The sequence below is a fragment of the Amblyomma maculatum genome, chromosome 2, assembly GCF_055883805.1.
Source record: "Amblyomma maculatum isolate TAMU_Amacu chromosome 2, ASM5588380v1, whole genome shotgun sequence".
Taxonomy (NCBI): domain Eukaryota; kingdom Metazoa; phylum Arthropoda; class Arachnida; order Ixodida; family Ixodidae; genus Amblyomma; species Amblyomma maculatum.
In genome coordinates, this window is record NC_139345.1 from 167,498,636 (window position 1) to 167,642,814 (window position 144,179).

Below are 144,179 nucleotides of genomic sequence, written 5' to 3' on the forward strand. Positions count from 1 at the left end.
CCCTAGGCCTTGTTTTTACTGCTTGTATAGCGCTTCTCCATCTCTGCCGGCAAGTAATATAATCGATCTGATTTCTGTACAGACCGTCTGGTGAAATCCACGTGTAGAGGCGCCTCTTGTGCTGTTGAAAATGAGTATTCGCTATGGTCAGGTTGTTTTCTTGACAAAACTCTACTAGCCTCTGCCCAGCTTCATTTGGCTCACCAAGACCGAACTTGCCTGTAATTCCGGATATTTCTTCACTCCCGACCTTAGCATTCCAGTCTCCTATGAGAAAAACGACGTCTGATGATGGGGTGCGGTCTAAAAGGCATTGTAGGTCCGCATAAAATCTCTCAACGTCAGCTTCTTGAGCAGTAGTGGTCGGTGCATAGACTTGGATAACTGTTATGTTCAAAGGGTGACCTTGGATCCGAAGTGACATCATTCGGTCGTTTTTGGGGTTGTACCCTAGCACTGCTTTGCCCATTCTGCTGTTTACTATGAGAGCGACCCCATTCCTTCTCTTGGATTCGTGCCCACAATAAAAGACATAATGGTCGCCGGAGTTAAATTCTCCCATTCCGGTCCACTTGAGCTCGCTGATACCCAAGATATCAATGTTCAATCTGTCCATTTCTCGCTTGACGATACCCAGTTTACCTTGCATCATAGATCTTACATTCCATGTTGATATGTGATATATCTCCTTGCAAAATCGGACTTTCCGGTCGCTTCCCGACACATCCACAACTGAGCGTCCTTTTGGCTTTAGCCCAGCCGCTTCATTCGTCCTGGAGCTACTAGGAATCGCCCTTTGTTCATTCACAGTAACATGTGGGACGCCTTCCAACCTGGGGGGCTCATCTTCCGGCGCCATATCAATAATGGTATTGTGACTGGCCATAGGGTTTTCTTGGCAGGAAATACTGGAGTGGGTTGCCATTACCTTCTCCAGTGAATCACATTTTGTCAGAACTCTCTGCCGTGACCTGTCTATCTTGGGTGGCCCTACACAGCAGAGCTCACGATTTCATCGAGTTTCGCAAGCCCCTCCGCCACGACAAGGCAGTGATCCATGAAGGGGATCACTGCCTTCATGGATCACTGCCTTGTCGTGCCAGTTGTGCCACATAGTGGTAAATGCTATGAGCATATCAGAGGACAGTGTTTCTCAAATAGGGGCATATGAAGTGATTTTCAGGTTGCGTAAAACCCACAGCCTCAAAAAAGCGATAGTTCCGGCCTGGTTATACAGTTTTGCAGGGTTAAAATTCGAGACACTCAAAGGTGACTTTCATTCATGAAAATGAAGAAAAGGAATGCAGAAACAGGGGGAGGAGCATCTACGGCATTGATGCCATGTTGGTGAAACTCGAGCTCTGGCTGCACTACTGGATGGGGCTGCAATGCAAAGCAACTCGGGCATGACATCTGCAGTTACGGGTGTGCGATAAGCGGGGGAGAAATTAAGAAGAAATGGGCATGGGCAGGACATGTAGTGCGAAGAGAGGACAACCGATGGTCGCTTAGGGTAACAAACTGGATTCCAAGAGCATGAAAGCGTAGCAGGGGGCGGCAGAAAGTTAGGTGGGCGGATGAGGTTAAGTTCGCGGGGCTCAAGATGGATGCAGCTAGCACAGAACCGGGTTAAGTGGAGAAATATGGAAGAGGTCTTCGCCCTGCAGTGGGTATAATCAGGCTGATGATGATGATGATGATGATGATGATGCTGATGATGATGATGATGATGATGATGATGATGCTGATGATGATGATGATGATGATGATGATGATAAGCGGGTGGCACGGCGTTGGAAGAAGTCTAATCCCTTTTAACAACGTGCATACCAAGACATGTCGCCTCTTCCTCACGTCCTCTCCAGGCCGTGGTGCGCTTCTGGCTTATTGGGTGCATTTTTTACTCTCAATTCTGCGACGTGTTCTCGGTACTGCAGCAGCAAACCTCTCAAATCCCCCTCCCCCCTGTTTGAAGAGGTTCTTCAGCACTTCTACTGGTCCACAAGTGGGGAGAAGTGGTTTTCATCGAGGGGCGCACTGACTGGGCAGAGCAGGAACTGTGATAGAACATGAAGAGTACTCGTGAAAGAAAAAAAGAACGCCATGTATTTCAGAAAATCAGCAATATTTTTGAGGTCGCATTATTATCAAAATTGGCCGAGTACTGAATAGGACAGTAAACAATTCTGAAGTTCTCTGAAGGCTTTTTCTTGCAATGCTTCCCATTTGAAAAAAAAAATCTGCTTTTGTCTGCTATATCAAGGACCAGTGTTGCAGGCAAATGCTTAGCGGTACGTAGAAAAGTCACACCCCAAGAAATCTGCCGATGGCTTTCTTGTTGCCAGGCATTGGTAGCGGCTGTCTTCTGTGGGCCAGGTCATATGCCGCTTTTACTGACGACCAGCTCGAGGAACACCAGCTCCTGGCACGTGAAGTGCCATTTTTCCGGCTTTAGACAAGTTCAAGAAAACTTAACGGCGTTCAAATTGCCTTCAACTTCTTCATGTGTTCATCAAAGCTTGTTATGAAAACTACAATGTTGTCTGGGTACATGAGACAGGTTTGCCCCTGGGGCCTGCAAGCAACATTTCAACGAATCGCTGAAACGGTGGTGCAGTGCAAAACCCAAATGGCATGAACTTCACCTCAAAAATCTGTTCAATGTACTAAAGGCTGTTTCTTCTTAGTCTCTCTCGTCACTTCAAGCTCTGGTACCAGCTCTTCAAGAACTGGTACCAGCTCTTGAAGGCCAATGACAACAAGTACAGGGTGTGGAGAGTCAGTTGAAGATATTACTGATCATTGGGAGGAGGAGGAAGACATCTCTTTTCATTAAGCTGTTTTCTACAGTAATTGAAACAAAGCTGTAGACTTTGACCTTTACGTCTATTCGCATTTACTCTTGCAGTGCATCGCCCTGAAGTCATAATTAAGATGCCCTCGCATGGCGCGAATTTGCGGGCTACCCCAAGTGGGAATCACTTACTTGAGCTTTGGAGCGAATGCTCCACTGATAACCGAGCAATCAGAGCTTTTGTTCACCAAGGCAGTACACCAAAGCCACTTCAAAAATTTTTTCTTCACAAACTCATATTGCTCATTATCTTTGGGTGCAGTCCATGTTTTGTTGCTTGCCGTGATCTTCGCAGGGGCATGGCGCTACCATTCTCAAGCCATCTCTCGTAGCCCTGACACTTGTAACCAGCTTTAATGTAGGGAAGCTCAATTAGGAAGGCTAGGCCAAAAAGCAACTAGGAAGTTCGGGCTCACACAGCTGGTAATATCGTCTCGTGCTGATGCACTGACCTGAGGTCATTTCCTTCTTTATAATCAGCCCAGGGAAGAAGAGGGAGCCATCCTGGCAAATTAAACAACATGTGCTGGTTGTAGTGTTGCTTCAAATGAGACATTGGACAGTTTCATGGCCAAGTTGTCGGATATCTTGCAAGGGCGCCACAGGCTCAACACAAGCGCGCTCTAGGATGCAATAATCAGGCTCGCGGGGTTGACATTCGGGGGAAGGAGTGGACAAACGTGCACACATAGGCATACATACCACACCAGTAGTAATGGAGACAAAGCCATGCATCAATCTTGAAAGCAACAGTGTGAGAAACTTGTAAGCCAGCGTGGAACAAAGCATCTATTTCCAATAAAAGCGCGGAGGAAACACAAGCAGGAATTGGCAGCAATAAGACATAATTCCTTTGGTACAAGAACCCATCACGAATTGTGAAGTGAGCAGCCTCTTCATCTACTGCTCGAAACATCGAAATGGCCGCAGGGTTAAAAAAAGGCATTTAACTATGGTTGAGCCTGCTTGTCAAGCCTAATCTCTGTTTGCCTTCACAGTAGCGAAGCCAACTGTACAGTATATTTTTGATGTTCAGCATCATTCGTTTCTCTGCTGGGTCTGGAAGCATACCATATCAGGTACGACAGGGCTCAAAATCGTCAAATGGCAAGCAACGTTAGTTTAAATTCAGTTGGAGGACACCTACCATAAGGCATTACAATACATGTCTGAAGCGAATCATGTGTGTCTGAAAATCCAACAACAAGGCTATCAAAGATGCATAAGCAGCTTTCCCATCCGAAACCGCTCAATATGCTGTCCATCATGAATACAAAAATGGCAGGATCGATACACAGTCCAAATCGCATGAAGCTGAATCTGTAGTCTGTTAGGCTTCACAAAAGCAGTCTTGGCATGGTCAGTGTCATCCAGCGGATTTTGTCAGTGCAATGAATGGAGGTCTAAAGTTGAGAAGAAATTGGTGCCCTGCAAACAGTCAAGGGTGGTGTCAATTTGGGAGAAGGGATAGACAGCCTTGCAGGTCATGTTATTCATGCAACAGTAGTTAAGCAAAATTGAATAAAGCTATCTTATTTGGTGACAATGACAACGAGGACAGCCAAAAGACTGCATTGGTTGAATGACACCTCGCTGAACCATGTCAGCCATCTGTTCGTCGATTATGATGTTCCGTCGCCGAGACGTGATTTAGGCATTGGCACAGTAGCGAGTAGGCGTCAGTGTTGATCCGATTGGTGACAATTCATGGACTGTCCAAGCAATGATGCGAAGAGTCCTTTTGGCATAAGCTTATCTTCAATGAAGCTGGCAAAGACAATGCGGACTAAATGAGCGGAAGTAGTAAGCACAGCTACCGATTACCGGTAAGTGGCAAGAGTCGTCATCATAGCCGCAGCCGACCACAAAGGTGAAAGACAGCATGTACCAGACATTTACCACAAAGCAAGAGGAGTACCTGAGGGGATTGATGATGGCTATTACACTGCAGCTAGCTTCTACAGTAAGCACGGCAAACGACAGGAGGTAAACTGTAATGAGGTTGAAGCCGTCAGATGACTCAAAGATGACAGGCCCACCAAAAAGTCGCAGAAAAAAGATCATAGCAGCATAGCAAAACATGACAGGGTCTCAACCTCATAAGTCATAATTAATTCGGCACACATGTTAGGGGTACCAACTAACATGTTGGCAAAGGAAAAGGCTCAACTTCAGCACAAGTGCAATGAAGGCCTGACACTGGTAGAAAATATCAGCCCATGATGACATCATAACAGCTCAATGAAAGTACAATTCAGTTATGCACAGAAAAGTATGAATAATGACTCTAGCAGTGCATGCGATTAAAGGGTATATGAGCTGTGAATTAGCAGCATGAAGTGAAAAACCATGAAATGGCATCATCACTTTTCGCATCTGGCAGCACAAGTTCTCAAGCCGTCAGACAGCCTGACGATGACAGGCTGTGGTGGTTCGCCACCACGTTCGCCAAAGCAGATGCCACTTCACACACACATCACTTTTATAACTCCTATGCCACCTCTCCTTAATCTAGGCAATACACAACCGCGCACACAACTATTTGGGTGAAGACGCAAGAGGCGGCATGTGCGGCACACTCAAGTACAGCGTTCGGACCGGTGGTCTAGTGCATATTTGCGGTCACAAGCGTCTTGTGCCACTCACGGTTCAAAGTGCTGGGAACAAGTGAAGCTACTGGTCCAGAGCACAGCTGTCAAAGGAGTATGGGAGACAACAGTGAACCGAAGTCGTCACGTCCTTGAACTCGCCAAGTAGCGATATGGTAGACTGAAGCTGTCATATTGCTACACACAACATTCAGGCAACAACCACTGCGTTCGAACACGAACACTATCAATCACCACTTTAACGCCACCACATGCATACCACCACGCACACACCACGTCATCTTCGCTACGCCTGTTGTTCCAGCAGTGCCACTACCACCACACAGTCCCACTAAATAGTCACAAATAGCAAGACCATAGCAGCATAGCAGGACATGGCAGGCTTGCCCCATTACAAGGCACAGTTAGTTTGGCGCACGTGGTACTTGTGGTAGAGGTGACGACCAGCGTGTTGCCAAGGGAAAGTGCTCAACTTGGGTACAAGTGCAATAAATTAGGTCATGACAGCTCAATGAACAAACAATAAATTCAGTGGTGTACAGAAAGCCCTAAATAAGGACTCTAGCAGTACATGAGGCCAAAGGCTTGAGCTGTGAATAAGCAACACTAAGTGAAAAACCAGATAACGACATCATCACTTTTTGCATCTGGCAGCACAGGTTCTCACTCTATATGGACACAGCAATACCAGTATCAAAAAGGGCAAGAGCATCAGTGCCCTCCATAGGAACTTTGATCACATTTGATGGTAAAGGCAAGTCTCAACTGATCAACGAAAAGGCAATTGTTGCCTCCGGAACTGCAATCACTAGATTTCCTGTGACAGTATCGGATGACGGTGTATGGAGGAAGCTGAGCAGTGACACGTAAATATGGAACGGTGACAGGCAAAGGGCAGCTATAGTAGTCCAAGGGCTCAGGAGGTAAGATTCAAGTAATGTGACGAGAAGGGTCATAAGCGTATGCTCAATGGTCAGCTTTGTCAGCAGCGGGCAAGACACGGCAATGGCAGTGATGCATCACGTGTCCAGCGATGCTGAAGGCATAGCACATAGCCACGTTGTCCAGATTCCACCATGGTTTAAGACGCTGGAGAGGTGGCAAGGCAGCAGCAATGGTGGTTGCCCGAGGGGCGGTCGGAAACTGACAAATGCTGCCAGTGCCTGTCAGGCACCTTCGGCGTAAGTAGGCAGTGCAGCAACGGGAGGCGGGCTGAAAACTGACGGCAGGGCCTCAGACACTTGCTTCTGGGCCATGTGCTGAAGGGTCAATGCCAAGTTTAATGGTCGGCTCGGGAAGGAGCAACAGCTGCCAAGTGACCTCATGGACATGCTGCTTTATGCGCATTCTGAGTGAAAGGGTGACCTCTGTCATCAAGTCAAGGGTGGCAAGAGCCTTGGTCTGCCCTGAGGACAGCTATGAGAAGACACGTTGTCAGTGCAGATCATAACCCTGTCATAGACTGATTGACCAAAATGCAAATCGTAGGTTCGGGCTCATACAGCTGGTGGTGTCATCATCATTTTCAGGGCCAGCACACTGTCCCCAGGTCATCATTAAACACTACTCAACAACACTGGTGCAATATTCTTGCAGTCATCTTTAACTATCGTCATTGCACTGTCACCAGGTCATCATTACACACTACTTGGTGCAATATTTTTGCAATCATCTTTAACTATCGTCATGTCGTCATTGAAGCCCCTGTAGCAGATGCACCATCACCATTTGTCAGCACATCCGTATTACTTCACTGCAAATCAACCTCACCTCCATAATTTGCTCACTACAGTTTCTCCTACAATTAGTGGGTACCTTCTTCAGATAGGCACAGTGTAGCTGTAGCCCAGTGACACAAATTGTTTGCTGATCGCTGATGGGGAGCGGGATACATGACCTGATGACACATTCTCTCCCCTGTGCAGGTAGTCAGCTGTATTTGCAGGTCGATGGAAGGCTTTAGGGCAGCAATGGCAGGACCAAGCATGCCTATATGTCTGTGCACAGATTCATCTGCAATGCCCCGAGGATGCCATCTAAGCATCGTGTTACTTGCCTACCTGTTCTTCTGTGCCCCTCAATCTTTACCAGAAAGATAGTGAGAAATCAGAAAGCTTGGCGTCTTATGGTTATAAGGTCACACAGAGTCGGACACGACTGAACAATTGAATTCAACCAATTTGTATGTAGAGGCATGACAATATGGCTGACCTCATCGCAGTGCAAGAACAAGAGGCAGTGGCTTGAAGTCCTCCATGCTTTGCATTTTCTTGGGCTTGGATATCGCTTGCATGATAGGAGGGTGGGGCCTGGGAAGCGGCATTCTTTCAATAACTGGTTTAAGTCAAAGAGGGTCTGGAGTGCAGCTATGCGACCCAGACTGTGTACTATAGAGACGTAAGTTATGGCTAGAGCTTCCACTGTAGTCAACGATGGCCAAGAGCCAAGTGCTTGCTGGACGTCTTCACAGATGTCCATAAGCACTGCCACCTGAGGCTGTTGGAACAACAGTAGCAGCCAGTCAGCACAGCTCTTCCCGAATTATCTCACAATTACGATCCCACAGGTTATCTATCATAGTGGCTTCCAGAGCATTTGAAGTGGTTGGGTGAACTTGCGGATCCAGGCGTCCATGGCCTTCTTATTTGTAGCTGCTGCCTTGGTGAAGTTCGACACGCTTGCGTAGAAGACTCGCAAAATGTTACCCTTGGGCGCTGCGCACCAGGGAGTTCTTTTGCCATCTCTGGGCCAGCACGGCAGAGGAGAGGCTTTACCTTTTTGACAGAAGAGAGAGGGTGAGTTGAGGAGTTCAATTTTGGATTGAAGAGACGGAACTCTCTTTTCTAACCATGGTTGAGAAAGCCTACCAAAGTTCCTTCTTGAAAGCATTTCAATCCTTGAAAAAGGCTTCATGATTTTCATACCAGGTACTGGCATATCCCTGAAGTATGAAGTAAACTTGCCTCAATTTTGCTCACGCATTTAAAAAGATTAAGCCGTGTTCCGCATCTTCATCAGACACTCCTTGGAAGATGGGGGAGATGAGACTGTAAAAAATCCAGATGCAGTGTCTGTGTGGCTTGCTCCATATTCAGGGGCATAAAGTACCTCAACAGGATTCAACACCACCACGCCATAGACAATCAGTTAGGAGACTGGCAGAGCTGCCAAATGAACTCCTTATTGGACTTACTTGCACCCACAAAAGACTAAACAAGTTGGCGGGAGATAATAGGAACAAGCATGCTCAGCGGTCATCGAGCCATAGAATGCCTATGGCTCGCCGCTGTGCTCAACTTCAGACTGGCAAGAAAACATCATGATAGAGACGTAGAGTGTCACAACAATAATCTGGAACAATGTGGAAGTAGTCATGTACTGCTGCAATCATTAGAGATAAAGCTTGCTGCCACTGTGCGTAAAAAAAATCATAAAGCTGCATCTCGGCGGCAATGACCATCAACAGATGAACAGCATAAATCTTTAGGCAGCATTGCTGCATGCAGTGATGCTCATCTTGGAAATGAAGGAACTGTTCTAGAAAACAAGCAACAGAAAGAGAAGTGGACAGGATGCACACAGGCTCACAACTGTATTTTACTAACTGAAAAATAACATATATACAGAAAGCAAAACTATAGCGTTGAGCACATGGTTTTGTCCACTCTATATGTGTCATCTTTACTTAGTTAAATCCAGTTGTGAGTTTGCGAGCCTCCTATCCACTTGTTTCCTAGCGCACTTACCCTATTTCCAACATGTGCATCACTGCGTGCTGCTATACTGCTGTAAGGAATACAGAGATGAACTCTGTAACTCGTGACAAATGCCTTCAACTATGGAACTCACTGCTTGCCAAGCCTGTCCATCTTTTGCTGACAAAGGCAGCCTCAAAAACTTTTTTCCCAATTTTTTGACTGCAGGACGTAAGCTGACACTTAGGTCTGGAAAGGCACAAGGTACCCGCTCAATTGAGGTGGACACAAGTTAAAATACATAGACACTTGGTTGCCGTACAAACATGTGCGGCAGTTTGTTAACAAAGTGGCAACTTTGTACATCCGCCCTACCTGTTGCCATCTCAACTTTTGATTTTTGAAAAAATCAATAAAAGCGAAATCCCGTGCTACACTGCCGCACCCCCACTCTACGGATAGCCTAACAGTGCTCATTGCCTTGTTGAAGGCAACGTGATGAGGCTGCAGTATGGCACCTCCAAATGGCCTGTAGAGTAGGGGCCGCAGGGGGTAGGCAGGGTCACCATAGATCACATATTTTTGCCCCATGGTGACCTTTCGAAGGTTCTCATACAGCACAGTCTCCTTGCGGATCCCTAGAAGATAGCAAGAATTTAAAATATATCCAATTAGGATCCATACAGGTGCCTTTGTTTTCTTTGCATAATGAGATGTAATTACAACTGCGAGTTTTAGGTATTTTTCCCTACAAATTTTAAAATACCACATGCTAATACAATTTTGCATCACATAAGTGCCGTGTTTCTTTACACATGAAATGCCGTTTTTCATGAGGCCGGTCGTTGAGTATCCCTTTCCCAAAAACCAAATAAAAAATATAAAAGTACTTGTGGAATTTTTGTTGCAGAGATATTAGGCTTTAATCTAAAAATGCACATCGCTGAATATGAAAAACATTATGGCTAGTTACTGCAATGAAGACATGACTGAACAGGCTTACTTGCATCGTGACGCCTGCCTTTAAATGGTCCATCGAGCTGGCAGATTATGCCATTGGTACACATAAGTGCCTGATACTTCTGCACGTGGTGCCTCTTGTGCCCTGAGAAATTCTCCTTCTGACCTACACAAGGTCGACAAATTTGCCTTGCCGTTCAATCAATGAAGCCCCAGCAGTTGGGCAAAGGGGCCCCCTTTGCATGCACAGCCTGAGGAGGAAAAATTGAACTGGCTGCAAGCAATGATCGCTTATAGAGTCCCTACACAGTAGTCACGAGAAAATAACCTTTCAGCGTGCACCTTCTTTTCTCTGCCGTAGCATAATGCTTATTGCACTGCTCCCAAGGGAGTTCACTCGTACAGGCCTATCATTGTTAAGGCGAAATCCTTTAATGGCTCATAATGTCGGCATTCATTTATTCGGCCATACTACAGCTGTCAATGAAATGACGTCATGATGATGCCATCAGAACAAATAAAAATCCTGTCTCCAATGGGAATCAAACCTTCTTCCCTCAAATCCCCAGCCGAGTGCTTTAAGCAACTGTGCCACGTCCGGGATAGCGAAACACATAATTCTCCTAGTCAAATGTAAACATGACAGTAGCGATGACAATGACACTTCAATTACTGATAATGACAATGATGACATTAACAAAGATAATGACAGTGCAATGAGTTGATAATAAGGATGAGAGCAAATGTGATGCACCGTATGCACCAGCACCGGTTAGGCTTTAACATTTCTGCAATGTAGATTCCATAGTCTCTTGGAATTTTTTCAATACTATCAAAGACACTTGAAGTTTTTTGTTTTCCATAATAAGCCAAATTCGTAGACCTAAACTAGCTTAACATTTTTTTAATTGGATAATCATATATGCATCCTACTTTTGCAAACAGTTTGAGACAGTAAAGATGTCAATAAAAGCCAGGAATTGCGCAGAAATCCTGTGTCAAATAAAAAATTTACCAGATTCTGCAGATGTGCAGATGGAAATGAGCAAAATCTATTCTATTCTTGACAGCTTTTTTTCTCAGCTTTAGCATGATAGAGTGGACTACTTTGGATGTAAATTCAATTATTTCTTTTCCAGAGCTACTTCCTTATCCACTGCTTAGGATACGAAGAGATCAGAGGAAGATCTGAAGCCAGAAGACAAAACACCTGCAGCAGACGAAGCAATTTGTGCATAAAGACAGGAAAATAACTTATAAAGACTGCATTTAGTTAAGCGTGTTGGCTGCAGCTTTCTGCATTTAGTAACATAAGCAAATAGCTGAAATTGGCAAGAAACGACAATACTTGCCGCTGTCCTGTTGCTGTGCGTCCTATGTGCATCTACCATTCCCCGGCAATACAATGGTGCACTAAATTAAAATAGCTCTTCGTTAAATACATTGCAGCTCATTTCTATCAATAGAAAACTGCCTCAAATCTTTGCTTGAAGCAGAAGCACAATAAGCATTTGTCTGCTCACTTTAGAGCAAATCAGTGCTGCTGATTGTAGAAAATGAGTATTTCAACTCTTCGTCAGCTGTAATCACAGTAAGATCATTTACAGGTATTATTTTCACAAAAAGAAACTAGAAGCGGCTCTGAAAAAAATTTTCGTTTCGGTAAGAATAGGGTCAATTATAATTTTCGAGTAGACAAGGGCCACATCCAAAATTACTTCCGATTGTTTAAATTATTTGGAAGAAAAAAAAATGGCTTGTACATGTGATTGTGGAAGAGCTTATTGCTGCTCTAGTAGGTAAGATCAAAAAGTCGCATGGCACTGGTTGCATTAGGAACGTTAGCCAGTTTCACTAAATTCGATATTGACAACTTCCCAGAGCTCTGCAACAGAGCTGGAGAGCAGGAGGGGTAAATGTGCCTTCGCACATGTGTACCTAGGTAGATTGACGTGAAAAGAAAAATGGAATTGAATTGAATGATTACAGCAGACGGTCGGTGACTGCCCACGGGTCAAACTGTAATCGTTTATATAAATTATGCTGTACCGTCGTCAAAACAGTTCACCTGCTAGAAACGGCCTACATAACTAGACTCCTGTCCTCCCTAGGAGCATGAGCTCTGATGCCTTTTGATTACAAAATTTTAACTGAGTCAAATCAAGTAGAAGGCACGGAAGCGTTTGAGCACACATGGAAGCTGATGGGGATGATGTGTAATGCACAGCGCGTGAGCACGTTCTAGTGCACACGCGGGGTGATACGACGTCGCGCACTCGCTTCTCACAAAGAATTTATCGCTTTGAATCCGCTCCGACTTTATTATAATTTTTTTAATGAAAGCTCTACAGGCGGTCACACAAGTGTCACACTGTTTTCACAAGCTCTGAACCTTAGGATTAGCGCTAATGCGCATTCAAAGCTTTCTACTGATACGCCACAGCCAGTCAGCCTTGTTTTACATTTTTCGGAGGGCATATTTATCTCAGACAGTTAAAGCACTACTGATATCAATAATTTGGTTTGTAACCGTCAAGCTACCACAGCCAAATGCGCTACTTACCTCGGAGAAGCGCTGAAGGGCTTGCAGATGAAGCCACTTGTGGATTGTCAAATCGTACAATAGGTGGCCGAAGTAAAACTCCAGATTTGCCAAGGTCTTGGACATGACGCTCGAAATGCCCGAGCTGTGCCGATTAAACATACTTTCTAAATCGCACAGCCGATGAGGGTACGCAAGTCGGCGCAAGGTCATGCAAAGTGCCTCGGAGCCGGAGACCTTGACCCGCTGCGCACTGGTGACCTCACTTGGAATGAGAAGGCCTGACTGCAGCTCTCCAAGATCCTCTTTTTGAAATCTAAAATTTCTGAAGAACACTGTGCTATCGATGGCGTCGATGTTGAGGATGCCACGCTCACGCAGGTTCCTCCGAGGCTTCGGAACGTCGCGCTCCAGCTGAAATCTCTGCATATCCTCAATTTCTTCCCACGATAGCGTGCTTAGAAGTTGCCGGTCGTTACGGACGCTGTAAGGCATGGTGTAGCGTGGACAGGTTGCACGGGTTGCACCGACCGCAAGATCAAACTAGCACACAACCGCACACCAGTACAAGAGCACAAAAAAGAACCTCAACGGTTTTAACGCAACGCGGCTTGGATTCGTCGGGCTTGCTGCAGGCGGCAAACGCCAACATAATGACTTCGGGGGATCTGCATGTGTCATTTTTGTGGCATTATATGAAGTATTTATTACAAATAGCTTCTATTTTTTTATTGGATAGCCATCATCATCATCCGCATGTACGTCTAGCGATACGTCTTACGTATGGGCGATACGTACAGCTAAAACGTGTTTTGCCCGGTGTCAGCCAAATACGTCTACATCGATTTGCACGCATGCGCAGTAGGCGTCCGATACGTCCATGTCTGTACGTCTCCGGGAGACGTCATACGTCTCCGGTAAGCTTAATCTCTCTATTATCTTTGAGCGCGTGTTTTTACCTCATCCGAGAAAAATAATTGTTTATCAATCTTCAGTTTGTCATGAACCTGGTATATTGTTTTGTTTGTCGGCTTTCGCGCTGTCCCACAGAAGCTTCCTTTTTTTTTTCAGACTATATCATGCGAATACTTATACTCGAACTTCTGCTCGAACCTTTAAGCTTTCTGCAGTTATCAGATATAAGTTTCGTTTCAAAGAAATCCTGTGTAGATAGATCGTGCATATACGGTCAGCGTCTCCTCGGCCGAGCCTGTGAACTCGCCCGATAGAATATTGCACTGCACATTCAACTCATCGTTCATTACCTCGGTGATTATCTTTTCTTTAAGCAGCTGTGTTGTTTCATCAGGAATGTCAGCAATACCATAAATAACATATTCGATCGCATGTTTTGGTCCTTTTTCAACTTTATGCTTTCTTTGTGAGGAAGCCAACGGCATGCTTCAGTCACTTAAGGGTAGTTTAACCTGATCATTACGAGCTTTGGGAGCTTCTACATGTTTTTCTTCAATTGTAGTGAACATCTGCGGGAGATTTCTGATCATTTTTTCAGCATTAGTTAGCTGATCTTTCATTTCAGAAATTTCATTACAAAAAGTAGTTTGACCTTCAAGAAACAGTTCAAGCAACTCTTTCTGTGTTGGACCTGGGTTGACCTCGATGTCGCCACAAAGAAGCAACTTGCAAACATAAGCACATTCATGTGCTAAGTCGATACACTTCCGTGGGCACGTTAAGGCAATAATGCGGGGACAATCATTTCGCAGTGAACTGGTGCGCGGACTGGCCTGTAGAATTTAGAGCAGAATTCTGGTTAGCGAGATAGCCAAGCTGCTTCCGCCGTGGCAACAACAGACGAACACGTGAGGTGCTTCCTTTACAGCAGTGCGGCCAAGTGACGTCAGACCACGACTGCCATGTGGTGTCGCTAGCAGAGTCATGTTATCAGGAAATGCCCAGACTGAATTCTGGTCGGCGGAGTAATCAGCACTAAGGCGGCAGATGTCGGTCATGCCATCAGCTTGCGGACACGTGTAGGCGCTTGTAGCTTTAGATGCGGTGACCTGCAGGACGCAGAGCAGAGTTCTGGTTAGCGACATAGGCTGCGTCCGCCGTGCCCACCTTAGTAGCTTCGCAACATATACGGTATAGACAAAAGTTGTTTTCAATCCACGTATCATTTCTACACAGCATCACGTGCTGGGATCATAAATGTGTGTCTGAGGTCGGCACAAAACTCTTGCGCAGATAAATGCACGAAACTCAATACCTATGCGTATCTTTGAAGTGTGAAGTGAACGACTTAATATTTACCATATTCAGAAAAAAAGCTCACAATTTCAACTCTATTACGATGAAAAAAAAAGGGCGAAAGGAAGCAGAGTATGTTATAAAAATGCACGTGCTCTCCTGAATGGCTGTATTTTCATGAAATCAAAGCTGTGGAAAATGGCAGCTTCCGCATCTTAGCACATCAGGGAAATAAATTATTTTTGAGATGCATTAGGCAGCGCTTCCCAATTCTTGTATCTGCTTTGTAGCTTTAAGGCGAAAGTCTTTAATGCCTCACCGTTGTCGACAGAAGGTTCACAGCAGAAGGTTGTCAGCAGAGTTGTCACGATTTCGACAGCGAGAGGTAAAAATAAATTAATAAACCTTGTCTCCAGCGGGAATCGAACCTCCATCCTTTGGATCCCCAGCCGAGTGCGTTACCACTGCGCCAGGCCTCTTTTTTTTTCTTTATTGCCGAAGTATACATTAACAACAAATGGTCACACTTAATAAAACACTTCAGCTGCCCTTGAGCTGACGCGTGTAAGGTTAAAATGTCTTCAATTTTACCGGGTCATCCATAACTTCTGCCCACTGTGGTGGGTCAGGGAGCGCGCAGATACATTCCCGTAGATAAACAGCACTTTCAACAAAATTGTCACGTACACTGCGAATGTTAATATCTTCATGCCTTACTTGCATTCGTGTTTTCCACAAGCTGTGGAGCCCAAGAAGCAATAATAAATCATAGGGTACGTCTTCGTTCTCCACCAGTAAAAACCGGATGCCATAAGGGTTTAGTGGCAGCTCTTTTTTAATTGTTCTTTGTAGCACGTCCCAATGAAATACTGCATCCCAGCAGTCTAAGAATATGTGTTCGATTGTCTCTGGCTTCTTGCAAAGCTGGCAGTTTGTCGTCCAAGGGACATAGATTCCTTCTTCGTGAAGCCAGGTTTTGACGGGTGGAGTGTTCGAGTGCAACTTAAAAAAGAACGTTTTGGCAGCTGGTCGAACTGGCATCCTATTCATCGTTTTAAAATATCCTGCCCTGGGCCTCCACGGTAAGGCTCCCGATACAAAGGTGCCGGCAGCATGATTTCCACTAGGTCCTTATACAGCTTTTTCTTGCCAACACTGTGCAAATATTAAGGGAAAAACGCACTTATAACAACTTGTAAGAGAGAACTACCTCGCGCAAATATCCTGTGACAGCACCACGCATGTTTTCACTTGAGGAGACAACAAATCCGGGTAACAGCCTTTGCAGCCGCACTTGCATGACTGTTCTTAAAAAGGTGTCATTTTGGTCGCAAAGGAAAAAAAAGCGCGATACCACTTGGCGCAGAAACAAATGAATCAAACCGACTCCTCCGCTTTTTAAAGAAAGAAATAAATTCGTTCGCCTCGTCTTTTCCCAGGTCGAAGTCCAAAGAAAAACCGCAAACACACGATAAATTTTTTTAATGGCAGTTCGTGACGCACATAGAACATTCATTACATACCATATCTTTGAAATCAAAAACACATTGCAGACGAACGAGCGTGAAAAGATTGACAGTTCCCTTCCCTGCCATGCTTCCGCTTTCTCTCGCACTCTATTTTGTTTCTTCCTTCCAGTGTAAGCTAGGATCGCGATAGCATTGTAGGGGCACACCCAGATACTGCATTGGCAAGGAAGACCATTGCAATCGGGAGAAAGAAGCCGGTTCAGCGTCCCATAAGCCGTGCCAAAATCCGGAGCTTTTTTCCCAGTTAACGCTACATCCAGTCTGGTCACAAAACTTTTCAACAACGTTAACCACTTCACAAATGCTCTCTCTGTTTTACAAAATGCTGCAATGTCGTCCGCGTATGCAAGTAGCTTCACATGCGCCGACTGAAGCTTGAAACCCGAGATGCATTCATTAATGAGAATGGCCAAGCATAATGGCTCGAGATAGGCTGCAAAAAGCAGAGGAGAGAGTGGGCATCCTTGCCTCACCGAAGAACGCACTGCGAGACTGTCAGTGAGATCGTTATTCACTATAATACGCGTCGAGCAGTTTGCATACGCTATTCTCACTCCCTCCACGATTACCAAGCCCAGGTTACAGTGCTCTAGAATGGAGAAAAGGATGTCGTGTGATACGCGATCGAACGCTTTTTCCAAATCCAGCTGAACCATGGCAACCTGACTTCCAAGCGTGTTTACACATTCCAGTACGGTTCGTGCCACATGCATATTTGTGGCGATGCTGCGACCTCTTATGCCGCACGTTTGGTGCGGTCCGACTAATTTGGCTATTACACTCTGCAATCTCTTCGCTAAAACCTTCATGAAGATTTTGTAATCAACATTTGTCAGGCTTATTGGCCTATAGGACTTTACCAACAGGCGTTTCTCTGGATCATCACTTTTTGGAATAAGTACGATGTGTGACGTAGTAAATGATAATGGCACTTGGTTGAGTTCGTAGGCTTCTCTTATCACTTGCAACATAAGGCTGGAAAGATGGTTTTTAAATGCTTTGTAAAAGGAGGCGCTCAGCCCATCTGGTCCAGGGGCTTTCCCACATGGGAGGTCATCTATGGTATTTTCTATCTCTTGCATTGTAATAGGCATTTCAAGGCTCTCTTTCACACGATCTTCGAGCGTTGGCATTAGCCGTAAATATTCTATTGGAAACCCTTCACTATGTTCGCGCGTATTACTCAGAAGCTCAGCAAAATGTTTCAGAATCGCACACTTTATATCGTTAGCATCATTTGTAATCTGCCCTTCATGTCTTATTGCCTGATTTCCTTCTGGCAAGCATACCTTTTTTCATCTGATAGCGCTCGTTTTGTCGGCGCCTCACCAGCCCACAGTTTATCGCTTCTTGCGCGTATAACCGCGGCTCTGTACTTCTCAGCGTCGATTCTTTCTAAATGAGATTTCACATCTCTTATTAGCTTAGTGAACTTTCCTGGAGCACAGCTTTCCATGCACAACAGGCACTCAAGTTGTCTATGAAGTTCCTTTTCTCTTTCTTTCTGTTTGTACCGAATAACACTGCTCTTTTATATTGCTTTTATCTTCACCTGCTCTTTAAATCTTTCCCATTTATCTGCATGGCTTTCTTCATGCACCTTAAGCAAACATTCCAAATCGTTCGTGATTGCCTTTACAAACCCTTCATCCTCCAAAATTTTCTCGTTCAGTTTCCATAGATGCCAGTTGAAAACAGATTTCTTAACCTTCATTCCAAAAGTCGCACTAACAAGGCAATGATCACTAAACGAAATAGGTTTTACATTATAGTCGGTACAAATTGGAACGAGATCAATAGATACATACAGCCTGTCTAGTCTCGCATGACTATCGCGTTTAAAGTGCGTGTATTCCGGACGGGTTCCAGAAGAAAACACATTTCCAATGTCTTCCAAGCAATAGTCATGAAATGCATTCAACAGTTGAGCGCTCTTGTCTTTCACTGATCTAATCTTCACTCGATCAGTAGCAGCACACACACGGTTAAAATCGCCCAATACAAGCAAAACTTTGTCACATTTCAAGTACGGCTCGACTGAATAAAAGAAGTTCTGACGATCACTTTCAACATTGGGGGCGTACATACAGACAGCGCGCCAAAATAAATTTGAGAACAAAACGTCAACAACCAAGAGTCGACCACTTTCGCATGCAAATACGCAGTGTACGCTTATACCCAAAGTATTGCGAATGAAAAGAAGGCATCCGCCTGATGCCCCCACAGAGTGACAAACACACACATCAAAGTTTGCATGGAAAACAGACACCATGCGGTCTGCATGGTCCTGAGATTCTATCTTCGACTCTTGAACGGCTAATAAGTCGATTTCATTATCTAGCAGCAGGCGATTCAACTGGCATTGCCGCCTTCGGGCTCCAAGCCCTGTAACATTCAAGGTTGCTACGCGTATTGGGACATCTAGCTTAATTGCCATGCACTAGAGAAAAAGGCGCCCGATCCTTGTGATGCCTACCTCAATCGTTCATGTGGCTCTGCTTGTCCGAGGTTCCGAAGCGTACGCGCTCGTATCCGGCCTCCCAAAGGGATGCCTGAATGCGTACTGAGGCGTGCCTGACCACCGCACTTGCCACCTTCCATAAACACAGTCGTTCGTGATTGCCTAAACAAACTCTTCATCCTCCAAAATTTTCTCGTTCAGTTTCCATAGATGCCAGTTGAAAACAGATTTCTTAACCTTCATTCCGAAGCCACAGCCGAAAACAGGCTATGACGGCTGACGCACCCCCTGCACTCACATGCATTAGGTCACGTCCAAACTACGGAGGTGGTTTCCCCGCCTGCCGCGTCTCGGACGAAACGTTCAGCCGAGGCCTCAACGTCGAACGTCGAACCCCCGGTGCTTTCGATGGCGGCTAGTCACTGCCACCACCAGGCTGCAGATCCTCACCGGCGCTCTCATCATGGGGCCGCTTCCCAACGGGTTGGCCGCTTACTCCTGCGTTGAAGTCCATAACGTCAGAGTTGGGAGACTCCGCGCTGCCTTGGCTTTCGAGCACAGGTTCTCTTGCGTCCGCCACGCTGTTACTTGCGTCCAGTTCGGAACCATTCTCCGCTGGTGCAGAATCCGCTTTCGCAACGGCCGTGGACGTCCTCCTCATTGTCAAAGGGGTCAACACCGGCCCTTCATTCCTTGCCGGTTGCCCGGTTGTTTTGGCTGCCTCTTCCGCGTCCGCCTCATCCATCAGGTGCTCGGAAGAATCTTCGCTGTTCCCAGGACCAGCGATGCTCGCGTAGCTGAGAGAACACTGCCCTTCTTCGTGGCCAAAACAACGGCATGCACCACAACGCGGAACCTTACACTCTCTGCGAATGTGGCCGGTACTTCGACACCGGAGACATAACGGAGGCCTTCCAGGTACTGCGACGAGCGCCAACTCCCCGTCGACGTTCAGCTGGTGCGGCAAGTCGTCCAGTTTGACCCCCACTTTCATCTTCAAGGTGACAATCCTGGTAGTTGAACCCTTAGCTGATATGCCATGCACGCGCCAGCGCTTCCTGGCCACTTCGGAAACCTTTCCATACGGCGCGAAGGCCACACGCACATCTTCATCCGGAACGTTGTGAAGCAACCAGTGGTGTTTCAGCCTCACATCCTGGTTGGCCGGATCAATAACGAGGCAGCGACGTTGCTTCACACACAACTCACCCACTCCAGCAATCTTCTTCACAGCATCCGCGTTTTTCAGGGTGATGGCCCAGACGTGGCTCATGCGATACGCCCCCATGGCGATAACGTCAGGGAGCAGCGAACGCTGAGCCAACGCGTCTCGGAAATCGTCCACCCGGTATGAGCGGGCCCTGATATCCGCGTGCAAAAAACTGTGTTTAAAACAAAACGCCCTGTTGGAAGACTTGGCAGAACAACCTGATAGTCATTATCCTGTTCCATAGCCCTTTTATCGCGGCCAGACATGGCCGCTGAAGCCGCTCCTGCGGAGCCCGTCATTACACGTCCGTACGCTATGGCGGCCGGAAGTGGAATCCACTGCGCCAGGCCTCTTTTTTTTTCTTTATTGCATGAATTGGTACAAATACATCAGTAAAAGATCGTGGTTGCCATGCCCCTTGGCTGACAACCGTGTCAATGGACTTTCATTACCACAAGTCCGCCCATCAGACTCAAGACCTCCTCCGCAGCGTCTTGCTGCTTCAAAATTTCTTTTAGTTTATACACTGGCTCAACAAAATAATCACATACTGATCGTGCATCGACATCACAGTGTCTATAAGCCATCCTACTCCTCCAAATACTGTGAAGGACCAATAGCATGAGGAGGTCGTACTGAAAATAATCATTAACAGTTGTCAAGTACCGAATTCCACGTGGCGTCAATGGCAGGTCTTTTTTAAGTGTCCTTTGTAACACTTTCCAGTAAAACACCGCATCCCAGCAATCCAGGAACACGTGCTCAACTGTTTCAGGTTTCCTAAATAGTAGACAGTTTGAGCCCCAAGGTACAAAAAGGCCCTTTTCTTCCATCCATGTTTTGACTGGGAGGGTTCCTGTATGCAATTTAAAAAAGAATATTTTTACGCCTCGTTTTTTATTTCTTTATATCAGGTCAACAACGTACATACAGGCATAAAAATCACTAGCCTACCTTTGGCTTAAGCGATATCGATCACGTTTTTATAGACTGCTGGGATCCCATTTTTCACTGGGATATATTACAAAGAACTTTCAAAAAAAAATTACGCATTGATCCTTACGGCATCGGGTTTCTACCCGTACAAAGTGAAGAGGTCCCATACGACATGAATATGGGGCTGGGCCTCCACAGCATTTGGAAAAGGCGGATGGCATTTAGGCACGTCGAAGAAAATTTACGATCGGTCAGGGACAACTTCATTGAAAGTGTCACATTTCTCAGAGATGTTCGTCGCAGTCAACCTGAACAGCCTCAGTGGATGGATGTGATTGACGGATTGATCAAACTGTGTCAGGCCCCGGATCGTGAAACGCTCTTCATAATCCCCTTTGTCTACCGTAAGACTGATAGCGGGATTCCGCGAGTGACAGATACTGCGCATTTCCTTTCCTGTAAACGAATTATATATAGAACGCCCGTGAACTTTGATGCGTTCAATGAAATGCTGATTGCGTTCTGCAATGGGCGCGCGATGTACCGTCACGACAGGCCAAGGTGTCACCAGGCGATTCACGCATACGAAGCTGACCCCACCGGACGTCTGATCCAGGCGTCCGTGTGGCGCCTTTCATTTGCCCCTTCCTCGTACGCCGCACCACACAGCAAACAGAAGCAGACCCAGATGTCCAGGTGGCATTAGTACAGCAGGCACCAGCGGAATTTGAAACTGCTTTACAAGGTAGAAAAGGCGCAATATCTGTCACAATTCTCCGCGGAAACATGTACCACGCCATAAAGGATCGCACTTTAGGGGCCCAAAGTGCCATCTAGAATTTTTTGTTATGTGGATTTCTTAAAAGGTATTCGCCCGAATGTCATATTTTATTTCTGTGACCCTTTATTTGCTTTAGGACGCACCGGTACTTATGACAAAAGCGTGCCGGGTGCTGCCCGTGACCTAATTGCCTTTGGTTCAGCTGTGTAAATACACCCCGTAACACTCCTTGCCGTAGATTCTAGCCCTTGAAGAAACAATGCAGTAAATACATTTTTCACAAAATAGGCGCCAACTACAGTTTAGTTATATGGCCATTCAAATCCGTGGTTTCATATGTCACCTCTGTCAAATACTAAACTGCTGCCGGCTGAGAGTGATTTGAATCTACCGTGATAAAACGTTAGCTCACTGTGATCAACCTGCAGTGATGAATTTCACCGCAGGATCTTTCTGACAACCGCAAACGGTCCTCTCCTATTGCTAACCACATCAGTCATCATCAATTTTAGATCTACTCGCATATTCCTCTACTTGAAGCGGTGCGTCTCTGACACCGCCTATTATACGTCTCTTTCCTTCCCTATGTAGTGAAGGAACATACAAATTGCCTCATCTGCTGCGGGGCCTGCAACCGGCGACAATGAAGATAATATTCAATCCGTCCAGTTGCGCCGACTTCCTGCAGACACTGCAATGCCTCCGTCGGGCTGCGCTGATGGGTTTGACTTCCCGGGTGCTGCTGGTCGCCTCAGCAAACACCACCTACCTGACAAGAGAACCATGTGTATGCAATTCGATCATCTTGCCAACAGTTGGCAGCGCTAACAACGAGCCTCGTCCGTCGACTGTGCCAGGATCTGGGCAGCCTCACCTACATCCCACCTAAACTGCTGCATGCAAGGTCAACAACACAGGCTCGCAGAGGAGCAAGATTTCAAGGCGATCGCCGCCTCTCTAGAATCATTATCCGGACGCCTAGAGGCAATGGAAGAAGAAATTTTTCGCAGGCGCGCGCCGTGGCCCGAGAGAACATCGTGTGACGACGACGGATGGCCGCGATGCCGCTATTGTAATCGAAGCGGTCACATAGCTCGGAACTGTAGCCAGCAATGGAGGGATGAGGACCGCGAACAGAGAAATGCGCGTGACGAGCAGGCTCCCAATCTGGGAAACGGGAACGGCCGGGCTTAGGTGGTCAGCCTGACCGATCTGTGAAATGTATGAGCGAAGACCAGCACCTCACGGTCCAAGTCGAAGCAAATAGTTTGAAGACCACACTGCTCATTGACACTGGCGCTTCCGTAAACATCGTTTCTTGCAGCTTCGTGGCTAAAATTGCTTCAAAAGTCAAACTAACTGAGGGCTCTGTTTTATCAAAGGAATCAGCGGAGACATATTAGCACCTGTAGGAAAAACAGAAGCAGTTCTTCATTTCGGATCAACCAGATTCAGCGTAAAATTCGTTGTTCTCAAGGACTGCCCTTATGAGTTGTTAGGGGGCTCCCATTTTGGCGGCAGGCAAACCTGCTGATTGACTTCCTCCGTTAACAACTAAAAATAGGGAGTGAAGTGTACCAGCTACGCCGCGATACTAGCGTGAAATCGCAGTCAAATGTGGTCACTGCACGAAGTAAAGACCAAGTTTGCATCGAGCCTCGTACGAAAGCCATTTTAAGGGTACACATACCGAGACGGAATTCAACTTGTCGAGCCAAAGTCAACCCTTAGAAATGGATTGCAGGTGGCGCGGACTGTCGTGAACGTGGTTGGTGGGATCGGAATCGTCCGTGTTGCAAACCCTAACGTGTTGCCGATAGTGGTACATCGCGATGCTAAGATCGGCTGGGCCACATCCCTTCATGAGGCGCAACTCGGACTCGCCGTGCCACACGGCCCCACTGCGATAGAAGACTTTGACGTCCAAACTGGGCCACATCTGACGCCATCTGAGAGGGATGAGCTCTTGTCTGTTATTCATAAGTTTCGTCAGCTGTTTAGCGGCGAGCACAATCCGATTCAGCGCACTCACGTAACGGAGCATACTATAAACACGGGCAACTCGGCACCCATTTGTCAACATCCGTGCCGACACACCCTTCGAGAGGGAAGTCATTAAAGCGCAAGAGGAAGAAATGCTTCGCGACGGAGTGATCAGAGAGTCGCACAGCCCCTGGTCATCGCCCGTCGTTCTCGTGAAAAAGCCGCAAGGAGGTTGGCGTTTCTGCGTTGATTTCCGAAGAGTGAACGCGATAGCCGAGAAAGACGTGCACCGATTACCGCGATTCGGTGACATTCTGGATCTGCTGCAGGGCTCTCGATATTTCACGACGCTCGACCTCACTTGAGGCTATTGGCAGGTAGGAATCCGCGACGAGGACAAGCCGAAGACAGTATTCGCATGCAGCTCCGGTCTGTACGAGTTCAATGTCGTTCCTTTCGGTCTGTGCAATGCCCTCGCGACATTCCTGAGGATGATCAACAAAGTTTTGAGTGGTCTTCTCTGGGGGGTGTGTTTGGCCTAATTGGATGACATTGTCATTTTCTCAAAGACAATGAAAACTCACCTAGAGGACTTGGAAAAGGTGTTAAGCGCTCTTGATAAAGCCAACTTGCGTCTGAAGCCGGAAAAATTCAGCTTCCCGCAACAACAAATCAGGTATCTCGGGCACGTGCTGACTGGAGAGAACATCAAACCAGATCAGGACAAAATAGCCGCGATCGAAAAGCTCCCAGCGCCAAAAAACAAGAAAGGAGTTCAGAGTTTCCTGGGAATCTGCAATTATTATAGGCGTTTCGTCAAGTATTTCTCCCTAATTTGCCGACCTTTGACTAATTTTACAAGAATGTTTCGTTTGAGTGGGACATGGCATGCGATGCGGCAATGCAGGCTCTCAAAGAGAAGCTGACTACAGCGCCAGTTCTGCGTCAATTCGAGCCACGCAAGCCCATTGAAATTCATACGGATGCCTGTGACTATGGTCTTAGTGCTGTGCTGGTTAAAAACGACGAGGGTCGGGAACATGTCATCGCCTGCGCCAGTCACCGTGATCACGGATCAAGCCAGCCTCCCATGGCTGATGAATGTCAAGAATTCGAATGGACACCTCATGAGATGGGCCTTGCTGTTGCAAGAGTTTGACCTGACTCTCAAACACCGCCCAGGTTTGAAGAACGCAGATGCAGACACCCTTTAATTCTCGCCGGCCACGCGAGCCGGTACCAGTTAGTGAAGATAACTTTGTACCGCTGCTTTTGCTAGGTCGCGTGGATATACGCATGAAGCAGAGGGAAGACCCTTGGATGAGGGAAGTGATAGGACACCTAGAGAACCAGCATTCACCCGCAGCCAGAACACTGAAATGAACGGTGGTGGTGGTGAACTCTTTTATTGCGCCCAAAAACAGGGGACCAGTCAAAGGACCGGTTGCGCTGACTTGGAGAAGGTCGGCGGGGATCCTTTGGGATGCCGCGGCCTCCACCGCGCGCTTGATAAGCCAGCGTTGGTCTGCTGGCTCGGAAGTACACAGGAGAGACTCCCACGTCTCTGGGGTGTTTGTGTTATCTGTGTTGTAATGTGTACAAGTCCACACCATGTGTATGAGTGTGGTCGGAGTTGAGCAGTGTTTACACATGGGGGCTATCTGATCCGGAAAGATCCTGCTGTATAGGAGGGGGTGTGGGAAGCTGCCAGTTTGTAATTCGCGCCATTGGACGGCCTCGCGTCTTGTTAGATCGCGGTGTGCGGGAGGATATGTGCACCTTTGGAGTCGGTAGTGCTGGAGTATGTCCGTGTAAGTGGTGAGTAGAGAAGCGCGTGAGATATTAGTGTCAGCGGAAGCAGGGTGGCTGATCATACTCTCGGCTCGGCAGCTGAGATCTCGAGCGAGAGTGTGTGCCTGGGCGTTTCCACTGAGCTACTCGTGGGCTGGAGCCAAAAGAAGTAAGCGAGATGTGGAAGAGGGTGCTGTAGAACGTAGAATGTGTAACGCCTGGCAAGAGATACGGCCAACATCGTAATTGCGAATAGCCTCTTGAGAGTCACTGATGACGACTTTGGTAGTAGGGTCGGCTAGCGCTAGCGCAATGGCAACCTCCTCAGCTGCGGTGACTGTTTCTGCATTGCGAATGCTGCAGGCTGTGTACCAGCTGCGGTGAGGGGCGAGAGCTACCGCCACCATTGCTGGCCTCGATGGATGAAAAGAACGGCACGGTGTTTTCGGATAATCAGCGGTGTGTTGCACAGGCGAGCGAAAGATTTCGAGGCAGACTACGACGCACTAGTCATACCGAAATGCTTGCGGTCAGAGGGGCTAAAGGGCTGCCACGATGATCTCACGGTGGGACACCTCGGGGACAAGCGCACATGGGAGAAGATACGTAGGCGTTACTTCTGGCCTAAGATGTTCGCGCAGGTGTCAAACTACGTGCTGTCTTGCCCTGACTGCCAGACGCGCAAAGCCTCACCGGGCAAACCAATCGGGTTTATCCAGCCTCTTCCACCGGTGGAAATGCCTTTTAAACAGGTTAGAATGCACTTTTTGCGACCATTTACGAAGAGGCAATCCGGGGCCCCCTACATCCTCGCAATGGCCGATTACCACACGAAGTGGATCGAAGCAGTAGCATGCCCGGCGGCCACAGCTGCTGAGGCCGCGCAGGGCATTGTGCGAGAGATCGTCCTACGCCACGGGGCAGCAGGCCGCGTCATTACGGACCGCGGACAGCATTTTGTTGCTTCCTTGATTGAGGAAATACTTAAAGCCATGGGTACAGACCACGTGCAAACAACAGCGTACCACCCGCAAACCAACGGCTTGTACGAACGTTTCAACCGAACGCTTCCCGACATTCTAAGCATGTAGGTCTCCTGGCATCATTGGAACTAGGACAAATTCCTGCCTTATGTCCTTTTCGCCTCTAATTCGTCGCAACACAAAACGACAGGTGTTTCGCCGTTTTTTTCTTCTTCACGGACACGAGCCAACACTTCCTTTTGAGGTGGCCCTCGGTATCGCACAACACGACTGTGACGAAGTGGATGCTCACAGGGTGGTGCAATGGCTTCGCCAGCCGCGCCAAGTCGTAGTTCAGCGTGAGATAGACCGGCAAGAAAAGAACAAAAAAGCATAAGACTCCAAACGACGGGATGCTGTTCTCTATCCGGGAGACATTGTGTACCTGTGGACGCCTTTTCGATCGAAAGGAAAGACCACCAAACTGCTCCACATGTACCACGGGCCGCTCCGTCTGCTCCGGAAGGTATCAGGGAATAACTGGGAGGTCGTCGATCGCACCGGCCGAAAGCGGAATTTCGTCAACGATGAGCATCTGAAACACTACCACCCACGGCTTGCTTTCGATGAGGAGCCGACGACAAGTCAGCAAACGGTGATCGTTGTGATGGTGTGCATGCGTTTGAGCCGCAGTGTTCGTGTCTCCGCAAGGCCAAAACGTGTAGCGGCCTCGACCGTGAAAAACAGTGATCGCGGTACCTCTGATGGAAGTGCAACTGAGGCATACTCCTACTCCGAATCGACATTTCAGTGTAGCCACAAGGGAACTCACACCGAACCAAAAAGAGTAAGGACCGACTACAACAGTGAGACCGAGGTGTACTACAGTGCGGACGAAACTGTGACCTAATGACCCGTGACTTCTTTCCCTATCCCCAAGTTTTTGTATTTTGTGTAAATATGTACCTGTGAACATTTCGAGTGTGCCATGGAACATTTTGAGTGAGATTCCAATCTTTGCATGCTTGTAACTGTCCTTCTCTATCTTCCTTCTTGAATCTGTTTTGCTGGATTAAGTTGTATTTTCTCGCTTTTTTGGGCATTGCGCGGATATTGTACTCATTTTGGTATTGTGTTGTGCGGTCCTATCCAGTAGATCTAATTTAATTTTTGAACCTTGTACATAGTTAATCATAGCATTTCATTGCGGTTGATTTGTGTGGGCGTGATTGCGACCGAGTGGGACACACTTTTTCGTAGGGGGGCGGTGTCGCATAGCGAGCTAAGTTCATGTCGCGCACCAATTTTCCTGACCCGTGCACAGCCGAGGAGCGGTCTTTTTTCTTGCCGGCTGTGCTTTCTCCCGCTTGTTGAGGGTGCGCGCCATTGTACGGATGGCCTTGTTCACACCGGGGCGTGGTGCTGCCTCCCATGACCTCTCTTGGGGGGTAATTTTCGCGATCCTAGCCTTTCGGAAAGTGGTTAATGGGCTTCGAAGGAGGCGAGCTGTTGGAAGCTCGCGTCCCAGCCGGTTGACATTGGACACCTGAGGGCTTGGCGGCAACGGCTGATAACGCGGACGGAGCCTTGTGTTCTGTACCGTCTGTGTCCTTGCTACCCACGTGGTTTTGGTTGACCTTTTGTGTTTTTGTGTGCCAGGCGGAGATGCACCGCGTCTTCTTGAAATTCACGCGGTGCTCGCAAGGAAACAACGTCGTGGGCACCGGCGTCCTATAAGTTCCTCTGCTCTTGAGAAAGTCTTCTCATTGGCTCCGATAAGCGCATTTCCGCCTGGTAACAAACAGTGCCGCGAGAATCCTGGTAAAACGTTTGCCAGAGGGGTTTTGGCGGCAGGTGAAGGAGGACGGCGACCATCCGATCGCTGCTGCTCGGGAACCCTGCTCAAGTCGCGTATGCCTAACTGATTTATGGTTATACTGAGTTTGTTATTTATTTTGCATCACGTGATTAGATTTATTTCACGTTTGGGCTCATACTTAATAAATTAATATAATTCATGCCGTCAATCTACCCCGACTGGTCGCCTTCTTCAATGCAGCGGAGCCTTCGTGCCGTCACGGAGGTCCAACTTGTCAAAACTTCTTTACACTATAATGCCCATTCTACGGGAGTTACATTCAGCAAAAATGTGTAAACATTCATGGATTATGTATAGAAAAATCATTTATACTAAGACGTGTTGGACAATAAATGCACAGCGAGTCTCAAGACCAGCCCCGTAGAAATTAGACGCATTTATTTTGAGTAGCCCACACTCACGCAGTCAGTGAAAAGTCTTCGTGGTAAGGTTACGATGTTTCATTGTTTATATATTTTGTTCTAGCATACAGCTTTCAGACAGACGCTGGCCTTCTGTTATCGCCTTCGGTACCCGTGGTGACCAGCAGCCCAACCCCCGGATCCCCCATATCCAGCTACGGCGTAGCGCCCAGCTGGATATCCAGCACCAGCGTAACCGTAAGAAGAGTACACTCCGTAGCCAAAACCACCAAGGGCGCCACCACCTGGAGCATAGCCGACGCCTGCGTAGGGAACGCGGTTGTAGCCTCCTGCAGCGCCAACGTACGGTGCGTATCCGTATCCACTGTTCCCGCTGTATGCACCGCTGTAACCGCCGGCCACACCCCTGGCACCGTACGCTATCGGAGCAACCCCGGGCCTTGAGGCTGCTACGCCAGCGGGAACTGGTGGGACGACCGGCGCGGCGTTGAAGACTACGTCGGCGCTGGCACCCGGTGCGGTGCCTGGCTCGTTCGTGTCAACCGTGGCCCGGAAACCGTTGGCGTCGGCGATGTAGTTAACTCTCCGGTAGAGGCCGTTCACGTCACGGTATCCGTACGATCCAGTCTTCATATTGTTGGAGTCTCCCTGCTCACTGCGGAACTGGCGATTTCCGTACTCGTCCACCGTGTCATAGCCGAAGCTGTACGGCTGAGGTGGCTGCAGAGGACACGTGATAATGTTAGAAAGTGTCAATTATTGGGCCTCGAGTATTTCACTTGATGCCTTAGAGCGCAGTAAATGGCTGATTTTGCTATGAATTCAGAGTTTTATGTTTTTTCCTGTCATCCACCCGGTGGGAATAATTTGCAAGCCAACATATGAAGAGAGAATGGGTAATTGTCCTTTTCCGATCATACACACAGGCGGCCAGGTTTTTTTTCAAACAAATTCAGTCTTAAACGACTTAAACAAATTATTTGACCCGTAGTAGCTACCTCTATAGGGAAATAAAGCGGGTCAGCAGTGTAAGTATTGTCACACAGCTACAAAATGACAATTGGAAAAAAAAAATATCGAGCAGTTAGCGAAACCATGAAAAGGAGTGCGGAATATGTTTCTAATTTCTCTTGCTTATTTGAACTGGTATGATAATTAGGCCTTCCAGTTCACGTCAACAACAGGAAAAAAACATCCTCGCTTCGCTGATCTTGACCTTGCTAGCTTTAGGCGTTTGGAATATGAGTGTATTAGACCAGCCTCTCATTTCATCTTATTTGTTTATGTAAAAAGTACTAATTTGAAGCTACACTTCTTCATCGTGCACCCACCATAGCGGATTCGGCAGGGCTTTACTTTACACAATCAAATTCAAATAGCCTTTTCCTTAGTAACCAACCATATCTGAGGCAACATGAACTTACGACAAATTAATGCAGTTCATTCTAAATTGAACTTGAGACTTGTACGGTTTGGTTGTGATATGATAACGCAATAAAAGCACGTCTCGTTGTTAAACGAACGCTATGTGGAATTTGATATTCTTCAAACGATCAGGATTTTGCGTCCGTGAACCTCGTCAGTGTGGGAAATGAGACGCCCACGCTGCTTCTATATTTAATGCACTGGCAATTTTGGTTCAGTACATTGTTGCCCATTCAGTTCACAGCTGAGGATTTTGCTCCTTTTGTGAGTTGTGTCTTGATCAATAAAGCAATGAACCGAAAGCGATCTAATGTGACGGTCAAAAGCAATAAATTTAGTACACTTGCACTAGTATAATTCACTTACAGAGGCGAAATCCGCGTATCCCCGATAAGGAGTAGCCGCTACCGGAGCAGCATAGCCGCCGTAGCCCGCTCCAGGGTACCCGGCCACTGTGTGGTGATCACGAAGACCGTAAGCATTCGCCGCCAGGAAGACGACCAGGAGTTTTACCTGGAAAAAGTCCCGATAATTGGAAGTTTATCAACTCCGGACAAGGAGCCGTATTAGACGGATGCCGTCAAGTTTCTCGAAAAACTGTCAAATCGATTGTGCTATGTGCTACATATATTACATTAAGCTTTCTGCACGAGCCGAACTATTTTAATAACCCACGTCTCATTTGCGGTCTGTTCAAGGAGCTTTTGTTCCTGCACACGACAGCCTTTAATACCTACACTTTACGTTATACTCCGGCCCAGCATATTTCAAACACAAGCACCGAACTGCGCAGGCAAGGAACGCAAGGACATTTTTGAGGGCATTATGTGCTAGAGTTTTGTTATATATACTACCGTTCCGGTAGTGCTTCCGCTCCTATTATATTGCGCTTCTTTTCTCAATGCCCGAGGCTGCTCCTATTAGAGGTCCACAATCCTAATTGACCCTGAGAACCAAAACAAATTCATGAGAAAACTAACGTACCATGACATCATAAAAGCGCATCAGAAGTGAGAATTTTGCCAGTAAAAAGGGAATCGATCCTTCAGTTAGGTTAGTTCCGTTCCGAACCTTCGGAGCCGACAAATAAAACTTCAAAAATATAGAGCTAGGAAACAATATTCGCTTCGTTCCTGTTGTCTGCGCAGGTAACCGTTAGCCCAAAAAGAATTAGACAAACTACGACATTTCTGATAGCCTCAATTGCTTTGAGGCATTACATCCTGCAAACCGAACCAAACCAAACAAATCATTCCATTTTTATGAAATGCCTTCATGTTTATAACTTGTTTACGTTTTGTAGTAATTACTTAACCAGAATCTAAAGCAACTCTTTTCATGACCTGCTCTAAAAGGAGTGCTCCTCTTTTGATTCCACCAGCGCATTCTCCTTGTGGGTCGGCGCTTACTCTCCTACTCGTTCATTACAAGAAGGTGTTAAGGTTGCCTACGATGTTGACCGTACAGGATATTATATTCTTGGATACGTGAGAAGGCTTGTTTGGTTCACATCTGTTTTCAAACTCTGGTTGAGTTGCCAATCCTCACCTTTGTAATCATAGCGGCTGCAAAAGACGCCAAGCGGAGCTGCAGTTCCAGGGGTTGAGAGCAAAGTGGAGACGAATGTCTAGTGGTGGCGTCTTGACTTCGTCCGCGAGCTTTTATACTGCCGAGCTGAGGCATCCGACGCGTGTAGGTGACATAAGCATCAGAAAATATGAATAAATGAATACGAGTTCCCTCTTTTTAGTGCTTCTCTCCCTGTTTTCTCATTTTGAAAGATCCTTCCACCGTCGCGCTATTGCGGGGCAGTCCTTCACGCGTAACTCTTTGCGCACACATGCCGCGCGTGAGTCCCCTCAACATGCGTGAAAATATTTCACGCATTCACTGATTTTGCCACCAGCCTTGAGAGATACCACTGCGTGCTCGTTTTTTCTTTATTATTACTACTACTAAAGAGAGGCCTTTCGCTATTGTTATTGCTCATGTTACATCCGTCCGCTTGACATTGAGTTATCCAGAAATCTACTGAATGAAGAACTAATTTACTAACGGGGATATACTATCGTTGCTTTCCGTTGACATGTAGTTTGTTTCTTCACAGCGATGCCCTAATTTTGCCACAATAGTTGTTTTCCCAATTGATGTTACCTTGCAGTGCTTTGCATTCTGTAAAAATGACAAGATCTCGATCTTCTTGCGCAGATTAAGATACCTTACACTTATTTTATCATTTCAGGTCACTTACACAAACAACATTCAAGAATAGCGCGTGCATTTAAATGGTGTTTTGGTGAGCATTTGCCTTTGTCTTGGTGACGTACTGTGTTTAGGCAACGTCGAAGAATACTAATAAACGAAATAACGTGATCTATACAGCTCCATAAAATGCGGAAAAGCGCATCGCTCTATGTCTAACTCAATGTATCTTAAACGCGATTGTTATTGCGTCATATCTTGTCAGTTACACAGATAGGATGCAAATATGCTGCTAATAAGACAGCGGCGGAAGGGTGCAGCTTCTGTTAAGGGCGTTCGTATAATGTACACTCCATCTTCACAGCTACAGTTTTAAGAGAATTTATATTTTGTTCAATTTCTCAGGCACATATTTGTTTCATGAACGACAATATATATTAGGGCCGCAATCTCGAAACCTCAGAACACTTACTTAGGCTTTCCGCGGAACGCTCGAAATTGAAATTTTTTGACACCGACCATGCACTTATCAGTGTGTTTAGTTTATTGCTTTATTGTTTTGTTTCCATAAGGCGTTGCCGCAAATTCAATCGCTCAACCCTTAATATAAGTTAGCGATGCTCCTGCAGGGTAAAGAGACACAAAATTTAATCGTTTTCTGTATTAAAAAACAGGAATTACCAGTATGTCGAGAGTACTCTTAATATATGTCCACAGTATGAAATCTCACCTATTCCAATTCACCTCCATCGCAGCCAATTCGGTATTTAATTCTAATTATCTGCTCGAGCTTATCCTTAAGCAAAATTGTATTTTGATGTGTTGGACCACATTTTTCGAGCCGAGGCGCTATGCAGGGTGCCTGGAGTTGGATTAAACTTGGGATCTCTCCCGGCTCTGGCGACGCCTTCAGATAATAAGCTAACAGTGTCCACACACGAAATATAAAAACATTGGTTTTTCTAAAGTCACTTAGCGCCATTTAGCGGCTTTCGTCGTGAATAGAAAAAGTACGATTCACGTGGGCGCACCTTTGATGAATTCTTTACATTGCTTTCATTTCCACTGAGTGCATTACCTGTGGAGATATTTTGCCGAAGAAATATATTAGCGCGTGTTTTCAGCGCTTTAGTGCACTTTACAAACATCTCATAGACTAAGATGTGCACCAAAAGCGCTTTAATACAACTTGTAATTTATGATATTTTCATTTATCCACGAGGGAATACTACGACCGCGTAATCAGCTGTGGCTGCTTTTATTTCACGCAAGAATTCCACCCGAAATGGAGCCTCCCCTTGCCACGTCGCCTGGAATACTGCGCGCGTGATTGGAATGCAGCGATCGCTTTAAATTGAACTGTGCCGAGTAATATGCGAACAGGTCTGCCCCAACGTTTACGGCGCTGGCTGACAAGTGGCGAATGCTCGTCTGACTGTCCACGTGCAGAGCAAAGCTAAGCAAGTTCGACTACGTTCGCTCCTCTTTCAATAGCCTGCCTAATTCTTAAGCATGGTACTCTCTGTACTTCTCACCTTTGTAGTCCTTCAATTGGAAGGCACCTTTAGTTCAGTGCATGCACCGTCGGCACATTCGACAAAGCCAATGATGCGGCATGAAGAAGGAAATTTTACTCTATATAAGCATTCACAGCCGTTAGCGTGTAAGCTGGGTTAGCCATTCATTTTGCACAACCTCAAACGATGCGGAGAACACGCACCCACCACAAATCATAGCCGCTATTAGCCGCTATTTAGGGAAGAAATCAAGTCCTGAATTATATTACATTCATTGGAAAAATCTTTGGAAGGATTCATTGGATGATAGTCCTCAAAACTACGCTGAATAGGGAAGTCTTTTGCATCCGACAGCAATACTTCAGACTGGAAAATTCGAAGGGGAGTGTGTGTGTGTGGGGGGGGGGGGGGGGGGGTTCATTCACTTCACGTGAGGTGTGGGTGAGGATGCGTGCTTGAACGCATCTCATTCTATTTTTGGGACAAAACGCTAGAAACTTGGCTACATTTGTTATGAATGAGCTGGCGTTATGAACAGAGCTTTATTATAAAACTACGCACCAGATTTCATTGTAAGAAATTGATAAAACTTGTACAGAAAATGAACTCTTGCCACTAGTACCAGAACAACAAGCATTCACTGCAATAGAATAATTGCGCAAGCCAAGTTACTCTATACAAAAAGAGCGAACCTTCTCATTTGTTTTACATTTTTCAGCCAACAAAAATGTATTTTTAGGAACATTCAGCCGCATCCTGATTACTCCAGTTTGCTAGTTCAGTAGTTGAAGCAGGTACATAGATTTAAGTGTCCTGAGAGTTTCTTTTTATTTCTTACAAAAGTTGACGAAAAAATGACCCTAAAATTCACCAACACAGCGTTTTTCAAAAATTGCGCTCGATTTTTTTTTTGCTTTTTCTTGACAATTACAGGCACCTGGGACCAATATTTTTCCCCTTATCTGAATCTATTGTTTTATGAAATCCTTTCTGCTTTCTTGCCTGGGCTCCCTTTTGTTGTTGTTGTTGTTGTTCGATGGTACAGAGGTCCAGAAGCCCCCTATCTCTCCGCGTACATTGTCCATCCAATGTAGGGCCACAGTACAGAATATGCTCAGCCTTTTGCCGAGCGCCTCAAGGACTTCCTTGTTTGTTTTATTTCCATCAATGCCGTAGTCAGCTGCCTTGCCCACGTTGTCGGTCAGCAGACAAAAGTAGAATAATCCCAAACTTGCAATGTTCGCGCGCAGTGGATGTGCAGGTATATGCACCATGGTATTGCGAACACGTCTTGGAACGCTCGCTAAAAAAAGCGTGGGAAGCAAGGTTTGAAGAGCAACAACAGTTAAAAGGATGAAATAAAAGAAAACAATTTGCTTTGCCGGTTTTACCTGCAATCTTTTTTATATTAAACACCGGTTTATGTGTGAAAAGGGGTGGCGAGGGTGAATTAAACTTGCAATATTACATTTATCTTGGCTGCGGTGGGTTTTGTGGAAGTGCCCCCCCCCCCTCCCCCTTGTTAATAAAGAATGGAGCTCATGGGCTGACCTTCAATTTCGCTGTTACATTGCAACTGGTATACCAGATAACACAAGAAAAATGGTAATTTTGCAACCCTAGGAGGATATGTGCTCTCCACAATGTAGGGATACGCCCTTTTCCAATAAATAAACACTCAATGTTGCTTGGTGGGGACGTGTGATGTAAAGCATTTAATTAAAAAGAACCGGTCACAAGGAAAATGTACAATGGGATGGGCCTTGTTGTCTGCAGGGAGCTCAAGTTAAATTTCAAAAAAACGCAATCGACGCGATTTTCCTGTCTAGCGATCGCTGGATTATAGAAACAAAAAGAAATAAAAACAAGCCGTTTTCTTCGGTAAGCACCTGGATTCAGAATGGGATTTTTCGGTTTTTCGTTATCGTGGTGGTCATTAATTCCGAGGTCGCGTGTGTGAACGACTTCCCCTGAAGCTATCGTCCCCTGATTTGGCTGACTTAAGCTGCATCAGACGTGTGAAACGTGACACTGCAAGCTAGAGCACAAGCGTGCTCATGCTCACGGCCTGGCTTTAAAAACAGAAGAGTAACGGAACAATCGTTTCCGGACAAAACGGGGAACACCAAAGACGAACGTCCCATAATTACCGAACGAACCCGGGCATGACTGAAGACTGCGTACTTCCAATCTCTCAACGGTAGGACTCGTAACTTGATCTTTTATCCTCGCTGGCAGTCTTTCAGCTAGTTAAAAAGCGACTGCTGCTGAGAGGTGTGTCTGAACGCAACCTTAAGGTAACACACACTCACTGAACGCATGAAATGATTACGGTGAACGTAATTGCATGTCAAAGCGTTGTCATACCGTAACGTCCTGGCTCTGTTCACGGCTGGGTATGCGGCTATGGAGAATAGAAAAATTAACACATAATGCAAACTTACGGGAACACACACAAAGAAATTTGTTAGTAGTTTATTTGAATGTTGTAAATAGTAAAAAAACAAGATTTCAGAAAAAAACGGTAAACGCCGTGGATTCAAACATATGGTTCAATACTAAGTAGTGTTAATTTATTGCGCCACAGAGGCGGCAGGATTTGCATGCTTTAAATGTGCTCGTATTCGTTTTGACAATGTTATCGCTATTTGTCGCCAGGATAGCCTACTGTTGAGAGAACGGAATCAAGTCTATAAACTCACCAAAAAACTTCAGAGCTGAGACTCAGTACCCCTGAGCGGCAAGAGGCGCAATTAATAAATATACAACTACAATACGCATATCCGGGTATCTTTCGAGTCAGAAATAAAACAGTGTATATTCAGGATGTAAACGAATGTCGCTGTACATATCAACAAATCATAAGACGAATTGTCCTGGGGAAATCTATATCTTATTGTTAATAAAATTGTTTGTTTCCTTTAAAGCTGCAAAGTATGCCGAAATGAGCTTCTAGGCAGTGATTTAAATTCCGGAAATCTTCAGCAAAACGCCTCACATAGCATCCACATTTGCTTCTAGCAAGAAACCCGATAACCTTCGTAGAGTCCGAGAAAAAAAAAAAAAGAGCGAGACTTGGTGTTGGGTGCGTCCAGTCCAAGTCAGGTGGCCTCACGAGAGTGTTACCGTGGCCTCCAGAAGAGGCACTCGCGGTAGCCCGGCTTCACACTCATTCTCTTCTTCGACCCGCAGCCGAAGTGTCCTGTGAACTTTTCCATGTGACTGGCGAGGATGTTGAGCCTGCGCATCAGCAAAGAAGCAAAGCGTGCGTTTATCTATCACCGGTGTTGATTTCACCTTCGCATAAAATCGTATATCAGTAGTTAGAGTACCTACTTGGCTTTCCATTCAAGCCGTGATTAATGACAAAACAGATGTTAGCAAGCACGTCATGCGGAGTAGAACCTTCTGGACATCTTTGTGGCGTACTGCCCCTATACTGATAACTGTGGCGCTTAATGATAAATAAGTTCTAGATGGCAGAAGCTCTTCGTGGTAATCCGAATACACATTCGGATTACCACCTTTCGTACCTTTCGTAGCACTACATATTTCACAATCTGGCAGAAAACCTGACTTCAATCTAAGCTTCCTATACACATGTACTCAACTTCACAGGGTTCATCCAGAGCTATAAACGATAATGTAGGTTTAGTACATTCGGAATGACAGGCATTAGAGAGTTGTTCAAATAACTCTTCTAGCCGATTACTGCACAGTAGAAGAACCCCGAGGTAACGTAATGTACGTAATCATAATTGGCTTAGATCTTCATTATCTCTCCTAGTGCTGCAAACAGCTCATGTAACAGGGTACAGATACTATATTCATCAAACCTAATCAAGGCTGCACATATTACTCGTCGTGCTCTCACAAACCTTCAGAAAGATATCTATGCCGCATATTAATATTACGCAGTGCATCCTCGCAGCTAAAGACAGCTGGCTACAGCAGCGCCGCAGTCCTGCCATCAGCCCACCTTTTCCGCAGTCGTGGTAACCTCTTATCTGTTACAAATGGCGGCAACATCATAAATGCACCGATTTACTCACGCCCAAAACTGCACCTAGAGAACACCCTAAAGGCACTGGGTAAAATTTTCAGAGAGCTCCTTATCTTGTGCGGTTTTCTTTACTCCGCTGTTTAACTCCTGGCTCCCTCACCTAAAGGAAGTGTCTAAGGACGCCATCTAAATATTTAAGCACATTAGCCGTTCTTTGAGTAAGAAAGCACTTAGAACGACGAGGAGCTACTTATACGTGCCTAGTGTGAATGACCTATGTCTAATTAACGAAAAATTTTATAAGTACAGAACAAACATAAGCATCTATAGCTGCATATTTGGTTCGAGGTTCTCGCCTACGTGCGTAAGATTCCCGTTTCCCGCGTATTGTTTCAATACTTGACAAACCTTAAATGGAACACCTAGTTGGTCTGGCAACATTCATTTGTTTACAAGGATAAATAAACAAAAGTGCGACGTCTCGTAATCAGTTTTTCTTGAAGTCAGAACCTCCCCCGTTCTTTTTTCGCTTTCCACGTCAGTGTATATTGCATTGGAGTGGATATGTATTAATACGCGCGCCTGCGCGCCACACGGCGGTCTGCGGCCTCGCAGGGATGGAAGACATTGCTGCAGGCTCTCACGTGGGAGACAAAGATCACGTGGGAGACAAAGTCTATCCTTTTTAGTTTCGTGGCTAAGCCTTCTGGGTTGTTCCCACACGCGCCTTGCTAAGCTTTAATCCCTGCATGTTTACACGAGCAGCCCATTGCAGCTCGTGGTCTTCGCGAACCTCTCGTCGAAGCCGTCTTTGACGCTTGGCTTAGACGCAAGCTCAGAAACAAATGTTCTGCAGTTGGTGTGGCTATAGGAAGAAGGAAAAGCAAATGCACGGGCCACGGGACCAAGCGCACCTCCCATCCCAAATCATATCATCGTAGATAAATGTTTTCTCCTCCTGCCTTGCCAGCGTGCTATCACTTGGTGGACGAAGACCTCCGCGCCTTGGCAAAGATAATACTTTGGAGTTCCGCGTCTGCTAGCTTCACTGGGAATGCCGAAAATGCACACAATAGGTATATTTGCTCTGACGCTTGTCAAGGCCGGTGGCGGAAGTCCTGAGTGAGTACTTGCAGCAGATTGATCCCCCAGTTCGTACTCCGTATAATATTCAGGCGCGATATTCAGGCCCCCTGGAAAGGTGAAACATTTATCGCCTAACCTTTGTTCTGGCGTCTTCACACCGTAATCTGTATTAAGCAGCGTTGCAATCGTTGCGTTGGTACGGGCGCAGAGCTCCTGAAACAGTAAATAAATAAAATTTAGATTTTATAAGCTTAAAAACAGGCCGCACGAAACATGAGCAAACGCATGCCTTAGAACACGGCCTTGCCACCTGACGGCTAACTCTAGCTGAATCTGAAAATCCTTCGCCCTCGCAGACGTATTATATTTGGTGCCTCGCTGAAAACCCTGTCACGCTTCGCACTGTTAGCTTGACAATAATTGCTCTGTGTAGATCGCGGTATCAACTGTGGGCGATTCCTCTGCCCGAGGCATGCGCACGACAAAACACACAGTGGGCCGTGTAACAAACATTCTTTATCTCACGTTACGCGCGGGGGTCGTCGAGGCCGTCCGGGGTCGTCGTCCGGGTGGCTGCGGGTCGTTCTCGTGGAGAGAGCCAGGGGAGAAGCGGGAGTGACGAGCCAGGAACCAAGAAGGCCAGACGGCGGCACGAGCCTTCCTTTATAGACCCCTCGCGCGGGACCGGTTATCCCCGAACGAGCGGGGAGAGGGAAACCGGCAGCGCGCAAGGAGCCTTGGGAAGGTGGCGCGGCCGTTGAAAGCGCGGCGCGCCACGGGCGCTAGAGATATGTGGCGTGGGCCCCCACACAACAGAGCCGAGAAAGCGCGAAAATGTTATTTGTCTGTTCTCCCGATTGTATTCATTAGAACGGAATTCATCCTTGGCTAAACAGGCAGCACCGGAGTTTGACCTCTCCGTATTTTACTAAAACTTTCACCTTGTGTTTAGGCATTTTCAGGGTATTCTGATAGTCTTTGTTAAAACTCACAGCAATGCTTGCTTTCTTATCTTTCACCGCAATCGCTATATCGTCGGGCAATTTATAGGTGTGATGTTACGAACACCACGCCCGCCCACGAGCTCTCTGAGTCCCCTGAGACGAAAGAAAAAGCTTTCAAGCTTTCGTTTTCTGCATATCGGGCGAGAACATTTCGCTGGCATTTAACTGCTCATCATTTATGAGAACAGTATGGTCGTTGTGTGCCCCTATGCACAACGAAATACCATGCATTGTAATGAAACTGCCTTGTCTTGAGCTTGCTGGTTCGATGCTTGACCGTTGTCTGGTGCACTTTCAGCTAGCAATTCGGTGCCAGGTCTCCCATTCCCTCATATGTGTCTGATTATATATAAATTAAATAGCCCTGCTTCACAGACAAGACGACCTGTCGCTGCAACAGTGGGTCACAACGAACGTAAAAGCAGCGCTAAGTACCCTTTAGGTATAGACAATTTGAACATTCCGCTAGCACGCAGAAACCAGAGCGTTTGGCCCGCGTTTGGTGACACCATTGCACCAAGCCTCTCAATCCAATAGGTGCCTTGAGTATTTAGGCAAACGCTTACTTTGCGCACCTCCACAAGCTGTAAAATAAACCCCCGCGTGTGTGCATGGCGGGCGAGAAATGCGCCCAAAGTGATAGAAAAAAGAACAGTAGCTTTTTATAACACCAGGACAGCGAAAAAGCGAAGCTGCTGCACACGGTCAGAGATAAAATGACTATGTCCTGAGCTGGGTGGATGTAAGCTGCTTGCCTTGTCTCCTTTCTGGCCTGCCATTGTGTTGTATGAGTGCGCTCCTAATCGATTGTCCCCCTTCTTCGCTGCTACTCCGCTCATTTACTGCGCTCAACGTCAATTGGGCATGTTCAGCGCCCCCGTGCGCTGCATTAGCTTCGCCGCAGCATCTTCGAAAGCTTTTCAGAATCGCAGACTGCGGACGCTTCATATTGCACGAGTGCGAGTACAAAAATCCCACGCTGCACGACGCTGGACTTTAATCACGTTATACTTAGACTCTCGAAAAGAAGGCTGCCAAGGCTACAATCAAACATATACGATATCTCTAATGAACTGGGTTCGCATCCTTCGCGCGTTCGAGGTGCCCTATGAGCGGCACATCATCCAGGACATGTTGATCATCAGGCAGATACGGTTTCGCAAGCGATTTTGAGCTGATAGTCTTGTGTGGACTTCCGAGGCAATTCATAACAGACCGGGGGCCAACTTCGCTTTATGGCTAATGAGATGTGAAGGTGACTACTTAATTTGAGTAAGAAGAGAACACCTCATGCATGCAACAGAGAAATGCGGTGACTAATTAGATCATGCCCGGGTTTCTGTCCCATTTTGTTTCCCGCTACAAACGTGACTGGATTTCGGATTCTATTGTGCAGTGCTTACTTACAAACCACAGCACGCTAAAGCATCCGCTACACGCCTTTCGTCTTCCTATACGGCCAATAACAAGAGCAGCACAGTGCAATTATGGAGAGTCCCCATACATCTCCTACACCTAACTGGATGGCTACAAATAGGTGCTGGAATTGCAGAAGAAACGACAATGCAACTGAAGCTATAGATGCATTTTTAATACCGAATATCGAGCTAGCTTTACCATTACCATAGTACCGTGAGCCTTCACGCAGCCACTGAACACTGATTGATTCGCCCCGTGAGCAGGCAACTTCTCTTGAAGGTGACGTGCCCCCAAGCCGCGTGCCCTATCGGGACTCGGAAAGAACCAGTGCGCTACTGTCGGTGGGCAGGCTGCCGACGCTGCGGTAATGGTAACCTCAACACTGTACACGGCACGCTAAAGATGTGATAGGGAAGGAAAGAGACGTATAATGAAGGTGCAAGAGACGCACCGCTTTAAGCAGAGGAATATGCGAATAGATCTAAAACTGATGATGACTGATGTGGTTAGCAATAGGAGAGGACCATTCGCAGTTGTCAGAAAGATCCTGCAGTGAACTTCATCACTGCAGCTTGGTCACAGTGAGCCGACGTTTGATCACGGTAGATTCAAATCACTCTCAGCAGGCAGCAGTTAAGTATTCGCCAGATGTGACATATGAAACCGCGGATTTGGATATCGTTATAACTAAACTGTAATTGGCGCCTATTTTGAGAAAAATTTATTTATAGCATTGTTTTTTCAAGCTCTAGAATCTGCGGCATGGAGTGTGACAGGATGTACTCCATGCATTTACGCAATTGAACCAAAGGCAATTAGGTCACGGACGGCACAGACAAGCTTTTCTCATGAGTACCGGTGCGTCCTAAAGCAAATAAAGGCTCACAGAAATAAAGTATGACATTCGGGCCGATGCCTTTTGAGAAATATACCTAACGAAAAATTCTAGAAGTCAGTTTGGGCAGCTAAAGTGCGATGAGAAGATGCTTTATGGCGTGGTACATGTGTCCCCGGAGAATTGCGACAGATATTGCGCTTTTTCTACCCTGTAAAGCAGTTTCTAACACCGCTGGTGCCTGCTGCACTAACGCCACCTGGACATCTGGGTCTCCTTCTGTTTGCTGTGTGGTGCGGCGTACGAGGAAGGGGCAAATGAAAGGCACCGCACGAACGCCTGGATCGGACGTCCGGTGGGGTCAGCTTCGTATGCATGAATCGCCTGGTGACACCTTGGCCTGTCGTGACGGTACACCGCGTGCCCCATGCCGAACGCAACCAGCATTTCAGTGAACGCATCAAAGTTCACGGACGTTTTATAATTCGTTTACATGAAAGGAAATACGCAGTATCTGTCACTCGCGGAATCCCGCTATTATCCTTACGGTAGACAAAGGGGATTATGAAGAGCGTTTCACGGTCCGGGGCCTGGCACAGTTTGATCAATCCGTCAATCACATCCATTCACTGAGGCTGCTCAGGCTGACTGCGAAGAACATCTCTGAGAAATGTGGCACTTTCAATGAAGTTGTCCCTGACCGATCGTACAGTTTCTTCGGCGTGCCTAATAGCCATCCGCCTTTTCCAAATGCTCTGGAGGCCCAGCCCCATCTTCATGTCGTACGGGACTTCGTCACTTTGTACGGGTAGAAACCCGATGCCGTAAGGTTTAATGCGTAATTCGTTTTTAATTTTTAAAGTTCTTTGTAATATATCCCAGTGAAAAACGGGATCCCAGCAATCTATAAAAACATGAGCCATATCGCTTAAGCCAAAGGTAGGCTAGTGATTTTTATGCCTGTATATACGCTGTTGACCCGAAATAAAGAAAAAAAAAACGGGACCTGGCGCAGTGGTAAAGCACTCGGCTGGGGATCCAAAGGATGGAGATTCGATTAGCGGTGGTAACAAGGTTTATTAATTTATTTTTAACTCTCGCTCTCGAAAGCGTGACACCTCTGCTGATAACCTTCTGTCCACAACAACGAGGGTGCTAAGATGCGGAAGTTACCATTTTCCACAGCTTGATTTCATGAAATACAGCCATTCGGGAGAGAACGTGCATTTTTATATCATACTCTGCTTTCTTTCGCTCTTTTTTTTTTTCACCATAATAGCGTTTATATTGTGAGCTTCTTTTTAAATATGGTAAATATTTAGTCGTTCGCTTCACACTGAAAGGATACGCGTAGGTATTGAGTTTCATGCATTTATCTGCGCAAGAAGTTTACTGGCGACCTCGGACACACATTTATGATCCCAGCACGTGATGCGGTGTAGAAATGATACGTGGATTGAAAACAACTTTTGTCTATACCGTATATGATCCGAAGCTACTAAGGTGTGCACGGCGGACGCAGCCTATGTCGCTAGCCAGAACTGTGCTCTGCGTCCTAAAGCTACAAGCGCCTACACGTGTCCGCAAGCTGATGGCATGACCGACATCTGCCGCCTTAGTGGTGATTACTCCACCGACCAGAATTCAGTCCGGGCATTTCCTGATAACATGATCTGCTAGCGACACCGCATGGCAGTCGTGGTCTGACGTCACCTGGCCGCACTGCTATAAAGGAAGCACCTCATGTGTTCGCCTCTTGCGGCCACGGCGGGCGCAGTTTGGCCATGTAGGTAACCAGATTTCTGCTCTGAATTCTGCAGGCCAGTTCTCACGCCAGTTAACTGCGAAGCGTATGTCGCAGCATTATTGTCTTAACGTGCCCACAGAAGTGTCTCGACTTAGCATATCAATGTGTTCATGTTTGCAAGTTGTTTTTTTGTGGAGACATTGAGGTCAATCCAGGTTCCACGCAGAAAGAGTTGTTTGAACAGTTGCTTGAAGGTCAAACTGCTTTTTGTAATGAAATTTCTGAAATGAAAGCTCAGCTAACTAATGCTGAAAAACCGATCAGAAGTCTCCCACAGATGTTCACTACAATTGAAGAAAAACATTTAGAAGCTTCCCCTGCTCGTAATGATCAAGTTAAACTACCCTTAAATGACTGAAGCCTGTCATTGGCTTCCGGACAAAAACGCGAACAGTTACAGAGGACCGAAACAGGCAATCGAAGATGTTATTTATGGTATAGCTGATATTCCTGATGAAACCGAAGAGCTGCCCAAAGAAAAGGTAATCACCGAGGTAATGAAAGATGAGCTGAATGTGGAGTGCAATTCGATCGGGAGAGTTCACAGGCTCGGCCGAGGAGGCGCTGACCGTACTTTCATGATCTAGCTATAACTGGATTGCATTGAAACAAAACTGATATCTGATAACTGCAGAAAGCTTAAAGGTTCGAGTATAAGTATAAGTATTCGCGAAATATAGTCTGAAAAAAAAAAAGGAAGCTTCTGTGGGACAGAACAAAAACCGAGAAACAAAAGGATATACGAGGTTCATGGCAAACTGAACATTGATAAATAACTTTTTTTCTGGGGTGCGCGCTCAAAGATAATGAGTACAACCTCCCCGCAGCGGCTAACGTGACGCTTTTCCCGGAAATGCGACAAGCACTTGCGTATTATTGATCTAAACGCTCGCACCGTGTTAAACAAAAGAGAATATATTTAAATTAGTTTCTTGGAACATAGCCCACACATCACAGTGATAACAGAGACGTGGATGCGGTCTGAAATATGTGACGAGGACGAGTTTCCATCGTGCTGGCAAGTTTTTCGCAAAGATCGGAATTCTAAGGGAGGCAGCGTTGCAACCCTTATTAATATAGAAGCTGTTCTCTCCGAAGACGATCCAAGCTTCGAATGCTTATTCATAAAAGCAAACGTTGGGGCTACATATTTATGTTTTACGTCATATACGGACATCCCGAAGCACCTCCTCGGTAGTTAGTCCAGCTACAAGAAAACATGGTTCAATTCCAGTGAAATAAATTGTTACTATTAGGCGACCTGAACTTAACTGACATAAACTGGGAGCATTCTCAAGCACTTTCACGGAATAGTAAACATTTAAACGGCGTGGCTGACATAATGCTAACGCATGACTGAATCCAAATAGTTCAGGAGCTAACACTGTGCGCAAGGACCTCGCGAATCTGTGCTTGATCTAGTATTCTGGCCCAAAGTTGTTAACTGAATATACTGTTGCAGTTGTCGAAGGTATATCTGATTACTAGCTTGCCAGTGCCAGGGTTCATATAGGCAATTCCCCCCATCTGAGAAACTTGCCAATCGTTCCTTCAATGACTACTCACGTGCAAATGATGCAGCCATTATAGAACATATGGAAATATGCCTAATAGATTTTAACGAAAATGGCGTAATAAGGCTTTGACGTCGCTTTAAAGACATGTGTCATTTCTGTATTGATAACATTGTACCTGATAAATTCAAAGATAAACGCAAACAAAATGCGTGTATGACACATGAAATTATCCACATGACCAACAAGATAAGATTAAAGATAAAACGCTTATAAATCGGCCAAGGTAAACAACTGAAAGAAAAACCTTGCGCGTGTAATACATATATCGAAGGAACGCTACTTCAATATGATATTACCATACTTTTTATTGAACAGCCGAAAAGTCGTGGAATGGTTTGAGCGAAAAATGAAACCAATATTACAAATTTACATTGATCGATCAATGATTACTAATCGCCGAAATAATGCGAGTCATTTTTGTTGTTATTTTCATAGTTTGTTTGTTTTTTATTTCTAGCATTTGTTCATCCGATCACAAAATGTTTCACCCATCTGAAGTGAAGTTTATTTCATATCCTGGCATAGTTCCGAGGCTCTTAAACTTAAAAACTAAACCTCTGTGTCTTCCTGAGAACCTTTTTTTTTTTTAATGATGCGCTGAATGGAATGCAAAACTCCTTGTTATTGTATTTTGTGCCTCATTACTTCCTGGAAAATTACCGGATGATTGAAAGATTGCTAGAGTTGTGCCAGTATTCAAGAACGGCGACCGTCCAATATCATTACCTCATCATGTTAGCTAATTGAACGCATTGTTGCCAATCAGAATAATGATTTTTTGCATAAACGCTCAATACTGACTAATTTTCAACGCGAAGGCTATTCAACAGTTACACAACTAGTCATGGTAATACACTCATTAGCCTTAAGCCTTGATAAAAATGGTAAAATTTATTCATTTATATATTTTACATACCCTCAATCACCGAAGCATTGAAGAGGGGAGTGGAATACGGTGATGATAAAAGCAAAATGAACACGCGCTGACATCTGCTAGAGCATTGAACACTTGATAAAGAGCACATTAGATAAATGAGTATCACTGACGAAATTACAACACTGTAATCAAAAATAATAAGCCATTGAAGAAAACGTAATTATAGCAAAAACATTTGAGTATGAGAAACAAATAACTAAATAACCACAGCTCTAACAGGCTATTTAACACGCACAAAATAGAAAATGGTACATAGCCAATGAAAAAATTGTAAAATAGAAAGCCAACTACATATGAAGATCGTTTAATGGCATAGCAGAACTGGTTGGCGACACCTAAACATAACTTCGATCCATAAGTGTACACACACAGAACAACGCACTTCACCGATTATTCTGCGACATCGATAAACATAAGAGCTGATAAAGCCTTCCTGTAAAGGATGTAATCACAGATGTATGCGATATCAGCCGGGAGGTGGTTCCAGTCGTAGCATGTATATGGTAAAAATGAGTAAGAGAATCTGTACGAATTACAACGAATGTATACACTACTTTGTGTCTGTAGTCTACCCGTGATGAGCGATAACAGGGCTCTGAAATGAGCTGCGTTCCTAAAGACGTACGACGGTAAATTTGAAAGTAGTCAAATAAAAAAAAAACATTCTACGCAGAGACGGGCACTAAAATGAAATACTGGACTTCATGCTTGTTACACTTGATGTACGATGAGAGTTGCAGATGAATGAAGCCGAATTCCTTTGCACGTGTTCGAGAGACTGCGACAGCAGAAAGACTGAGACTGCACCAGTTCGAGAGGGAAATTTATGCTATATTTCTCGATTTTAGCAAAGCTTTTGGTACCGTTCCGCATGACAACCTAATACTGCAACTTTGACATCTTGAGCTTCCCGAAATTTTGATCGCATGAATTACAAACCCTCTAACAAATCGCCGCCAGTTCGCAACAATTAATGAGCAACAATCTGGTTTTCAACCGGTCGACTTAGGAGTTCCTTAAGGTAGTGTCCTAGGACCATTGATGCTTTTAATTTACATAAAGGATATTACTACTCCAAATACCTCCACTGTGCAAAATAAGTTCTTTGCGGACGATTTTGTGCTTTTTCGCGAAATCACTTCAGCAATTGATCAAATCGATTTAAATGCTTCTGTGAGGAATGCGGCTCAATACCGAAATGATGATCTTTCTTGGCTTCTCTCGTCAGAAAGCTTCACTTCCCTTTAGTTATACGTTAGGCTCGTCGCCTTTGCAAGAAGATACCAAATAAAATTATTTGGGAGTCGCAATCGCTAACAATTTATCATGGAATTTACAAATTGATATTATCTCTGTTTGTCCTTGCATAAATTATATTTTGGAACATACACTTCTCCGCCTAATGTAAAACTGCTTGATTATTACTCAATAATTAGGCCCAAAATCGAATATGCCTGAGTTGTTTAGGAACCTTTCACTAAACAAAATATAAATGACTTAAAAGAGTGCAATGCAGAGGAAAGCTGCATGAACTATCTATTCGAAATTCTCCTCCTACGACTCTCCTTCACAAATAATTCAAGGCAATGGCATTGAAAGGTTTGAGCACCGAAGGGAAAACTTGCGAATGCAGTTTCTTTTCATACTTATTGATTTAGATTTAGTAATTAACCCTTCATCCTATCTGTCTCGTTCAACGTCCAGGCTTACTCGACATCATCATTCGAATTCAATAACGCCTTATTATGCACGGAAGAATGTATTCAAGTTTCCCGCACCCCAACAGATTGAAATGAATCGTTATTGCCTGATTCCACTGATTGATGGATTGTTTATTCATATTATTGAACTTTATCACCCTGCTTTTATCTTAGGAATGTCTGCAGTACCTAATAAATACATAAAATGGCTGCAAAATTTAACTGTAACGTTAAGAGAACATTATTCTGCATGGTAAGCAACTAAGGCGTGCGTCTGAGGAGGCCCACGACTTTCGATGGCATTATACATTGTGTGGCATCCCGCAAGAGGGTGAGAAAACCATATTCAGTATCATGCTCAATAAGGAACAGATATGCCGAACAGCTGGCTTTTTTTTAATTCACAAGTCGACATGCTTTCAATAGGTTGGGGCAGCTGGCAACAGTCTTTGAAGCCAGCCGGGCAATATTAGAAGCTTTTACCCCCTTCCGTTTTCTCCTTTCCTACTACGCTATGGACCCGAGCACCTCCGTCATACAGGAATACCTAGTCCAGTTAGTATTCCGTGGTGCAACGGGAACTGCGCACCCCAAAAGGGGATAAAGGCGCCGACATAAAGGAAAAGAGGCCCGAACAGCGACAGGTCTGGGAGAGCCAAAGTGTCACAAGAGCAGGCACTGAGAAGAGTTCGATGGAGACGCTCAAGGCTAGGAAAACGAGTCTCCCCAAAAAACAGCGGAACCTGGAAAACGGGTCACTGGCGGCAAATCCTAGGGCTGAGACGGCACTGCTGGCCAGCCGGTTCTACAACGTCGTCAGCCTACGGACATAAGCTTTAACTAGACCACCGAACTAGTCTGACTTCGCAGGCCATCCGCCTTCCTGTGGAAGACATTACCAGGAATACAGCTACATGTAAGCCAGTGCACACCAGGTTTTGACCAGCAATGAATGCACTTGCATAGTTACAGAATATATACGATTTGTTGAGACTGTATTATATGGTGCCTGCCTTTCAATCCTGTGTTTCGCTGACTCGCTCGGTGGGGTCGGCAGTATATTGGCACAATGAAGATTACGCGCAAATAACTTACACTTACCGATGCCAGAGCCACAAAAAACTGAGTCGTGGAGTGCTCCATTCTGAGAAACGGTAGTCGGATATCCTTGTGTAGTTTTCCTTTGTTCCTATTTACCTGCTGCACATAGACCTGGGGAATAGAATGAAAGTTGGTCTGTATTTAAGAAGAGACAAAGGTGTACATCATTCTTTAGCCAGTTCAAGCTTCATTCACTCTAAAAAAATTGTGGGAAAACAATCTAGAATAATTTGGGTAATTTTCAAATTAAGCCTCTGTATGTTAGGATAATAAGGATAGCATGTACTCAAGAACATTCAATTCAATCGCACCGGTACATATCGCACAGCACGCTGCTAACGTATAGGTTATGATTACTGGCCCTAACATGATGAATGTCGGCGCCGGTGATTCGATACATGAAACGGCTGTAATCTGAAGGACGCAAAGTAATAACGAGAGGCCACCATAAAGTGCAACATTTCGCGGCTCTGTTAATACACATTTGGGTAATGCATATTTGTTCTCTTGTTTTTTCACATCGAAAGTTCAGTAGAATAGGCTGTTGAAAAAATAGTCAGCCAGTGTCGACAAAGAATATCGCAAGCGCAAAGTTGAACCAGCTTCACATGTGAATAATTGAGCATACGACCCATGAGCTGATAACATACCGGACAGGAGTCGCGACAAGACGGCACGAGAACTTCTAGAAGCATTCCACATTAGGAAGAGGGGGGAACTGTGTGTCAGCGAAACATAAATAAATCATTTGAAGGCAGAAATCGACTATCTTAAATTTTCTGAAAAGCCGATGGGTTTGAGTCCCTATATATTTGCTGGCGTGGTCGCAAATAAAATATTTTAAAGTTAGTGCTTTCTACCGTCGTTTCCTTCTTCTGTGTTTTAGTGTGCTTGTTTTTTCTTTTCAAAGCTATCTACCATCTAACCAAGATACAAGATTTGTTGAATCGCATCTTGAGAGGGGATTTATTAACTGGCTGCCACAGCCAATACAGGCAGCTGTTCGAGCATACCAGAACAGAACAGCCAGCCGGATGAAACAGCTTCAGCGCGAGACTTGTACCCAGGAAGCCAACGATGGCGAAATGCCACAACGCTGAGCGTTTTCCTTGGGATGACCTCAGCGTGAAAGAGCCGCCGTCCTAGCGACTAACGGTGAAGGCACGATATGAGGATTGCAGTAAGGCTTCAGGCGGCTAACACTATAACTCGCCACCATGGTGGCGGTAATGACCGGTAATGACGACGCGGTAATGACCATTGTACTTGGTAGGAAATTTTCTGCTGGCAGGAACCCCCACCGAAACTAAGCAGCCACAAGGTAACATAGAGGCTTGTCCCTGACTTGCTGATCTTTGCGATAGCCTTGCATCTCTGAAGTTACCGTACCAGCCACATGGTGCTATACCTGAGCCGTCTTGGCGATTCTCAATAGAGCAGTACGCCCAGAGCAATCTGTACCGTATGCCAAAATTGTGGCAGGCATAGTGCCCAGCCGTATACATGGGAGAGGAAAAAAGCGGTTGCTGCTTGATTTGCAGTATCGCACGCGAAAATTACATATGGCAGCTGCCAGTCCTAGTTGGAAGAATCAGATGTAACATACTTAGCGAGCATGTCCCAAGGGCACGGTTGAACCGGTCTGTGAAGCCGTTCGGGGTGGCACCCTGTCTAAGGCACTCACCGCAGGAAGTGCGGCGGTCTCCGCGTAACGGATAAGGTTACTAAAGGCCACAATGGCCTATAGAATACCAACGGAATTGCATAACAGTGGATCGGAAATGCTAGCGTCAAGATGATCAAAAGGACGAATGTAGCATGAAAAAGGCTGCAGCGGCCTAGCAGGGCAGTAAGATGGCCGATGACACGCAGGGCCGATGACACGCAGGGCAAAAGAAAAGTTTGACGCGTAGAAAATCGTATATGTCCCACCAGTAGTATCTCTGATGAAGGTGACCGTATGTCTTCAGGACGCATGCTTGAGCGCTTTGCAGGTTAGCATGCTTACCGGCACAAATATCGGTAAAAAGGCGAAGTGCGAGGTGAAGGGGCCATTTTGTGCCATCGAAGTTGTAGTCCTGTCAATAATGCCGTGCCTCATGGATGGAGAAACGGAAATATTGTCGGCAGAGTGGCCGAAGATGTTCAGTCGCGAATAGGCGTTGAGGATATCGTGTACAGACAAAACTCCAAGGAACAGGTCATCGCTCCTAAGGCATTTACTTGAAAGGGAGGGCTGGGAACACAGCCTTGAGCCTTGAGAACGGCGGTGCTGGGGAGGACACCGGTGACCGTGAAATAGCTTCAGTGTCAGAGCGCTGTGGTCAGAGCGATGACGGGGTATGGTATTTTTGGAGGGGAGGGAGGCCAAGCATAGGTATACAGAGGAAACTGCTGAACATTTAGTGCCTTCGACCTCCCTCCACTCGTCGTAGTGATCAGTGTCAATCTGTTGGCGCTCAGACGTATATTAAAAGTAATTTCCCCCACTTTGAAGCAGGCTGAGAGCTATTTCAGGGCTGATTCAATGCTTCTATCGCACAGGCAATATATTTTAAAACTTCCTCCCTCAGTCACCAGCGGCTGCGGAACAACTGACCACGGCGGCGGTCAGACCTGTGACGCAGCCGGGGTGCTAAGAATTTCTGGCTCCGCTGGACAGGCGGCCATTGGAAACTGACCCCTGGCATCGTTTAACGTTAGAACCCTAGCTAGTGAATCTAGTTTAGCAGTACTGTTAGAGGAACTACAGGGTATGAAATGGGATGTCATAGGGCTTAGTGAGGTTAGGACGCCGAATGAGGTATATACTGTACTGAAGGGTGGGCATGTACTGTGTTATCGAGGTTTACCGGAGAGGCGAGAACAAGGAGTAGGTTTCCTTGTCAATAAGTACATAGCAGGTAACATAGATGAATTGAAGTATTACTGAGAGAGTGGCAGGCATCGTAATTAGGCTTAATAAGCGGTATAAACTGAAGGTTGTACAGGCCTATGCACCCACATGTAGTTATGATGACCAGGCAGTTGAAAGCTTCTATGAGGATGTAGAATCTGCAATGCGAAAAGTAAAGACGCAGTATAGTGTACTAATGGGCGACTTCAATGCCAAGGTATTGAAAAAGCAGGCAGGAGACAAAGCAGTAGGTGACTATGGCATTGGCTCTAGGAATAGCAGGGGGGAATTGCTAGTTGAGTTTACAGAGCGCAATAACTTAAGAATCATGAATACCTTCTTCAGCAAACGGAAAAACCGGAAATTGACATGGAAAAGTCCTAACTGGGAGACTAACAATAAAACTGACTTCATACTGCGTTCAATCCCGGCCATTATTGAAGATGTAGAGGTAATCGGGAAATTGCGATGCAGTGACCTCGGGGGGGTGAGGTCCCGAATTAGCCTAATTCTGAAGAAGGAACGCAACAGATTAGTAAGAAAGAAACTCATCAACGAATTAGCGGTGAGGAGAAGGGCAGAAGAGTTCAGGCTCTCGCTACAGAATAGATATTCAGCTCTAACCGAGGATGGCGACATTACCCTAGAGGCAAGGAACAATAATTTCAGAGATATCATTACTGAAAGCGCTGTGGAAGTAGGCGGTAGCATAGTTAGAGAGGATACCGGTAAGTTGTCTAAGGAGACGAAAGATTTTCTTAAGAAACGCCAGAGTATGAAAGCTTCCAATCCAACAGACCACATAAAATTGGCAGAGATATCAAAGCAGATCAATAAGCTCAAGGTGGCCGATATAAGGAAGTATAACATGGAGAAAATTGAGCATGCTGTAAAGAACGGGGGAAGCCTTAAAGCGGTAAAAAGGAAATTGGGCATAGGCAAAAGCCAGATGTATGCGATAAGGGACAAGGCGGGCAACGTCATCACGAATATGGACAAGATAGTCAAAGTAGCCGAGGAGTATTATACAGATCTCTAGAGTAGCCAAACTAGTCAGGACCGTCATGATATAAGGGGTAGGGACAAACAGTCAGACATTCCACCAGTGACGAAGGACGAGGTCAAGAAAGCATTAGAAACTATGAAAATGGGGAAATCAGCTGGAGAGGATCAGATAACTACCGATTTGTTAAAGGACGGGGGGGATATCGTGCTAGAAATACTGGCCTCCCTGTATACGCAGTGCCATGGTGTCATCGACGGTACCCGAACCATGTAAGAATGCAAACATTATCCTCATTCATAAGAAAAGGGACTCTAAGGACCTTAAAAATTACAGACCAATCAGCTTACTGTTTGTTACGTATACAATCCTAGTAACCGGTTTTAGACTCGGCAACACAATTAGCCTGGCAGCTAGCGAGTGGACATAGGATTGATTTGCTTTCGACGAAAGCAGGTGTACAGTCTGTCAGTACTTTGAGCCCATGGGGGCCTGCTTCTGAGCACAGTACTTCTGCATTCATGGAAGCCCTTCTCCTTGGACGGCGAAAAATCTCACCTTTGGAACATTTGAAGCCTTGTGGGAAAGCATCACGAACCATACGGTGTAATTCAAAAGCACTCATGGAGGCCTCTTTCATATGGGAGGATATCAGAACCAGCCTGCCAGGGCTATTTCATTCACGTCACACCTAGGCCACGCCGACACATTTACACGGCTTGGTGGAAGTGGTGCTTTATATATGTGGGCTGGACGCATAGGGAATTTACTAAGGTAATTGCTAGTAGAATTAGGACAACTTTAGACTGCAATCAAGCAAAGGATAAAGCAGGTTTTCGGAAACGGTACTCTATCGATCATATCCATACTATCAACCAGGTGATAGACAAATGCTCGGAATTTAACCAGCCCTTATAAATAGCATTCATTGTTTACGAAAAAGAATTTGACTCAGTTGAAACCTCGGCGGTGATGCAGGCATTGCGAAATCAGGGGGTAGACGAGCTGTACGTGAAAGTGCTGGAAGATATATATAGTGGCTGCACAGCAACCATAGTTCTGCATAAAGAAAGTAACAAAATTCCCATAAAGAAAGGTGTTAGGCAAGGAAACACGATCTTCCAAGTACTATTCACAGCTTGCTTAGAGGATGTATTCTGAGACTTTGAATGGGAGCAGTTAGGAATAAGGGTAGATGGAGAACACCTCAGTATTTTGCGATTTGCTGATGACATTGCCTTGCTAAGTAACTCGGGGGATGAACTGCAAATTATGATTGATGACCTAGACAGGAAAAATAGAAAGGTAGACTTAAAAATCAATATGCAGAAGACTAAGGTAATGTTCAACAGCCTCGGGAAGGAACATCAATTTACATTAGGTAGCGAAATACTGGAAGTAGTAGGCGAATATGTCTACTTAGGACATGTAGTAACCGCAGATCCGGACCACGAAAAGGAAATAACAAGAAGAATACGATTGGGATGGAGCGCATTTGGCAAGCACTCGCAGATTATGACTAGCAGCTTACCGGTATCGCTCAAAAGGAAAGTATACAACAGTTGCATCTTGCCTGTACTCACCTATGGGGCTGAAACGTGGAGGCTAACCAAGAGAGTTCTACTTAAGTTCAGGACAACCCAGAGGGCTATGGAACGAGAAATGGTAGGGGTAACATTAAGAGACAGAAAGCGTGCAGAGTGGGTCAAAGAAAACTCATGTTACCGATATTCTAGTGGAAATTAAGAAGAAGAAATGGGCATGGGCGGGGCATATGTAGTGCGAAGAGAGGGCAACCGATGGTCGCTTAGGGTAACAAACTGGATTCCAAGGGAAGGAAAGCGTAGCAGGAGGCGGCCGAACGTTAGGTGGGCCGATGAGGTTAAGAAGTTCGCTGGGGTCAAGTGGATGCAGCTAGCACAGAACCGGGTTAATTGGAGAAATATGGGAGAGGCCTTCGGCCTGCAGTGGGTATAGTCAGGCTGATAGTGATGATGATTATGAAGCTCCCGCCTTCCCGGCCATGAAAGCCAGCATAATCCAGCTAGTGTTAATGGTGATATAACTGTGCCAAAGCGAATACCACAGCGAATACTCATTTTCAACAGCACAAGAGGCGCCTGTACACATGGACTTCACCGGACGGTCTGTACAGAAATCAGATCGATTATATTCTTTGCCAGCAGAGATGGAGAAGCGCTATACAAGCACTAAAAACAAGGCCTGGGGCCGATTGTGGCACCGATCATCAGCTTCTTGTTGCCAAAATTAAGCTTCGATTCAGGAAAACGCAGAAAACTACAAGGCCTTTCAGGTATGATCTGGATCTAATTCCGTTAGAATATGCTGTGGAAGTTAGGAATCGATTTCAAGAATTAGATCTAGAAGACAGAGAGCCCGAAGAGATGTGGACTAATGTTCGTGGTATAATACAAGAAATTGCTAATAAGGTAGTTCCAAAGCAAAAGAAATGCAAGAAAGCAAACTGGTTATCTGAAGAGGCTTTACAAATAGCTGAGGAAAGGAGGATGGCAAAAGTTATGGGGGAAAGAGAAAGATACAAGGTTCTCAATGAGGATTTTCAGAAAATAGCAAGGAGAGATAGGAATGCCTTCCTTAACATACACTGTCAAGCAGTTGAGGACAACAGCCAATTAGGGAACACAAGAGCTCTGTATAAGACAATCAAAGATATCAAAGGAGGCTTCAGTGCTAAGCTGGGCGGGATAAAGGACAAACGAGGCGAGGACCTCACTGAAACCTCAGAGATAAAGACGAGGTGGCAGGAATACACAGAACTGTACAAGAAGGACCCGAATGTGCAAACCCAACATAAGACGGTTGTGATTACTGATCTCGAGCCGGGCATCCTGAAAAGTGAAGTTGAATGGGCCTTAGCCAGCCTTGCTAAGAACAAAGCTAACGGAATTGATGGCATTCCAGCTGAGTTGCTTCAAAACCTCAACCATGACGCTGTTAACATTCTGCATATATTATGTCAGAAGATTTGGACAACCCTGCAGTAGCCACAGGATTGGAGGAGGTCAGTTTACATCCCCATTCCAAAGAAAGGCAGTGCCAAAGATTGTTCCAACTACAGCACGATCGCGCTTATTTCGCATGCTAGCAAGGTGATGTTGAAAATCCTCCAAGGTAGGCTGCAGCAGTATGTGGATCGGGAGCTTCCGGACGTGCAAACTGGGTTTCGCAAGGGCAGAGGAACTAGAGACCAAATTGCCAACCTTCGCTGGATCATGGGAAATGCAAGAGAGTTCCAGAAACCCATCTACTCCTGCTTTATTGATTATGCGAAAGCGTTTGACTGCGTAGATCACAGCAGATTGTGGCAAGCTCTCCAAGAGATGGGAGTTCCAATTCACCTCATCTGTCTCCTCAGGAACTTGTATGAAGGGCAAGAGGCCACAGTCAGAGCTGGGCATGGTCTTACTGATTGGTTTCCGATTGAGAAAGCAGTGAGGCAAGGCTGCATACTGTCGGCCTGCTTATTTCACCTATATGCAGAGTGCATCATGAGGAAGGCCGGTCTGGACGAGTATTCAGCTGGAGTGAAGATTGCTGGAAAACGTATCAACAACCTTAGATATGCGGATGATACCACATTAATGGCAGAAAGTGAAGTGGAACTCAAGAGACTTCTGATGCGCGTACAAAAAGAGAGTGAGATGTTTGGGCTTAAACTGAACATTAAAAAGACAAAGGTCATGGCGTCTTGCCCTATCAAGTCCTAGAGCATCAAGGGACAAGAAGTGGAAGCTGTGACAGATTTTCTCTTCTTGGGCTCCAAGATTACCTTGGAAGGAGACTGCAGCCATGAAATTAGGAGACGCCTGCTTCTGGGAAAGAGAGCACTGGTTAGTCTTGACCGCCTAGTAAAGAGCAGAAACATTGCTCTGCCAACCAAGATCCGTATAACTCGTGCTATGGTCTTTCCAGTTGTGATGTATGGATGCGAGAGTTGGACTGTGAAAAAGGCTGACCGCCGAAGAATTGACGCGTTTGAATTGTGGTGCTGGAGAAGACTGTTGAGAGTTCCTTGGACTGCCAGAAGATCAAATCAGTCGATATTGTCGACCATAAACCCTGACTCCTCATTGGAGGGTCAAATTCTAAAGTTAAAGCTCAGCTACTTTGGTCATCTGATGAGAAGAGAGGGGTCGCTGGAGAAAGATTTGATGCTTAGAAAGGTTGAGGGGTCGCTGGAGAAGGAGTAGGCAGCGAACGCGATGGTTAGATGGCATCCTCGAGGCACTCAGATGAAGTTATGTGATGTTAGGAAGATAGTGAGAGACCGGAAAGCGTGGCGTGACATGGTCCATAGGGTCACGAAGGGTCGGACACGACTGAACGACTGAACTGAACTGAACTGCGCCTAATGTTTTACCAAATTGCCGAAGGAGTGTTTTTTCCAGCCAAGCACTTATTCTACGGCTCTCCATTAACGACAGTATTTTCAGTTAACCCGAGTGCTAGACGCGAATACATTTTTTGATAGAGACCATATCCATACAGGCTGCGGTTATTCGTAACGCACACAAACTGAAGCGCTATTGTCGGCTTATTGGGCAAATGCCGAACGCGTATTGATAACCTGAGACGTCTTAAGTAAAGCCACTGTGTCAGTACAAATCAGCCTGCTTTATTGTCATTAAATACATCGCGACAAAAATAAGTTGTCATCTAACACATTGGCAGGCTAAGCTGCGATGCTACACTGACGGCACCGCAGGAACTAAAAAATTGACCTAGAGAGCACTCGCTCTAGAACTACGAGGACATTGTGACAATGTGCGCTAGACCAGCGTTCTCACGAATCTGAACGCGTGTAGCAAGCGGTGTGCTGAAACGAGTTATTTGAAATCGTCGCCTGCGCAGATGCGTCAGTGGCTCGTCGATAGAGGTCAGGTTCGTATGAAACAGCCGAAGACAAATGCACCGCACTTTTTCTTCAGCTGTGGTATGTCTGTCAATTATGAAAGCAATGCGTGTTCACGAACAAATTTTGTTCATAGTCCTCATTTTGTCCTGGGGTTGGTGTTTCAGTGTGTGTATGCTCATCCCCCATATTTCAGAAGCTCTATTCGCAACAACTTGCGCGCTCCCCCTCTGCTCCTGCTTTCACCAGAGTCCTGATTTCAAGACGATAGATTGGAGATTCCCACTTACATCAAGCAGTAGGTTGGCCGCAGCGATCTCGGCGATGGTTTCGTATGCCTCCACAGAGTCTGTGATCTGCGACATAAATAATAAATATTGAATTTGACACCCTTGAGGGAGACATAACAACTCCGAACGATTAGTCCCTACATGAAACGGGGATCACAGCGAAATGAGCGTTTTAACCGCCGAGTGCAAAACAGACACTAAGAGCAAACACGAAGCCGCCCTATCTCATATCGTTTGTATTTCAAAACACTTTGTTTTATCCCAGTAGTCAAGGCAGACACGGATGCAGCATCCGGAAACCCAGTAAATCATTCAGTCTTAACGAGGGACATGGTTTCAATAGGTTCCTTCGTCTTCAGTTAAAACCCATTTTAACACCATTGCAGCGCTCCGAATAGACTCCTTAAATATAGGTCGGCAACATAGAAGTTCAAGGCAGTTTGCCAATTTTCCCAATCATAATGAAATTTAAAGTACCCATTCCTTAAATTAGAATTTCAAAGTGTTTAGTTGGCTTCCTGACATTGCATATTTGCAGACAGGTGCCGCTGCACGTAATATGACCACAACAGTTGCTTCTATACTGTCAAATACACAAGCGCTTCTTTGTACTTGGTGCGTTGAAAACGCGGCCGATGGGATTTGATTCACATACTATGCAGAAGCGTAATCTTAACAAGCTTTCAAAACAATACTTTTGGCATCTCACATCAAAAAACACGCCGCAAATTTTACAGGAAATTGAAACAATAGATTTTGAAGAGCTTTCATTTCGCCCTGTAACGTCACTCGCTATACTGCGTCGAAACGTCGAAATAAACATGTTTTAAGTTTTTCAGTGTGAGTCTCCGAACATGCTACCCTGCAGAGATACCGCACAGAAATAGTACATCCAAGTTGCTTTAAAATACAAGTCTGTAAACAATAAAAATTATCCCCGTTATATGAAATTCAAGTTGAATAACTCCATCCGATGCCAGCTGGACATTATGAGAGCGCAACAGTGGTAGTGAATAATACGATCAAGCCGTTTTCAATTCGGATTTTATTCTAAATGTACCAATTTTCCAACCACCGCCTAGAAATGAGTGTTAAGACGTTGTTTTCTAATCTTGCCGTAGAGCCAAAGCTATTTTGCGAAATGTTTACGTGCGGAGGCGGCAAGGTATTTTTCTCTAGCGAATTCATTGTTAAATACTTAGTAGTATTTTCTTGTAAATAGCTGCAGTTGGGCGCGGTACATCGTTCGCGCCAGACGGATTCTAGTGCTGGGGAATAAAACAAGCAGGTGAACCGCGTTGTCTAGCCAGAGAGTTACCTTGTCTAGTCGAATAGATACCTGCATTTCAATATATAAATCTTCATCACCCAAAATACGCGCCTATATAGTGCAGTTAGGTGATAGCGTATTGGGCTCGTTCGCACGAAAAGCCGCCGCCGTAACCAAGAACTGTGCCGTCTTTAAAATACGTATCGGGAAAAAACACGTACACATGATTCGGCATCAAAATTGTGAGGCAGCCGCTCTTTCCGCAGCGTTCAGGGCGATGTTATACCACTTCTCTACTCGTTTAGCATCTGCACTGCTTAGTAACTTTATCCTACCCGTTTTCAAAACTTCTCCCTTCTCAACCGGTGCCTCATTTGCTTTGAAACCGCGCGCATAGCTTGCGCGTAGTCGTTCCCTTCTTTAGAAGGTAAGTTTGATCATTGTGCTTACTGGGTTTGGCCGCGCATGATGAGAAGCCAGGACCGTCTACGACGACACTAAGGAGCTAAAAATTCCAGCACTGAATGTCCAGCAAAAGGCAGCTGTGGTGTCATCTAGCGTCGCTGGAAGAAAGCGCCACGGTTCAAAAGCGCCGAGGCAATAATGGCACGCTTCTCTAATAATGCTACATAGCGCCACCGCTGCCCTTTGGCGGATAATTGGCGTTTGCGTCTTTTGCTCCTCAGTCTCGTCGCTGACGGTTCTGGTTTCTCCGCATGCGTGCCCAAATGAAGTAAGCACCATAGTCAACCTTACCTCGTAAAGAAGGGAACAACAAGGCGCAAGCTTTCTGTGAAATTGCAGCGCAAATCAGTATCCGGTTGAGGCGAGAGAATTTTTCAAATCAGGTACGATAAAGTTGCAGAATACTGTATCTGCTAGAGTCAAGTTGGAGGTTACTCTCAGACAGGTTTTTAAGCCGACGCCATGTATGCCTCCCATGATAGGCCATTAATTGTAAACTTAGGTGCCACCTTGAACTCAGATACTGCGCTTTTTTTTTTCCAAAAAGCAACCTTGAAAATTGGTGCGCACTCAAGCTTCGCTTATAAGAGTACACTCGTCGGTGCCTTTAACACAACTTTTTGTCCTGCGAAGTTTTTATATTTTTGTTTGTTGTTTTACAAGGAAAGAGAGGCACAGTATTCCTGTCTCGCTTCTCCTTTGACAACGCTTACGCTTACCAACAACAGCATGAAATCGGCTGTACATGCGTAGCCGCGTCATATTTATATCGCATATTATCTTCCAACCTAACAACGAGCAGGATAATGAATGGGATGCGAAATCACATGACATCACCCCGAATGCTGCATAAAGAACGACTTCGTCACTATTTCCGGGCTCGATTCCTGCTGCTGCCGGTCTACCCAGCTGATCAATTCAATGGAAATAAGCGCACCCCCGGTCAAGCACTCGCCTTTTTAGGCTGCACCAGTTGGGAAAGGAAAGCCTGTGCCTGAATGTCCCACCACTTGTGGGCAACCATGCAATGACTCCACATTCGAAAACTCAAGGGCCAAATATGGGCTTCTGCCGCACGAGGAGTACTTATGGTTGTCCAATGGCGGAAAGAATCTCGAATTTCAATACCAAGCCATACGATAATAAATTTCGATACGAAATCACAGGCACGACCGAGTGTGATTCTACAGGTCTGTGAGAAACTTTACTTCCTGCTGGTTTTCGCCTTACAACCACTACGAAAATGCGACGCCGGTATTTGTCACACGGGTGCTTTAGGCCATCGTGTAATATATAAAAAAATTGCTGTATAAAAAGGCGGCCTTACAGTTGCAATCGCGTGTAGTCTTGAAACGAAGCTCCAGCGTCCCCTTAAAATAATAGCCAGCTACAAAAATGGCCGCGATGGCTCAGTGGATAAGGTGCACGATTGATGAACCCATGAATGCGGGATCGAATAAAGGCTACGGAGGCCCCTTTTTGTTGGAGGCGAAAAGCAAAGCGAGCGTGTGCTGCGTGTCTCATGTGTGTCAGTGCATGTTAAGAAATCAGGTGGACGAAATTTGCGGAGCCCACCGCTACACCTTTCTCATAGCCTGAGTCGCTTCGGGACGTTAGACACTGTGAACCAACCAGCAACCTTCTAACCAACAGTAATTAGAATTTCTAAACCGCAGTCCGCCTTCGCGCTGTGACTCGACAAACTTGAGCAATCTCTGGCGCATCTTTCGCGCACTCATTTATGTCTTTAAAAACACATCACTCTATGGCACACGTCCCATGTGAATTCCGGTGCTACGACCACTTTGTTGGGGCTCCCATAGCCGTGAGCGCTGCAGGAGAGGTGCGCGGGCTAGACACAGAAGGTCATGTGATAAATCTGTCACATATATATACTTACGCATTTTAATGGGCTATCATGAGAAATTCGAACATCGCAGTGTGGTGGCGCGGAATATTTGAACTCCGCCTAAACAGCCCACATCGTTTGAGCCACAGCGCGAAGAGTAACTGCGTTCTTAAAATTCTGAAAACTCGTTAAGAGATACCCGTTATTTTTTACCGGCACAAATCCTTGTAATACCTAAAAAGTTGTTTTCTAATTTTGTTAACCTTCTTCTTAATTAACTTTATCCCCCTTTTTCTGATGCTCACGAATACCAGTATTACATCAACAAGCATATTCTAAAATTTGATGGCGGTATTCACTACCATACATGGTATACGAACGACTTTGCGCGTAAGCGCGCGATCTCTAGATGCCTCCCCGTAGTATCAATACCTCGCGGAGATACCTACAGGTTGCAATGTATTTAGTCTGCGCACACACGTTATCCCGGCAAGGAGTGAGCCCTGCTCGGGGTTCTTTGCATTCCTTGTAAAAAGAATATCCTCCATGAAATGCGTGATAAGGAGGAGTTTCTTAGCTGAAGAGCGACAGTTTGGCGCTGGCTAATAATATATCTGAGCCTCGAACCTTTTTATCAATCATTGCGACAATTATGATGAAGTATGCATGCAGTAAAAAGTTATTTCAGTGTTTCTTGACAGCTCATCAGGGTTAGGGCATATGAAAGAAGACAAGGCAGAATTACGCATAGCATAAAATGCTTGAAATACTAGGCTAATCACATAATTACCTCTATCATAGTCAACACGTGATTTGCGATGGGTTTTGTTTTACCACTCCAATGATTGAAAATAAATGTTTAGTCACTTGCGACCGTCAAATTCTGTTGTCTTGGTGCACCTTCGTAAAGCGAGTACCGTATTGGAAGAGTTGACTACATTTTACGTCAATCAGAAATTCACCTGTAATCCTTCCAAAAGCATGGCACGTTTTGCCAAAATGCCTGTTCTTATGATTACCAAGCTAAACGTCTCGTGTTTCACCGCTAACCTATTTCGTACAGGCAGTACTTAGGTGGAGATCTCCATCACTGTTCATCTCACCTTGAGATTGTTTTCGAGGGCCTCGACGCATGCCATGAGCTTCCGGTAGCGCAGGATTGATGTCGTAGCTTTGTTAGCCCACCACTGGCCTGCGCACATGAGTAGTACGCACAGAACAAATAATACAGTTTACCAAAGTAGCCTATTTTCATTCACTGAAATGCTAAGAAGTTCATAAACATGCCTATGAGGCTAACTTTTACTCGAGTATTTAGGGAAACGTCTCTCATTCAGGAGGTGAGCACCCACAGCGAGCCGCAAGCCTACAGCGTGACTTATCCTGAATTACCAGACGCATCATCCCTCAAAATAAAGTATAGCGGTCATTTATTGCTCGTGAATGTCACTGTAGGTCATTTGAGAACAACAAAACCCGATGCGATGTTTATGAGCAGTAAACGGACTGCAAATTGCAGTAACAACGACGACTTGACTCAAGCAAGGTTCTGGTATACTTAACTTAAAAAAACGCGTAATAAAGTTCTATTTAACGTGAAAGTTCTATTTAAAACAGCCCTTGGAGAGTTCGCACTGAAAATAACCTTAAAGGGCCATATATAGATGTCATACTGGCATGACAGCAGCCGCAGCCCGTCGCTTCTCCATTCATCCAACTATGGCAGTGTGCTGCAAGAAACTATTGAGGTGGAGTATAGTGGTCAACGTTTAGTTTGAGCAGTAAGGAGTAGACGCGAGATATCCTTCATAAGGAGATAGCTGCTACTGCCGTTCAGCACGTGGAGAATCATGAAACAGCGAGCTGAAAAAAAAAAGAGTAACCGGCATGACTGTGGTCATAAAACGTAGCCTCATAAAAACTACCAGGCAACGCGTGTCATAATAGATAAAATCTATTTTACAGCTTGCACATGCATAGGTAGTGAGCAAAGCATAAAATTAAAGCATGATGTACTGTTAACAAGACAGTGTACACTTTATCAACTGTGATTGACGACACACTGTACCAAACATTCCATGGCGACAACCTATGAAAACGCACAGGCAAGGTTTCTGAGACATTTTCCTTGACTATAGCTTTTTGTTCTGTTACTTTTAAGGGTTTGTTGTCTTGTTATCGCAGCCATTTCTAATCTTATGGTTTACTTTGCGGTCAAAAATGTTGGCGCGTACTTTGACGCCACCATAGTAATATAAGGGAAATCTACGCCTACACTGTACTCTGCGTACCAGAAGTTCTTTTACCAACCACTCTAAGCACAAAACAAATTCTGTTCGTAATCTTTAGCGCCATCGCCGGTTATAGTCCGAGTGTTTGGGCCTGCGGACCTCTTAGAGTTTCAAAAAGAAACGTGCTGCCCTGGCAGCGCTACTGCGCGTGCGCGAGCTGCCAAATCGCAGGGGCGGCACGTTATCGGCGTGGAACGAGCGTATAGATAAGTGCATCGGAAGCAAGGCTCGGGGATTTTTCCTGGCCTGAGCCCTGCGAGGGGCAGTTGCGTGGCCGGCGAGTGCCACGGGCCAGGCTGACGTACAGCCACCCTGATTTTTAATAATATAACGCTATCGTCGAGTAAACTGCTGCTCAGCGCCTTATAACGGCGATGAGCGTGAAACACGGCGAGAGTTCGCGCACGCGCAACATTGTACAGCGTCGTCTAGTTAGCTGTTGGGATCACGAGGACGCATGCCCTGCCCCAGTATATGGTCATAAAAAGCATCTGAAGGCGACCTGAGGTAGGGCACACGTGCTTTGCATTGCGCCTCTTTCACCGTGTTCCACCTCACAGAGGACCCCTCAACCAGAAGGTTTTCAGGCAATGTTTTCCACTTGCTGCAGTATTTCCTTTTTGCTTTCTTCTATTTTCATCTTAACTCTACCTCGCCAGCGCGGCCACCCCTAATGGAAAAAGAAATATGGAAATCATATATAAGTGTGATATCATATTCATGCGCATCTGTTCTACTGCCCCTCGGGTTTTCGCGAACAGATATTGTGGCAGGGCCTGTGTAGCAAACAGCGCTCTCTATCTCCGTGCCCTTGCGCGTACTCTAGCCATGTTGCAAGCTTATCGCTGTTATAAAGCGCTGGCCAGCAGTTTTGTTAACGCTCGACCTATGTTAAAAATCACGGTGGCTGTACATACACGGACAGACGAAGACTGAAGCGGTGCCTCCGGAGACGGGTTAGGCTTTTTTTTTTTTTTTTTCGTGGGTTGCTGCCACGCGACAGGCAATGTTCGCTTTACCACTCGGAACCCTTTGGGCGCGTCGCATTGCGCTGTCCGCGTCGCATTGCGTTTTGCTCTGCTCTAAGTCTGAGTTCCAAGTCTCCCCTGCCCTTTGACGCCAAGAACACATCCCTAAATCAACTCGCACAGCATTTCAGTGCCCAATAAGGAGCGCGTTTTACAAAGGCCAATCAATGGATTATTTCAAGTTCAAAATGACCAATGGCACGCTGCCACACCCCTCATGAGCACAGCATGCATTTCACTGTCCCAACAGCAAAAAAAAAAAGAAAAAAATGAAAATGAACAAACAAATACGTTCAAACGCAGCGGCCACCAACGGTGCTCACTAAAAGCTAAGAGCCATCGGCGGAAGGTGACCGAAGGAAAAAGAAAAGGAAAGAAGCAATTAAGCGTCCCCTTTAGGCGCGCCGAATCATGCGCCTTTAGGCCCGTAGCATTCCCCATGCTACTCTCTCCGACCATCCCTGGCGGCTTCTCCAGAAGGACCAAAACCACAGCGTGCGGACAATGCACGGGGAGCGCGACACGCAGACCACGTCGCCGAGCGCGCGCCTCCTGCCAAGGTCTTTCCTGCCGGCTTGGTTTCACTTCCGTGCCCGGCGGCCCTCTGCAAGCAGCATTTGCCCCAAAGTTTTGCGACGGCCGAACAATTGAGGTGGGGCCGACTCGAGGAGCCGTTAAAAAAAAAAACACGCTCTAAAGACGCCGACCTAAACCCTTTCGGGTGTGCAGGTGTACATGCCCACCCAGCCCCACGGCCTGTAAACCTGACTGCGACTGTCAATCGTATGCTTCGCTGCGCTGCAGTGACCGATATTGTGCCTTGGAAAGGAGATTTTTTTTGTTTATCCGGAATAAACCGTCGTTTTCAGACAGCGTAGAGCACTCTTCTATAGAAACCATGGCTCGCGTACCCGTCCTCTAGAAGGCGGGGCCTTCAGTATTAAGCAACAATTAACCGTCATTCAGTCAGTCTTTATAATCAAGAGAGTGCAAAGGGCTTTCATGTTTCTCCAGCAGTAATACATCTCATGAGCGTAACAATTACATAACTAATCATTTTATGAACACAGAATGCGTGTACCGTGCTAGCATCGCTGGTAGGAAGGCTGCTGAAACTTACTGCGAAAGTCGAAGGCCTTGAAAAGCTCGCGCATTATCCTGAATCCATATATGGGGATATTGAAGGGTCTGGAGAAAACAAATTGTAAATAATAATAAACACTTAGAAGAGAAATCCCGTTTCTCTTCTTCTTTAGAATGAATTTCGCCAGAAAACTTCTCTGAGAAGATTGTTGCCTACACTTATATTACAACGTTATGCGAATATCACATTTTCGCTTATGTAAATATTTTGAATTGAAAGTTCGATGGCAACAAATAACCCATTTAAAATGACGTTGAAAACGAATGCCAATGGTGTAAAATTAAAGATTAAATTACCTGCAGAAAAAACTTTTGCCTTCAAACGGTCAATCATTACAAACATTTTTCACAGTTTTTAAAAGCAGTGTTACACTCTCGGAAAGTACTTCAAATAATGGTATATAACTGTGATTATATGACAAATGAGAACGCATACAGCTTTAAAGAAATATTCAGTGTTATTCAATGATATATGGTTCTTTTATTATCATTGATTCTTGAGGCGTTGAACAAAAGACATTCTCTAGGACACTAAAAACGAAGAGAACCAAGAGGCACTTGAATTCCTGCTCATTCCAATAACCTCTCTACTTCTGAGCTCCTTATAAAGAACGAGAATGATCTGCCGCTATTCGGATCCGGATATCATTGCTCCGAGTCCACGATATGAAGTGAGCAAAAGGCCACTTTATACATCGTTAACAGTCATGGTACTGTCGTGACGCTGGGACTAAGTCGACCTGGCCTTCCAATGGTAGCGTGCAGAGACTTCGGGTTGATGAAGGATTGAATCTTCGAAGTTGGTAAAATATATACAAGCAGGTTTAATGGTACTTTGAGAAAACTTATTTACATGAAAAAAAGGGTATATCAGCAAAATGGCAAGCGTTAAGAGTTCATAGCGAGAAGCTTCTGGATGAGGCGTTTACCCAGGGCTCAGAGCGTCATTTCGTGCTCTGCAACGTCCTCAAAACCCCCTATGTCCAGCCCCTCTCTGAAGATGCTGACAAACCAGTTCTAGGGCACGCCCCTCAGATATCGGCATCCAATCGAACACATCACTGCACTGAGGTCTGATGCACTGACTGGTCCGGTATTGTTTCGTTGGGCGTGGTCACTTATTGGCGGGTAGAGCTTGGGAACAGAGAGGAGGTACATTTCTATTCTTCAGCAAAGATCCGATATGGTGGTTCCGGCAAGTGGATTTCCTTCTCAGAAACCCAAGTGCACGTGCGCGCCACATACTGCTCCCAGCATTGTCCCTTTCCGGCAATTGCAAATCTTTCCTGCATTCCCGGGAATTCCTCTAATGGCCGTATTCGTCATGCTCCTTTCTTGTCCTGTACGTCAGCGGACGTGTCACTCTGTCGTCTCCTTTGGACAATAGGCATTCCTCACTTCACAAACGCGCCTCTCGACAGGAAGGTTGAACAGTTGAACAAAGCACTTCCGGCTATTTCCCACAGGGCGACATTTCTTTGTACTTTACTTGAGGTTCCCTTGACAGGGCCAATTTGGCATTTGCAGGGTCTCGACAAAGCAAAGCAGGCTCACACAAAAAGATTCATGGAAACAGGCTCACTTAGAGCCCTTGCACCAACAGCACATATCCATGCCCACAGGCGAACAATAGTGCGCGCAAGTGCGGACCATGCACGGTCATAACAGCCTCCTCCCCCGCCAGGAGAGTCATGGAGGGCAGCAGTCGCAGCTGCTGCATGAAGAGACGACTTAATAGGGGAGAATAGGGGGCCAGGGGGCGCTGCGCCGCTCTGTGCGTCAGCGCCCTCCTTGGAGACCCCGTCAAAACCTCCGCGCAGTGCGGCCGCGTCGTCTGCTCCCCGCCGCATAGCAAAGCATGCTGTCGTCTGCTCCGCGCTGCTTTCCAGCACGTGTTTGCGCGGGCGCGCTCGGTTTTTTCTCTCCTCCTCCGGCCGCATTCTGGCCGCCGTCGCGCTCCAACAAAGGGGGCAAGAAAAAAAAACTGGAATGAAAAAGTGACGGCGCGCTTTTTCGGAAAACTCGTGAAAGTGTTTTTCTCCTTTCTCTCTTTCGTGTTGAAACGATGGTTGTCGCTTTTTTTTTAGGTATCTCGTACCGCTTGTATCTCGCACCTCTGTAACTGGCGGTGCCGCAGCAGCCATCGCGGAACCAAGTGGACCTCAAGAAACAGATATATGTCATTGATGCCATCATTCAGCGCTTATAAAGGGAAAACACACGTTAATCGTTCTATCCTCATACGCGATCTTGCTTCGGAAGCTCAAAACTTCGCATTCGCTAGAGGAGATAACTGAACTAGGGATTGCACAGCGTAGCTGTGGAATTAAAAATACAAAGGTTTACTTGGGGAGATGTCACCGCCTGCATGAAAAGTCGTCGGGCATTTCCTCGCTCTTCGTCTCGCGCAGAGAGGAAACTGCCGAAAAAACGGCATGCCTCGGCTTCTCGTCAGTGATCCAGGTCGTTAAGGAACCTCTCATCGTTAAAGGTAGATAAGTCATTGATTTCGGATGGCAGCGCCACAGCAGCGAACTCCCCCTGACCGCTATCAGCAGGAACCAAAGGGTAAGGCGGCATGCTTTGTGCCTTTGTAGGGAACGCGTCCTAAACGCGCCGAAAGAAGGCACCACGGCGCCGGCAGCATCGCCTAAAACGTCTGTCCCCAAAGAGTTGAATAGGCCTCTTTCAAGTGAGCAGTCACAAATGGAAAGGAAGCTCCCCAACCAGCGCCCGGAGCACTCGTCGCTGTGTACACGCGTATCAATTCTCAACGAGAAGGCTGTACCCTTCATTCTCTGAACAACATGGAAGAGACATCAAGAGGTGCCGCCTCAAGTCCTTTAAAATACCTGCGCTTGCCTCTGCCTTCGAGTACCGAATTAACGTTCGTCTTTTTTTTGTCTGAGCCTGCCAGCAAGCGCTCTTAGAAAACAATGTCCGCGATGATCAATTAGTCATAATTTCTCACTTTCGAAAGCACCGATAAAAAGCGTGCCTCCAGCCAGCCTCTATGCCAGCCGGGGCACAGAAAAAAGCAAGAATAAGAAACACCACTGGCAAAGAGCGCCGGCTTTGCGCGCACAGACGCACGACCATCCCCCCTCGTCCTCACTCTCCTTCTCCCGCTCCGCGCGCACGTGCGGCTGCCTGTAGCAGGCGCTCCCGAGCGAGCGGGCTGCGCAGACTCCGCAGACAGCCGCGCACAGCGCGGGCGCGGATGCGCGTAGGTTTTGTAGTTCCTCTCCGCTCCGCTGGAAACCGAGCGCTGGCATCGCGGAGCAAACTCCAGCTTTGGTTCCCTATGGCCTGCACATGAACGCTTGAAGCTCGCTGTTGCTTGTCGCGTTGTCTTGATTGTCGTAGGCCAAATTGCTTGAGCTGTCTCTGAAACTCAACCACATGTCTAAACAAGCACACGGCTCCCGTCTGAAGAGACCAGGTGAAAAGAAAACTGCCATCGTTGTCCGAGAAAAGCCCACACTCAAGACGTTCAGGACTCACGTATGCCTAGAAAACCAAACGTGCTGCTTTACATAGTCACACATATACAAGCGCACGAAAAAAAAAAGAACCTGAGTATCAATTTGGATACATGATGAGGAGCACCTCGGACCGCTTAGAAACAGCGGCTAAGCGCGTCCGCATTCCCACTTAACTTCCCCTTTTTGTAGGTTATTTCAACATTGTACTGCTGTAAAATCAAGCTCCACCTCAGAAGGCGACTGTTCTTCGATGTCGCAGTTTGCAGCCAAGCCAGGGGACAATGGTCCGTCTCTACGGTGAATTTTACCCCTCCAAGATAGCACTGCAATTTTTGAATGGCCCATACAATGCAAGCGCACTCTTTCTCTGACGCGCAATAAGCCCTCTCTCTAGAACTCAGTTTTCTGCTCAGGTAGAGCACCGGCTGCTCATTACCGTCGTCATCTCTCTGGCAGAGAACAGCACTTAGCCCTCGATCACTTGTATCCCACTGGACCGTGAATTCTCTGTCATAGTCTGGAGCTCGCAATACCATGCGGCTAATCAGCACAGCCTTCAGGTTTACGAAGGAGGCTTCCTTTTGTTCGTCCCAGACTACATTTGTCGGTTCTGTCTTGCGGAGAGCGTCGGTCAGAGGGCTAGCCAAAGCTGAATAGTTAGGGATGTAGTGATTGTAGTATCCCGTCAGCCCCAGGAATGCTAGAATTTCCGTCTTTGTGCTCGGCCGCGGGTAGTCTGCTACCGCAGAAATCTTAATCTCGCTGGGTTTCCTGAAACCTTGACCTACATTGTGACCCAAGTAGTCCACGGTCGCCCTTGCCAGGCAGGTATCCCATTCGCGCTTGTTTTCATAGCACAGTCCCCTCAGGACGCCTTTGAGAACAGAATGCCATCTTTCTACGCTGTTGCTCTGCGGATGGTGGATAGAGCTGTGCACTACCTTAATGCCGCATCGCTCGAGAAATGAGGCGGTGAGGACACCTGGGAAAACACTACCCTGATCACTTTGGACCTCGGAAGGGAATCCAACTCGTGCAAACACTGACAGCAGCGAATTCACTACACTCTCGGACGTCACCTCGCGCAGCGAAACAGCCTCTGGAAACTTTGTGGCTGGGCATAACATAGTGAGTATATAACGGTACCCTGACTCTGTCACAGGAAGTGGCCCAACTTCATCTATTACTAACCCGTGAAACGGCTCGGTAATGATTGGTACTAACACCATCAGAGCTTTCCACTTATCTTGCGCCTTTCCTACTCGCTGGCACGTGTCGCATGACCGCACAAAATTTTCCGTGTCCTTAAAACATCCAGGTCAATAGTATTCTTGCAACAGCCTATGCTTTGTTTTCCTTATTCCAAGGTGACATGACCACGAGCTGCCATGGGAAAGTCGCAGTAAGTCTTCGCGGTACTTTTGGGGAACGACTAATTGGTCCCGCTCTACTCCGCGCTTATCCTTGAATAAGCGATACAGCACTCCCTTTCTCATCTCGAAAGAAATATTCTTTGCTGTCTTAGTGGCGCGGTGGCGCTACCTTATCTCCTGTATCTTGGGATCATTGGCTTGCTCCATAGCTAAGTCCTCTCGGGTTCCACTTAGAAGTCTCGTGAGATTAATAGACACTGGCGGCAAGAGGTTACTCTCAAAAACGTCCTCGTTTCGCGTCTCATCAAGCTCACGTTCAAGTTGACTTATCTGAGATGCCTCGCTCTCAAAGTTTTCTGACCCGCTATCTTCCGCATCGACCACTGTTTTAACTGCCGTTTCCTCCGCTGTGGATTCTTCTGGAATGAGCAGTGTAGCTAGTTGTCGCGCCTTTGAACGTGTTAAGGCTTGCACAACTCTGTCTCCGAAAAGGATGCCCCTCTTTCGCAGCAGCATGTCCGATTTGTTGGAAAACAAATACGGATAGCACTTAGGAAGCTTTCCTGAAACGGCAGCCACGGTTGTTAACTCGCCGAAAGGGCCCTCGATGACCACGTTCGCGATTGGCAAGCACACACTCTGTTTTTCCACTACCTGGCGGATCCATGCACACTGTCCTGTATAGTCGGAAGGCGACACATACGCCGGATGGACAACATCCATCGTGTCGGCCGAATCGCGCAGTACCTTGCAAGGCTTCCCGTTGACTACAAGGTCATGCAGGTAGGGTTCCAAAAGCTGCATATTTTCATCGCAGTCACTGACATACGAGAAAGCTATCTTTTCTTTCCGGCAGTTGACGGCAATGTGACCCTGCTCATTACACCTAAAGCATGTGAGCGGCTTCCTAGCCTCAAGCTTATTCTTTGTGTTCTGCGCGTTGGTCACTCTCCCACTTTTCTCACTGCCGTCCTTTTTAGGGAGTTTGCCTGAAGAAACCTTCCTTTCTACGTTTGCAACTCTAGCAAAGTGCCTTTCCTGACAGTTATTCACACTCAACGTGGGATTGCGGGGCCTATCCACTGCTGGGTTGCTGAATTGTCGGCGCGAAGCGTACTCCTCAATGAGTTCGGCAGCTTCAGTTGCCAACTTAATCTCGCCTCGGTCCTGTAACCAATTTCATTCTTTTTCTGGGAGGCAGTTATAAAACTGCTCCAAAAGAATTCGCTCAACTACAGCGTCCCTATCACTGTAAGAATCAGTGCTCTTTAGCCACTCGCCCAAATTGACTCTTAAATTGTACAGGAATTCAGGGTAACTCTCGTCCCTGGGCTTAGTAGCGTTGGTAAAATACATACAAGGTAAAATATATACAAGGAAGTTGGTAAAATATATACAAGCAGGTTTAATGGCACTTTGAGAAAACTTATTTACATGAAAAAAAGGGTATATCAGCAAAATGGCAAGAGTTAAGAGTTCATAGCGAGAAGCGTCTGGATGAGCCGTTTACCCAGGGCTCAGAGCGTCATTTCGTGCTCTGCAACGTCCTTAAAACCCCATATGTCCAGCCCCTCACTGAAGATGCTGACCAACCAGTTCCAGGGCACGCCCCTCAGATATCGGCATCCAATCGAACACATCACTGCACTGATGGTCTGATGCACTGACTGGTCCGGTATTGTTTCGTTGGGCGTGGTCACTTGTTGGCGGGTAGAGCTTGGGAACGGCAAGGAGGTACATTTCTATTCTTCAGCAAAGATCCGATATGGTGGTTCCGGCAAGTGGATTTCCTTCTCAGAAACCCAAGTGCACGTGCGCGCCACATACTGCTCCCAGCATTGTCCCTATCCGGCAATTGCAAATCTTTCCTGCATTCCCGGGAATTCCTCTAATGGCCTTATTCGTCATGCTCCTTTCTTGTCCTGTACGTCAGCGGACGTGTCACTCTGTCGTCTCCTTTGGACAATAGGCATTCCTCACTTCACAAAAGCGCCTCTCGACGGGAAGGTTGAACAGTTGAACAAAGCACTTCCGGCTATTTCCCACAGGGCGACATTTCTTTGTACTTTTCTTGAGGTTCCCTTGACAGGGCCAATTTGGCATTTGCAGGGTCTCGACAAAGCAAAGCAGGCTCACACAAAAAGATTCATGGAAACAGGCTCACTTAGAGCCCTTGCACCAACAGCACATATCCACAGCACATATCCATGCCCACAGGCGAACAATAGTACGCGCAAGGGCGGACCATGCACGGTCATAACAGTACAAAACAGAACAATCGGCATGGGGGCCGAAAGCTACTGATTACACGCGACCGTCTTCGCCCAGCGACGGCCAGGGAAGCTCCCTCATATCCCCTCCAGGCTAGAAGCGCTGCACTTATAGAGCGCAAGTACATTTCGCAAGGTACGATGCCGAATACACATATAATGGCAAATGCGGTTTGACGGGCGAGAATAATAGCTTTATAACCTCGCGGGCCTTTATTCTCCGTTAAAGAAACAGAGCCGACCCACAAAAGTTTGAATTTCCCATAAAACGTCAAAGGTACTTTTTCATCATGCTCCACATCCTTTTCACAGAAAATTCCGGGCTTACAATTATAATACGCTGTGATTACTTTCTCATTTTATCTCTATCAGATAAAATGCCATTTAGATAAGCGGCACTGCTCAAGCTGAGTGCCAGTGCAGTCTCCATAAAACATGTTGATATTTTAAATTGTTACCCTACTCCGATGAATGAGCCTGCATTTTAACCTACACAGTAAACAAGCTGGAACACTGCAAACCCTTCTTCAGACCCTATCTATAATAGCCCTGAAAGAACTCCCGTTTTCAAGAAACCGCATGTTGGGGTACAATGTAGTAGATTGAACGCCCGCTGCAATTTCAAAGGATTTATTTGCGCAGTGCAGAATAATACAAATGGTGCTTCCGCTGTTTTCGCTGCCAAGTATACCAGCAATCAAAAACTAGAGTATTAACTTTAAGGGGCGGTAAACCCAACGCATCTATTAATCTTAAGATTTGAACTTTGCCACTAGTCAGTATATCATGATGGTTTGGCCTTTGCAGCGTCCCTTTGCAGCGCACAGAAAGCTTTATTTCTGTGCGTTATATAACACTAAGGGGAAAATGCATCCAAACTCACAGCTTGCTTTTTGTGTCCATGTAGGCCCAGACGAAAACCGAGTAAGGCACATCTGAAAAGAAAGGAGTCAAAGAGCAAACCTTTAAACATATCAGTGTGGCATCTGTGGAAAACAGCAACGGGGCATAATGGGCAGTTTGACCAAGTAGTGGCGAGAATGTTTTTGGTCTCATACTCCACCAGTCATGGGCCATATCGAAGCTACTATCTTCCTATATTATTTTTAGAGCGCAGTTCTTTGACGTCCGTTCTTAAGTTTCGCGTCGGCGTCGGCCTCGTAACCAGCTCCGGCCCCCTTTCATCCCCCCAGCGCTAGCAGCGACCGACTGATACCGCTGGATGCCGCTGACGCTGCTAGAGAGTCAAGATAACGTGACTGCATAGAACACCGTCGCCGCCATGCAGAAAGAGGAGGGGAGGGTCCCCCCCCCCCTGTTCCTGTGTGGCGGATAGGGTGCTCTTCAGTTGCCGACGCGCCGGTTATTTCACGTAGGCCCCGGCACGTCGACGAATACGTGACCACCTTCCCACGGCTAGACCTGGTTCTTGGCGCTGCGGAAGCGAGGGTATCATATTGTTTGCGTCGGCATCGGCGGCGTTGTCCCTGAAACCAACTCCGCAGCTGGGGTTGACTCACTATCGGCGTCAGCAGCATCAGTCAGTCGCTGCTATCTCTTCCCTCCTCCCTTTATCGCGTTGTCCGCTTGCTGCGCGCGCTTCTGCCCCCATCGTTTGCCGCTGGGTGTACACGCCGCCCCCCTCCCCCTCTTCCTGCGAGTCTCCGGTTGTCAAAGCGCCGGCTCGAACTTAATTCCTTTCTTCGCTCCTCCTCCAATGCAACCCCTGTTCGGTGGCAATCAGAGAGCCAGATCGGTGGCGGCGGATCTGTATATGTGCACCACCCGAGCCGAAATTGCCGCTGCCGTTCGCCACTGCGAAATTATCTGCCAGTTCTTTCTGAGCCATGAGCGAGACGAATGTTGACATAAAGACAAACAGGAATTTCTTCACACTTATGCGGGAGAACATACCGTTCCTCTCGCTCGTAACGCGTCCCACGGCTGTGACAACCTCGCGAGGCACTTGTATAGATCTCGTCTTTGAGAATCAAGCATTGGTGTACCAAGTCGAAGATATATCAGTCTATTTCTCCGCCCACAAAGCTTCCTTCATGACTGTCAAGAACTGTTAGTGGAGTCTTTGTTAAAGGAATACGTGTGAAAAATAAAAAAAAAATTCTGTGATAACGCATACATGTGTTGCTCGATTTCTTTGCCTCAATCTATCGAAAAGGTGAAACAGCTTATTTGCTGCGCTCAAATTTCGCATTAGGAAGTAACGTAATCGTCGGTAATTTTTTGTATCAGCATTAGGTATCTCTGACTGAAAATCGAAGCATTGGAGTACCGGAATCGAAAATACATTTTTAGTTAGGTTTGACTTGGTTTGTGGAGTTTAACGTCCCAAAGCAACTAAGGCTATGAGAGACGCCGTAGTGGAGTACTCCGGAAATTTCCACCACCTAGGGTTTTTTAACGTGCACTGATATCGCACAGAACACGGCCGCCTTGCTTTTCGCCTCCACAGAAAAGCGGCCGCCGAGGCCGGGATGTGATCTCGCATCCTTGTGAACACTAGTCGAGCGCCTTAACCACTGCGCCACCCCGGCGGGGCACATTTTTAGTGTATCGTGTATTTTAAAAATACCCTGTACTAAAGAATCTACAAATTTTTTGGCTGCTTTAAGCTATAATTTTGACTGGCGGCGTTCGCTCATGCGATTGCAAAATCTTGGCAGCAGCTAAGCTTGTACTGTGCCGTAAGCTTAGAGCAAAAGCCTTTGACTCTCTCATCATGACAAAGGCTACGCATTCTTTCACCGCGGCTCAGTGGGCTCATCAGTGCCGGGATCATCAATTGCATCCGCTGACGTGTCCGTTTAATTTGGAGAAAAAAGTGCTGCAACCAACCGTAGTTCTGAAGCGGCGCTATAAATAAAGTTAACTTGCTTAACTACTTTCAGGATTCTCGAATTGACGCGGCTAGGTTTGATAAAAGGCGCCTTCATGAAATGAAGTATTGCGATGGGCTCGTCTGCTACTGTAGACAGATATTTCTCATTTGTCTCGCTTATAGCAAGCCCTTATCGCGAGGCCACTATGAGCGAATGCCATTACTTAATAGCTGCAAGCAACTGTGACAGATACATTTACCCTAATAAAACATTCAGCCATTTTTCTGTTTGTTGTTTTCCTTGCCTAGCGAAGAGACCGTATGAGTCACAATAACCTCATACAGATTCCTTATACTAAGCTCATAGAGATATCATACAATCTGAATGATGATATATTGAATGAGATTTGTATGAGTTTAGTATAAGTTTGGTATAAGAAATCTGTATGAGGTTATTGTGACTCGTAGGGTTTTTTCACTTGGGTTGTACCTTTTAACAAAGAATGCTCACTTCAAAAGTCGTTTATCGCAGTAGTGGCATAATAGCTGTCTGGTTCCCCAAGTGCGCGCAGCTTGCACCGTTTAGCACTGATCAAAGGCAGAGGCAACCGGTAAGTACGTGAAGCTAGAAGCAATATTAAAGGGAACATGAGAGCGCGTGGCTTCCGCTCTTTGCAAAGCACTGCCACCAACACAAGACGAGAATGGATGGCACCAAAGGTATGTTCCGAAAGAGCAGCCGACCAAGCTCACTTTGGATGTGTCTTTACCACTGATTCTTATCGCCTGTCGGGGACAGCGCATTTGAAAGCGTGAAGGTCACGCGCTCCCGTGTTCTCCGTCATATTGCTTCTAGCTGTACGTAATGTTGCAGCCTCACCGGGGTGGCGCAGTGGTTACGGCGCTCGACTACTGTTCCCAAGGACGCGGGATCGAATCCCGTCCTCGGGGGCCGCTTTTCCATGGCGGCGAAAAGCAAGGCGCCCGTGTGCTGTGCGATGTCAGTGCACGTTAAAGAACCCCAGGTGGTCGAAATTTCCGGAGTCCTCCGTCTCATAACGTGAGTCGCTTTGGGACGTTTAACCCCACAAACCAACCAACGTAATGTTACAAAAGAAAAGCAATCGAAAAAGTTTCAGGGTTATTCTTATGTACCAAGTGCTCTCAGATCAGTTCGTACGACGACCCTCAGGTTAAATAATTTTTGCTAGGTTGCTTAACAACAACTTTCTAACTAGGCCAACTGCGCAGGCAGCGGAGCTTCATGAAATCCGTGTGGTCGGATTCGTTTAAGACGTTTCAGAAAAAAATTACGGACTGTTTAGAAATTTCTAAGCATGTGAAGTAAAGAGCCTAGTTGGACGTAGGGTTAAACATTTGTGTATCTTTCATTCCCTCTATACAATCGAACTCTCCCAGTAAACAATTCAATAACCACAGTACACATACTTCAAATCCATTTGCAAGCGGAGGTCACGACAAGCAGGATTCTTCGCCCGTGACTAGGAACCGCGGTGCGTCGTCCGCCACATCGGTGGGGGAGGAAGCTCTGAGCCCGCCTGACTACGAACACTAGGCGGCCGAGTCGCTGCGGTCGTGTTGCCGTCGATGACAATTCCTCCAGCGGTGGGCTTCTTTCGTGCCAGAACTGACATTTCCCTTCTTCGCAACGTCAATGTTGTCCCACCCTCAAAGTCATTCGGCGTTCTTACGCCAGATAAGGAGAGTTATGGACTCATTATCAGGACATCGGTGTAGATTAGTGGTTCGCTCACTAGGTTGGCCACAGGAGAGTGGTAGTTCCGAGTCCTGGCGTGGACACAATGCACTTATTTTCTGTACCTCCGGATGCTATCTTAAAACTTAACGATTTGAGGTTTTCACTTTAAAAGTGCGCTTTAGGAATCTATCTATAATCACTAACGATACTACCAGCTGTATTATATTAAGATTTCCGGTGATGTAAACTTCGCTAATCACGATACTATTTTTATTATATTCGATATTTCAGTAATTTATCAGACTACCGACGGTACATTATCGAGTATCTGTATGGACAATCGATTTAGGTTCTGCGTCTTGTATCGGTATCCGAGATACTTAATTATGTTTCCTGGCCCTGTCCTCTGACACTTCTGATTTCCTAGCAGTACGCCAGGAAATCAGAAGTGAAGAAGTGAAGAAATACGCAGTCGTCAAGCCCTGAGGTCACGCCCGCTTGTGTGATTATTGGGATTCGTGCTTGCATTAGCGAACTGTTGAAAATAACGGTTGATAGAGGTGTATGAAACAAAGACACGGAGACCTAACTTGAACATTCAGTCAAAATAGACCGCGTTTTGGGTATTCATGCAATGCGACAAGCTGCCAGGAATAGACGATTATCGTCTGTTCAGATATACGAAGAAAAAGCTGGAAAAGTTTGCGGTAGCCTAGTCATCATTACCCGTCGAAAATACGACCAGTAGCTATTTTTACTCAGATAATGCATATAGTCGAGAGTTTGAATTAGTTCTCTCGCTGGACCGTTTTATGTGGTGTGGGGCATGTTCGAGATATAGTGCATCCAAGTGCATTCTTGTTGTGAAAATCGCGGAGCAATGTCCCGACCCCTTCCAAATTCACAGTCTTCAAAACCGTGAACCGGCGTGGCGTCATATCTGCGACCCATTCGCTATGAAGTGAGCAATTGAAAGCGCCATTTACAAAAACAGAGAACGCGTTTAGAAACCGGAACTGGAACGCCTTCCCCTGAGCATAAGTGAGACACCGGTCCCAAGGGCAAGGTCATACTACACATCCCATCCAAATAATGACTTTTTTGTTTATTTTTGCCGCGGATGTACATTTGACAATAACACCTATTTAGATGCATATTGTAACATGCGCTGACGATAAAACGCGCAGAAGTGTGAGAGAACGAAGAAGTGTGCTAGTTCCAAGTCTGAGCTCTAACGCTGTTTCTGAACTCTGAGTCTGCCCCGGCACAACTGTGAGGGGCCTCGTTTACGCGACATTTGGTGGAGCTTCTGCGTACGACTTTCATGCACCGGACACCCCCTACAAGCCGGGAACCAAGCCCAGGACGCACGCCTCAGGTAGAGACCCCAGTACATCAGAGCAGTCGCCGACTGCAAGGTCATCCTCCTGAGTGCGGTCCTCTCTATGGCCACAAACTAACAAGGAACGTTGGTGTGAGCGCAATGAATCCGCCAGTATCGAAAACTCCGGTCTTGCTAAACCAGCAGCTAGATCCACCACGTTTCCACGGCCTGCCCCATGAGGACGCTGAAGACTGGCTGGAGCAGTTTGACCAAGTGGCTGTCTTCAACGCCTGGAACGCCGACTCCAAGATGCGCCATGTCTACTTCGCGCTGGAAGATTCTGCGAGAACATGGTTTGAAAATCACGACGCCGGACTCCGCACATGAGACACATTCAAGGTGGAATTCTTGCGCACGTTCACCAGCACACTTCGCATGGAAAAAAGCGGAACTTCTTTTAAATAGCCGAATACAACATACGAATGAAAGTGTGACGCTATACACCGTAGAGATGAAGCGACTCTTTCGACGTCCAGACCCGACCATGTCGGAAGATAAGAAAGTGCACCTTTTGATGCACGGTGTTAAAGAACAGTTATTTGCCGGCCTAGTGCGAAGTCCACCAACAACAGTAGACGAATTCATCAAGGAAGCGACCACCATCGAAAAGACACTTGACATGCGTGCCCGGCAATATCAACGTACCAACGTATCAACGTTTGTCTATTATCGCCGCCAATGCAAGTAAAGCCATACAGTTTTCGACGAAACCGTTGCGTGATACAATCCGGACGATAGTCCGGGAAGAGGTGGCTAAATACCTGCCGATTCCACCACAGCCACAGGTCGCAAAAGTTTCTGACATTATTCGGGAAGAAGTACAACAATCGCTGGCCGTGCTCGCTCCCGTTGTGTCCACACCCGTCGCTACACCGCCACCCCAGACTTTGAGTTACGCCGTGGTCACCAGCCGCTACCTGCCGCCTTCGACGCCGTCCTACGAGCAACCCGCACCGGCAACCCGTCGCGGCTTTCGAAGGACCAATGTCTGGCTAACACCCGACAACCAACCGTTGTGCTATCATTGCGGGAAAGCTGGACACATGTTTCGCCGCTGTCCCTAAAGGGAACTCGGCCTCCGTGGGTTTCCTCTTTATGCCCGTCGTCCGTTGCCTCGACAGCGGCCACGCGAAATTGCAAAATACCTTTCGCATGCCGACCCCGGCCCAAGCCGCTTCCGATCGCCGTCGCCTCGCAGGTACAGCTCTCCTGGGCGCCAGGGGCAATCGTAAAGTCCCCGTAGGAGAAACTAGATGCAGCAGCCTCTGAAGGTGCGGCTGCTAAAGTACGAAAATTCCAAGATCCTGCACAAACGCACTACAGTTATTCGCCGCACACCAAAGTTCATTGCACACGGACACCAGCAGAACTGATGCCTAAACAACCCGAAAATCCCCAACGTAACCACGACGCCGACCACCGAATCACCACTCCTTCAGAGCGCTGAAGCAGAGACCGGAGGCCTCGAAACTGCCGCCGCACGACACCACAGACTGCCAAGCTACAGATCTCAGTCGATGGCACAGACGTCACCGCTCTCGTCGACACTGGTGCGGATTATTCATTTCTGAGTGGACAGTTCGCAGCAGCATAGGATGGCCCACTAATACGCACTGCTGGAGGACATTTAATTATGCCCACGGGAGTGTGCACGTCGAGGATCACTGTACAAGGCAAACCTTTCTGGCGACGTTCATCGGGTTGGCCCAGTGTTCTCGTGATGTCATCCTCGGCATGGAATTTCTAACGGAAAACGGGGCAATTATCGATTTGCAGAATCAGTCGGTAATATTTTCAATTGAGAATGCCATCGAAACCAGTATCATGCTCCCTACTGCTCTTCACATTATTGATGACCATGTGAGTGTGCCCCACGTTCTAGGATTATGGTGTCCGTGGGTTCTCTCCCAATGCAAAATACAGAAGGTATCGTCGAGACCAAACAGAAACTGCTTATAGAAAGAGGCATTGCAGTTGCCAGGGCAGTTTTTTTTTTGAAATGGCAAAGCTGATGTCCTCTTCACGAACTTCAGCAATGAGCATCTACATCTGAACAAAGGGACACCTGTAGCATATCTCGATGCCATAACTGACACCAGTTCTGCACGTAGTTTAACCAGCGCTTGAGCAACAGAATCCTATGACACTGAGCCGCGGTACGACGTAAACTCGGCATTACCTCCGAAGTATCAAGAAAAACTACGCAACCTGCTCACTCGCTACTCTGATGCATTTGCCAGATCGGGACGTGTTGGCCGAACGCACCTTGCAAAGCATCGCGTCATTACAGGCGAAGCAGTTCGACCACTCCGTCAGTCGCCTTATCGGGTTCCACAAAAGAACGTACTGCCATCACAGTCTAAGTAAAAAAAAATGCTCGATCATGATGTCATTTAACCTTCCCCCAGCCCTTGGGCTGCACCTGTGGTACTTGTAAAAACAAAAGACGGCGCACTCCGTTTCTGCGTAGACTATCGTGGATTGAACAACGTTACAAAAAAAACGGTATTTATCCCTTGCCCAGAATAGATGACATTTTAGATCGTCTGTGCAACACAAGGTACTTCTCCTCCATGGATCTCAAGTCTGCATACTGGCAGACAGAGGTTGGTGAGAGAGACCGCGAAAAGACGGCTTTCATTACGCCTGACTGTCTTACTAATTCCAAGTTATGCCCTTCGGCCTTTGCTTCGCGCCCGCAACCTTTCAGCGACTCATGGACAGCGTTCTTGCAGATTTGAAATAGACGACTTGTCTTGTATACTTAGACGACGTAATTGTATTTGCACCGAATTTCGAGGAACGTCTTCGTCGCCTAGATGCAGTACTAGACGCCATGCAATCGTCTGGCCTCACTCTGAAAGCCGAAAATCTCATTTCGGTTACGAAGAGCTGAAGTTCTAAGGCCACGTCGTGAACCAGGCGGGAGTTCTGCCGGCTCCTGAAAAAAACTGTTGCGATAGCCAATTTTGCGTCACCGCGGCAAAGAAGTTCGACGCTTTCTTCGATTATGTACATATTACCGGCGTTTCGTGAAAAATAGCCGCCCCCCTCACACTTCTTACCAAGGCTGATATACCGTTCACGTGGGGATAACAGCAAATGCAAGCATTTCAAGAGCTTCAACGTCGTCTGCAGTCACCTCCAGTTCTAGCACATTTCGATGAAACGGCAGACACCGAACTGCACACCGATGCAAGCAAGGTCGGCTTGGGCGCTGTCCTAGTACAGATACAGCACGGTCGAAACAGCGTGTGATCGCCTACGCTAGTCGCGCATTGTCTAAGGCCGAGGCAAACTATTCTGCCACTGAGAAGGAATGTCTCGCCTTCGTGTGGTTCATTTCGAAGTTCTGACCATACCGATACGGCAGACCCTTTAAAATGGGGACCAACCATCGCGCGCTTTGTTGGCTGACAACCCTCAAAGACACGTCTCGCAAGATGGACCCTACAACTTTAAGAGTATGTTATCACTGTAACCTACAAGTCAGATCGTAAGCATTTAGACGCGAATTGTCTGCCTCGTGCTCCTGTGCAACCAGGTTCGGACGCAAGTGGTGATGACGAAGCATTTCTGAATGCAATCAGTACAGCCAACTTTGCTAATAGTCAGCGCAACGATCCTGAGCTTCGCCAGGTAATCGACTTTCTTCAAGGTGGCAGTAGCATGATCCCTAAATCGTTTCGTTGCACTATGTCCTCTCTGTGTTTACGTGACGGCGTTCTGGTCAAGAAAACTTTTACCGCCAACACTCGCCAATACCTACTTGTTGTAACATCAAGCTTACGGGACGATATTTCTCAAGCCTGTCACGATGAACCCACAAGCGGCCACCTTGGAGTCACTCGGACGCTATCCAGAATTAAATCACGATATTATTGGCCTCGTTTGTCAAGCGATGTCACGCATTGTGTTCAAACTTGCCGTGACTGCCAGCGACGAAAGGTTCCTCCTCTGAAGCCAGCCAGCGTTTTAAAGCCCTTTACACACCGTTCAGACCATTCCAGCGAATAGCGATGGACTTGCTTGGACCGTTCCCTACATCCACCAGTGAGAACAGGTGCATTATAGTAGCTATTGGCTACCTCACCACTACACGAAAACCGCTGCTATTCCTTGTGCTATCACCTTTGAAGTTGCGAAATTCTTCGTTCTTCAAATTCTCCTCAGACATGAAGCACCAGAGGTCCTTATTACAGACAGAGGAGCAGCATTTTCTGCACAGCTCATCCAGCATATCCTTATTCTTAGTGAACCAACCATCGCCGAACAACTGCATACCATCCCCAAACAAACGGCCTGACGGAACGTCTGAACATGACCATTGCCGACATGTTGTCGATGTATGTGGACGTCCATCACAAGACGTGGGACGAAGTATTACCTTACGTATCATTTGCATATAATACCGCCGTTCAAGAAACGAGCAACATGACTCCAGTCAGCCTAATTTACGGACGAGAAGTGACGACCACGCTCGATGCCATGCTGCCTCATAAAGACGAAATTCCAAATGACGATGTCGCTTCTTTTCTACAGCGTGCCGAAGAGGCCCGCCAACTTGCCCGAGTGCGAATTCAGCAGCAGCAAGGCCGAGATGCAGAACGCTACAACCTGCGGCGGCGCACTGAAGATTATCTTCCAGGTGACCTTGTCTGTTTGGTACCCTATTCGACGACGCGGACTCAGTGAAAAACTCTTGCGCCCTTATTTTAGTCCCTACCGCGTTCTTCGACGCGTTGGTGATCTGGACTATGAAGTCGTCCCTCATGAGGAACCAGAACCCCGACGTCCCAAGCGTTCTGAAGTGGTCCACGTGGTCTGGCTAAAGCCTTTTCATGCCAGACAACAGTGACCGTACTATTCTGCTCCCACCTCAATGTAGCATCGGGCCGATGCTTCTCTAACGAGAGGGGGGGGGGGGGGGGCTAATGTATCATGCGCTGACGACGAAGACGCACAGAGGTGTGAGAGAACGAAGAAGTGTGCTAGTTCCAAGACTGAGCTCTAACGCGGTTTCTGAACTCTGAGCCTGCCCCGGCGCAACTGTGAGGGGCCTCGTTTACGCGACAATATCACATCTGTATCTTACAGCGTCGCCATAAACTATGTCGGAATAAAAGGTACTGAATTAATTTTTTGCGTGCCTGGTTCTCGGTAATACTGTATGCGCAATTATACACGCTCAGAAACTTCTTTCTTTAATGACTGAAACGATAGATGATGCTACGTGAGTATGGTACTTCCCAGGTAATTTTCTTAATACCTCAAAGCATATTCGCCTTTCTACTGCGCCCAGAACACGGAAACAGGGAATAGCACGCACTCAAATCACGCTTCAGAGGCTGACGGTACACCCGCCTGCGCCTGTCTGTACTAAAGCGCCTAGTAACGAAATTAACACACTGTGCACTTATACAGCGCGCGCAGCCCACAAAAATAGATAAATTGAACGCCTGATGCAAGACTAAAACCGCTTGGCCGGCCGCCTAGCAAGTTTCGAGGCATTAACGGAGGCTATTTGATCATTTACATTGGAGATATTGGGCTGAAATTATCACTAAAAATTATCAGTCAGCACTGGGAACGGCTGACAAACTAAACGCGTCAATCTGTCAAAGGCTGAAACACACTCTAAGTCGAAAATAAAATTGTAATGTTTAGCAACTAATCTGGGCTCATCCATAAGAACGACTAAATGGTGATCACGAGAAAGGGCAGCAGGCAGATTCCACTTCTGCTACGAGCTCACGTGGCGTAGGGGCTTCACGCAGGTCAAAGGCCCCGAATGTCTGATCATGAGCCACGTTGCATGCTACATGACACTACTGCAGGTTAAAGCGCTTAAACAGGCCATACCAAACGCATAACACGCTCGTTCGGTCACAGGCAATACTGTGTTCTAAATTCTCACAGTGGTTGTTTTTTTTTTTCGAGTGTAATCCTTGCTGTTTGCACCTTCAACAATTTTTTTTTTTTTACTCCCCTAAGCCCAGTTTTTTACTCGGTGACACACGAGGAGGGTCATACGGCGCAAGGCACATTGTAGAAATATCTTGCTGTTTTTTCTTGGGGAGGTTCTTTTTGGGAAGCGGCAGGGGCACCAGGCTGATGTTGCTATCAAAAAACACATTTTAGACCTTTGCTAACACCACCCCATGGGATAGCACATCAGTGAGTCTCTTCGGCGTCGCCGGTTGATTTTTGTCTGTGCTCGGGCACACACTGTTTAGAGTACGAGAGTAGGCATTCTTCTGCAGATTAGCGAACAAGGTTGCTTATTGCTTTCTTCGCTCGTTTTTTGCATAACGAATCATCTTCAATCTTCAAGTGTTGAGGCGGTGAAAACTACAGTGGCTACAAAATGCCTTTGTTCTTCCTAAAGTCTTTTGCCAGCACGCAAACAAAGAATAAAGTGTTGTGATGTTCTTGTTAGACTGCGATTTCCATCACTGGTTTTTTAACCAGCTGTAATGTGCTACTTTGGTCATCTGATGAGAAGAGAGGAGTTGCTGGAGAAAGATTTGATGTTGGGAAAGGTTGAGGGTCACCGGAGAAGGGGTAGGCAGCGAACGCGATGGTTAGATGGCATCCTCGAGGCGCTGCAGATGACGTTATGTATATTAGGAAGAAAGTGAGAGACCGGAAAGCGTGGCGTGATATGGTCCATAAGGCCACGAAGAGTCGGACAAGACTGAGCAACTGAACAGAACTTAATGTGCAAGAGAAATATCCACTTTTTTTTTTATGCACAATCTGTCCGCTAGCGCAGATCGCAAACCACGTCCTTGAAGGGAAACTAAGTTCGTATCTAAAAGATCTCTTGCGTCATATGATATTCCTCCTACGTCACCAAAATAACTCAATTGACTGAGAGATTGTGAGAACTCAAAAACGACGTGCGTATGCAAACGGATTACTCTTCCCACGCACTGCCAACGTAACGAGCACAAATCACCTGCGACCAAGCAAGCATACTCTGCGCTAGACATAATCATATGGGTGTTTTTGTCTCGAATCGTCGCACATCTAGCACACAACATGAGACATGGTCACGTGCCCTGGGTCTCTGCTTCAGAACATCAATTCCCTACGTCACGGGACCCCGTAAAAAAGCAATATCTTCAACACAACCTTGTTTTGAGCATTTAGTCGCTCTTGAAAACGGGCCCGAATTCGACCCAAAATTTGGAATAGCGTTTTAAACATTTCTGATGTGACACACTTTTATTTCCGAGCGTCGTGCCAGGAAGGCCTCTATGCGCCGCTGCATTCAATATTGTAGAGATCCCCTTGAATCCTGTACGAAGTTCCACTCTTGTAGAGCAAAAATGTGTCATCTCGCATTAAAACGCCGTGAGTCGCCACGGTTAGCGACCCTAGCTTGCATTATCCAAGTATTTTTGGCAATTAAGTAAGCATAACCTTCCTTCTGCAGCGCACTCATCGTCCACTCTAGCGCACATCGTTTTCGCAGTAAAGGTTTGAGCCCACTGGGTACACAGAAATAACAGCAATGCATCGGTTACGATGAATAATTGGAAACAGAACGAAAGATTCGGCGAGTATTACAACTTACAGAGCGTGTTCTTGTGGTGGACGTAAAGTGGCTCATGAGCGAAGGTGTGCAGAGGCCAACTGCAAAGAAACAGATGAGTGCAATGAGCGCCTGCGCTCTACCACAGATATTAGCAATATGCAGGCAAAAGTTGAACACGAAAGTAACGTTTGTGTAAACGGGACCAAATGCACCAGTTTCTGATTTTAAAACACCAGAAAGAACGCATCTTTTGAATTGTTCTCCCAACCCTTGGAAGAATTCACAAAGAATTCGCAATTAAGAATTCACAAAGAGCAATTCATATTCTGAGCATATTGCTCTTTGTAAATTTTTAATTGGAAGATAACAAAGTATTAATACACATCAGCAAAAAAGGTGTTGGCCACTTCACTGTATAGTAGGGTACACCTCAATGAGCCTGCTAGACTCAGTAGTAGTTACCATGACATATCTGCTATCATTACTATTCTACTATTACTGTCTCAACTGGCTGCATTTCGGACACATTTTTTAGGTGCCCCTAATGGCAGCCAGTTGCCGCCCTAATGGCAGAAGTGCCATGTGAAATAATATTGGGGCTAGCACGCATTATTGAGGTGTATCTCTATTTACGGCGAAGTGGCCAATAAGTTCCTTCCTTGCCTGTATTCAGATTGAGCGATCTTTCATAAAGAACTAGGCAAACTTGGATAGTCTGGGTGGGAGTCGAAGGCTGCATAGGATAACTAGGATAACTCATTGACCGCCGTCGCCATTGGTCAAGGTCTTCTGAACATTCATTGTTAGGATCGTGTGGGTTATACAACTGCGTTCTAATAGCCCAGTACATTAAAGGTGGTCCAACCCGTCATCATAACCGTAATGAGGGCGAAAGTCAGTCGAGACTGAGTGGTACCAAAGACACTTCCAGCCCCTATGGCAGCTGCATAGCTAACATCCTTTTAGTAGCTAACAAGCTGTAGGCTTAAATGCTGTTGCAGAGACGGTTGCCTAAATAACTTGCTAGGAGACTTCCCGGGCCTGGAGGTGGGTACTACCTCAACATGCTGCCATGAAGGGGGAGGGGGGGGGGGGGTGTACAGATGCCTAAATTACATTCGCAGCTTGAAGAATCTGAATGAAAGCAATCAGGGATAAACTGGATTAGCTGCTGCCTCCCAAAGAAACGATTCACGGCACTGAAGGTGCATTGCAGCCTTAAAGCTACCAGTATCATGACGCTTTCCCGCACTGATCAATACGAATGCGAACTAAGAGCTGAAACAAAAAGAGGGCAGAAGAGGTCGAAGCATGAAACAGTGAAGTCGCCCTGCTAATGAACGAAATCGATAACCTTATATCGAGGAACCACTGCCTCAACCTGGAATTTTATGGCATCGAAGAGGCTAAATATGAGAACCTTTTTGATAACATAAATGCACAGACAGCCAAAACAAAATTTCTAGCCCTCTCGCAAATTGGTGGTACGGTAATTCACCGCCTGCCAGAAAAAGAAAAACATAAAATGCCAGGTGTCATTTGTCGGTTCGCAAGGCAGGCTGAAAGGGAATCTCGGTAACAAAACAAACTACAAGAAACAGACGACGACATGTCTTCATACTTTGAAAAGCTGACGAAAAGAACCCATGAATTACTGTTCGAAAATAAGAACTGGGCAAAAATAAATAAATACAAATAAGTTTGGCATAGCAGTGGAAAAGTTCTGGCGCGAAAGGCTGTCGGTCAGAAGGCGATACCGGTTGCTAGTACAGGCGACCTAGAAAACTCTTATAAGAGCGGACAAACTAAAAAAATGACGTCTTACGTTTTGCCACATGACTTCCAGAAATATATAAACATTTTTACAATTTTTCAACTTTTATCTGAGCGTAAAAAAAAACTAAGAAAAACTGGTCCTAGAACTATGTTTTGAAGACATGAACGAGTCACAAGATTCTGTAATGTTAACCGAGACATTGTCTAGTGACAGAGATGTTTACTAACTTGCTGGATATAAAGCCTACTACTAAAATCGCTCCACTCAATGGGGTAGAGGCGTGTGAAGTTTAGTAAAAAAAAGATCTCAATGTTAGCCGCTTGAAGGATTCTTTACACTTACAGATGATTATGAAGTTGTATCTGTCCGCGTGCAAAACAATATATTGGTACTCTATTATCGCCCACCAAATAAAAGGATGGCATCTTTCTTTGATTATTTATAAACAATCTTGAGGTTCATATTTAAGAACCATCGTAATGTTATATTCGGTGGTGTCATTATTAACATAAGAAACGTTTCTCTAAAAACTAACCTTACTCTCTTGTTGAACATTTATGGTGTTCGGAACACAGTTGATATTCCAACGAGAATGACAGCAAGTTCATTCTATTTGATTAACGTTTTTCTCACCACTATTGATGCGAACAGGATTAAAGCAGGTGCACTAACGTCAGATCTGAGTGATCATTTACCTATATTCTTATGTGCCAGTTTACTTAAGCCATAGCAAAAAACGCATACATATTTTGTTTGCGAAACGTACGTAACGGAGCTGTGACATAATTTCACGCACTTCGTGAGATAAAGTCTTTCTCAGCAAAAATGTATACACCGCATATGACATCATTTTGAAAATAATAAAACTAATTCAAGAGAAGAGTTTTACTCTTGTCGCAGCAAAAAGAGGGTAGAAAGGTTCGAAACCCCTTGGTTTAGCGCGGAGTTTTCCCCTCGAATTTATGAAAAAAATACCTTATACCACTAGTTTATCAGGAGTAAAGATGAAAAAATACTGCTAGAGTGTAAAGCCTACCGTAATCAACTAGATAAGGATATAAACAAATCGAGACGTGAAGATTTAGATAGTGTATTTTGCCTCGCAACGGGACGGATGGAGGTAGATTGTCGTAGGTTGGACACGATTCTAAAAGACAAAGTAGCACCTGAATAAGCATGTAAAATAAAAGTAAATGACATAGAGCTAACAAAAAAACTCTTGCGGATGTTTTCAATGAATATTTCGTAAACGATAACAGCACCGCGCCTTTTAATAATCTACCGAAAATTTTACTGATAATCAAGTTTGATGTTTCTGACTCCAGTCAATGAAATCAATATTATAAATATAACTTTCACCTCATGTAATAATGCTGCCAAAAAACTTCAAGGTATTCAAATAAAACTAATCAAACACGTTTTTCACTTCTAGCTCCATGACTAGCGCGTATATTTAGTCTATCTTTCGAATAGGCTATATTCCGTTTTAGAATTCAGATTGCTCGCGTAAGTGTGCTCCACAAAAAAGGTGCTAAAAGTAACAGGGCAAATTGTCGTTCCATATTAATATTTCGAACTTTTTCCAAAACTTTAGAAAAGGTCATTTTAAACCACATGACAACTTTTAAAGAAAAACACAAACCGCTAGCCAGCTCCCAGCTCGTTTTTTCACAAGAGATTTAGTACAGAACTTCCACTAACACAAAAGGAATACATCATCTTAAGCAGGCTGGAAGAAGGGATATTAGTATTGGGCTCATACGTCGACTTCTCGAAAGCTTTCGACACTATCAACTATGAAGTGCAGATAAGATGGAATGACTACTTCGAGAAAGCCGGTGCCCTTATAAATCCCTACGTACAGCATCGAACCCGAATTGTAGCTATAGATGATTCATTGTCAGACCCACTTAATGTTTCCTATGGAGTACCTCAAGGTAGCATCCTGGGGCCCTTTCTTTTCAATTTATGTGTGCAGCATAGCTCCATCTGCTACATTCATGAATTATACGGATGACGAGAACATCAAGCGATCAGTTTATAGCTACAGCCAATACTGCACTAATGAAGCTTGATGAATGGACATAAAATAATAGCCTCAGGATAAACACTCAGAAAGAAAACCGTTTCGGTTCCATGATGAAAACAATAAGGTCGATGCACAAAATAAAAGTATACTACCTAATTCATACAAACACAAAGAGAGGAAACACACGAAATATGGACGAACGCTGCACTGACAACTGGTTTATTGGGAGAACTTTCCAGTATAAAAGGGCTCACGCGTCTGCGCACTAGAGAGAGGAAAAGAACCCACAACCATATGCCAACCACATGTTTTTTGGTTTTACCTTGACACGTGGTTGTGGGTTCTTTTCCTCTCTCTAGTGCGCAGACGCGTGAGCCTTTTTAAATAGACGCGTGAGCCTTTTTATACTGAAAATTTTTCCCAATAAACCAGTTGTGAGTGCAGCGTTCGTCCGTGTTTTGTGTGTTCCTTCTCTTTGTGTTAGCGCTTAATCGCTGCCGGTATGAATCAAGAATGTTACCAGCTTGCCCAAAAACTTGTTCTACTGAAAATTATATTACATTCTAACGTGCCCAGCTTTGGGGCTCATTTCTCAAAACACAAGGTCGTGTGATTCCCAGATTGATTTCACTGCAGTAAGGTTGTTCCAAATAATCAGTATAGTTTCTCGAATTTGCCACCTGTTTTCTCCCCACATTTTGACGTAAATTTTCAATAGCTTTTTCTTATCTAGACCTAACTACCGTCATCTGGTATGGGCATCAGTTACTAAATCTAAAATTGAAACACTTCTCATTCTGGAAACAAAAACGTATTTCAGAACTGTTGAAAGCACGCCGATACATTTTTATACCCGTCAGTTATTTGTAAAGTACAAAGTTGTACCAGCCACAAACAGTTATGAATACTGGCCTTGTAAACTGTTTTAACAAGACACTATAACAATGGTTTTATTCATAAAATAGCTACACTAGAACAAGTCTTACGATACGCGTCATTTGGGACCATGGAAGGTTGGTGGAACAACGCACAGCCTACAAATGTCACAGAACCAATTACCACGCATACTGAATACTTTAGATGCTCGAGACATACAGAATCAAAAAGACACTGCACAATCTTTTCAAAATGTAACAAACGTTATTGTTTTTTTTTTATTGTGTGTACTCATTGTTACAATTTTTGCTCCCTTTGCTCGATTCACAGGTGAAATGTATTCATATCGTATGTTCTTTTTGTCATTTATGCTTCCTCCTATTATTCCTTGCACCTTGACTTTGTTTTCTCTCGGCAGAGACTCTGTTTGTCATTGTTCACTGACTTCTGCCAATGAAGGGGGCCTGCGGCCTGTCAAGCTAGCTTTTGGCAGCTTTTTCTGCATGTTCCCTGCATCGTGTAATGTGACGTGAAGTGCTATTGTATTGCATTGTAAAAAGTTGCCACTCTAATTCCCTCCCTCCGATATTTCTGAAAACTTAAACATTCTGATTCAGTCTACCTGTCTCAGGAGCTTAGCCCAGGTTTTATTGGTCGGACACAGCGAGAAATGCGGCCACTGCGAACAGCCTCTCTATATCGCCGAGGTTGTCTTTGATTGTAGGGGATCCTGCTCCGTAAGGGAGTGTATTCTGGTAGCGAACGGATCTGGTCTCTGACCTACAGCAGGAAATTAAGTCCTGGAGACATCTGAGACAAACTTGACGTTCGCCCGGAAGCAAGGCATGAGCTGCTGGCGGGTTGTTTGATTGTCTGCCGATTTCCAAGACATGCAAAGGTGCGCCAGGTCGGTTCAGTCGTAGACTACCAGCCAGAAAAGGCGCACCAGTTCTCTACAGTCGCCGACGAGAGAGGAGTTTTTGAAGCGAAAAGCATCACTAGGCTAGTCAACTCCGAGTCTCGCGTGTGCTACGTCGTTAGAAACACATTAAAGCCCCGTTTTAACCAAGCCGTATGAATGTGCCTTAGTGGCCTATAGGAGTAACGTGAATGCAAGGGTCCTGGCAGGCTGAGTCTGACATAAACGTCCCATGTGAAACGAGAGACCCAAGCTGGCAGCTATGCCTGGGGACCACGGTCATGGACACGGACACGGACACGAAACACAGTGACGAGCTGTCAGACCTGGCGTAGTATTGCTTTCACAATAAAAACCACACCTGCGCATGCGCAAACCACGTGACGTCGCAGGAGAGGCGCAGGTGCTCGGAGCCGGCGCTGCTGCCGCAACCGCGATTCCGCCGGTTGACCTTTAGCTGGTGCCGCGCGCCTTCACCGGGCTGTGTTTATGTCTATACAGAAGTATAACGGTGATGAAGATGTGGAACCCGAATAAAGCTTATTCTTATGTAATGTACGTCTGTAAACTATGTTTCACCGTGATGATAAGCCATGGAATAGCTATAAGGTGCAACCGTGAACAACAAGGTAAGCCACAACTACGCCAAGGAACCGCAAGCTAAGCCTAGCATCGCCGAACCTTTTCGCTTCAGATATCTAGGCTTAACCAAGCTAAGCCAGCGCCAATTTTTCTTGTCGGCGGGCGACAGCTGTTATCCGATGTAAAATACCTCAGTGGCAAAAACATGAGTCTTAAATGTGTGCCGATTCTCCCAGCGACGGCAGAATTCTTCCCATATGAAGGCGATTGGCCTTTCTTCACCAAACTTCAAGGTGTAGCAACGTATAATGCTGCCCACCAAGCCTGCTGAGAATCCGACACAATTGGCATCGATTTGTTTAGGGCCGCCCAAACAAGGCTCACTTCGTCGCTCAGCATACATGTATACTGCTGCATTGGACGTCTACATCCAAACTGATAAGCGATTATGCATAAGAGTTTCCCCTGCCTCCAGTCCCTGGGCGAGAAGTAAGGACATTCGCCACACCACGACGTAAGGTCTAGAGAGCAAGGAGAAGAACATTGGGGACATCTAACCAGTAGGTTTCGGTGTCTGAGAAGTTGACAACCGCAACCTAACACAATGAATATATGCAGCACTACATTTCTCCGCGCATTGGAGCAAGAATAATCTGATGCGGGGCTATAGTGAACTCGAATATATATTGCAGCGGACGGGGCTTCAGCGTGTCCCCCTAAAACGAAGCCCGTTTAGGGCCAGTTTCAAGACAGTGCCACCGCAGCATCGCCAGAAACCTATGGATTGCGAAGACACTTGAGTAGTTAGTGTTTTGCTCTCAAAAAACTCTCGGAGTACTTAATTCGCAGCCAAAACCAAATATCTCATTTTATGCGCCGCGGGTAAGCATCGCAATACAAATTACCGATTCTGTTTGCAGACGAACTCAGAAACGTGATAGCAATGTGTCGTGTAAACGAGTTCAAGAGTGGCCGACAGCAGCTCCACTGCTTTTTGCCTCATTTTGCAGGACAGCTGGGCCATGGGAAATTCCTCCCGTCGGCTCAACTGTGTATTCTAGTTCAATGTAGCGGGGCTATATAACCACCTCCAACCAAAATATGACCACCCGGATATGTGTAATAAACGTGAGCTATCTATCCATGCTGCATCACCGAGCTCCACCATGCACGATAGTAGTAGCAAGGCGACACAATCGCTCTATAGTGATGGGGAGGTAAAATAGCGCAACCACTACTTCTTACTGATTGTCGCACTGCAATGCCAGTGAAGCTTCACTTTGAGGCTAACAAGAGTCGTAACAAAAGTCCCATGCCAGACGTTATGAAAGTAGCACCGCAACGGCTGCCTTCGATTACCGGGTAAGGGTACCGAGTGAAGGTAGAAAATGAGAGTAGGGCATTTGTCTTCCTACCCAGGCATCATGTTCAACTATGCACAGTGGTTGAGAGATCTCGCATGTCTGGTTGACAGGTCAGTCACAGTCTAACGTATATCGGTTGCCCTACAACGCTGAGCCTAATTTAGAAATTTGTCATGACTAATTTAAGACCTACCCACGCTGATGTTTGTTCTGTTTCCAGCTTCATATTTTATTGATTCAATTTACAACCCCTTCTGTAACGCCAATGGGGCTTCCGGGTGAATAAAAGGGAATCTTGGTTTTCTTAATTTGTCATAGTTGTGCACATGCATTTTTCTCTATGCTGCATGCTAAAAAGAACCTCAATTTTAATCCAGCCTCTGTCTGCCTAATTCCTCGTCGTGGTTTCCTTGAGCCGGATCTTTGCCATAGCATCCAGAAAAATAGAGAAGGACAGCATAGCCTATACTTTCTGCATTGTGTGCCCCGACGGAAACGAGATGGCGCAATGTTTCTTTTTGCACCATCATATACGCGGGCCAACTCACCTGGATCGCTGCTTGTACGAAGTCAGTTTTGTTAAACCCACGGCTTCCCTCCAGGCTTCAACCACATTGCGTGGCAGCTTTGGCTGCATAAGTAAATTGGTGAGAGATAAAAAGGGAATTTGAACACAAAACTGTACGGGTTAGTGATGCATGATAAGGCACAAGTGCCAAGACGCGAACGATAAAAGGAGATACGCACAACGAGCCCTTCATTCTACTAGTACTAATTGAACAAAAATATAAAGATGCGAATATGGTGCATGCAGGGCCACGCAAATTCGCATATCGTCTGCGGTTTTTTTTTTTTTAACGAAAGCTTCACTACGCCTTGTATCAGGCAAGGTGAAACCTAGGGGCTCACATGACCTTCAACAAGCCAGAGATCACAGTGTGGCTATCACCTATGGTGTACCACCACTTATGCTTTGACTTTGACCTTTGACATTTGACGGCAGATAGAGCATAACGCGTTGCCTTTGTAGTTGACGACAACCTCAACTATGTAGTGTCGCCAAACTGATCGCTGCAAAAACGTAAGCTTAACCATAGCAAAACAAATAAAAATGATGCTCTCGATCGTTTTGCCTCACTAGGTTTAAGAGGGCTAAACCTCAGCCAGTTGTAGTTCATAGATCTAAAAAAACAACAAATATTCTCGAAGCGCTCTGGCACCGCGCTGAGCTACCAGGAAAAAAAACATATATTCGTAGACACACTTAAGGCCGCTTACGTGAGATGAAGCGAAATGATCTCTGAGTGCGGTTGTCATTTCGCTGCAAATGTTTATAAACCCACAAAAAATCTTTAATGTGTCTGCGTGTTTTCGCACACTAGACCGGCGACAAATTCGGACCTTGTCGCTACAATGACGACAGGTTTCGAGTTATCACGGCGTAGCATCAAAGCGTAGCCGAGGTGCATTCCAAGTTTCTTATTTGTTCCTTTCAAGCAATGCTTCCGTGCGTCGGGACCTGTAATTACCAATCCTGTCATCACAAAAGGAAACACATCGGCCCAATATCGGAATATATTGGCAATGTACTACGTCTATGTAGACCTCGCCGCTGCCGACAAGGCAAATTCTGGGCCGATAACTCGTGCTATCGGGAACCTAAATGCGATGACCGTTGATTACATGTGAAGAAGTGTTACTTACATCACTGGAGCCCAGAACTTTTACTTCTGCACTAACCCCGCGATCACCGAGCTTCCAAGGGTAGAATAGCTGGAAGGTCACATTGTCGAGCTGCGAAAAAAAAAACAAAAAAAAACAGACGTACTGTGTTATCTCATCCTATCTACCTAGCAAGCAGAAAACTACGCTTATAACAAAAGCCGGATTTGCGCATGAAGCGCTCCTCCCGAACTCTTCCCTTTGTAAGAGTGATCCCGTTATCATCAATGATATGTTATTTTACTTTGGTAGGTCGGAACAAACTTCTGCTTAAGTAGTCATTTTTAAGTAAGGGAAACTCTTCCTTATATAAAATACGTACTACAATACCTATACGTAAAACCCAAGTAGCACGAATCATCGGCCCAATATTGAGACTCCTCTTCTGGCAATGCCCGGCCGAAATCGGAGCAGTGCATTACCAACATTGCCTAATATTTTACTGATGATAGCTGCTCCTTCGCCAATAAATACCTATAAATAAACTAACGACAAACGAATTAAGGTGCCTGGCTCGCTTCTTGTTTTATAATGTTTCTGAGACGAATAAGTATGTGCAGTGACGACTGCAGTGAGTACTTGTTGCTGTAACCTTGACGGCATAGCAAGCTAATCGATCTATGGCACTGCATAGAACAGAGAATAAATTCAGCGTGTACACTTATGCCCTTGTCACACGTGCAGTCTAACCATGGTTAAGCTTGACCGCGGTTAAGGCTAACCGCAGTTACGGACATTCACACGATAAACCTAACCGTAGTTATTTTGCTAACCATGGTTACCGCAAACTGAGGTTGGCTACCTCAGTCATGACCACTAATTGACAAAATGGCGGCCCCCATGTTCGACGCAAGTAGCTCAGCTAGCTCCGAAACGTGCTCCCAAAAGCGTATTAACTGGTCTGTGGCTGCCAGAGGCGTTAATACGAATTTGGGAGGACAATTTGAGCGGACTGCGCTCAAACATGCGTAACGCACGAATATACCGCGTTATGGCGGAAGCGCTGAACTTGGGCTTGCCGGCGGGTGAAGGCCCGTATACGCCAAAGCAAGTTCGGCAAAAACTGGAAAATCTAAACAAGCAGTACCGGTGAGTAGCATGCTCCCTTCCTAGTGAAGAAATGATGAATTCTGTCGCACTTTGTGTAATGTGTAGGCACAGGCGCGCGAGCGAGGACCGTCGCACTGTTGTCACTAGTACAATTTAGGCCTTGCCTGCTGTCTCTACACCGCGCTGACGCGTTGAAAACAGCGGAAGACACGCAGCTTTTTCTAGACTAGGTTTTCATGAATATACAGCGTCATTATCCCTGCGCGATCATTTATAGGCATGTGTATGCTTCATTGCTTTATCGGCAGCCGCTTCAGTTAGCTCGATATTAGTACGCGAGCGGCAAGCTACGAGCGCGGTGCCCTCGCAGCCAGACGACGAGAACACGGCGCCGCGCTTGTCGCCGTAGTTTTCGCATATATGGAGATCTTTTTCAAATTGCGTGGGCGGTACATTTTCAGGTCACTCCATCAGTGTGCGATAAAACAATTGTCCATTTCACGTACAGTATAGGTGTCATTTTACGGATTCTGCCGTTTCCCTCTTGTAAATATTTACGTAGTCTTTGGCAGGTAAGAAAATTCATATAAACAAAATAGAGGTCCTGATCTATTTCGGAGTGCTTAATGTGTTAATGACATTGCATGTGCTAATTTTTCCTGCATCGCCACACTATTGTTTTGCATTTCCTGAACCCTTTCTGTCCGTGGCTCTTTGTTTTCACGGTTTTGCTTCTCATAAAAGTATCAACACTGCAGATGTACATAATTGCATGCTGCAAAATTTCATTCATTCAAGAAACTTTTCTGTGCAGAAAGCTGAGACGTTGCGGCACCACAACAGGTGTCAAGGGCATCGAATGGCCCTTTTACTGGACCCTGCTTTCATTTCTTGGCTCACTGCCAATCAATGACAAGGACCTCATTGAAGAAAGTTTGGAGGTACAACAAATATTAAATAAAAAGTGGAAGGAAAAACAACCTTCCACTTTTCATTTAAAATTCTTTATCCCGATATCACCATAAGACTAATTCTTGTCAAATACCAGCAACCAAACATAAAAAAAACATCCCCAACGTTTGCCTTGGACTCGTAGACTGTCTTATGGTGATTATCGGGATAACAAATATTAAATAAAAAGCAGAAGGAAAAACAAACTTCCGCTTTTCATTTAAAATTCTTTATCCCGATATCACCATAAGACTAATTCTTGTTAAATACCAACAACCAAACATAAAAAAAAAAATCCCCAACATTTGCCTTGAACTCGTAGACTGTCAGCTCCTTTAAACATTTTTCATGTGATGTCGCAGTACTATGCTGAAAATGATTGAAACAGTATACTGTGCCTGTGAACATGTTTTTTCTTTTGGAATTTGTTGTATGTATCCTGCAGGGTGGCAGGGCAATCTGAAACTGGTTAAATTCATACTTAAGCATGACTGCTATATATTTCTTTTAAATAAAGAACCATAGTTTATGAAAGGATGATGTGAAAGGTGAAGGCCCAACAACTTGCTACACTAAATTTACACATAAATAAAGTATGTACCAAGACCTCCTGACCACTGCGAAGCCAAAGATGCAATATGTACAGTGCCACTCCTGAAGAAAAGAGCCTGGTCTAGAAATATGAAAAAGTTATCTCGTGCTCGCTCACTGCCTGCAATTTTTCTATGCTAGAATGAATTTAGTGACTTTCAACAAAGTTTATATTTAATAGGTAGTCATTCTGATCCACCATTTTCCTTGTGTAAACATAATTTGCAAATACTTAATTTCACAACCATATGTGACAGGAAAAGTTTTTCTAGATTTTTACCCGCAAAGTGAAAACCAATCAAGTGACTTTCAAGATAAAATAGGCGACCTATCACGCCATAGTCACATCTTGTACAGGCCAATGCCAACTGTCAAGAATGATTTCTTGAAAACATTTTTTTCATCGAGAACCAATAATGATTGGAACATGCTACCAAACTCCGCCGTCAAATCGCAATCACCTAGTACATGTTTAGATAAGCTACACAGTGTTTTATTTTGTTTTATTTATATGGCAGAGCTTTGTTTTGCATAAACAGTGATAGACTTCAGCGTTGTTTTCAATGCTTATTTTCTTATGTTGTTGCCTTTTGTCCCAGGTTTGAATGTTGTGCCATTTAAACAGCCTATGCTCAGGGTTGACTACATGAATAAAGGAAATGAAATGAGGGATGCTGCTTGCCTGCTAGCTTTCACGTGTCGAATTTTGTTGCACTTTGATGTCAAGTATTTTGTTTGACATATATATTGCCAAAGGTTGGTGTCGCAGATGGCATGAAGTACAGCTTGCTTTGATATTACAAGCGTTGTCTTTTTGCCACACACAGGTTGCAATAATTGACCAAACACCTGAAGATGGTGAGGTGGTATCTTGCTACCAGAGTGATGCTGACGTGCAGGCTACGAACAGTGGCTCAGGTATTGAAACCCCTGCAGCCCCTGCAGCAGTGGCTGGACCATCATACACGAGCAGCAGCAGCAGCAAAAGCAGCATCACAAAAGCAAGCAGGAAAAGATCAGCTGCCTCAGTGCTAAACAGCCTGCTGACACTGCACCAGCAAGCAGAGGAACGTGCGGCCAAGGCAGCCTCTGGCAGCCATGAGTTGAAAAAACAGCTCATCGAGCTGCAGAAAGACTAACAAAATGCAGAACATTATGATGGAAATGATGAAAGCATATTTTGCTTCCAAACAGAATGCTTAATAAATTTTTCTGGAATCATTGCCTTCATGTGGTAAATGAAACAGTATATCAGCTGCAATGTTCAGAAAGGCAATGCGAGAACCTTTGTGTCAACGCAGGATGTTATGAGTCTTATTTTGCCTAAAATGTCAGTTTTGTTAAGTGTCTCCTTATACACTAAACATGATACAGTTAACTAGAACACAAGGTAAGTACAATGAAGATAGATACTGAGCTTCGGCTAGTTAGCAGTTTTCCTCCTAACTACCTGAAATGATGAACTGTAAAGCACATGTTAAAACCTAATCATTTATATTTCTCAAAACATCCATGAGGCGAATGTATACAAGTATTGTTTCTCATAATAGGAACACTCAAGGCAGTTAAGACATTTCAGCCTAAATTGGCAGCTATTCAGCTAGGCTGGGAAAATGTATCCATAAAGTAGCCTCGATTAAGTCATCCACACCTCGTGCTTCTGGCCCCTTACAACCCCTTCTATGTCCGGCCCGTCCTTTTGGTCGCGTTGGCGTTGATCTTTACGGGCCACCTCCTTGCACGGTCTCTGGGAACCGCTGAATTATCGTCGGCATCGATCACCTCATCCGATATGCGGAGACCGCTGCCCTACCTGCCGCTACCTCCCGTGAAGATGCCCTGTTTTTGATACATCATTTAGTTCTACGCCACGGCGCGCCACGTGAGCTCCTCAGTGACAGAGGCCGAGTCTTTCTTTCCAACGTCGTTGAAGCTCTACTGGCAAATGTCGCATCATAGATCGGACCACCACAGCCTAGCACCCTCAAACTAACGGGCTGACTGAGTGCTTGAATCGTACGCTCGGAAATATGCTCACGATGTACGTTGCCGCCGATCAGACCAACAGGGACGCTGTTTTTCCTTTCGTGACGTACGCTTACAACACCGCCACGCAGTCAAGCACCATATTTAGCCCTTTCTTTCTCCTTTATGGGCGTGAGGCGTCGTCCACGATGGATACTATGTTACCATATCGTCCCGACTCCTCCGGGCGGATTCCCCTTTCCGACGCTGCAAAGCATGCGGAGGAATGTCTCCAGCTGACTCGCCGTTTAACATCGGAATCTCAAGGCCGCCAAAAGCATCGTCACGACAAAGATCAGACGCCACACGTTTTCCCTACAGGATCCCTCGTTTGGATCTAGGTTCCTGGCACCCAACCAGGATGGTCATCGAAATTTCGAACTGAGTACCACGGCCCCTACTGCGTCGTTCACCAAACCTCCACTGTAAATTATATCGTGGAGCCACTCACTCCCTCTTCGGACATGCGTCATCACGGCCGCGAAACGGTGCGCGTGAGCCGCCTCAAAACGTACTACGACCAACTCGCTTGCCGTCGCCATAGGTCGCCAAAGTGGCTCCTCTTCGCTCCCGGGGAAACTGTAGTGAACGAAGAGCGGACATCACGCAGACGAGGAAGAGAACGACGAAGTGCCGCTGCGCTGCTCGAGCTCGCTGGTTTGTGCCTAGACGGACTGTGTTCTTGTGCTGCTCGCCATGCAGCTTACAGAGGGTTATATTCCCTGTTGAACTCTCAGTAAAGCCCCTTTCAGTTTAAACATAGCCGAAAATAATATTCAGTTAACCCACAGTCTGTGGCAAAAGGAATTCTCATGGATTTCTTATTCGATAAGGCGTTGTATTCACGGAGTTGATCGGTAGCGGCGACCGTACAGGAGAAGAAACGAGGAGTTGATCGCGGGCTGAGTGATAGAAAAGACGCTTTCCCAGAGCGAGCGGCCGCAACAGTTGGCCAACAGACATGTCCCCAGAGCGCACTACCTCGGGTGTGCTGCGGTCTGCCTTTTTATACTTTCGGCTGGTTGCGCTGCTGCCCGTCGTCAAGGTCGCGTGCTGTCCGGTCGCTGCCCCGGAGAGACATGTCGACACAGACAGAAAAACTTTAGACGTAGGGATTCAGGGCGCGCAGGCCCCTGCGTCCCCGCACGACCCCACTGAAATCAATGTGTTTATGTCCTTCAGGATCATAACACTGGCAGGCCGGCCGGTGGCGATGGTCTGCACGGCCGGGTCCTCCGAACGCAGCAGGGTCGCCCTAGTCCTCCCAGTTCCTCAAGTGCTCTAGGTCACGCGCGGGGAGGGGGACTCGCGTGGAGGAGGGATGGTAGTGGGAAAGGGTAAGGTGTGAAAGATTACTGCATGTTTGCAGTCTGCGCCATAGTGCTGCGTGTTTATTGTCTAGAGAGGGGGGGGGGGGGGGCGGGGGTTAAGGCTGGCGCGAGGCTCTGTAGGCTTGCGTCAGCTTACTGAACTAGTGCGTGCACTCCTTCGTAAATCCCGGATTAGAGGCCACTTGAGCTCGGTTTAAAGAACCTTGAGCTGAAAGGTTGGCTGCCTCGTTTTTGGGATTTCCAGAGTGCGCATGGCGCCCATATCAGCTCCACATGGTGGGGCGGGGGTGCATCGGGCGAGCCTAGATTCTAAAAGCAAGGATATGGACTCGGCCTTGTGCAAAATTTTGAATCGCTGTTTTTGAATCTGTTAAAATGTACTGGGCTTCCGTACGAGTTATGGCTAGTGCAATGGCTGGTTCCTCTGCAGCTTCTGGGGAGGTGTCTGGGGAGAAAGGTAATGTGATGAAAGGGGATGAGCAGGAATCCACCACGGCTGCAATCGTTTCATCACCCGTGCACGCAGCGTCCACCCATACGGCGTCCGACTCACCGCCGTATGTTCGGTGAAACGCCTTTGCACGAGCTCTGCGGCGCTGATCATGGTAGGATGGATGCATATTTTTCGAACATGGCTTGATGCGTATTTCTCGGTGGATGTATCGAGGGATGGATAGAAGGTTTGCGTCGTTAGCCGGTATCCTGATTCAAAGAGAGTCTAGTATATATACCGTCCAGCGGATATTTGCGTGAGTCTGATGTATTGGGCCTGTTGATGTGCCTGCACGAGCTCCCCAATCGTGTTGTGTAGACCCAGGCCTAACAATCTGTGTGTGTGTTGAGAGGAAGGTGGAGTGCGACCTTGTATGCCTTGCGGATCAAGGCATCTAAAGCGTTATGTCATGTTTGAACAGTTGTAGGTACGGAGTAGTGTAAAGCACATGGCTGAGGGCAAAGGCACGGATGAGGCGACAAAGTTCGCGCTCCTTCATGCCCCTATTGTGGCCCGAAACTCTGCGGATGAGGTGCGATATCACGCCTCCAACCTGTCTGAGTTTATTTAGGGTTGTGGTGTTTTTACCATTGCCCTGGATGTGTAGGCCCAATACGCGGAGGGTTTCAACCTCCGGTTCTAGGCTCCCATTCAATTCAGTAGTAATAGAGCAGCGGGGGTAATGGCGGCTCTTGGGGCGGATGAGCAGCAGTTCGAATTTATAAGCCGGACAGTCCGACGCTTCTTGCGTAATTTTCGGTCTTGGTGGGTCCTTCCTGTAAGGTGTCTTCTATACAGGCATCACGACCGTGAGTGCTCCACAGAGTGATGTCGGCGGCACAGAGGGTGTTTTTCAGATGGGGGATGTCTGACAGTTTTCGGGCGAGGGGGATTAGCAAGCCAGTAGGAGCTGCCAAATCCCGTAACTTTCGCTCTATATGTGAGGCAGCTTGTGACAAATATGCCCGCTATTTCCAGGGGTTCCTAATGGGCTCAATTAATCATTTATACGCTCCGTTGCACTATCCTCCGCGGTACGTCAGTACTTAGGGCGCTCCGCTACTGAACCCGAATACCCGGTACCGATTCCGAGGGCGGTGGCCGCGTTTCAATGAAAGCGAAACGCCAAGGCGTCTATAAGCTTTGAGATGTCAGTGCACGTTAAAGATTCCTAGGTAGCCGGATAAAATGCGCAGCCCTACACTACGGCACCATTTCTATCTTATTTCACTCTCACCTTCCTCCCTTCCTTAAGCAGCGGTTCAGGTGTCCCCCGCGAAGGGTGACAGAAACTGCGCCTCTTTTTTCCTATGAACTAATTTACAGTTTACACATCGCACGATATCTTTCGTACGGGATGACAAAACTGACACTATGTTACGTGAGAAATTTACACATCGTTGGCACAGTCTGATTCGGGCAAAGGCTCAACTTTAACGGAAGAAAAAGTAATCGAGTTTCGTGCGGAAAGTTTGGGTATATCAGTGACACTTCCCTTTTTGAAACCGCCCACAGATCCCAATACTTCACGTCAGAAAATGAGCGACCAATTACAGCCAAGCAGGCCTTTTGAGGAGAAATAGATTTCATTTGTTATAGCCATGAGAAAGAATTTACAGATTCGTCATAAGCGCAGATTTCTCAGTTTCTATGCGAAAACCTAGGATCAAGTTCTAGTTCGCGAAATATTAGAACATGGCTTATAAATTAGCACCACGCAAGGTTGGCACTACAAAACGTCCCTTGGCCGCTTTTTCCTACCGGAATTCGGCACTTTCGACGAGCAGGGTTAAAATCTGCACTTCAGCTTCATTTTCGTCCTTTTTTGTGTGTCTGCTGCGGGAATTCTTGAACCACTATTGAAAACTAGGCGAGGAAATGGCCAGCTCAACGCAATATCACGCGCTCTGAAACGCGGCAATTCCCGTGATACAACTGCATCCGTGGTTCATGTTTCGGTGACTCAAGTGGGATCGACTGTGGGGATTCTGCTTCGTCATCTAACTTTCTCCTCTAGCTTCGTCACGTAACCATGCCACAGCATAGGTGGCAGCACCCTTGTAAGGATCTTATCGGGGCCAGCCTCACTCAGCTCGGCAGCAATATTTCAAAGCCTATCAACGTTACTCCTGTTTTAAGCCTCATTTGTTCTGTTTTTCACATAATTTAAGCAATAATGTTTCATCCAATGACGTAACTATTAACATCTGGAGTGAAGTTTTGTCTGCCGCAATCTTGTACAACAGCTAATTTTCGTCTTTTTACACTATTTTTCTCATAAGTAGCCTACAGTTTAGATCAGTAAAAGTTTATATACCATGATTATGTCTATACCCCGTATGGTAACAATTTTAGCCGCTAGATGCATTCGAAAAGTTTTCGCGCATAATTTCTTGAGGCGAACAAAATCAACCGCTTGCTAGATTTTTGCTTCCCCGTTTTCTTTCAGTCGTAGCCAGCACACGGGTTCGCTCGAACCGCTTTAACAACATTTTTAGCAATGGTCTGTCATCGTTATTGTGGCGTTACCATTGCTGACTGATCTGTGGCTTTAGAGAAGTTTAGTGTTTATTTAATTGCAGACAAAGGCGAAAGACCGCAGGATAAATGAGCAGCATGACGCTGCCCAATAACACTTACCAACTTCATCGCTAGGTTCGCGTCTTCCTCGGCGAGCACAGATTCTTCTAACGCCTTCCTGACTTCACCCACGAGATTCCTGAGCGCATTGCTGGCCTTTACAGGACCGGCAAAAAAAAAAGAATACATATATAATTAATGATTCGGTTAGCATTCATCCTTGAAGTTCTCGCAGCCAACGCTAGCTTGCCCATCAGCACCTCGGCCCCACAGAGCGAGTGATGCTTTTAAGGCCAAGGTGGAAGTGTCCGTAGCAAGCCAAGCTACGGGTGCGGACGCTGACATCGCCGAGCCACCGTCTCGACTGACAAGTATAAAGACAGCTACGTATGGGGGTTTTAAGCTGTAACACTATCCACAGCGCGCCTCCAAAATGCTGTTTTAGCCGCTTGGTTCGCGATAAAGGCTCAAGCATATTCAGCAGCATTACAGATACGCATGTGACAAATAACGTCCTTGCCTAGGCGCTCTCTATGTGGTCCAGTTATCCGACACAGGCCATGCAAAAGCTTCGACAGAGCGCGCAATCTTATCCCTGTAAGCTCATGCAGGGGGCGTGAAAACGCCCTACGAAAGCTCCTGAAAAGTATTTGCTCTTCTCGCTAGGATATGTGTTACGGCGCGTAGGTCGACACAGCTAACCTCATTGCTGGCATCCTATAAGGAAATGTGAAAATATCTGTCAGTGAGCCCTCCGTTACCATGGCAGACTGTGAAATGGATTTTTTACCTGCCACTCTGTATAGATATATACTTACCGACAATTTAACCCTGTTTTTATTTTTATTCCTAGCGATGAATGGCACGTGTTACGTACAATTCTTTCGTGCTTTGACATAAGCTTGGAGGGAAAGATGATTTTCGTAATTTTAAGTGACGCGTGTTTTACGTATTTCAGCAAAACCTTCAGCTGTGAGTTAGCGCCTCTCTGCGTCGTGTTTACGTCCTCGTGTTTCTTTTGCGCTTTGCTTTCAAATCATTACCATATGCAGGAATGTCTTATGCATCATTAACAAGAAGAAAAAAGCTTCGAAATTTAGTGTCTACAATTTCTTAAGAGGCCCAGCCGGGGTGGCGCAGTGGTTACGGCGCTCGACTACTGTTCCCAAGGACGCGGGATCGAATCCGGGCCTCGGCGGCCGCTTTGCGATGGAGGCGAAAAGCAAGGCGCCCGTGGGCTGTACGATGTCAGTACACGTTAAAGAACCCCAGGTGGTCGAAATTTCCGGAGCCGTTTACTACAGCTTCTCTCATAGCCTGAGTCGCATTGGGACGTTAAACCCCACAACCCAACTTAACCCCAATTTTTTAAGAGGTAGGAAGTGGGCAGAGGTTGGTCACGGCACAAACTCGAGTTAACGACATTGTAGTCGAAATCAACCAGAGCGTTGTAGTCTAACTCAGTTGCCAGCGAATCTCATCTGCTCACGCCACTGCGTTCAAAACCAACTCACGTCCATAACGTGTTTTTTTTTTTTCAGCCTATTTCATCATCCGCCACTGCTTTCCAGCTACCTCCTACTATATTAAAAAAAAACAGCAAATGTTGGCAGATGCGGCGAATTGGGATTCTAACTACCTGCCAACTACGACCAGCAAGTACCGCACAGATATCGGTGACGATGGTGCATGGGGATCTTGTGCTGGCGCACTTTTCACAGAGGTGCCGTAAAGCTAGAGAGCAGGCTGCTGGATCAGTTAGCTCAACTAAAGAACAGATGAAGAGGCGAGGGCAAAAGCAGCTTCGGCGCTCACCTCCCTGCCAACTGCGGACGAGATGTCGCCGTACTCTTGCACATGCAACCGCCGCAGGAAGTCGACGTAATAAGGCCGCCACGTGCTCTCCATGGCATCGAGGCAGCGCAGCTCCACATCCGGCGGCTGGTTCATGAAGCGAGTGTAGCGGTAGTAGAGGTTCGCCAGCGACGTGGCCCGCTTGCCGAATAGAGCGATCCGCAGGATTGTCCGGAAACGAATCATGTTGGTCAGCGTCACTAGGCTGCACACCACAAAAGAGGACCGACACCCTCCGGTGTGCACCACCTTCCGGTTACACGACGCGAATCAGTTTCGCCGTGATTAATCCAGTGCAGATTCTGCATAAGCTTTAAACCGCCTAGAAAAATTAAATGCAGACAAACTTAAGACAGGTAGTAGCTAGTAGTCTGCCACATTTGTAATGTTTTTCTCGTGTTTTCGAAATGTTTTCCAGCTTTACGTCTCGCGCGCTTTTCTAGTTCTTGTTCCCGCTTAACGCCGTGAGGCAAACAGGACCATTTTTTAACAGAAGAGTTCTTTAAGGTACCGCACGATTTCAGCCCGCTTTGTACCAACGGGCTGAAATCGTGCGGTACCTTAAAGAACTCTTCTGCTAAAAAATGTTTCGGTTTGCCTCACGGCGTTAAGCGGGAACAAGGCGGGAACAAGGGCCGAAGGCGTCTCGCTTCGCCAAATAAAAACATCCAAAGGGAGGACTGAAACATTATGGCTAATTTTTTGTTTGTCATTCAAGTGAGGCATGCGCCTTAAGATCTTTGACCATATGCAGCTCCGCGAAATACCACAAATACCACAAATGGACACTGCGCACATAGGGGTCATCATCTTTACCGGGCTTAAAAACAGATAGTGCAGAAACTGTCGCTTACGATGTCCCGTTGATGAGGGTCTGTAGGCCTTCGTAGTAGTATGAGTGCACCCAGGTTAGTCTGTTGCAGCCGAGATCTTTGCCCACTGCTCTCGGAACAAGCTGAGAGAGAACGGAACGATTAGGTCGGGTAAACTCTTGTTTAACACATGTGCTCAGCAAGGGGCTACCCCGGGACAGTGCTCGTACAGATGCGTGCCACTGTTATCTACACTCTCTTTGACATGGCACCGAGCGTGCATCGATGGATGAAGCTCCAGCAAATGGAGAATTTCGTAGCCGCGCTGCACTACTTGCTGAATTAGCTGAAGGCTCCAGATGTGAAGCAGTCTGAACTATACATACATCGTTCTGGGCATATTTTACGAACACCATCTTTGGAGCCCCTCTTTAACGGGGCGTCACCGGATGATGTCTTTAGCAGCTGCGGAGCAACGTGTGCAGCATTCTCTCCAGCTTGGTGGACCCCTCTCTCATTCCCGAAGCCCCATGTCCGGGTTCGCTGAGAGGGCATCCAAGGACTAATTATCATAAACGAAGACATGAAAACATGCTAACCTCCCACTAGGAAAATCGCGGGAAGGAGCCACACTCTAAACGCAGGAACGCACTCACGCCTTGACCTCGATGACGATACTACTATATATGACGAAAGTCTTCCTTCGGTCCTCTTGAGGATCCTCTTTCGCTTACACGAGCTTCACTACAGGTTTCTACTCATTCCACCACACTGTTTTAATTTGTGCCTCAATTGCCTCACACGTTCATATTAATAAACAGTCTTAAGTTGCAGCAAAATGTCTACCCGCATTCCGCCAACCAGGGGCAGCGAGATGTCAGTATTTTGGCCAGGCTCCTCCGTCAGGGACAGTTCTCTTGGGCGAGACAGAAGTATCTTCCTGAACTGAACTTATGACTTTTACGTGCAATCTTATTTACACAGAATATTTACACAAGGTTGCATAAGTCATCATAAACATTGGCAATGGGTGGATCGTCTTCCTGGCTGAGACTCCCACTTCAGCAAAGCCGATGGTGCAGGTCACCAACCTACTCCTTTCGCGCCTTCCATTCACTCCCCGGTTTCCCTCCCAAGCTTGGCCTGAACTTTCAAATCACTGGCCACAGGCGACATGATCGGACCAAGAAGATTTACCCTCGCCCCGTACTCTGGTCACACCTGTCCACAACGCTGTTTCCGCACTAAAAACAACACAAACAAGTGACCCGTGGCTTTTCCTTTTCCGGGTTCATGGTCAAGCATCCCATGGGAACTCGTGAAGAGGCTCACTTCTACGCATTTTCGGCCCTGGTCAGCGTGGGCATCCGCTACAGTCGTCCGCCAAATGCACCTGACTTAGCCACTAAGTATCGCGGTGGTCTGGGGCTGAAACGTGGCGGCTAACCAAGAGAGTTCTACTTCAGTTGAGGACAACCCAGAGGGCTATGGAACGAAAAATGGCAGGGGTAACATTAAGAGATAGAAAGCGTGCAGAGTGGGTCAGAGAAATAACTCAGGTTACCGACATTCTAGTAGAAATTAAGAAGAAGAACTGGACATGGGCAGGACATGTAGTGCGAAGAGAGGATAACCGATGGTCGCTGAGGGTAACAAACTGGATTCCAAGGAAAGGAAAGCGTAGCAGGGGGCGGCAGAAAGTTAGGTGGGCGGATGAGATTAAGAAGTTCGCAGGGGTCAAGTGGATGCAGCTAGCACAGAAGCGGGTTAAGTGGAGAAAAATGGGAGAGGCTTTCGCCCTGCAGTGGGTATAATCAGGCTGATGATGATGATGATCGCGGTGGTTCCTCTTTCGCTGCCCGAACGCGGTCCCAAGTCCCGACACGGGAGTGATTAGGGGGGTATATCGTTGCTTCGCGGCACCTTCCTGCGTGCTACATCACTGGCGCCTTTTTGGAAAGCGACCGAGAGGGGACAACCTCTTCCCATTCAGGGATGCGGGGTGATATACCCCAACTGTAGGTAGTCTTCCGCTGCGGTGAGGGCCGCGCCTTCCGTTCCCCCGCTTTCTGGCTTGACGGAAAGTGGCGGGTTACTAGTTCTTTCTAATGGTCGACTGAAGCTAGCCTTTACAGCTATATTACGTTATATAGGGGAGACAACCTGGACTAGGCGGCGCTGCGCCGCTCTGTGCGTCACCGCCCTCCATGGAGATCCCGGCAAAACCTCCGCGCAGCGCGGCGGCCTCGTCGCCTGCTTTGCGCTGCATTCCAGCGCGTGTTTACGCGCGAAGCGCGGTTGTTGCTCTCACCATCCGACCATGGCCTGGGCGCCGTCACGTTCTAACAAAAAGGCAAAAAAATGAGGGAAAAATGACAGTGTGATTTTTCACATAACTTGAGTGGTAAACGGTAACGGTGTGGCCGTCGGCCCATTTTTATGCGAAGCATATTAACGTAGGTTTCGGGCCTTCGCGCGACGCCCGGCGGTGGCCACCATTGACCCTGAAGTGGGGTCACGTGAAATGACGTCACTTGATGACGTTACACCGGCTGCAGATGGGGCCTCATATCGCGCCGTCGGTCGCCTCCCGGCGGTGGCCACCATTGACCTTGAAGTGAGATCACATGATGTGACGTCACGTGATGACGTCACACCGGCTGCAGATGGGGCCTCATTCGCGCCGTCGGACGTCGCCCGGCGGAGGCCTCCACGCTTCGGTTCGCGCCGTCGCACGCGACGCGGCGGCGGCGCCACCATCGCCGCATCACGTGATATGTGACGTCACGCCAGGGATGAAGCGGCGCGCGCCCGCCGTCGCGTCAGTCTCTGTGCCCGCAACCGCGCCAGCGTCTTTGCACCGGGCGCGTATGCGGTCAAGATGCCTACGACGATTAACCTAAAACCACGCCTCCGTTACTTAGCCCCATCCACACTGAGGCAGCTGCCTAACATGCTTCGCATCCACTGGGCTTAACCTTGATAAGCCTCCAATTTTTTTTTCTAAGTATATCGGACTGCTCGTATCTCGCACCGCTGCTTTTCCCTGGTGGTGCCGCAGCGACCATCGCGGAACCAAATCGGCCTCAAACAACAGATATGTCAATCCTTCTATCCTCATACGCAATCCTGCTTCGGGAGCTTAAAACTGCGCACTCGCTAGAGGAGATAACTGAAGTAGGGATTGCTTCTCTGTACCGTCTTTGCCAAAAGTAACCAGGCTGCAGGATCTGCTTCTCAGCCATGTGGTAGCAGATTCATGCCACTTCTGGTATCTAAATCTGTACAATGTAAAGGTGAGCACCCGTCCTCCCTTCTTAACTAATTCTGATAAGGTGGAAATCCTTACTGTCTTTATAATACAATTTAGAAGCAAAACGTGTTACTTTTGGCAAAGACGGTACATAGGTCACTGATTTTGGACAGACGCGCCGCAGCAGCGAACTTCCTCTGGCCACTGTCGGCAAAACCAAAGGGCTGTTTTTGTGTTTTGTGCCATTGTAAGGAAAACGTCAAAACTGCGCCGAAGACATGCACCGCAGCGCCGGTAGCATTATGTGTAGTCGTCACCCAGCTGAAGTGAACGGGCCATCGTAGATGGCAACGTTTAGTTTCGTTGACTTTGTCGTGGGGTTGACTAAAACGTCTGTCCCAAAAGAGTTGAATGCGACCCTTTCAAGTGAGCTGTTACCAAAAAAAAGGAAGCTCCCCAACCGGCGCCCGGAGCACTCGTCGCTGGTACACGCGTCTCAATGATTTTCCGCGAGACGGCTGGACCCTTCATTCTCTGAGCAGCATGGGCAGAAACAACGGGGCTTGTGCATTATTCTCTACTCTTCCACTCCTTAACAACACAAGAGGTGCCGCCTCGGGTCTCCCAAAATGCCCGTTGGTTGTCTCTCGCCCTCGATTGGTGAATCCGCGATCGCTTTTTTTTTTTTAAAAACAATGTCCGCGGCAATCGTTTTCAGGACCTGAAGTGGCGCGCATTGATTACAGTGTATCAGTTAACAATTTCTCGCTTTCGAAGGCCACCGATAAAAAACATGTTTCCAACCAGCCTCTTTGTCAGCCGGGGAACCGAAAAAAATTACAAGAGTTCAACGCTGCTGAACCAAATATTGAGCGAAAGCATTAGCTGCGGGTGGCCGAGCGTTATTCTCTTCTTCCTGAGCCCACATATAAGGACCCGCTTTAACCAAACCGTATGAACGTGCCTTAGTGGCCTATATAGGGGTAACGTGAATGCCAGGGTCCCAGCAGGCTGATTCTGTCATAACCGCCCGTGTGAAACCAGAGACCCAAGTTGGCAGCTCCTGCCAACTGAGCCGCGGCTCCGACCGCACCACGCCGACCGCTTGAGTTGGGAGCCCATCTCGCTTTTGTGTCACGTTGGTAAGACGTGGCTACCGCAGCGCTGCGCCGACCACTTGAGTTGGTAGCCAAGCTCTCACCCTAGTGTCACGTGGGGTGTGACGTCACAGCGTCACGTGGGTAAGACGTGGCTTCCTCCACGCTATGCTGAAGGCTCGAAACCTAGAGTAGTATTGCTTTCGCAATAAAAGCAAAAATGAGAAACCCCACTGGCAAATAGCGCCGACTTTGCGCATCTGTTGCCCCACCTCCTCATTATCTCCCAGTCAAAAAAAACTACAGAACTGTGTCAAAAATAAGACAAAATATCCTGTAGTTCTGTCGTAACCATCAGATTTTTCTGTAGTTCTGTAGTGCTTTCCTGTAGTTCTGTAGTTTTTCTGTAGTATATATCTGTTGTCTGTAGTTCTGTAGCACTTTTCTGTTGTAACTACAGAAATTTCTGATGTTACTACAAAATATTCTGTTGTCACAACAGGTTTCCCGACAAAAACCGCAAGAAATCTTGTCCTAACATCAGAAAATTTTCTGTAGTTTTTTTCGACTGGGCTCGCTCCTGCTCCAAGTGCACGCGCTCCCGCGCGGGCGAGCTTTTTGTAGTTCCTCCCCGCTCAGCCAGAAACCGAGCGCTGTTGTCACGGAGAAAACTCCTGCCGCAATGTTAATCACTTACTGGCGCCGCCCGTGGTAGAGCTCGGGTGACTGGCACGCGCTCGTCTTCTTCGCTCGGGGAGCTCACTCACGAGTCGGTTCACCAGCTGTGCCTTCGTTCGCCGGTGCTTGTGTGTTAGTGCTCAGTAATCCGACTTACTTAGTTATACTGGCTTCTGTGCGAATATAAAGCTGCGCTTTAACCAAGCCGTGCAAATTTACCTGCGTGACCTAGGGGTAGCGGATCTGACACGGGATCATATTGTCACATTGGATTTGATTCCAAATTAATGCTTGTGTCACAAACTTGGGAGCACAAATCAAAGAGCCAATAATTGTAAACTGGGCAATCCTGGCCAGTGCAATATTGGGCGATGGTTCGGGCTGCCTCGGAAGCAGGTACTCAATTTTAGAACTCAAGGCCTATTCGTCCTCGTGACGTCACAGACAGCGCCTGTCGACCAAAGCCTGGCCATATGTCACCTGACCAATTCCAACTGTCACAGTCATCAGTGTGTGTGGCTGGGTGAGTTAGTGAGTTAACATTGTAAAATAAAAACAGCACAAAAGGACAAGACAACGAAGGAGTAGACACACTAGGGCTGACTACCAGCTGATCGTATTTAGTGATGATATACGTAGGTCGGACGGGGGCGATGCGTCAATGACCGCTGCGGAGAACATGCATCGTCCCTTGGTGTATTGTCTCTAAAGGCAATTGCGCTAAATTCTAAATGTGCAAAGATTGCGTTCGTTTTCTTGAGAAGTGCTGAATTCTAACTTGTTACTGCGAAGAATGCACGAAGGAAACTGAAGCCCTTATAAGCGCACGTAAAGTGGCTTCATGTAGAAGCAAACCTTCAAATTTTTGTTGCGAGACACGTTAGCCAATCTTGACTCTTGATTGACGAACCTGGTAATTGTTAGCAGTATTTTGTTTCGGCATTATGGCTCGCCGTTCTGTTTTGTGCGCACGTGCCGTGTATTTATATGCTGAGGTTTTAATAATAAGCAGTTGTTAGTCACCGGTCGTGTGTCTATTTGCTTGCCTAGCCTTCTAAGCGGTGATTTTCGCTTAAGATGTCAGAGTCATGCCCCTGACTTCCCCCCCTCTCTCCCCCCATTTTCCGAGGCCCGATTTGCTTGGGAATAGAGCCGTACCGATATATCGTCAGCGCGCTCGCCGTCAATGCGCATTTGCTGATTGGTTCCGAAGCACGGCCGCTGGCCTTCAGGCCGCCTGATGGCATCAGGTGCCCGCTTGCTAAGTGAAGGGCTGCCACGTGACCGATCGTAGAAGGCCTTCCGGCACTCCTCCTAGGTTACCACTAGGCATGTAGATCATCAAAGCACTCGACATAATGACCAGAATAAAAACTTCTTTCAGAGAAGGGATGCCACCGTAATACGTACCTACTCCCAAAGAAGCACCTTTTAAACCGTTATTTCCCTAATTAAATACGATGCCCTTCAACATTGTCTATGATTATAAACAGTCATTTTAGTTGTCTCAATAATTAACACTAACATTCCGCATCCTTCCACATTCATCACTCCGATATGTGAAGCTAGGCAGGCAGAGAATAACAACTGTCACTTACTGAGAGCTCATAACATGCACGGGTGGCACTCAATGTCTTTCATTAGTGCTGCTAAGGCTGATAGAACTTTATTCACAATAAATGGGAGGAATAGGGGAAGTCAGCTAGCATGCCGCCAAAATATATGATACGGCTCAGAATAACTTTTAACATTCCTCAGACGCTGTGTCCTCACTAAAAAGATACTGCCTCAGCAAAGACTTTGAAGTGGCAGAATAGTACATGTTGTTGATCATATACTAATAGCGTTGCTCTTGAATTGATGGTTTTATTATCAACACTATTTGTAATGGATCGATCACTCGCCAAAGTGGCTAAGAATCCATGTTACTTTCCAACACCTTTGTCAATAATTTTGTGAAAATATGCATTCTGTTTCAGTAGGGGTCATACGATATAGCATATACTAAGGGCCGATAATATCACAAGTTTTCTCAAAAAACGGCGCTTAAGCTGGATTTCAATCCTGAGCAAAAAGGGCGTCACACATTCATGCCGCTTATGCACCCTTGTGCCACTGTCACCGGCGCAAACTCCGTTTTCCTCTCCGCATGCACCAGTTGCACTGATGAAGGCACACAAAATGCCATCGTGATTATGCTTCCTGATATAAATCTACTTTGTATCGCTAGCATACCTGGCCTAACATAATAATGACAATAAACTTGTTTTGTTTTCTCTGTCCTCAACTAAGCGCTGCCTGATAACTAGTTGCAGAGAATATCCACGTGAAATAGCAGGCGTCACGACAACAAAATATTAAGGCAAATTTTGTGCAGCAAAAAGGAATCGAGAAGGAAATGACGTCACGCATGGCGCTGCATCTCCAAGTTTGCCTCGCGAACGGCCAGGCAGAGCTGCGATGTGGGCTAATGTGAAAAAAGGCACGTAGCCCCACATTTTCAAGATAAAAGTAATATACAGGAAAACTCCCAACTCGTTCATGAACATAGCAAGCTTTTCTTTTCGGCATAGGTGATAACCGTCTTAAATTAAATGGGGGAGGGGGGAGAGAAAATACTAGACTACAGTGCGTAAATTAGCAACAGCATTCACGGAGCATGGAATGTCCGAAGCCTGTGTTCAAATTCAAGGCTTTATTTCAGTCTTCACCCGATTCAGGCCACGGGGCGACGATGTTTCACTGGCGAATGTGTGTGATCCACAAGCAAAACAGAAAGCTCTTAACAGCAAACGGAAATAAATATATTTGCCGACAAAATTTTCTGTCAGAGCACGATGACACCCACACCGTACTCCCAGCCTTTACTCTCAGCAAATAAAATAAAGCTATTTGCCATACACACCTTCTCGAGACCTTCGTCGGTTGTTGATACATCTACTGGCTTGTAGAGCTGGCGTTTTGGGTCACCCATGAGCTGTAAATCAATAAAAACCTTCATGTTGCTATGCCCTTTTTAATGTTATGTGGGTGCATTAAATTAAGGCCTCTGATATAAGTGTGCTGAAACTTAATAATATACTTTGGGGGGCTAGTTGGTGCATGATTTCAAAAAACACAGTGCGCGAACCAGACGACACGGAGGGAAGAAAGACGAACACTGAAGCTCTTTTCCTTCGGCATTCTACCTCATCCGGGTAATTTGACATCAAATCTGAGGGAGTGCACCTTATTTACATGTTATTCAACTTACCTGATTTATTGTTATTTAACTTAGTGTCAATAATGCCCGTGTTCATCGAGTGTAGCTTTGTCACGAAAGTGTCGGTGTACTTCTGTTTGCCATCCCCACAGGAGGTTATCTTACTTGCTGTGGAACAGCACCTTGAAATTGCATGACTAATGCTGTTACTGCTTGTAGACGTTAACTCTCTTAAACGATCGTTTAAGAGTTTTGGCAAATGATATGCGAATCCTAAATGCCAAGCTAGATTTTCACCGATATTTAGAATCAATAGATAGCTTTCTCGAGCGCACTAATCCTTATACCTACAGTATAGGCGTATATTTGTTTTGCTGTTTATACATTTATTACATTGCAAAACGCTGAATAGTCACTCGGCTCCAAGCAAGAATGTGCATAAATAAAAACTTACATTTATCAGTACACATCAACAATGCCAGAAGGCCATAAATAAACTAACCAAGGCGTAAAGCGCCGCAAGTGAAAACAGCTTAAGAATGCAGTAAAAATGCATTTTATTCCGATAATATATATGCGCATTACCACAGGACTATCGACAATGTCTTTTTTGTTTACAGCAATAGTGCGCAAGCTGCGGCACATTGCCATTCCCTGAAAACTGCAGCAACGGACGTGCCGGGTGACGTCACTAAAATATACAGCACAACAAAAAGGAAGTCAATCAATATGTGTTTTTTGGCATAAACTAAAATTCGTACACAATAAAATAGTTTGCTCGATCAAAATTCCTTGCAGTAATCCTCTGATCAGGCCAGCTGCGTCTCTCGCACCATCTTTAGTATGTTGAATGGAAACGAATAAGAGCTCATTTAAAGACTGCACTTCCGTCGCTTCTGTGGTACAATGGGTTAACGCCACGCACCTGATTGTGAGACCTGTGTTTGATTCCTGTAGGCAAAATGTTTTTATTTTTGATATTCAGAACATTCAAATAAATTTCGACCATTTTCCTAGGCTATGTTCCCCTTTAGGTTGCATAATACCATGTTTTTGTTCTTAATAGCCGCAAAACCTCCCGCGAACGCAGCCAGGATGTGACAGTATGATAATTGTTACACTTTAACATTACCTTCACAGCAATCAATTCCTGTCTTCAGTGAGAGTATGTTACCTTTAGGTTGCGTTCAGAGACCGTTCTCAGCAACAATCGCCTTTTAACATGCTTTAAAACTCTTCTTTTACGAACGCCGGTCTGCAGCTCAACTTGAAAAAATGTCCTTTCGCTGCTCGTGAGCTGATTGCTTTAGGCCATGTTGTGTCCAAGGAGGGTATCCGCCCTGATCCCGCCAAACGTCAAGCTGTGACTGCCTTCCCGGAACCTACTGCCATTAAGCAACTCAGGAGCTTCTTGGGCCTGTGCTCATACTTTCGGCGTTTTATACGGAACTTTGCTTCCATTATAGCCCCGCTGACTCAGCTACTTGGCGATAACTCAGACGTTTCGCTGTGATCACCAGCATGCGACGCCGCCTACAATACCTTGCGCCGCCTCCTCACAGCCCCGCTCATCCTGCGCCATTATGACCCCCAGGCGCCCACCGAAGTGCACGCAGGCGCCAGTGGTGTCGGCCTCGACGCCGTGCTTGCTCAGCACCCCTCTGGCTTCGGCGAATACGTAGTCGCTTACGCCAGCCGTACTCTGAAGAAAGCCGAAACGAACTACTCACAAACGGAAAAGGAGTGTTTGGCCATTATCTGGGTACTCACAAAGTTTCGCCCTTACTTTTACGGCCATCCGTTTGATGCCACTCACCATCATGCCCTCTGCTGGCTTTCATCGCTCAAAGACCCCTCCGGCCGGTTGGCACGATGAGGTCTTCGTCTAAAAGAATATGATATCCGTGTCGTTTACCGATCTGGTTGCAAGCATAAAGGCGCCGATGCTTTGTCTCGCTCGCCGTTTCCAGCCGACCTTGCCAGCCTCTCCGTCTTGGACCCCGGGGCGTTTACGCTCGACGTCAGTGACTACCTCTCCATTCGGAGATTACCCCTTCACGCGCCCTTCGCCGCCAAGCTTCTCACTATGAGATTCGGGATAACCTCCTTTACCGGCGCAACTACAATTCAAGTGGACTGAAATGGCTCCTCATGATTTCGCGCCATCTACGCACCGAAATATGTACAGCTTTCCACGCCGCTCTGCAGGACGCCGTCACGCTGGAGTTTTCAAGACATTCACTAGAATCCGTCTTCGCTACTATTGGCGCGGTATATACCACTCAGTTCTCAGGTACGTTTGATCGTGCCTGCCTTGTCAACGCCGTGAACCTGCCTCTCACCGTTCGGCTGGTGAGTTACTGCCTCTCATATGTCCGCTTAGACCCTTCGACTGCATTGGCATTGACCTCTAACGGCCCTCTTCCGTACATAGCTGGCGGCAATCACTGGGCCATTGTCGCGGGCGACCACCTTACGAGATATGCCGAAACCGCCTCGCTCCCAGCTGCAACAGCCCGAGATGTGGCTGGTTTCTTATTGACGAACTTCATTCTCCGTAACGGCTTTCCTCGCGAATGGCTCAGCGACAGAGGCCGCGCTTTCTTATCTGACGTCGTTCAAGCCCTGCTCGCTCAGTGAAAAACAAACGGTTTTACAGAACGATTTAATCGCCACCTCGGTCAAATGCTCGCGAAGTACGTCGGATCCAAAAACACCAACTGGGACGTTGTCCTTCCTCATATCACCTGCATACAACACTGCTACGCAATCAAGCATGGGTTTCTCTCCGTTCTTTTTGCTTTATGGTCGGCATCCATCTGCTTCCCTTGACACTGTGCTCCCCTACAACCCTAATGAATCTGAATGTTCCCCTTTTGCCGAAGCTGCACAGCACGCCGAAGAATGCCGTCAGATTGCCCGGCCCTTCACGACCAACTCGCAATGGCGCCAAAAACAGCATGACACCAATCAGAAGAATGCACCGCACTTCCAGCCCGGATCACTCATGTGGCTATTTATTTCATCCGGCAGCCCCGGCCTCTCAACAAAACTGGCCTCCAAGTACAATGGTCCCTACGGTGGCGTCGAGCGCACTTCACCAGTCAATTACATTGTTGAGCCTCTTACGCCATCTTCTGATCTTCGGCGCCGCGGCCGTGAAACTGTACATGTGCAGCGCCTTAAGCCGTTCTACCCCATACCGACTTCGTCCCCTTAAGTCACCAGGATGGCTCATTTTTGTCTGGGGGCATTGTGAAGAAGATGGACCCCTTCGCTGGACCCTGACGAAGAAGCAGTTGTGGAATTGCCATCGCTCAGATCGTGTTGTTCTTGATCGCCCGCTTACTGGCTGTTACGACCAAGCATCCGCATTTGCGCGCTCTATTGTTCGCCTGTGGGCATGGAAAAGTTTTGTGAATATGTGGTGATGGTCCATTGGCTCTAAGTGAGCCTGTTTCCAGGAATCCTGTTTTGTAAGCATGTTTTGCTTTGTGGACAACCTGCAAATGCCAAATTGGCCCTGTCAAGAGAACGTCTGGAAAAACACAAAGAAACGTCCCCCTGCGGGAAATAGCAGGAAGTGCTTTCTTTTGTTCACCCTTCCAGTCGAGAAGTGCTATCCTCCAGTGATGAATGCCTCCTATCCAAAGGAGACGACAGAGTGACATGTCCGCTGACGTGCAGGACAAGAGAAGAGCATGACTCATACGGCCATTAAGTGATTTCCCGGGAATGCAGGAAAGATTTGCAATTGTCGAAAAGGGACCATGTTGGGAGCCCTATGCGGCGCCACGTGCACTCGGGTTTCTGAGAAGTAAAACCCCCAGAACCAGCCTGTGGTTTCTTTGCTGAAGAATAGAAATGTACCTCCTCTCCTCGCCGTTCCCAAGCTTTTCCCGCCAACAAGTGATCACGCCCAACGAATGAATGCCGGACCAGTCAGTGCTTCAGACCATCAGTGCAGTGATGTGTTCGATTGGATGCCGATACCTGAGGGGCGTGCCCTGGATTTGGTTGGTCAGCATCTTCAGAGAGGGGCTGGACATAGGGGGTTTTTAAGGACGCTGCAGAGCACGAAATGTCGCTCTGGGCCCTGGGTAAACGGCTCATCCAGTCGCTTCTCGCTATGAACTCTTAACGCTTGCCATTTTGCTGATGTACCCTTCTTTTTCGTGTAAATATTGTAAATAAGATTTCTCAAAGTGCCATTAAACCTGCTTGTACATATTTCACCAACTTCGAAGATTCAATCCTACTTCAACCCCGAGTCTCTGCACGCTACCAAGTGAAGGCCGGGTCGACGTAGCCCCAGCGTCACGACAACTGGTGGCAGCGGTGGGATCTGAATCTACAAGCCACAACATCTGGTGATTGGAGGTGGATCTGAAGCTACAAGCCACAACACCTTGTGATCGGAGGTGGCATCTCAAGCAACAAGCAGGAGCAACAATCGGCCAACAAGAGGGCAGCTCGGAACATCGATCGCATGTGTGGGTGAGTGCTTGGCTTTTCTTCTGATGTGGACCAGGTTCTAGAACAGGGTTAGATTTTAGAACTGGTAAAGAGAGTGTGGAAACGCCTTTAGGTTTGGTAGTTTGCACTGTTGTTTTGGAAGTAGCCGACACTCGGAGCGATCATGGACCTACAAAAGCTGCAGAAACCGGAACTGTTGCAATTGTGTGAAGAATTGGGAATTGATACAAGTGGTTTGGCACGAAAACCTTTGATTATAAAGGCAATCACAGATTTGGGAGCCGATGATGAGGAGCTCAGTGAAGCATGGAACCTCATCGGTCAAAAAAAGGAACAGCTCAGACAGCAGAAGGAGCGGGAAAAAGAGCAGAAAGAGCGGGAAAAAGAGGAAAAGAGGCGTGAGCGTGAACTTGAGAGGGAAAAAGAGGAAAGGGAGCGCGAACGTGAGTGGGAAAAAGAGGAAAAGAAGCGTGAAAGAGAAGCAAAAAAGCTGGACCAAGAAATTGAGCTCCGGAAATTAGAACTAGAGTTGAGCAAGAGGTCGGGCAATTGTCCCCAGCTAGCGGTACCTCTTCTCAACAAGGAGGCAGATTTCAAGATGTCAAAGTACATGCAGCCATATGTGATATCAGGGGATATCGGTCTGTATCTGGCTAACTTTGAGCGAACCTGCGAAAAACTGTCCTTCCAGCGAGACACTTGGTCTCAGAGATTATTGACGGTTCTGCCCTGCGAGGCAGCGGAGGTTGTCGCGCGGCTAAGCAAGGAGGACGCGGACAACTACGAGAAGGTCAAAGCTTGCCTTCTGAGAAAGTATAGGCTTAGCGCCGAGGCGTTCAGACAACGTTTTCGGAAAGCTACTAAGTCCAGGGACGAGAGTTACCCTGAATTCCTGTACAATTTAAGAGTTAATTTGGGCGAGTGGCTAAAGAGCACTGATTCCTACAGTGATAGGGACGCTGTAATCGAGCGAATTCTTTTGGAGCAGTTTTATAGCTGCCTCCCAGAAAAAGAAAGAAATTGGTTACAGGACCGAGGCGACATTAAGTCGGCAACTGAAGCTGCCGAAGTCATTGAGGAGTACGCTTCGCGCCGACAATTCAGCAACCCAGCAGTAGATAGGCTCCGCAATCCCACGTTCAGTGTGAATAACCGTCAGAAAAGGCACTTTGCTAGATTTGCAAACGAAGAAAGGAAGGCTTCTTCAGGCAAACGCCCTAGAAAGGACGGCAGTGAGAAAAGTGGGGAAGTGACCAACGCGCAGAACACAAAGAACAAGCTTGGGGCTAGGAAGCCGCTCACATGCTTTAGGTGTAATGAGCAGGGTCACATTGCCGTCAACTGCCGGAAAGAAAAGATTGCTTTCTCGTATGTCAGGGACTGCGATGAAAATATGCAGCTTTTAGAACCCTACCTGCATGACCTAGTAGTCAACGGGAAGCCTTGCAAGGTACTGCGCGATTCGGCCGCAACGATGGATGTTGTCCATCCGGCGTATGTATCGCCTTCCGACTATACAGGACAGTGTGCATGGATCCGACAGGTAGTTGAGGAACAGAGTGTGTGCTTGCCGATCGCGAACGTGGTCATCGAGGGCCCTTTCGGCGAATTAACAACCGAGGCTGCCGTTTCAGGAAAGCTTCCTAAGTGCTATCCGTATCTGTTCTCCAACAAATCGGACATGCTGCTGCGAAAGAGGGGCATCCTTTTCGGAGACAGAGTTGTGCAAGCCTTAACACGTTCAAAGGCGCGAGAACTAGCTACACTGCTCATTCCAGAAAAATCCACAGCGGAGGAAACGGCAGTTAAAACAATGGTAAATGCGGAAGATAGCAGGTCAGAAAACTTTGAGAGCGAGGCATCTCAGATAAGTCAACTTGAAAGTGAGCTTGATGAGACGCGGAATGAGGACGTTCTTGAGAGTAACCTCTTGCCGCCAGTGTCTAGTAATCTCACGAGACTTTTAAGTGGAACCCGAGAGGACTTAGCTATAGAGCAAGCCAATGATCCCAAGATACAGGAGATAAGGGAGCGCCACCGCGCCACTAAGACAGCAAACAATATTTCTTTCGAGATGAGAAAGGGAGTGCTGTATCGCTTATTCAAGGATAAGCGCGGAGTAGAGCGGGACCAATTAGTTGTTCCCCAAAAGTACCGCGGAGACTTACTGCGACTTTCCCATGGCAGCTCGTGGTCATGTCACCTTGGAATAAAGAAAACAAAGCAGAGGCTGTTGCAAGAATACTATTGGCCTGGATGTTTTAAGGACACGGAAAATTTTGTACGGTCATGCGACACGTGCCAGCGGGTTGGAAAGGCGCAAGATAAGTGGAAAGCGCCGATGGTGTTAGTACCAATCATTACCGAGCCGTTTCACCGGTTAGTAATAGATGTAGTTGGGCCACTTCCTGTGACAGAGTCAGGGTACCGTTATATCCTCACTATGTTATGCCCAGCCACAAAGTTTCCAGAGGCTGTTCCGCTGCGCGAGGTGACGTCCGAGAGTGTAGTGGATTCGCTGCTGTCAGTGTTTGCACGAGTTGGATTCCCTTCCGAGGTCCAAAGTGATCAGGGTAGCGTTTTCACGAGTGTCCTCACCACCTCATTTCTCGAGCGATGCGGCATTAAGGTAGTGCATAGCTCGATCCATCATCCGCAGAGCAACAGCGTAGAAAGATGGCACTCTGTTCTCAAACGAGTCCTGAGGGGACTGTGCTATGAAAACAAGCGCGAATGGGATGCCTGCCTGCCTGCAGCGCTTTTCGCTTTGCGGTCAGTGCCGCACGAATCCACTGGATTTAGCCCAGCCGAGTTGGTGTACGGAAGGTCACTGCGCTCACCTTTGCGAATGGTGCGCGAAGCCTGGGAGGGGCGCGGAGAAGACCCAACAGTAGTAGAATTCATTCTGAACCTCTTGAATCGCTTACATAACACTAAGGAACTCGTTGAGGCCAGCATGAAGTCAGCCCAGGCTCGTTCCAAGGTGTACTATGATAAGTCAGCCCGTCAAAGGACGTTTTGTATCGGGGACCAGGTGATGTTGCTGAGAAGTTCAAGGCAGAATAAGCTCGAAGTACAGTGGGAAGGACCGGCTGAAGTCGTTGCAAAGCTTTCTAACACTAACTACGCAGTGAAAATTCCCGGTAGGCGTAAAGAAGTGCGCATTTATCATTGCAATCTTATGAAGCCTTATGTGCAGAGGGAAGCCGTGGTAAATCTAACGTTAAACCTTCCCGAGGAGATGGGGGACAACTTGATTTGCCTCAGCGGAAAAGGAAGCAACGCTCAGGAGCTTCTCAAAAAGACGGAGCAGAGAGGAGAACTAAAGAAATCCCAGCTGTCCGATCTGGGCGAGATAATAACAGAGTTTGAGGCCTGCTTCGTGGACAGGCCAGGCAGAACTGATTTGACTGAGCACGATATTGAGCTGACTTCAGACGTGCCAGTGCGATCAAGGTGCTACCGATTTTCTCCAAGGCAAAGAGAAATTCTGGATAGGGAAGTAACTCGCATGCTGGAATTGGGAGTAATAAAACCCTCGGAAAGCGATTATGCTTCGCCTATGATCTTAGTAGAAGCTCCAGGTAAAGACCCTAGGCCTGTGGTAGACTACCGAAAGCTAAATTCTCTCACCAGGGATCAAGTGTATCCTATTCCGAATATTGAGGAGAGAGTAGAACAGGTCAGTAGAGCGGCATATGTGACTACGCTGGACCTTACTCGAGGATACTGGCAAGTACCGCTCACTGAACGCGCCAGCAGATACGCGGCTTTCGTCACTCCGACGGGCAGCTACCAGCCAACAATGATGAGTTTCGGGCTCAAAAATGCTCCATTTTGTTTTTCCCGACTCATGGATAGGGTTTTAAAGGGGTGTGAAACATTCGCGGTGCCTTATTTAGACGACATTGCGGTTTTTTCCGACTCATGGGCGGACCATATGGTACATCTAAGAGCTGTACTGAGCCTTTTGCGTCAAGCTGGACTAACCGTAAAGGCCGAGAAATGTTGCCTGGCAAGGGCGACCGTGGACTACTTGGGTCACAATGTAGGTCAAGGTTTCAGGAAACCCAGCGAGATTAAGATTTCTGCGGTAGCAGACTACCCGCGGCCGAGCACGAAGACGGAAATTCGAGCATTCCTGGGTCTGACTGGGTACTACAATCACTACATCCCTAACTATTCAGCTTTGGCTAGCCCTCTGACCGACGCTCTCCGCAAGACAGAACCGACAAATGTAGTCTGGGACGAACAAAAGGAAGCCTCCTTCGTAAACCTGAAGGCTGTGCTGATTAGCCGTCCGGTATTGCGAGCTCCAGACTATGGCCGAGAATTCACGGTCCAGTGTGATGCCAGTGATCGAGGGTTAGGTGCTGTTCTCTGCCAGAGAGATGACGACGGTAATGAGCACCCCGTGCTCTACTTGAGCAGAAAACTGAGTTCTAGAGAGAGGGCTTATTGCGCGTCAGAGAAGGAATGCGCTTGCATTGTATGGGCCATTCAAAAATTGCAGTGCTATCTTGGAGGGGCCAAATTCACCGTAGAGACGGACCATTGTCCCCTGGCTTGGCTGCAAACTGCGACATCGAAGAACAGTCGCCTTCTTAGGTGGAGCTTGATTTTACAGCAGTACAATTTTGAAATAAGATACAAAAAGGGGAAGTTAAATGGGAATGCGGACGCGCTTAGCCGCTCTTTCTAAGCGGTCCGAGATGTTCCTCACCATGTATCCAAATTGATAATCAGGTTTTTTTTTTTTTTTCGTGCGCTTGAATATAGATGACTATGTAAAGCAGCACGTTTGGTTTTTGGAGGCATACGTGGGTCCTGAACGTCTTGAGAGTGGGCTTTTCTCGAACAACAATGGCAGTTTTCTTTTGACCTGGTCTCTTCAGACGGGAGCCGAGTGCTTGCTTCGACATGTGGTTGAGTTTCAGATAGCTCAAGCAATTTGGCCTACAACAATCAAGACAACGCGACATGCAACAGCGAGCTTCAAGCGTTCACGTGCAGGCCATTAAGTCGTCTCTTCATGCAGCAGCTGCGGCTGCTGCCCTCCGAGTCTCTTCTGGCGGGGGAGGAGGCTGTTACGACCAAGCATCCGCATTTGCGCGCTCTATTGTTCGCCTGTGGGCATGGAAAAGTTTTGTGAATATGTGGTGATGGTCCATTGGCTCTAAGTGAGCCTGTTTCCAGGAATCCTGTTTTGTAAGCATGTTTTGCTTTGTGGACAACCTGCAAATGCCAAATTGGCCCTGTCAAGAGAACGTCTGGAAAAACACAAAGAAACGTCCCCCTGCGGGAAATAGCAGGAAGTGCTTTCTTTTGTTCACCCTTCCAGTCGAGAAGTGCTATCCTCCAGTGATGAATGCCTCCTATCCAAAGGAGACGACAGAGTGACATGTCCGCTGACGTGCAGGACAAGAGAAGAGCATGACTCATACGGCCATTAAGTGATTTCCCGGGAATGCAGGAAAGATTTGCAATTGTCGAAAAGGGACCATGTTGGGAGCCCTATGCGGCGCCACGTGCACTCGGGTTTCTGAGAAGTAAAACCCCCAGAACCAGCCTGTGGTTTCTTTGCTGAAGAATAGAAATGTACCTCCTCTCCTCGCCGTTCCCAAGCTTTTCCCGCCAACAAGTGATCACGCCCAACGAATGAATGCCGGACCAGTCAGTGCTTCAGACCATCAGTGCAGTGATGTGTTCGATTGGATGCCGATACCTGAGGGGCGTGCCCTGGATTTGGTTGGTCAGCATCTTCAGAGAGGGGCTGGACATAGGGGGTTTTTAAGGACGCTGCAGAGCACAAAATGTCGCTCTGGGCCCTGGGTAAACGGCTCATCCAGTCGCTTCTCGCTATGAACTCTTAACGCTTGCCATTTTGCTGATGTACCCTTCTTTTTCGTGTAAATATTGTAAATAAGATTTCTCAAAGTGCCATTAAACCTGCTTGTACATATTTCACCAACTTCGAAGATTCAATCCTACTTCAACCCCGAGTCTCTGCACGCTACCAAGTGAAGGCCGGGTCGACGTAGCCCCAGCGTCACGACATGGCCGACCTTGACGCCCACCTCGACGTCCTTCTTCTACATTCCCTTCATTCTTCCATACGCCAATATGCTTCAGTAATTTCTTTATTTTATGTTCTGACGAGTAGGCCGAAAATAACTAAAAGATGATATGTTATTGATTTAACGATCTCGGTATTGTTGTGCATAACCTATTCTAGCTTTGGTCCGCACGTGAACTGGTCATTAGTATAGATCCTGATGATTTTCTTTTCGAGATTATTTTTACAGTATTAGCAAAAACACAGATACCTGTATCAGAGATCCCTGACACGATAAACGTCAAAGAAATAAATATGGAGCCTATTTATGTGGTTTTGTCCTTAATACTTCATCGTTCTGACATATACCATCGGGCAATTTCAAAGTAGAAATTATTTCAATAACTAATATCAAGTATACCAATAGTCCTAATTTAAGCTAGAGACATTTTCTATTCTGAATTGATTCTAAGAAAACAAACTGAACATTTTTCGACAGAATATAGAAATTATTGGCATAGTCCAAGAAGTTAAACGGTCACAGATTAACGCAGCGTACATGCGTCAAAGCTAATTTCATACACATTCTGCGTGATCACTTTATCGTCGATGTAAAAATTTACCAACACAACTTTCACAGTACATACATCTAACATTTTGATTGCTCCTTTCTTGTAGAAGGCGAGATCTATGCATTATTTCCTTGCGTTGAAGAAGATTGTTACAGATTTTACAGGCATTCGTGGCAGTTAATAAGCCATCTTTAAAGGTATAGCCTTTCAGAATTAATGGCTCCTGCCTGAGGGTCTCTTTTCGCATCCTTGTTCGCGTATACACTTCTCGCCTAATCACCAATCACTCAATTTGTGGCTCTATTATCTCTGAAATACTCATTCGCATATATTTCTAAGCCACCTAATTATGTGAAAAGAAAGAACAAAATTTTTTAAACCACTTTTAACGGAGCCGTATGGATACGCCTGTGTGGCCTAAGAGAAACTTGTCTGAATGAGGCACAAGGGTACCGTGGGTTTGATTCTCAGCTGGGCCTTCCTCCGATCTAAAAGAAGGTACTGGAGTTGGCAGGGCGCGTTAAATGGGCACTTAGTCGTGAAGTCAAACGACCAGTTCACCAATCAGTGCCCACCTTAGTCAAGTGCCACCAGCTATAGAGGTATGCTCGATAGTTCTTGAGGCTGGGAAGAATTAACGGCCGGGAATACTGTCGGACATCTTTTTGTTAAGCACCGGGATGTGAACGCCCCATATAAAAGAAAGAACAGGAGTTGGCAGTGTACGTCAAATGGGCATTTGATACCGTGACGCCAAAAGACCAGCTGAGCAATCAGGCCCCATATTAGTCAAGTGCAACCTGCCAGTAGTATGCTCGATACTTCTTGAGGCTAGGAAGAATTAACGGCCGAGAATACCGTCGGACATTAATTCTTTTTTCTTTATACAGAGATGTAGACTCTCCATATAAAAGAAAGAGCTGAGTTGGCAGTGCACGTCAAATGGGCATTTGATGCCGTGACGTCAAACGACCAGCTGACCAATCAGGCCCCATATTAGTCAAGTGCAACCTGCCAGTCGTATGCTCGACACTTCTTGAGGCTAGGAAGAATTAACGGCCGAGAATACCGTCGGACATTATTTTTTTTTTACACACAGGAATGTGAACGCCCCAATAAAAGAAAGAACTGGAGTTGGCAGTGCATGTTAAATGGGCATTTCATGCCGTGACATCAACGACCAGCTCACCAATCAGGCCCCACATTAGTCAAGTGCTACCTGCCAGTAGCATGCTCGATACTTCTTCAGGCTGAAGAATTAACGGCCGAGAATACCGTCGGACATTATTTCTTTTTTTTACGCACAAGGATTTGAACGCCGATAATAGCATCTCTCGGTTCTTTGTATTTACCAGGGAGCGAAAAGTCATGTCTCGAACAGAGTAGGTGCTTCACAGTTGATAAACTAGGACAAAAACAGCTTTAGCAGGCTGACAGCAGTTCGATTTCTTCAGAAAATACAGTCGAGCTTCTACAGAAAAAGTGTCCCTCTATGTTAAAGCGTGCTGAGGGCAAGAGAATCAGCGGTAAGCGGAGGACAAGAGACCAACTGAACGCAGTAATGATACACGCACTCATCTAGACTGACGGAACAGAATACTGCGCTAGCTACACGTTATAGATGAGAAACAACACTTGGAAAACATGCGGCTTACTGGTGCAAGAAAACTGGGAAATAAAAGAGAACATCAATGTTTTTGGAGTTAAAGTGTAGAAGCCAATATAAAAAATTGGCAGCAGTTATCTCTGTTAAGCAGATTATTGTACAAAGGTCGAACTTTTTTGACAATGGTTCGGAACAAATTTCGAAAATTGCAATGGCGAAAATTATACGTTCCCATTGTGTTCGCCACGGTAAAATTAGATCGGACATTGAATTCTTTCCGAATAGACCGAGGTCAAACTTTAGGGGTAAAGAGGTACTTGCTACAGGGCTAGTTGGCTCATACTTACAGATGGAATGGCGCAATGGGGACGAACACAGGAAAAAGAAGAGTAGTAGAAAGAGCTTCGCTGGATCATGGAAAAAGCAAGAGAGTTCCAGAAACCCATTTACTCCTGCTTTATTGATTATGCGAAAGCGTTTGACTGTGTAGATCACAGCAGATTGTGGCAAGCTTTCCAAGAGATGGGAGTTCCAATTCACCTCATCTGTCTCCTCAGGAACCTTTTTGAAGGGCAAGAGGCCACAGTCAGAACTGGGCATGGTCTTACTGATTGGTTTCCGATTGAGAAAGGGGTGAGGCAAGGCTGCATACTGTCGCCCTGCCTATTTAACCTATATGCAGAGTGCATCTTGAGGAAGGCCGGTCTGGACGAGTCTTCAGCTGGAGTGAAGATTGCTGGAAAACGTATCAACAACCTTAGATATGCGGATGATACCACTTTAATGGCAGAAAGTGAAGTGGAACTCAAGAGACTTCTGATGCGCGTACAAGAAGAGAGTGAGAAGTTTGGGCTTAAACTGAACATTAAAAAGACGAAGATCATGGCGTCTTGCCCTATCAAGTCCTGGAGCATCAATGGACAAGAAGTGGAAGCTGTGACAGATTTTCTGTTCTTGGGCGCCAAGATTACCTCGGAAGGAGACTGCAGCCATGAAATTAGGAGACGCCTGCTTCTGGGAAAGAGAGCAATGGTTAGCCTTGACCGCCTAGTAAAGAGCAGAGACATTAGTCTGCCAACCAAGATCCGTATAACCCGTGCTATGGTCTTTCCAGTTGTGATGTATGGATGCGAGAGTTGGACTGTGAAAAAGGCTGACCACCGAAGAATTGACGCGTTTGAATTGTGGTGCTGGCGAAGACTCTTAAGAGTTCCTTGGACTGCCAGAAGATCAAATCAGTCGATATTGTCGACCATAAACCCTGACTGCTCATTGGAGGGTCAAATTCTAAAGTTAAAGCTCAGCTACTTTGGTCATCTGATGAGAAGAGAGGAGTCGCTGGAGAAAGATTTGATGTTGGGAAAGGTTGAGGGTCGCCGGAGAAGGGGTAGGCAGCGAACGCGATGGTTAGATGGCATTCTCGAGGCATTGCAGATGAAGCTATGTGATGTTAAGAAGATAGAGAGAGACCGGAAAGCGTGGCGTGACATGGTCCATAGGGTCACGAAGAGTCGGACACGACTGAACGCCTGAACTGAACTGAATAGAAAGAGCGCCCACTGCCAACTGAGCTTATTGCAGAAGACACCACATGTTATACGCCAGTCTACTTACACACACACACATATATATATATATATATATATATATATATATATATATATATATATATATATATATATATATATATATATATATATATATATAAAACGTTGCAACAACAACCGCAGACATGCTGCGCACGGCAGCCGAAACAAGGCACAAGAATCCCTAATCGCGATAACATGGCTCATTGTCTGGACTTTCACATGGTCATCAAACCCAGAGTCTGGGCGCAGCCATCTTAGTTTGATGGAGGCGCTCCGTATGAGTCAAACTGGGAAAGTCCGCTGCGGCTCCTCTTGGCGCCATCTTGGGCTGTGCTATGCGTGTTGATGCTGCGGTGCGGCAGTGTAAAAGTGCTGTTTCGCGGTGCTCGTGAAAGCTAACCGATACCTTGGTGCTATTTGTGCTTTGTTTGAGCGCGCCAGCAAACCGTATACCATCCGTTTGGCATGGCGGCAGCTGTTGGAAACAGCACTAGCGGCCGGGATGACTACGAAGGACTGCGCTCCACTTCCGCAGTGAGGATGCATCTGTTGGATCTTTCACGATACATGTATTTTCAATTATATTTTATAATCGCAATGGTAACTGTAAACACAAACAACGAATTAACAGTACGGGCAGATACCGAACGCGGAATGCAGATACTACGAAAGATGCATTCCAGTTATCGCCGCATTGATTCAACATGAAGTGCGACCCATTTCGATACACGATCGCGCTGTCCTGCTTCAACAATGTATACTTTCAAGTTGAACCACGGTTCAAGACCAGAACATAAAAGAAGTAGTGCCTAAAGTACCATTCGTCGATGCTTTTATGCAGCCTTGGTGTTCGTCCTGCGACTCAACATCGTATACCCCCGTCCCGTACGTCGTAGCAGCATCGTTTGCACGACGTATTGTAGAGCAAAACTCCGAAAAACGTGCGCTCTCAGCTGCACCATGAACCAAGACAAATTCGCAGCACATACAGCAGCGCTTACAAAAGCGGCGCCGCCCGCTGGCGCGGCGGATTACGGGACTCTCCTCTAGCGCTACTCCCTAGTCGGGGCTAGGCCTAAACTGTTTCGCATCGAAGGCACATCCAACGGCGCAATTTGTAATTGCTCAGCGCTAGAGTAAATGGTTTGTCATGGAACTGCCTTACTGCCGATCGCATTGTATCAGTAAAAGAAAGATGTAAATTTCGGTGACAGATTAGCAGTGGAGTCAGCATGCAGACGATGAGCCGCGCGCCGCACTAGCGGCAATGTCTTGCGTAACTTATTTGTATTGCAATTATCAATAACACGGTATGGGTCAGAAATCCGAAAGAAAGATTTTTTTTTTTTTTTTGCTGTCGGCTCATTGTTTAAGTGAAGAACGGATTTTAGCACGCTCTTCTTGCGCAGGCGGAAGTGATCCACCGTATATCGTTGGCGCGGAGGGCTTGCGGGAGGCACGGCCTGCCCGGCGTGCGTAGTTTCTACGGCGGAGGAAGTGAAATGGGCATCATATTTGTGAGTCCGTCATTGGTACTAAGTCTGTCTGGCTTACATAAAACGTTCATAGGCGAATTAAATCAGAATAGACTGGAAAGCGGTGAAGCAGAAACATATCAAAGCCGAACTCGGATAGTCGATGCATGCTTCCCGCATACGCTCTCGGCAATCATCTTGCGATTTCCTTGATTGCTTGTGCAGTCCACGATCACCCATTGCTGTCCCGATGACATTACCACAAAAAGGGGCGCTAACAAAGGTATTTAGGTCTCTCAAACGACAATATACTGAGGAGCAAGGCCATTGTGCTATGCATGAAGCGTGCGAATGCACAGCCCACTCGGTACTGGCAACAATGGGCCTTCGCAAGGAATCTGATTAGAGTATTTTCCTCCTCTCCTGCTTGCTCTCGGTAAAACGGAATATACAGAAAGCTGGGCCTACATGCATAAGCACATCGTCGGTAAGCTCAGCGATCAGGAACTGCATTTTTAGAGCGCAGCTCTTTGGCTCCAGTACCTGCATTTCGCATCGCCGTTGCCGTCGGCGTTGCCCCTCGTGGCCAGCTCCGCAGCCGGGGCAGTGCTCGCACCTCCCCCCCATTCCCCCCATGCCTCTCTCCTCTCTTCCTTCGTGGCGGCGACCGCGCATGTTCGCTTCCGGTTGCCGAAGTGCTTCCTATAAATAAATCTAGAAAACCAACGCTTAATGATGATTGATTGATTTAGAGTAAGGAAAAGGCGCTTGAACTGTCTCACTTGTTTTCTGTGGACACCTCAACGCCCCGCCGGGGTGTTGCCGCGGTAAGACGCCCGACTACTGTGCCGGAGTTCCCGGGTTCGAACCCGACCACGGCGGCTGCGTTCCGGTGGAGGCGAAACGAAGTGGCGTCCGTGTGCTGTGCGATGTCAGCGCACGTTAAAGATCCCCAGGTGGTCGAAATTACTCCGTAGCCCTCCACTACGGCTCCCCTTTCTCTCTATCCACTTTCACTCCCACCTTCATCCCTTCCCTTACGGCGCGGTTCAGGTGTCCACAGAGCAAGTGTGACAGATACTGCGCCTTTCCCTTCCTATGAACCAATTAACACCTCAACCGCGCCGTAAGGGAAGGAAGGAAGGAAGGTGGGAGTGAACGGGGGAAGGGAGAAAGAGGAGCCTTAGTGGAGGGCTACGGAGTAATTTCGACCACCTGGGGATCTTTAACGTGCGTTGACATCGCACAGCACACGGACGCCTCTTCGTTTCACCTCCATCGAAATGCAGCCGCCGAGGTCGGGTTCGAACCCAGGTACTTCGACACAGTAGTCGGGCGTCTTACCATTGCACCACCCCGGCTTCAGGAGCGTTTCTTTTATCTACAATCCCAATCTTGAACGCCCGCCAAATAACGCCACGCGACAGGAGCGATGGCGTGCCATCCAAACGCACACTTCTCGGAGAAAGTGTGAGATACTGCGCCTTTCCTTCAGAAGTCTCATCTTGTCGAGCGTTCCTGCCATCTGCAATCCCAAACTTGAACGTGCACCAAGGAACGCCACGCCACAGCCACTGCAAAAACGGGACACTTGCGTGGGCTTAAATATGGAGGTGTAGATGCGGCACTGACCCTTTCAAAGAATGGCCCCACCCTCCGGAGCGGCGGAGGGGGGCACGCGCATCGAGGCACCCTACCCTACCGCCTGTTAGACCACAGAGCACCTAGTGGGAGAAGCGCGAAACGCCCGGCGTAGCTACAAGCTACGCTACGGTGAAGAACCGACTTCGTAGCCCATCCAAGGTATATCTTCGCCTCGCTTATGGCGTCACACTAACTGTTAGACTACAGCGCACCTAGTGGGAGAAGCGCGAAACGCCCGGCGTGGCTAGGAGCCACGTACGCTGCGCTGAAGAGCCGACTTGGTAGCCCAGCTCTCGCGCTTGTATATCAGTAGTCACGTGATGTAAAGCGTAACTACCGAACCACGCTACGCTGAAGGCTCGAAACCTGGCGTAGTATTGCTGGCGCAATAAAACGCGTGAGATCGTCCTTAGAATATGCTGAAATTAATTGGTTGGTTGGTTTGTGGGGTTTAACGTCCCAAAGCAACTCAGGCTATGAGAGACGCCGTAGTGGAGGACTCCGGAAATTTCGACCACCTGGGGTTCTTTAACGTGCACTGACATCGCACAGCACACGGGCGCCTTGCTTTTCGCCTCCATCGAAAAGCTGCCGCCGAGGCCGGGATTCGATCCCGCGTCCTTTGGAGTCTTCACCAAAAATTTATTAGATTTATTTATACGGCTTTTATTTCCAAACGATTCAGGCTATGAGAGACACTGTAGTGGAGCGCTCCGGAAATTTCATTATCTTTGACATTTGAACTACCTGCGGTTCTTTAACTTGCACTGAGATCGCACAGCAGACGGGAGCCTTGCATTTCGTCTTCAATGAAAAGCGGCCGCCGCCACCAGAATTCAATCCTGCATCCTTGTGTTCAGCAGTCGACCGCCCATATTACTAAGCCACCACCGGGGGGCAGCACCAGAAATACTTGATCAGAAAATTAGAACGTACTCTAAACCTAGCAATGTGGGTTACATACTCAAGCTTTTCAGGACATAATAGCATATCAAAGATAGATCTTCACAGCCTAGCAAAGCGTAAATTGCATCTGGACTTAAATTCTGTACTTACTTCATCACGGTCAATTAAACGTACTGTAAGACATGCCCGCCCCGGGGGTGCAGTGGTAAGACGCCTACTACTGTGTCGGAGTACCGTTTCGATCCCGACCGCCGGCGGCTGCGTTTAGATGGAGTCGAAACGACGAGGCGTCCGTGTTCTGTGCGATGTCAGCGCACGTTGAAGATCCCCAGGTGGTCGAAATTGCTCCGTAGTCCTCCACTATGGCTCTTCTTTCTCTTTTTCCACTTTCACTCCCGCCTTAATTCCTTCTCTTACGACGCTGTTCAGGTGTCCACAGAACAAGTGGGACATATTCCGAGCTGTTCCTTTTCTGTGGGCCAATTATTTATTTATTTATTTATTTATTTATTTATTTATTTATTTATTTATTTATTTATTTATTTATTTATTTATTTATTTGATCATACTGCAGACCCAGTGAAGGGTCCTGGCAGGAGGGGCAACAATTCCAAAACAAAAAAGAAAAGCATAAAGTGCAAAAACATGAACATCAAATTGACACAAGTACAAGCAAGACAACAAATCAATGCACGGCCTTTTCTAAGGAATCAAAGTCCTGAAGGGATGATAATGGCAGGTTATTCCATTCGGTTATGGAGCGCGGGAAAAAAGAAAATTTGAAAATGTTAGTTCTGGCAAAGTAAGGTGTTAGTGATTCGGTGTGCGTATTTCTTGTTGCCGTAGGCGATGCCGGTTTAAGATACAAATCAGGAGCCATTGATAATTTATTATTTTTTAGTAGAAAGAGGAATTTTAGCCTGTGCATTCTGCGCCGAGATTCAAGGGACTGTATGTTATGTTTAAGCATTAGGGTAGATGGTGAGTCAGTGCTGCGATATTTAGAAAATATAAACCGGACAGCCTTGCGTTGAATTCTTTCGAGAACATTAATGTTAGTTTTAGTGTGTGGATTATTATTATTATTATTATTATTATTATTATTATTATTATTATTATTATTATTATTATTATTATTATTATTATTATTATTATTATTATTATTATTATTATTATTATTATTATTATTATTATTATTATTATGAGACACGTACCTCCGGGAGCCATTGCGTCAATCTTCGAAAACTGTCTGAGAAAGCACTTCACGAGCCCGTTACACACGTTAATGCTCACATTCTTCCCATCGGCTATTTCGGCAGTTCTTTTTTTTTTTCTTTTTCTGGAATAAGCTTCCACCGGCTGCTGCAAATTAAAACTACGTCGAATCATTCATACAGCATTCGAACCATGTTTAATCTTCATCAAACACCTGTGATGAACATTTTATGCTTTTTTTTTTCATTTTGTATTTCTATGATATGGTTTGTTCCTTTGTTCAACCCGCTAATTTCGCTTTCTTGAACAAACATCATTAGCATAGCAATACTGCTATGGTGACGAATAGTTGTTTTAAACCTCTCGTGTCTACACACTTTTATCTTATTCATATTTTCTCTATTGTATCCACTCGTACAAGGGTCTGAGAAGGGCGTGCAGTAGTAGTAAATAAATACACAAACAATCAAGCGCCTCAAGCCAGCTAATTCCCGCTAGCGAGACCAGAAAGAGTCGCTGCTACGCCATCCTGCTCATGTTCCACTTAGCGTAAATGTGGGCGTCACTATTTAAGCAGCCAATGCGCGCAAGGCGAGTTAAACCGCTTCGCGTGAATAAAAGGGCTATAAACGAGCAATGCGAGCGCCTTCACTTTTTCGCAGAATGATGGCAGCTTGTCGTAAGCAGGCTTAAAGTGGCTAGCCTATTTTGTGCATCAAGACCACGTGGTAGTCTTCACGATGAGCTTTGACGATTACTTGGATAGGCGAAGGCAGTGCTGGACACAGGCAAGCTATCCGGACTAACATTGAAGCCTGAGAAGTGCTGTTTCGCGTGCAAGGAGGGGCTATTCCTCGGCCACTTATTATCAAGAAAGTCATACACCCTGAGCCACAGATTGCAGCAGCTATCGTCCTGGCCTGGCAGCCTTTTCGGGGACTGTAATCATACACAGACTATCAATTATTTTTACTGTGTCACTGGTCCCCTAACACAATTAAAAATTTGGAGGACGCTTAAGCTTCGCCTTCAAGAGTGGAACGCGATAGCGTTATTGCACCTCGTCGAGAAAACTTACTAAACGCAAGGGTATTGGGGCATCCTCGCACCGGTACCCGCGCGGCCCGAAGGGGAGAAGCGGGTGAGCGAAGATAGTGATCTAAAGAAAGGAAAGACGCTTGATTCTACAACCTGTGAGGGTGCACGGCGAAACGTCAGGGGCGAGTGGCGCGCCACGTGTCGGGGCAGCGCCGCACATTGCGAGGAGGGGTTCTTCTGTGTTTGCCGCAAGATGGCTCTGCATTTGCGCAGAGCGCAGAAGAAATGTAGCGGAAACGTACTTCGCTACTCGTGTAACTGCGACTTCTGTAAGTAACATGCTCATAATTACCGATATACACTGCAGTATAACGTTATACGGCATGTTTCTAAGGCAACACCGCATTCACTAGAAGCGCTTTTGTACCGCTTTCAAGCATCTAACTCGTGGCTGAGTGGTAGCGTCTCCGTCTCACACTCCGCGACCCTGGTTCGATTCCCACCCAGCCCATCTTGAAACTTGCGTTTTATTTATGAAGTGCATGTTTATTTATGAAGTGCATGCCGGGATTTATCGCTCACTGCACGCCGACGGCACCGGCTTTTCTGCGACACGAGCTCTTAACACTACCGCGTTAAAATGGCAGATGTGCTATTGCGATGGGAAACGCTGAAAGCATTCAAGGTTTAGCTTAGTGTCGTTTGCTGTCCCTCCGAGTTTTTCGGCCACTTTCTCGAAAACGCCTGTACCTAAATTCATAGCAACGCAACCAGAGTGATCCTTGGTGCCACCCTCGTTCAGAAAAGTGTCGGGCTGAAGAACGTGATAACCTACATTAGCCGTTCTCCATCGAATGCACAGGCTCACTTTTCGGCGGCCAAAACTGAGTGCTTCACCGTCACTTAGATTCGATCTAAATGCCTCTGCTACTTATACCGACGGTCATGCAAGGCCCTAAGCGATCGCCGCGATATTTGCTACCTAGTCTTATTGAGAGACTCCTCGGGAGCACTGGTTCGCTGCAGGCTGCGCATTAAGCTCTACGACATCAGCATACTCTAAAGGTCTGGATAAAAGCCCAGAGATGAGCCCTGCTTATCGCGAGCTCTTGTTGACAAGCCGCCGAAGAGGACAACGCATTTTCAGGACCAATAAGGATCTAAAGAGATATCTGTAATGCATGTTGTCTTCACATTCTCCGCTTCGAAGGCTAGACAACGGCTCGCGTCGCAATTGCGATGGCAACGTCGGCCGTCAGAGTTGTTATGGCACTCAGTATTGATTGGTTTTGGTTGGTTTTGTGGGGTTTAACGTCCCAAAGCGACTCAGGCTATGGCCGTAGTGGAGGACTTCGGAAATTTCGACCACCGGGGGTTCTTTAACGTGCACTGACATCTCACAGCACACGGGCGCCTTGCTTTTCGCCTCCATTGAAAAGTGGCCGCCGGGGCAGGGATTCGATCCCGCGTCCTTGGGAACAGTAGTCGAGCGCCGTAACCACTGGCACACAAACTTGAGAGGGATGGGTGGACAATGACGTTCGCTGTAATGTAGCTTTCTCTTCGGCACTTTTAGTTTTTCCCTCTGATTTTCATGTACATATTGCTTTATAAAAGGGTATTTTTCTCAGTTCATGACAGCAAGTCGTAGAGGCACAGCACCCGCTGTCAACAATGTTGTCACGGCTTTTCTATACTGCGGTAGTTTCCCCTTATTGCTGCATTTTTGTCATCCCTAAAGAAAAAAGCAAGGAAATGATTATTTAAGTGATTAAATCGGCTTGAATACACCATGAATATGCCATCACGTTTCTTTTTTTCCTGGCGGGGCGCCATACAGCAAAAAGGTTACCTATCTTGAACAGCTTCGCTGATAGACTGTATACAATGAAGTCATAGGCCGCTTTCGGCCCATTAAATTTCTAGTGTACCTTGACCAGCGCTTGCTGGAGGCTGTAGAACTCCTGGACGTCGTTATGAAACAAGTCATCTCTCGGTTGCAGGGCATCGTCGTAGTAAGTTTCAAATGCCTTGACGAATTCGTCTTGAAACTCAGTGCTCCTGAATACAGCATGTGGGAAATGCATATCCGGTGGGTAAAGCTGCAAATAAAATGTGACAGCCACAAACAGTTAACAATTTCAGAAAAAAGCACTTTACTCAGTCACTGTGAGCTCTTAGAGACAAATTAAAGGACCCTCCTTGCCTTAGTGAAAATGCCTGAAGAGCAGCTCGCCCAACTTCGGTCAACTCTTAGGTTTCTATGGGTTTTTTTTTACAATAAACTCTCGCGCGAGGGGCCTTACAGAGAGGGTAATTAAGAAATAAAAGTTCATAGAAAAACAGCACTATACGCAACCACTGAATACATTAATATCAAAAGCTACATTCATACAGATGGTGATTCAAATTTCGAAATCACGCAGAACACAATGCTGAATAAACACATTGGCAAATTGTTCCACATTTCAGTTACATTACGGAAGAAGGAGTATATGTGAAAGCATCACTACGAGCATAGTAAGGCTCCATTACCTGATTGTGAATCGTTCTAGAGCCCAGTTTGCCAGGCTTTTCTACGTAAGTTTCTAGCCGAATATTTATCTGTTCACGGAGCATCTGGAATAATAGCTTCAATATTTCCGTCCACGCGTTTCTAGCAGAGCAAGAGTTGTTAAGAAAGAGGCTATTTCCTCGACTGAGTATGTCTTTCGATATTGACAGCAAATAAAACTTACTGCGTAACTCTGACCTCTTTCTGGCAGCCTTTTCTTTCATTTTGATGAGCACTTCATACCGCTAATGCGTACTAAAGGACTGGCCTTTAAAAAGTTTTATAACTAGTTAGTCCTACATCACGTGTAGCATACTCCTTTTTTTTTTTTTTTTATCAAGAAACACAACCTCCGGTATGCTTTCGCACTTCTATATGTGTGCCCATGTTTGAATTGTGTTATTGTTGTTGCTGCGTATTTAAACTGAGTTGTCTTTACCAAGCACTTCTCACCGATAAAATATGGAAGGGAATGAACAGACGTTTTTGCTTTAAAGTGTGCGTATATATGATTCCCAGTAATTAATTCTCATGCTCCATTTCTTGCACCACTCGCGCAGTATCTGCAGAGACTTCTTAATTATAAACGAACCATCCATCATTCTGACGGCGGAAAAAAAACAGTCATCTGCGAACAGCTTCAACATTTGGTTCCATGACAGTAGGGGTGTCATTAATCCACACCAAAAAAAAAAAAGACAGCGGTCCAAGAACGGAACACTGCAGAACAGAAAGCAATTTTAGAGAGCCGAACACATGACCATCAGTTTTGTTTTTTGTTTTTTTTTTTGCACACAAGCTGCGGAGCAAGTAAAGTAGACCCTCCTGGATACTTATGACGTCACTCACTTGGCTATAAAATAAGCATATTGAACCAAGGCCTACATCATTTCGGGAGGGCTGAATACGGACTTGAAGAAGTTGGGCTGATCTACAATAGGCTGATTTTTATCACAAGCTGACTTTTTCGTTATATGTCCTGTATTTTTTTCCTCTCGTTGAAGTGTCGCCAGAACTTTTTCGTTGATGTTCTGAGGAAGCGATAAAGCGTTTCAGCAAAAGCTTTTTTTTTTTTTTTACATTGCTTAAATGCTGGCTTCATCCCGTTGCAGTCGCAAAACTTTAATACGTTTAATTTTTACGTAGTATAGTTACTTTATATTTTCATCACAATTATGACTCTCGTGATCCAAGCGCTTCGGCGCTTAGTGTTTTAACATAAGCTGGGATATATGCATGTCAACGCACTGCTGTATAATGATTTTAAATTTTTGCTGCAACTTTGCGTTTTTCGTTAATCATAGTCATTTTTGAAATCATGAGGAAGCCGATTTAAGGTAGTAAAGCCTGGAGTTATCGACCACAAATCCATAATCAATAACGCGCTCAGGGGTGTAAGAGCCGGGGCGACAACTAGCTGCTATTGGTATTGCAACCACATTCATCCTGTGGTCACAGGCACCAGCTAAACGTTAACAGTGTATTCATCTAGTTTATTTGACGAGAACACCGGGTCCGAAAATGACCGCGATTTAGGGTTTTTTTTTTTTTTTGTTCTCTTGTCTAAGAATTTGCTGCTATTGAAAACTACAATTAAAATCTTTCCTTGTCAAATGCTCCTGAATGTTCTCTTTATAAGTATTCTGCTGAAATCTTTACACAGCTGTCAGATTGCTTTGAGAACGTAATTACCACGAAACACAGCATGGTTGGGTGCCCATGGATTACTAGTGCTGTTCTTTTTGCTATTGCAGGAAGGGGACTGCCGTGGGCGTTCACAAAAAATATTCATTTGAGGGAAATTAACAGGTCAGCCCGCAAAAGAGCAAATGCATTGCAGGGATCAGAAAGGCGTAAATACTTCCAGACACGTTCTTTAGCGTTCTAAAGGAATACAGCGAAGGCGTGGGATTTTGGTAATAGGTTTAGGGGCCGTGTGAGCTGGAAGGCATCTGAAACAATATCCCACAACTTTGGTGAGTTACCTCAAGCACTTGCGGGTGAATCAATACTTTAGCGGCGGCTTGTGACGCTAATCTTTCGCTATTGCCCAGTCAACTCGATAATAGTTTGACACATCCGCTTGACTTGGCGTATTTAGCAGATTGCATGGTCGGCCATCAGCTCTATATTCTTTCCGGTTTTAGCAAATGAAGGTCTGTTGACAGTGGTAGTATTCAGTTGATATATTAAACAGGTATGTTGAGCGATTAAAGCACGATTTTGCTCGCTATTACAAACGGCATTATTTCCACTAAGAGTGACAGAAGGCTTGAAGAAAGCTCTAGTTATCCCCTTGCATAAATGTGGAGCAAAAAAATTATGTTGAAAAACGTCGCGGCATCTAGATTCTACCGTCGCTTCCGCTTGTTTTACGAAAACTCGTTGCCTTAGTGATTACTGGTTTTATTGGGGCTCATTATGTGTTCTCCTGTAACAAGGAAGATTTTTATCAAGGATCTTGGCAAACAGAAAGCACTTGTTTAACTCTCTGGTCTTTTATATAGCCCCACTGAAGGAGATGAATTTGCCTGTGCATTATCTTTGATTGTTTTGAAAGCATTTTATTTCAATAATTCTGATGTGCTGTTTGTTAAACTTCATAAGAATGGCTCCGGAGGACCGTTCCTTTCTCTCTTTCCTTTCTTGTTGACTACCTTGCTAACCGCTCACTAATAGTTGCACTAAGCAAACACAAAACTGATTTAAAATGACTAAAATATGGTATTCTGCAAGTATCTATAATAGCGCCTATATTCTATCAAGTGTCTGCAAGCGACTCAGCAATGCCTGTAAACATTGTCGCGTATTGTCGTGTAAGACACATTTCTAAGTGACAGCCCCGCCGGGGTGGTGCAGTGGTAAGACGGCCGTCTACTGTGCCGGAGTACCCGGGTTCGAACCCGACCTCGGCGGCTGCGTTTCGATGAAGGCGAAACGAAGTGGCGTCCGTGTGCTGTGCGATGTCAGCGCACGTTAAAGATCACCAGGTGGTCTAAATTACTCCGCAGCCCTCTACTACGGCTCCTCTTTCTCTCTTTCCACTTTCATTCCCACCTTCCTCCCTTCCCTTACGGCGTGGTTGAGGTGTCCACAGAAAACAAGTGAGAGTTACCGCGCCTTTCCCTTCCTATAAATCAATCAACTAATTGCTAACACAAGGGCAACCGGACTACGTTAGCATATAAGTTCAGCACGACGGCAAACAAGTCACGGAGGGGCTCAGCAACACCATAATCACAGTGAACAGTATAATGAGGCAAGTAGTATGTTTTTACGATTATTTAAAGCCAATTTCTCGCGCGTTACCCATTTTTTTCGCTGAATTATTGTGAACAACGTAATTGCTTTCCAATTATGCCTGTTTCAAAGGTCAAATACCTAGCTGTATTTTTTGACAAAGTCATGTGCTGGAATAGCCACTTGCGATTTGCGTGTTTCGAGCTCCAGAATATGGCTTGATTGCTGGATTTTATTAGAACCATTTGTCCTGTCTATCTTGGTAAGGCATCTAAACGCTCTATCCTGCACTAGTTGCGTTACGGCATATATTGCTTTATTTTCTGTTCAGCCATTTGGGAAAAACGTCCAACTATATACTAAAATCCGGAATTATACCTGCAATGTATGGTATACCACGACTTCAGGATTCTGCTATTTTCAATTTTTTACTGATGTCTGACTTTAATGATCTGTTCATTGACACTGTTTTCTCTATATGTGCATGAATAGCTTTGCCCACCTTATGCTCCTGTTCGCGATATTGGTAATCGGGATTTCAAGAGCCAACCACCGCCAAACCATCCTCCCGCCTACTTTATAGTGTGCTCATTGGGGTGGAACCCCTAACTCTTCCCACTCCTGCTTCTACGACAAGACCTTCAGCTTCCCTCTCAATTAATAAGCTATCATTCAATCCATCTCCTCCTGCACCCCCTATAAAAGTCACGCCTGCCCCTGCAGGTACGCCTGCTGCATCTCTACGAATGTCGCGACAGGCTAACACCCCCGATACTTGTCAAATACTGGGCCCTAACTTTGACATCAATAGCTGCTGGCCTTTTCTGGCCTGCCCATCACCGTAGCCCCAACGGCAGCGCCATCACTCTCCCTGCTCCCTCTGCAGTGAGGTCTCCTTATCTTGTGTGATGACGTGGTCTTATAAAAGTAGTTCCTCGTCTTGTGTGATAACCCTCGTCCGCTGCAGCTGAGGTGGGTAAATGTTCGCACCGTCGTCGTGTCCTCGACGGCGTCCACAATTCCGAGCAAGTGTGCCGGGATGCACCGGCAATTACGTTACTGGGAAAAACTATGTATTTTCGATCCCTAAGCACATTAGATACGAGTCATCCTTCCAAGTGACTTCACACCAACTGCGTACACCAAGGTAAAACTCTTTTTTCACCATTTATGCGGCTATTCTTCCTCTACACGCACTGTTAGTTGTAGAATCTCATTAGGATATGTGCAGTTCATAAACTATAGGAACTGTAGTAAATTTAGCTCATTGCTGACATCGCCATCAGAAAAGAGCTGACCGCTATTGTTATTTATGCAAAACCAATGTGGTAGTTCTGAAACCCAGATTTTTTATGCATGCAGGTGTGTGGTGATCATTTCGACTGAGAGTGTGTCGAGAAAATGGCAAAGCACGCTGATTCAAGAAGTAAGAAGGTGATTGCCGTGCCATTTCTGGTGCCATTTTTAGCCATGGGTACACACTACGTTTCCGAGCTGCCCTTCGT

General features: G+C 46.4%; 2 protein-coding genes, 1 long non-coding RNA gene and 1 pseudogene across 5 annotated transcripts in view; 1 reads left to right on the plus strand and 3 right to left on the minus strand.

Moving 5' to 3' along the window:
- Positions 1-9,401: 9,401 nt before the first annotated feature.
- LOC146200385 (uncharacterized) lies at positions 9,402-13,155 on the minus strand (annotated as a pseudogene).
- A 15,614-nt stretch (positions 13,156-28,769) lies between these two features.
- LOC146200386 (uncharacterized) lies at positions 28,770-31,750 on the minus strand. Its single transcript, XM_084592345.1, has 3 exons — positions 31,739-31,750; positions 30,557-30,703; positions 28,770-29,485 (listed from the first exon to the last, which is right to left on the minus strand). Exons 1-3 carry the CDS (start codon positions 31,748-31,750, stop codon positions 28,901-28,903), a joined length of 744 nt encoding a protein of 247 aa, XP_084448471.1. The 3' UTR covers positions 28,770-28,900.
- Positions 31,751-36,380: 4,630 nt separating this feature from the next.
- LOC146200387 (uncharacterized) lies at positions 36,381-105,777 on the minus strand. 3 transcript variants are annotated; one of them, XM_084592937.1, is made up of 12 exons: positions 105,669-105,777; positions 105,469-105,564; positions 96,370-96,459; positions 95,214-95,296; positions 87,158-87,216; positions 74,519-74,570; positions 66,485-66,552; positions 63,149-63,237; positions 58,462-58,527; positions 49,379-49,489; positions 39,135-39,211; positions 36,381-37,149 (listed from the first exon to the last, which is right to left on the minus strand). In XM_084592937.1, exons 2-12 carry the CDS (start codon positions 105,475-105,477, stop codon positions 37,032-37,034), a joined length of 822 nt encoding a protein of 273 aa, XP_084449063.1. In that variant the 5' UTR covers positions 105,478-105,564; positions 105,669-105,777; the 3' UTR covers positions 36,381-37,031. The 3 variants fall into 3 exon arrangements, with proteins under 3 accessions (XP_084449063.1, XP_084449061.1, XP_084449062.1); XM_084592935.1 differs by having other exon boundaries at positions 105,469-105,767; XM_084592936.1 differs by lacking the exon at positions 49,379-49,489 and having other exon boundaries at positions 105,469-105,767.
- Positions 105,778-143,646: 37,869 nt separating this feature from the next.
- Positions 143,647-144,179, plus strand: part of LOC146200388 (uncharacterized) — an 89,815-nt gene continuing 89,282 nt past the window's right edge. The window contains exon 1 of the long non-coding RNA XR_014704823.1: positions 143,647-143,821. This is a non-coding gene — a long non-coding RNA (uncharacterized LOC146200388). The remainder of the gene's footprint in view (positions 143,822-144,179) is intronic.

What these genes read in the sequence shown, in the direction of transcription:
- LOC146200386 (XM_084592345.1), bottom strand. An exon ending in GATACGCGGATTTCGCCTCT is followed by an intron (nt 29,486 to 30,556) that starts GTAAGTGAATTA and finishes TGTCCTCTGCAG; the next exon opens with CCACCTCAGCCGTACAGCTT.
- LOC146200387 (XM_084592935.1), bottom strand. Translation starts at nt 105,597, where the DNA reads ATGTATTCTTTTTTTTTTGCCGGTCCTGTAAAGGCCAGCAATGCGCTC. An exon ending in CGAACCTAGCGATGAAGTTG is followed by an intron (nt 96,460 to 105,468) that starts GTAAGTGTTATT and finishes TTTTTTTCGCAG; the next exon opens with CTCGACAATGTGACCTTCCA. An exon ending in TTTTTGTGGCTCTGGCATCG is followed by an intron (nt 39,212 to 49,378) that starts GTAAGTGTAAGT and finishes TTACTGTTTCAG; the next exon opens with GAGCTCTGCGCCCGTACCAA.